Here is a 144,179-nt window from a genome sequence, read left to right as displayed (position 1 = left end):
TCCTCTGAGAAAAAGATGCCTCACCACTGTCCTTGGGTAAATATGTGCCTCACAAAAGGGCTATCTTTGTGCATAATGGGTCAGCCTTAGTAAATCTACTCGTTTAAATCTGTCTGTTCAACATTTAATTGCAAGAGAAATGCACAGTGAGTGTTTAAACATTTTGCCCTTATGGAAAAAAATGAGGGGCGATTACAGCTTAAAAGGAAGGAAACATACTTGTTTGAATGCCCAAGGACGGGTTATTGTGTCCCTGCTATCTGCAAGATTGATAGATGTATAATCCTGGATCTGTTTTCCACGCTATCATCATGGGACCTCGTTTACACAAACAAATCTGGAATACAGCATCTGAGAATATACTAATGGCTCATGCTTGCAAGGCCCACACAGGTCAAATCGATGGGAGGTTTCAGCTTTGAACATTCTTCTCATGTATTGCCAAGGGTTTTCCCATGTCGTCCAATTTACAAGTTGGGAGATTTGTATACGCCAATAAGCCAGAGCTCAAACTTTTGATTCTCTTGCCCTTGTTCAACCTAAAATACTCCTTAACAGAACACACAAAAAAAAGCGTCAGAGCATATATTTAGTGTGACGCAAGTGCAATATGATTCGTCTCGGTTGCATTATTGACAATTCTAAGCGTGTGTCTGTACTCACACAGAACTCTCAAAGTGTAATTTGCATGTATTTGACACCAACAGTGCCTCATTTGGAATTGTACTGTGATTATCAAGGTCAGTGGCATAAAGATGACATGACTCATCTACACCTGTGCAATGTCAAAGGTGGTCATGCCACACAGTTGTTACAACTTATAGAATCTGAAAGGTAAGAAAAAGGTGGGATGGAAATTATAAAAACTACAGAGTGTAGAAATGTGTTATTCAAAGCTTTGGTTAAATTAAAGCATGGCTCAGGCCTTTTTTTTTTTTAACTGTTTAAACATATTTGAGGAGAGTAAAAACCAAACTTGAACTGAAGCTGTCATTTAGTTGCCTTATATGACCTGTGCCTAACAGTAACACATGCAAAAACTGTGGCCAGCACGCGCTTGTCTAATCCCGCTAAGAGTCTGTCCAAGATCAGTTTGGAACACCAATAAAACAGTGCCAACCAGATGCGTGCACATTGTGGAACAGCACCTTTTAAATGCTGAATTTAAATACAGTATCTTTGTTATGCATGACCATGCGTGAATGTTCCAGTGAGAAAGGGAGTGGTGCGTCTGTTTAACGTAGCTACTTACATTCTTGGTACTTGCTTCAATCACTACCACAGTTTCTTCTTCAACTAAGCCTGACGCATGAGTCGTGCAGCAGTGAAAAGGGCATCCCCTCGAACAGTGTTTTGCTGCGCCATGTTCTATTTGTCATATACCGGTTTTGCGGTATATAAAAGATTTATATCATAAAACATATATACACACACTGGTTTATGTATGTAGGAAATTAAGTACTTTATAGATTATAGCTGTGTTAACGAAACAATACGGTAGATTACTCTGAGGTACTCTTTGCCAAAGCATGTATTGATTGAGTTACTTACTACTTCTAAGTATCTAAATCAAGTACCAAGAATTGATATGGTAGCAAATGCTATGTTGGTAGTCTTGAGACAAAAACGTCACCTAATGTGCAGTACAGAATACAACCAGCGGGTGACAGCAGAGATCAGTTGACATGATGGGGCACAGCTCTCAAACACATCCAGTGCCTTTGCATTAAAGCTTAATAAAGCAACCGTTGTAATAAATGTAAATAAATCACAACAGAGACCAAAGGTAAAAGGTCAAGTAAACAGCCTCATGAAACTTTACTAAACCTGAACAAACATTAATCAATGGGCTGCCATCGTTCGGTTCTCTTTTTAAACTGCGCTAAACATACAGCTGTTCTGAAAATGTGTTATTAAGTATTAATTTAAAGTGAACAACAGACTATGCAGCTGCACAATAATGTGTAATTTCTACAGTCCTAAATAATTAAAAAGCTGTTCCAGTGGTTTTATATGACTTCATTAAACATATATTGAAGCTTCTCAAAGACCATTATGGAGCAGAAAGAGTCCAAAACAAACTCACAGCAGCACACCTCCATGTATAATTTGTCAAGTTTATGGCTCATGTTACGAGACTTGCGCCTGCAAATACATTCAACAGGAAGAGACCAACACAGGCATTATATTGGATGTCTTGTTTAACAACTGCAAGCACAGTATTTACTGGTGTTGTAACCAAGGGTTTAGTGTGCCAGAAGAATATCAGGATGTTTGACACACTAAATGTTTCATATGTCATCACCAGGGACCCACAAGGAGCTGCTGCAATATCACCTGAGGGAATGGCTGCGTGTTGGCAAGAATCTGGTGCTATGATATCTCGAGGTGAATGATACAATATATTACGAAAAATGGGGTCTGATAAGCAAGGCAATATAGTGTCTTTTTTTATTATTATTATTATTATTATTATTATTAATAATAATAATATATTTTAAGAAACTCTCATAGTAAAAATAAAATGATACGCAGAAAACAGCTGCTAACTAGTGGTCGGAGGCTTAAATGCAACACAAAATTATACTTAGAATTACACAGTCAAGAATATTTCCATATAGCACTTCAAACAGACAGTATCACATTACCAATACAGTATGCTACTATACTAATTTTCTTTACAGCCCACCATAGAGTAGGGCTAAACTTTTAATCTTTTTTTTTCAAATATAAAGTTAACCTGTATCTTTTATGCAAATTAATGTTGGAAATAATATCTTTAAGGTATCATCCTTGCAATAGGATACAGAATATTATACACATAGGTGCAAATGTTCAATAAAATCATAAATCTATAAAATATCGCATATCAAATTGCAATACCCCAATCATATTTTCCCCATTTTTGTTCAGCCCTACCTTAGAGTGGGACTGCAAGATTAATCAATTTCTAATTGATTGCTCAAGTCATCGACAATCTATTGGTTATCATTTTAGATGGAGCTTTCTTATCTCAAGCCATTTCTCAGGTTTTCACAGTCCTTAAATGTGAACATTTGCGGTTTTCTTTGCAACATAAAAATAAAGAAATGAAAAACTGGATTTTGATGAAACTTTGATTTGTGGAAACAATGTAACATTTAAAAACGTCATTTTGAGTTTTAGGGAACAGTGTTTTGTTGAGAAACATTAAAATGCATTATTTAGGGGGGCACATTTTGAATTTCTGAGTAATTTTATCAGTGCTCCGATTTATTCTACATACAGTACATTGTGCCCAATTTACACTGACTAGTTTAGGCTTGTTTGGAGGTTTGACAGTCATTTCAGTAACATTAGCACTGTGCTAAGTTGTGCTACTGCTGATGATGAAAAAATTAATATGGCATTTAATCACAGTTATTTATAGTGAAATTTAACTCACACTGCTATTTGCTAGAATGACTTACTCTGAGTATTTTGAAGCAGAGCAGATTTAATATGTACATTTCTAACCAAAAAAAAGTTATCTGTAGTAAATAAGTGTTTCCGACTGTTACTGCCATCAGTGTTTCCCACCCCCTGTACTCCCTGCAAGAAGGAAATTCATTCAGTTATGAAATATTCATGGATATGTTAAGGATTCAACTTACAAAGTCATTTGCTATACTTCAGTTCGAGTGTGTCTTGAATTTCCCGATGCTTTGAAGTGAGTGCTTTTTCTGTTTGTATGTGTTGAGATTGAGCGAAGGATCGCATACATATACGGTACTTGAAGCTCTCGGCAGTTTCCCACTCACTCCTTGGTGTCAGTCATCCCCCCCCACTCGATGGGTTGCTCTCTTCCCCACGGACCCTCGAGGATCCACAAAACCTGTGGTTTATGTACACTCCATATCTCTGCTGCAGTCTTATGAGGGGGGGCCTGGACGGTTATCCCAGCAGAGAACACCACATCATTTTTTTGTTTTCATGTCAAGCCTTCGGTTAGGCTTCATCACAGAGAGCAAGCACGATATATGATATTATCCATCTCCCAGGGAGGGATGTTCAGTTTTCCCCACAACACTGCACTGAGGTACTACAAAGATTGTTCAATGTAGAGCAGGGGTGTCAAACTCAATAACAGAGGGGGCCGAAATTAAAAACTGTGTCCAAGTCAAGGGCCAAGTGAGGTCAAATAACAAAAACTTCCGAACAAATCATTTTCCATTGTCAATTTCCATCTGTCCTGCCTGATTTCCTCCGCTGTATTTCAGTAGAACAGCACAAACAGTCCTGTAGAACAATATTTGAATATTGTAATGTTTGATGAGGGGGCGAGAGCTCTTTTAGTCATATATCTATTGCAATTATTGCAATTTCTCTTGCATTTCGTATCCAGACAAAGTCAAAGTTAGACAGTCACCTGCCAAGTGACCTGTTGGACAGTTATGCGATTTAAAGGACAGACACGTTCTCTGCATTTAAAAAAAAAATATTGATTCACTGTAAACATCTTTTATAGTGTTTTTAATCTCTATCTATCTATCGTATCTTGCTATCTATATTCTTTCTTTTTTTAAATTTACATTTTTTCTTTGCAAATAAAAGTTAATATACGAGTGCATGTTGGCAAATTTCAATGTCAATGATTTTTACGGCAATGTTTTTGGAGCCAAGCAATAATTATTTTGGAATCCATAATTTATAGATGATCAGTGTAAAATGTATGGAACTATTTCCTGCTTTTTACTTCACTTAGTTCTGGTTTACTTCACTTACTGTAAGGCTGGGAACACTTGAATTTATAGAAGCCCTCATGTTTTCCACACAATCCTTCGACAAGGTCATGGGGATTCTCCAGACTGTTGTACTTTAATACTCTCAACTCAATAGGAACGGAAAATGTTGTTTGCAAATAACTACCTGGCCTTCCCCACCCAACATACACCAGATCCAATTGAAAGTGTATGGAATATTCAGGAAAGTGGTACTTCAGTATTTGCAACAGGCTTGCACAGTTCAAATCCCACTCTCAAAGCACAAACTTTAATCCCCTCACCGGTGAAGGCATTTGTTTGAAGATAGAACTCACCGCTGGCACCCGCCTCTCTGTCCTTGCAGTGCCCTTCTAAGATGCCCTAGCAGATCACTCAGGATTCCTTTTTAACAGCCTATATTGCCTCTCACCACAACTTTCAAGTTTTTTCTCCAGAACACTTGGAGGGTGGTTCTGTTTTGTTGACGCCCTGCACATAATATCACACCAAACATCCTGCTACAAGCTGAATATACCCAAATATTCCACGGAGGTAAGTAAGGCCTAAAGATCAACATTTAGCACAGCACAGCCCTACTTTCAAAAACGCAGAATGCTATTAAAATACCATTTTAAAATATGAAGGGACGGTCAATAGGTTGATGAACTTTTGGCTTTTCAATAAAATACAAGCTATTGTTAAAGGCCACAGCCCAAAAGGAATGATGGTGCGCCCCTTAACAGTGATAGGTTATCCATTAGCTGCACAATGACCTTTAATTTTTTTTTAGGATATTACACAGGAGGTAGGAAATGAACATTCATCACCTCTGTCAAGGAGGATATATTTTCACCCATGTCCATCCAATGGTTTGTTTGTGAGCAGGATTACAGAATTTTTTTTTGTTCCAAAAGTACACATGATCTTGCTACAGAAAAACCTGTCACTTAAGAAAAGCAGTAGATTTTCTGGTAGAACTCTGGGAAATGTAATACATTAAAAGGGGTTGTTTGTCAGGTGCAGCTGAAGAAAAGTTGAATGGTTGCGTGTTTCATGTCATTCATCCATGTTGGCCATAGATGGCCACAAAGCAAAGACAAAACACATAATGAAGCAAATCATTCTGCACCGCAGAGTCACCAACTCCATTTGTCATCAGCACTGATGAGCTAAGCTAACATAGCACCAGCAGCCTACCTGCTACGGTTCAGAGCCTAGAGAGAGCCCGCGGTGAACGGTTTAAAGTCTGGCTGTGCTATGGTGTCGTGTTGTGCAGACACCCACGGAACACAGTTATTCATTGATGTAGGTACACATTGGACATAAAGGTCAGGTGACAGGTCAGGTTTGACATAATATTTGTACATTAATCATAACAAACTATATTACCATGGTGGCATAATGTTGGCAACTCTACCTTATGATGTCCGTCAGCCATTGCCAATAAATTAAGGCATCCTCCATCTGCCCAACCCTATTCTACCCAAGTGCCATTCTTTCCTTTCATATGAACCCACTTGACATAGTGTTAGGACTAGGTGTTAAAAAGCAGACAGATTTTTTTGTAATAAGGTTGAAAATGGTCATACTGGGACCACCATCAATTAATGAGTTCAAATAAAACTGAAGTCATTTGTCTAAAATAATGCTTCCAAACATCCTTTCCATAAGGCATCCTTCATTTCCTGAGCATCATCAGTGACTTCTTTGCAGGTGCTTGGACATGTGTGGACAGTTATAAATCTAATATATGCCCTGCGCCAGTCCCAACAGGCAGATAAGAGAGTTATCCTTTGAGAATTTACCCCGATACCTAATGAGGCGTTTAAGCTGCTGCGCTCGCCTTTGGAAAGAAAACAGGGACTCAGACGAGTAACGACCTCATTCAAATCTGACACACTTGAAGGAAAATGCTGACCACTTTGAAGACATAAAAGTAGAAAATGGGCGAGGCAGAGATGTGGTTTTACAAATAATTTTCACTCCTATTCAGCGGTTTTCGGACCAAACAGGACTTTCTTGTAAGATCTAAGCCGAGCTTCTCAGCAGCCTACCAAGAGAAAAATCCCCCAATGGTCTGCAGAATCAAGGAAAATTATTTCAATCTTTGCATCATTTTTCATCACTCCCCACTACTAAGAGCAGGAATCTAATTTTACTTTCTTAAACCGTGCATATGAAATAATAAACAATCAAACGTTAATTTAACTTTCATCTTGCAAGATTCCGAGTCATGACCGATTATAATTCAAAGAGAAACTTAAAACTGCTGCCGCAGCTTTGTTTGAGCTACTTTTTTCTTTTCAAATATTTTGTCGACCACTTTGTCAAGCACTTTTGAATAAGCGGTGGAAGCAAAGTAAACATTTTTGATGTCCACAACGCAGATAATAGGAGTTTCTAATTCTTGAAAGTGTGGTCTGACTCACACAGACTATTGGGGATAAATTAAAGCAGGACAGGAAAGGAGGAGAGCTGCCAGTGATTGATCGCTAAGCTGTCAAGCGAAGCCACAAACAGGGAAAGCTCAAATTTGAAAATATGCCAATAACTTATTTTCAAAAAAAAAGTGACAAAACATTGCTAGCGTTTACAGCAAATCAGAGAAGCACCCAAAGGGAAAAATGTTCATTTTTATCTACAAATGCTTGACACCTCATAGACGCCGCAAAGAAATCAAGTCATTAAAGAGACACAATCATGGCATAATAGAGACAGATCACAGTTAGTGAGGTGGGCAATTAGAATGTTTGATTAAAATATCAAGCTTATGCAAATGAGAAGATTAAGATGAAGCCTATGAATCTTGTATCACATGATGTTAATTAAACATTCATAGCAGGTTGCATTGACAAGTTGGAGGACTTGAATTTTGGCATTGTCTAATACTATCGGTCAATTTTCTAAACCGTTAACTATATCTGTGTTGATTAACCCCTATGTTGCATCACACTGAGGGGAACAACAAAAATTGGTCAAACATATTGTACCCTCCCTAAAACAGGCATCACATATAGGCACAACACCCCGCACGAACCTCATGAGGAGGATAAAGCAGTAGGAGTCATATGGATGGATAGCGGAAGCAGAGGAATAGAGCTTTGTGTCCATGTATTTGTCATTACGGTAGCCCCAAGGGATTCGGTAGATCTGGTAATGACGCAGGCGGCCGAATTTTGGACGAGTAGCAGTTTATGGACGGACTTATTAGGTAAACCGAGTTGAAGGGAGTTGGTGAGAGGGATGGACGGAGGTGGGAGATGTTGTGCAGGTGAAAGTGTGACATTATTAATGAATGCTGTCAAGGATGACACCCAGACTTTTAACCTGGGAGGAGGGGGAAACAGGAGTTGATTTTTAATAGGGTGGATTTTGTAACCAATAAGATGAGGTTCTCCTTTGTCATCATTATGTTTGAGGAAACTGATGGAGGGCCAGGATAAATGTGTGTGTGTGTGTACAGTAAATACAGTATGAACCATTATGTACTGTTAAAGAGATGATATAAGTAATAGCAGCAAAAGGAGACAAAGCATTTCTGTTCATCACTTTGTTAGAGAGTTGTGCATCTACACTGGCCACACAATTGCATTATCAGGTCAATGACTCCATTCAATTCAATACCACACTTCCTAAACTTTCCGTATACTGATACACGTGGCTATGTTTTCATCAAAAACAACAGTAACTGTAGATGAAAGTGAGCTGAAGCGTTTGCATAAAATCTACTCCTGATGAGACATGAACATGTATTCAAGGAAAAAAAAAAGCAAATGTGTATTACTGTATAATTATTCTCTTTCACAGAAATTTGTATTCATGAAAACAAGCTATGATAATACAATACCGACACATGGATCACTTCAAAATCTAGTTTCCTCAGCTGGATTGAAATCATATGAAAGTGTAAGTGTCGTCATTTGGAGCGTCACAGTATGTATATATATATATATATATATATATATATATATATATATATATATATATATATATAGCAATAGTGACGACCTCAAAAATATAGAGACCGTGTACTGACAAAACGCATTGCTGCTTTTATGTCATGATTGCTCAGGTGTATCCCAACTCCCACGCTGCACCGCTGCATAAACCTGATAGTCCCCTGAGTCAGTGGCGACGTAAACAACACAGCTCCGTGTCCAGCTACAACTGAGCAGGAGAATGGGTCTCAACCCAGCGACGTGTGATTTGCATAGACAGCAGAGAGGGATTAGACTATGATCTGTGGCGTCTCGGAAAAAAGCAACAAATAAAAAAAAATAAAAAAATAAAAAAATGCATGAGCATTCATGTAATTCATGAGCAGCCTTAGCTCTCAAATTTGTTTTCATGCCATTCCAACCAGCAAATCCCAAATCAGACAGTGATCCTGATAGGAGAAAAACATCTCAGCTTCACATTTAAATATCTGTGGTACCAAGTTTTATCAACGACAGACAGACAACAGCATCAGACAAGCATCATTTGGGATTATGTACTCCTTCGCTCTGTATCATGAAAGATACAAACAACAGGTGTCTAAATTTCTTTTTCACATTTTTGGCTTGATTTTCCCTGCCGCCCACTGACAAGAAGACAGTTTTTGAAGGAAGATGTAGTGTCTATCTAGCTGTGTGTATTTTTTGAAGTTGCAGGCATGGCTGATATTACACCTGCTCCTGTTGTGCTTGTTGAAGAGGGATCCCCAGTGACACCTTGTAGATGAGTAATGTCAATTGTTCGTTTGCATACTGAATAGCTGAAAGGTCGATGTTGTCCTGTTCAGGGAATAAGCAGCTCGTCCTTACACATGTGGACCAGCAGCGGGTAACCTGAATGCCAGTTCAGTCATCAACGCTAACAAGTATGTGTTGCATAACCCTTTAACAGTGGGTGTGATTGATGCCTAGTGTTGGAGGCAGGGTAGTATCTATCCTGTCCAACTACATATCAAGAAACTTTGGCAATGCTGTCCAAGGGTTTTGTTTCAAGGCATGCCACAGTTGGAAAAAGTCACAGTTTAAAAAGCAACAAACATTTTCCATTATACCATCCCTATAGTATGAGCTGTCAGAGAGACAAAGTACCGAGACTCATCCTCTGCACGGTGCAAGTGGTCAGTCACCTGTGTGTGATCAACAGTGATTTTAGATGTACACAAGCACGACTGCTTATAGCCAAAGTCAAGCCTAGTATTGAGGAACAAATACTGTAGGCTTATGGCGGATAACATAGCTAAAATGCATGTATTTACATTTTACACCATTATTTGACATTATTCTTAGTAACAAAACTGGACTTAACAAACATTTTATTACATGATCTCATTGATTTTGGGTAAATTACACATACTACTATTGTTGCTGTACCATGAAACCATGACATATTTGCTAGAGGTCATTTAGTCAGTGAGCAGTGTGTCAGGTATGACTAAATATTCCAAAACAGGTGCTAGCCGATCACGTCATGTTTATTTATTGCGCTCAAACAGAACACCATCCAAAACAGAGCTCTCAGACAAGACAGTTCTCCCAATTACTGATGTTTTGTTGGACAAATCTGATGGCTATTGCATCATCAGGCACTTTAGCAACAATAGTCACTTTTGGTATATTGTATGTAGACACTGCTCTGCTAACCTCGAATAACCGTCAAGTGTTAAAGCAAGACTTACATGTAAGAGCCTTGCAAAAGATGATCAAAATGTGGATAAAGGAGAGCCACTCTGGTGACTGAATTAGTCACTAGAGTGGACACTTAATCTGATGACTGTAAGCATTTTTATTCCAAAGTGCTGGAGAGAACTTGTTGCTCACTGCCATTGAGTTTCACTGATCAAAAAAATGGCTCGTCATCAAGCTTTTACTTTAGCGTTGCTGCTAATAAGGTCAGTGTGAGTGTGAAAGCCCCACATGAAAGATAATCCATGTCCTTTAATATGATAATAAACTAATATAAATTAGTGTTAATCCAGGAACTTGAAACAAACGTTTGGAACAAGTTGAATAAGAATGAGAAGTGTGATTTACAAAGAGAATATTAGCTCTGAATGTTAGCATTGAGGTATGAGTTGTGAACGTGAGTCACCAAATCCACAGAAATCTTTCCATTTTGTTGTTTTGTGGCGTTTTAAAAATAAACAATGGCATGAAAGAGAAGACAAACAGAGAAACTTGAACCAGACAACAACATGAGACACTTTAAGCATTAGCCTTCTCTTTTGCTTTTTGGAATTAGGCTCTTTGTTAATTTAATCAAAACTTGTTTTCGATTTCATGCCAAACCATCTGTTTGACTAGTCCACGAATGCTTCGCTCAGTCACTCTCGATTAATATCGAGACAACACAACAATTGTCTTTGTTTGCTTGGGCTACGACCCCTATTTTGTTTTTCGCCTTTGTAGTAAACTTAATCTCTTGAGAAGCCTGACTGCATCTAGGTCAGTCATAGTGACTTGTGCCGTGTGACCGCACGGCACATTTGATTGATTTCCTCGTGACAACGGCAAATACGCCTCAGCACGTTAACTTAATATATACACAGTACTTGCAATTACAATTGTGAATATCAATAAACTTCTGTGACATTAAGGGACATGCAAAAGCACAGAAAAAAAATGCAAGCTCTCATATATTCTGCCACCTGTGTCTAATGCATATTTTTAGCCGCTTGTTGTACATACCCTGTACGCGCTGCAAGTAAATCAATTTACATGTCTTGCACAGTTCTTTTGGGGGTTGCACAGCTTCAGTGATTGCTATAAGGTCGGTCCACTGTGCTGCTACCTTCCTTTTCCCTTGGGATAAATTCTCATGCATCTCATCAAAAAGTACTATTTAGACAGGCCCTATGGGACACAAGCATCTGAAGGGGCCCGGTCCGCTTCTCTTCTCAGCTGCATTTAAGAGGGAAGACAAATGACAACCTGAATGCAGGTTTGTTCTTGTAGCATACCTTAGTTTAGACTAAAAAAGTATGCTTTAAACGACATTTTCACACACTGTAAATTTGCTCTGGTTCACTCTTTGACGACGTGTTACCACTAATATACTGTGCACATGGCTTAGTTAGCTAGGGATGTGCAAATACAATACTTAATATTGGCCCTCAGTTCAGTACCGGTCAAAACAAGTAGGGGTATTGGAAAAAAAGTGTAAAATTCTGAATGACCCAAAAACTGTAAATATTACAACAGCTTCACTAAGCACAGGCTGTAAAAATAAAAGCCTCATGTCAGCTGTGTGGACCAGTATAAGATAAACAGTCAATGTAATTTTGCTCATGAAATACAATAATATAAATAAACAGCTGAAACATTTGAAGCACATGGTGCATTTATCAGAAAGTGCAAAAGATAAAATAAACTAATAAAGCATTTTTATTATGACTACCAGAGGACCTCCTCTTACCCCACACGTGTAAATGGTACAGTTTACAGCACAGTTTGTGCCATTCACACTCATGGATTCATACAGTACAACAATGTGCAGCTCATCTTTTCTATCACACATCTTTGATGGCCATTTGCACATTGTTGGTACAGCAATGTAGGGTAAAGTGTCTTGCCCAAGGAGACATCAGCGTGTATGTAGACTAGCGCAGCCCGGAACTAAAAAATGTTTATTCAGAGGCTACAAAAACAAAATTGCTTTATTTTAATGCAGCTATAAGTATACAAACATAAATGTTACACACCAAACCAAACTCCATTATTGTCAAATGTAAGCTTCAGTTTCCCTGCTTATTTATTTTTGCCTATACTCTCCTTTTTCATGCAGACAACTATCTTGCAATTATTCAAAGCATCAACTTTCTCCCCTTGCCTACTGAAGCTCAGCAATCATCTCTGCAGTTCACTTGCTTGATGTCTCCCCAGATAATTTGATGGGAAATTTATTTCAGTTACACATCATACCACACTGGCTGTAATTAATTGTTCTGCTCTTCCGTGTACAATAGTTCACTAACTCCTTTGTGTAACTACAGGCTTGTTATTGTTGCATGATACGCGGAGCCGTGCTGACACTGGGAACAGATGCTGTTGTCGCAGAGAAAATGTCCACGGCAATGACTCCAAAACCGAGAAGAATCTGTGGTATTAATAAACAGCAAGGATATTTTAATTCAGCCAATTCTCTCAGATGGGGGGGCCTCATGAGTGAAATACATGGAATTTGTGGAGTTACACTCGCAGGCTGAGGGATATGGTGTTTGCTTTTTGGCTTGTTTTGTAGTATTGACAATACATATTGGTTCCTACACAGTATGAATTACATTAACAATCCAATATTTGCTTTTCAAACTCAGTTTTTATCTTCCCATCTCATGTTTTAGCAAAAGAAATTGACAATACATATGCTGTGTAATAAGCATAGTGTGGTTTCCTTATACTCATTTGTATTCTTAAATGCACATCTTTCAAAATTACAAGATGGACAGTGCACACAAAATATGGACTTCATTAAAGGTAAATTTCAAGAGGTAATTCCCACACATGCACTTTAACAAAGATATAGAACATTATTAATATACAGATCTACTCAACTTTTTTATTATCATTACTCTTATTGTTTTATGCCTGCACCATAGAGTATCAATTCGTTTATGTTGTAGGTACACACAATAATAATGATAATAATAATAATAATAATAATAATAATAATAGACAATAAAGGCAAATCTGATCCACATTTTTCTGTCCAATGTAGTAAATCCAGCCCAACAGGCATCCCATATTTTTTGTCCAAAATTTGTTTTGCAGCCAGACACAGTGAGAGTAAGCTAAGGCTATGCTGACAGTCACGCAGGTGACAGCCTTAATTAATGGTGATGGGAAAGAAGCAAGAGAGGGGGAGGAGAAAAGTTTGGTGTGTGTGTGTCAGTGCGTTGTGTGTGCAGTTCCTGCAGTCAGTGACTCCGTCACATTGGTGAATGACAGAAGTTATCGACACATCCAGGTGGAAGCGGCTACCAGCCCCATGAGCACACATACAACACACCATAATTAGGAGATATCACAAGCACACACGAGTGATCATCAGTTCTTAAATAACCTCTGTGAACTTTAACAGCTTTTTTTTTTTTTTTCATTATTTATATAACCCAACCATTGCGGTTGATTTTGAGATGTGAAGAAAAAGTATAGCACCTATATAAAGTATAGCCTCTGTGATGCGTTCATTGTCGTGTCGTGAATCTGCTTCTACACAGTAACACTAGTTCCAGTCGGGTCAGGTATCAATGCTCTAGAACTTAATATTCAGTGAGTTATCAGAAAAACCTGCTATTTCTAACAACGTAATACAAATACATTGTCTACTGTATCCTAACAGATTGGGTGTGGAGTGTGTTGTTTTCTTCTTTGCCCAAGATACTAAGCAGACAGTCTTCACCTTGACTGCAATATTCAGAAGGTGGTATAACAGATCATTTCTTGCAGGTATAATTGATTTAATTCCATTGCCCTTCATACTCCACGGTTCCCTTTAGTTGAAGCTGCGACTCAGAATACCTTTACAACCAGTTTATAGACCAGAGAAACACAGTGCCGCTGACAAACACGTCCAACAACTATTCTTCTTTATGGAATCGGTCCTAAGCCTAACTGTTTATTATCAAAATCACGGGAGATTTAGTAGAAAATAGAACTATTGATTAAGTGTCACAGCCCTATACCTTTGTGGTTTACATTCTTTTCAGGGTTCTGTACTTGAGTTTATTGGTAATTTTACTGCCATAAATAAAATGCTTTAAAGACCATTGTGAAAATGGAGTCATTAGTTAACTGACATCAGAGCACCCACATAAGGGCCCCAAAGGGGTCAGAGGGCGTCTGGACCAGAGGCTGTGTTTAAAGTGACTAATATTTACTAGTGGATTGGCCACATAGTGACAAATTACTGCTGAAACAGACCACACATTTTTTTCAGTATATTGTTCATGCAAGTTCAAATGAATTTAGAATGACCCGTAAATAAACACATATTTAACCATCTAACATCATGTGTCTGTACTTGTATTGTTGATTGTGATATTATTTTAAAACTGTGAATGCTGGATAATTCCAGCAACACTGTTTACATCACATCCTGGTGTCTAATTACATGCTGCACCTGGTGAAGGGAAAAAACAAAACAAAAAAAACCCAATACGCTTGGGTTTCATTTTCATCCTGCTGACGTTGGGTTCCACCTTCTAATTGTTAAATATCTTCATACTGTGTTGGTGCAGCCTCTGTTGTTACAGCTGTCATATAGTACAGCCTTTCATTTCATTGTCCAATCTTTGACTTGGAAAAGTTGAATGCATTGCAAATTATTTCCAAATTTCACTTGCTTATACAATTGCTGTTTATCATAATGTTGTGAATATATACACACATACACATATATATAATACTGTATTATGTCAGACATGTCTTTGTGGTATTGAGGGAAAAAAAAAGATAGAATACTGACCATATGGACTGAAGAATACAAATAAGCCGAAACTAAAACTGCCAATGTAAGCACTATGATTGAGAAACAAACCCATAAGTGCAGACAAAGCCTCTGAACAACTAGAAAAGTAGGCTCAGTGGAAAACGGGTAACATTTAGACGTTTAGAAATGATGACAATATGAGAACTCCGGATGTAACATGAATCCGTTTGTTTACACCGCCATGTTGGCAGGAAAAAAAAATGAACAGCACCAATAACAGTTTGAAGTTGTCAGAGTTCATTGTGCTCTTTAAATCCACAGAGCTCGAGCGGTATAAATATATCCAAACGTTTTAACAACATCACTCCAGACATATTATATTAGCAATATTATCCATCGATTACTAAATTAATCAACAACTATTTTGATAATCGATTAATCGGTTCAAAGCTTTTTCCATGATTAAAACAAGATGTCCGATTGTTTAAACTTCTTAAATGAGTGAGTATTTTCTTAATTTCTTTGCCAACAAAGAAATCATTAAAAGTTAATCATTTTGATTTGTGGACAAAGAAGACATTTGAGAACATCATCATTTCCAGGTTTGACAAACACTGATCAACATTTTTTAAGGTTTTCTGATATTTTTTTATGGACCAAACGATTAATGGAGAAAATAATCGTTAGTTGCAGCTCTAATTATGATGTCTACAAATTTCTGATTAACGTTCCCCCACGCGACTACAGAGAACTCACCCTCTGTGTAGGGTCATTTGTCTGAAATTCACTGGTGCAACTACAAATACTGTGTTACTGTACTGTAACAAAAAATCTGAAAAAAAGAGCACCAAGAGCAACACTTTTTGTCAGAATAAACCCAAAAATGTTCTTGTACAAACAACTTATATATAGTTCAGGCTGCTGAGGACAACAAGCTAGTGACAAAAAGCATAATGATCTGAGAAAAGTTGCTATAAAAATATGTATGTTCCCCAAGTTACAAAACAGTACTGCGAGTACTTTTGTCACTTCTGCTGAACTTTAACATCATGAGCCCAAAAGCTGCCATTTCCTTGGGCAGTCGTGTAAAGTGACTTTGTCAGAGCCGCAGATTCATTGTTCATCAAAGCAAATTAGACAGGAGATGTGAAGGTCAAGAGGAAGACAAAGCCAGTGCGACAATGAGGTCTTATATGAAGACTGTTAAAAACTCAGAGTCAAGTGACACAACTTGTAAAAGGACCATCTTGTCCGTGTGTTCCAGAGTAGGCAAAGTTCACAGAGAAAGTTTTGGTCCCTTGCCATTATCTACTGTCATCGGAGCAGGGATGATGAGGAGGGACGTCACTAATTAGCCGCTGTCAGACAAATGACATTCTAATCACGTTTCCTGGTAATTATTTCACTTTTACGATCTCTCTGCTAATCTCAGGTTGGCACGATTGCACTTGTCATTAAAATGAACCTCTTAAAATGTTTTTGTAGCTTAAAGTGATGTGAAGAGATGAGATGGAGGGGAAAAAAAAATACTGAATAACAGCCTCAGTCCTCAACTCTCAAGCACTAACGTGCACTAGTGTGAAAATAAATGTTCTCATTTTATCATCTGTGGTGCATAAATTTGTGAAATGTGTGATGTATTTACATGGACTAACAGAGTCTTGTCAGTGGCAGGTCTGTACTTATCTCTTTTCACACCTTTTGAGTGGCCGTGGTCGATAGGCCCAGTTATTTTTTTTCCTGAACTTCTACCAACTGAGCTGGTTATATGTGAAATTAAAAAAAGCAAAATTATTAACCAAGCGGCTGAAGCTAAACACGCTTCCTTGACACGGGGCTTGGAAAGGGCTCCGTTTTCAGCCCATTTCATTCTGCAAAATTGATTCAAGCATCTACGCACACAATTCTGAGAGTATTCAAAAGACCCTTTTTTTTGTAAAGTTCTAGACTCTTACAAGTGCAAGGTGAATGCTAGTAGCCATCTATCCAACAGCTTTGGAAAAACAGGTCATTCAAAGTGGAGATAAATAACTTTTTGGACTGTTATAACCCCGTCTTTCACTTCAATATTCATTTGGCATCTAGGAGGCAGTTTCTGTGGAATAATTACATCTCTGAAAAAGAAACTAGTGCTGCACGACATGGTCAAAGAGATTATCTTTTAGTTTAAAACATATTGTTGGTTGAATATGATCTACAATTGGGAGGCCTTATTACCTTTGCATTTTTACTGTCATATCTGTGCCAGTGAATTATTGCAGCGGTGCAGACTTGACAAAAACCTGTTTTATCACAATCTTTATTAAATATCTGCAGTGTCTTCCCATTAGGGCACTGCACTTGGTCATATTCAAATTTAGATCATATTGCAATTTAGATAATATTGCGATTAACGGTGCGCTCCTAAAACAACAAGCAGTGTAATTGTGAATTCACTACATTATAGAAAATACCATTTGATTTCTATCTACCATGTTTTTCACCCAAGGTTTTTTACTATGACTACAACCAGAATATCAAGCTTGATACCAATACCTGAATACATACATGAAAATACTCAATACCATTTTACCACAGGCTTTAAAAAAAAAAAATAACAATAACAATAATAATAATAATAATAATAATAATAATAATAATAATAATAATAATAAATAAAGATCAGCACAAGAGCATTAGTGCAACATTTCTCAGCTCCAGTTTCAAGCACAGCAAGTATAAAAGATAGTGTAATGCATATGTGTGGAATAATTTGCTGTATATCTGCAAGTTCTTATGCTTGCATTACAGTATATGATCAAAGTTCATATTTTGATGGCCTTGTGTGAAAATGTATTAAGTCTTTAACACAGCGAAACCAAACTTCAGCTTGAATTAAAATTACATCACAAAGCAAACCGCTATTGCAAAATCTCTCACCAAAAATCGCAATTTTCCTAGTTTCCCGCAATTAGCATTTGAGAATCGTGTTGTTTTTGTACTTAATGAAGTGCAGTGTGATCATTATGAATGTCTAAGCAAAATAAGTTATTACTTCAGAGTAAATTACTTTACTTAATTTCCTACTGAAGTAACAAAACAAATTTAACAAATCTTTGTTTCTCATATGAACATCATAAATATGTGAAGCAGTAGTGGATGTGGAGCTTACTTCCTGAAAGATAACTCAGGAATATAAAGTATGACCATCTCCAAAAAAAAAGAAGAAGAAGAAGAATCACCCTTGAAAGTTTAGTGTGTTTCTGTTTTGCCATGCACCAAAACAAAGCCTCCTCCACAAATCCAAAAACCTCTCCTAGTAGGGAATCATTAGTCGGGGACACATGTGACATCGTTTGAACCTGTGACCTTGCAAGCCTTAAGGGTACATTGGATCGGTGAACGCATCATTGAATAATACACAGCTCTATTACTGTGTGAAGCGCAAGGGACGGCGAGAGGGGAGGGGAGAATTCGGCAGAGCATTATGCTAAAATATGTATCACTTCCACTGCGGTTCCGCAGGGCCTCGGCAGCCGTCATTTGTGCCACGCTGGCCGTCTTTTGGCTTCTCGATTCGCCCCGTCTCCAGCTCGGGTCTCATTACGCGTGACAGCGCTCAAGAGAAAAAAAATAAGCAGGTGGAGGCTGGAATGAAAGTAAAGGGAAGGGAGGAGGAGGCTTGCTGCACAGAGATGGGGCCCTTCTCTTCCTCCTCATATCATGGATGAATCAATTGATGCTGTTTCGTGCACTTTTTCTGCTGACCTAGCGAGGAGGAGGAAGAGGAGGGGGTATCCGGCCAGTTGCCTGTGGCATGGCAGCTAAAGTTTGAGTTTAGCTCACTCTGTCACTATTATCCCCCACCCACTGTCTTCATGCTTCTAGCTAGTGTGAGCACACACAGAGGAAATTTTGTGCATCCACACACACACACACAACAGAGACAGAGAGAGAGAGAGAGAGAGAGAGAGAGAGAGAGAGAGAGAGAGAGAGAGAGAGAGAGAGAGAGAGAGAGAGAGACCATCACCTGCCTCTAAAATGCATTTCTCGCCTGTGGAGTTATGGCATCGGACTGTCTGCTAGATATTACAGTTGTGGGGGTAAATCTAGATGATGGATGATTTCTGTTGTGCTGTCAAAACCAGCGCTTGATAAAAGAACAACACTGCAACAAAGACGCACAAGACAAACGGATTGTGCGGGGACAAAGCACATCAATATCTGCTCTCAACAAATTCATGCCACTGAAGCGATTTGAATTAGTGAATCTACATATGTAATGTCATACGGGCAGACTATTTGCAATGTCAACGTGTCAGTTGCTGTAAGACCAACAAATACATGGAGAGGCCTCAATAAAACATTTTCGCCCGCATGACGTGTCAACTCGCAGCGCGTCGCCGGTTCACTGTTGGCGGGACAAACGCATCACTGTCTTGTCTAGAAGAGGAATAAATATTGATATGCTCCAGTGGCCTACGTATGTTAATTAAATACACGCTCACCGAAATTCAATGACAGCTGGAATTTCACAGTGAGCAGGGGGATCTCACCACTTTCTCCCCCAAGAGTGTAAAACATAATTGGTTGACAGCAAAAAGTAACACACAATTAGTTAGGGAGGTTTAATTAATATTATTCAAGACAAGGTCCTCGAGTTTAGATGCGTCCTACTGCGCGCTGCCTCTCTGTAGTACGGATGCAGCAGATGTGGCGCTGAGGGCTTAAGGCGATTGGTTTGATGCGTTACAACAGGGGTGTGTGGTGTGTGTGTGTGTGTGTGTGTGCGCTGCAACCCCTCGGTGGAGCCAAAAAACAATTCCCCCATGCAAAATTATAAAAATATCTTCACATTTTTATATAGATTTGTTTCAATAAGTGGTGGTGCCCTACACGTCTTTAGTTCGGAAGAAAGTTTTTGGTGCATGGCCATACTTAATAAGAAAAGTGGGGGATATCAGTCATAGACTGCATTAAAAAAAATGGATGAAGTATTCAACAAGTTGTAAAAACAAAATACATTTGATGGGTGGATTTATAACACCATCATTTTTCTGAGCCGCTAATGGTCTTAATCATAGTTTCAGGTCTTCTTTATTAGAACATGGTGTCAATTTTGTGAATGACGTTCCCTTTTATTAGCAAATAGACAATAAAGTGTGACACGTACTGTATGAGCGAACATCAGCGTGACTGACAGGAGCCTGGTTGCAGACGATGTCGGTGAATTTCCGATTTTCAAAAGCTGACATGACATCTGTCAAACTGCGACTCAGAGTATAATTTTGTGAGAAAATGTAAACATTCATTCATTTTAGCTCAATGCTGAAGTCAAACTGGACAAAAAAATGATGTAAAAACAGTGCAAGGTTTACGATGTTGCGTTGCTAGAAGGAGGCATAGACAAAGCATAGATAAAGAGAGTTTTTTAACATGCTATGTAGATGAGGATGGTTTCATGTAGATCTGCACCACATTTCATGGCCAACAATACAAGAGCTTTTTTGATTTGTAAAAATCCAACCGAAATAGGTTTTTGGGGTTCAAGTTTTAACTCACCTCCCACTGAAGTCTAGATAAACATATAAGACCAACAAATACATGGCAAGGCCTAAATAGAACGTTTTGCACCTGCATGTCGTGTCATACAGGCGACATACTCCATATAGAAATTTCAGTCTGGTGCAAACTAGTCGACAAACTCTATTGAGAGGATATGCACTGATGAGTGCCTTAGACACAGCTAAACTAAAAAAAATATACCAAATATTGTATACAAATCTTTGAAAAAAAACTCACTTCAACAACTTAAGTACAACTAACATACTGAGCATTATTCTACAGCCATTCAAAGACGACCCCCCCGTCATCACCACTGCTGTCTACTTTTTCTTCCCACAGTGGCATTGACACCTGGACTCCTGTGAGTCATGTATCACACTCACTTAAATGGCCTTGCACGGCTTGCGGACAACAATCCACTTTGTTTTGGGCTATTGTGCGACACATTAAAAAGCAATTTGCTGCCAGACCTATTGAACAGACCTGCAATTGTTCCCCCAACATCACTCCCCTGGTGGACTGTTATTGTCATTGAGTGGTTTGGTGATGGGGGGGCACGAGGAGAGGTGGGGGTCCCTTGACAGTGGGCGATTGGGAAATTTCAGGCTTTATTGAGCTGGGCTCCACAAAAGGCAAAAAGGAGTGAGTTTTAAGTGAGGTTTTCTGTGATAAAGTATATTTAAAAAAAAAAAAAAAACAACATCACGAGTAGTTATTCAAGTCCAAATCAGGCATGAGAACAAAGTGCCTGAAAATCAGGAGCTCTGCAGTGATATTGTGTCAAACCTGCTTACTGAGGACGAGCAATGTAAGTCTATTTCAAGTAATTTAAAAGATGTGAAAACACACTACCACACTGATATCGGCATCAAAAGATTCTCAAGGTTATGAGATCGGTATCCGACACAAAAAGCGTTATCTTTTTACCTTGATCCCTTTGGCCTATTTTCCTTCTCTGATCTAAAAATGCATGATAATATTGATATGTAATAAATCCAATTGAGAATCCACTTTTACTATTTCACACACATGCCTACGCACCGAGAGAGAAACAAAAATAATAACCATAATAATAAATATAACTTCATTTCACAACTAAACATTTTAGGATTAGTCAGCAAACTGTAAGACACACACCTCGCTGCAGGACGTGCTCAGTCACACAAGACTGCTATTGAAGCAACGAATTACAGTCCAAGTCTCTCTTTATAAAGTTGCTCAAAGTCCAGTTAATAGGCCTCTAAAACGTATAGCTGTGAGGATTTTTCCAAATTCAAAGATGTGCTTTCAAACGTGAACTCAGGGATACAGCGCTCTCGGTGTTTTATTTTGAAACCGGATGCCGATATCCTTACAAATTTGATTTATTGTTTCGTAGGCTTTTTTTAAACGTAAAAGCCTCTGTTACGACGTACGAATCCAGCGTCAGATCGTTTAAAACGATAGCCCGATAGCTTGACCACAACGGTTAAATGAACACAACTGCATTAGCCAGCAACATGCTTCCTGTAACAGATCGACAACTTTTTCCGTATGCTAACAGCTAACATTAATAACATTACACTGGTCCTACCTCAAAACCATGGTAGCGCAGCGTTGCCCTGCTCTTCTCCTCGGAGCGTTCCTCCAAGTTCTCAGCGTCAATTAAGCGCTTCACTCTTCCATTTCGTCCACATGCGTCCATGACAAACCAAGCAGGTACACTCCAGGACTAGCCAACACCAGCCATGACTCTGCAAGGAGCTGCCCGCCTCAACTTCACTTGTTGCTGGGATAGTGGTGGAAGAGCCGCAGTCGTCGCCGCCTCCTCCTCGCCTTGGAGCACCTCGTCAGTGCAAGTGTAAAAGCACAGGTGCGTCAGCTCTATCCCGTTTGTTGCTTTGTTGTGTTGTTAAAAATGACTTCGATGACGTCACATGCTTAGTGCCCAAGTGCAAGTGGAAATGACGGTCGGTTCTTAATATCCAAGTAAAAGTACGGGAGAACAAAAATGCTGTGATTGTGAACAGCAGTACGTCCTCTGCAGCCATACACTATTGAGCGCTTGAGCCTCATTACCGCCACCTATGGACTGTTGATAAATGAACACGTAAAATGCTTTTACTAATAAAAGTGTACAGGTGATTCATATACTGACACTAATCACGTGGGTGGAGCCTACCTCAGAGCTGCATTCATGGCTGCTCCAATTTTAGGGATTCCTCATTTGAGTATTTGAGTACTAGGCAACAGTCAATTTGGTGGGGTTGTGGAACTATTTTCGTTTCTGGGGCCATACAACTGGTTAAATAACAACGACAATAACTGTACGACTGTAAAATTACATTTGTGAAGCTGGTGGATAAAAGCAATATCACACTATCAGCACGACTGGGGTGTAGTCGTATTAGGATTTACTGATATTCAGTACAACAGCACTTTCACTAGTGTGATATTGCTTAATTAACAGGAGAGGGACAACACTTTATGCTCCATTATCTGGAGTTTGAGTTTGGGACTTTCTATCTATATACTTTCTGTCGACTTTAAAATATGTGCACTCTTATTGTCTTAATATTTCCTATTCATTTTTCACACATCCTTGTGTTTGTATTGCATGCTTACAGTTGAATGCCTTTACTTTTACTCTTTGTGCTAACAATACAAGTTTCCACGTTGGGAGATTAATGGAGAAGTATCCTTATCTTGTCATAATTGTACAAAACGTTTAAACGACATGGTTGATGATCAAGTATTGTGTCTTGTAATGTCAACACCAGGGTTGGTAACTCCTTCTAAGCTTGTTTTTCTGTGTGAGACTTAGTTTGTTATCCACACACTAAAACTACACACCATTCTCTTTGGCAAAGTCCACAGAAATGCTGACTTGAGGGCCCTCTAGTGGCCATTTTGAGGTCTAATTAATCAGCCATTTATGTTATTTATTCCACAATGATGATATGTTTCAATAACTTTTCCTGCACTCTTAAAGTCGACAAAAAGTAAACAACATAAAAAAGTCCCAAATGAAGCCTAATTTTTCGTGTCAAGCAAAAATAATTGGGAGCATAAAGTTTTAATTCTTGTTAATATCATTTCGAGCCCTTGCAGCCTCTTGACACTTCAGATGTCATCAAACTCTGTGAGGGTTCAGGACTTGAGGATTTATGGGGACACTGGGACCAGGACAAAATCTGTGAGTCATCGAGTGTGGACATTGGATTTGGGCCAAAATATCACACAGGTGCTGCCTTCACGCTCTTGTCTAATGTCATCTGTAGTTGGTGGGCCTGGGCAGACACGTGCTCGACCCATCGAGTCTGTCTCTTTTTGTCAGTCTTGACATTTTAATCCTATTTTTATTGCACCAAATAATAACCTACTAGAATTCCCAATTTAATCTTCACATCCAGGGTTATGTAGTTGAGAAAGTGGGGAAAAAATATAATATACATTCTAAACAAAATGCATAATATTTGCAGCATAATGTAGGAGAAAGTGAAAGGATCATGTATTTTCATCATAAAAACATTATCTGGATTGTGTTAAAGGTCCAGTCTGTAACATTTAGGAGGATTTATTGCAAACCTTTAATATAACGCCCATGCATAAGAAGAAAATGTTTGTTTTCCATTAAAAAAAGCCCTTCATATGTACTTTATGCAAGGGCCATGCTTTACAGTGGCCACGTCCACATGTTGCAGATAGTGGATAGCTTTTTCCAACTTAAACATTTTAGTGTGCAATATCTGTAACAGCTCCACCCATGAAGGGAAGCCCATCGAGGGCAATTAAATATCGTGAACAAGACTATCACAAACGAACACAAGATACGGCACTACCGCGCATGACATCACCACGTATTTATCGCATACCATAGTATTCAGCAACTTTAAAAGCCCTATGCTTCACCAGAAACAACTAAGCCACAATGGAGAGCTTAGCACAGCTTAGTAACTCATGGAAACAGGGCTTATTGTAGGTCAGTGTTTCATAAAAGAATTCCTGCAACCACTCAAGCTAGACACAGGGAGCTTGAGGAGCCTGTTTGGAACTGAAGCTAAGGAGATATTAAATAAAAAAAAAAGTCCTGGTTTCCAAAGTCCATTTCCACATTGATGCTGCACAGACACACACGATCCAAACCATAACTCTACAAGATACAAAAAAAAAAAAGCCTCTCTGCTGTGATTGTCACGCAGGTCTGAAGCATATTTTCTTTCTCTAATAACATACAACCATGTGAGAGCCATGACCAATGACTTGATGTCTTCATATTATGATTAATTTCACATCTGGTCACAGGAGTGATTACATTATTGATGAAGTCACTGTCAGTTTGTTGCGGATATAATAGTAGTGGTTGTTGGCAAATGATTAGACTATTAACCAGGGGAGGAATGAAGAAAATATATTCACAAAGACTGCCTGACAGTATGTGTGCCACATAATCACTTATGAAACGTGTTTCTCTGTTGTGCTAAATCTACTGAGAGAGACAACTATTTTGCTGTTGAGTCAGTCCAGTTTATTCAAGTCGGGGTTGGCACAATAACTTGTTCTGAAAGTAATTGACTTAAGTCTCCGCTTGATCAAGCCTTTATGCACCATGTCATTTACAAAGAGCTTCGTCAGATTTATTAAAAAAAAATGTTGCCAAGTGTTTTAAATTACCAAAGTGTTGAGGAAATGTTGCTCCAAATCCACGCATTTTCTCTGGCTTGGCACATGGACTGAGTCATCGGAGCCAGGACAGAAGAAATGAGGTCCTTTTTTTCTTTCCTTCCCAAGCACAGATGATCATTTTCCAGGCAATTAAGACGTAGGAGGTGGGGTCAGTGCATGCTCACAGGAAACCCGGTGTGATAAAAACCAGCTCAGTTGCTGTTGTAGGCAATGGGGGAAAAAAAGCTGCTTGTCAGCTGTCCTACAAGCTTGGGTAATTGACCCAGCTTTGAGACAGACCAGTGATATCAAAGAGTCATTAACGTCTTTAAAATTAGATTCCCTGATGAGATGTCTCCTAAACGCTGAATTTATAAAGCGTGCCTGTAACAATTCTGCTGTTACCTGTCTCAAAGCCACCGACGGTTTCTGCCAGAACGTACACAGCGGTCAATTTAACATGTTTGTGAAATTGCCGCATCAATATTGAATGGACATACTTAAGATTGCATGAAAGCGAGTTCTCATTTCCAATCACACTGCCAGTCCGATCAATTTTCTTGTTTTGCTAATTGAAGTAACATCAGAGCCTGTTATGGAAATCAATCCAAAGTTGTGCTAAAGGCTTTCTAAAGATGCAAAGGATGTACTTGAGCACCGGATGAACACCAATGGGGCTGAATGGCAGGGATATGAGTCTGTTTTAAGCCTGGGTAATACTTCCCCATGTCTGGAGAGCTCCACTAAGGTCTGTGTGACGTAAATCTAGATCCTTTTAGCCTGGCTCCATCATGATACAGTTCGTATAGTACAGTATCTTGACGGTTTGTAACAGTAAATGTCCAATGACTGCATCAGCGAGATACGTAGTGTGACGTTGTACCAGTGCGTCGATGACGAACAACAACATCGAACACCGGAGCGGCTCCTTTTTTTCTGCTCTGTTTGTGGCTGTTTGAGACTGTAAGCTTTGTATGAGAATAGACGGCAGTCACAAGGGAGTGACGCTTGGGTCTAGCTCCACCCGTACTGTACCGCTCCATTATTCTGGTACCCTGGTATTTTGGTACTATTCCTAATGGAAATGCAAAATAATACGTACCATACCGAGCCAATCCACTCGGTGGATACCCAGCTTACTGAGAGGTGTTTGGGTTTGTGAACGAACCCTCCAAACACCTCCAAATTTTAGGCAATGATGAAAACGGTAACAATGGATGCTTGCTTAAGGTTACGTGTGCATCCCAGCTCTTAAAGAACACAAAATGTAGAATGCTTGGTGAGAAATGGCTACAGGAACGGAACGTGAGCTTGAGTACACAGACGTGGAACACTTGACTGACTTTGATTTTAGTATGCGGAAACTATGTCGAGGCCTTCGTTATTCAACTGGTTGAACATAAAGTTGTGCTACTGTGTAAGTTAAGGAACAACCATTTTTCAAAAGACACGTTTAGTTTGTCATTTCCCATCATTTTCCTACTGAGCTGCAACTTCTGGACCGGCTTCAAGGGGAATTCAAGGTTTTGAGAGTTGCAGGAAGATGAGGCAGGAAAAGGCAAACAAGAGCATTATATTACATTACAACTATATTTTAAAAGTTTTGTGAAAACTACTCACTTACATACTCACACAGGACCCGGCCCTTTAAAGAGACTGGTTGATAGGTCTTTCAAATGGTAAAGTCGGTGCAAATAAAGAGTAAAAATGTTGTGTCTTGCATTTGGAAAAGGTTGCCACAAACCATTAAAACCTAATGAAAACATTTGTGGCCACGGTTTCATTTTGAAAAATAATCCCCCAGCTTTCTACAAGCATAAAAGCCAGTATCTCAAAACTGCAACTATTGTAAATAATGAAAAACAACGTTTTATGAGCGTCTGAGCTGAGAAGCAGTGAGCCCATATTTTAATCACTTACCTTCTGCACATTTGGCCTCCAAACTGCAGGAACAGGATCTGGCAAAAATTGAATTTTGATGATTCAAAACACTAAAGAGTGTCCATTGTCGGGCTCATTTGTGCATATTACTGTTTTTTTTTACGGTTTCTTTTGGAACCGAATTGGACCAGAAATAAATAAAAATGTCATTCCTTGTGCATGTGCACACATGAAACAAAGAACCCAACTAATATGTACTGTATCAAAGGAAACATTAAAGTGTAACGACCTTCAATGGGGCTGGCTCCTGCAAACATGCACCATCTGGGTGGATGAAATCACAAGCCAGAAACTTTGTTAATATAGTGTATTTTTTCTCTTCCCCTGCCGGCAAATGAAACATGACATCTTTGTATATCTAGCATATTAAATGGAGACAGTTGTTTACCTGTGTCTTTGAAGATAGATTCCTGCAGACTCTAGAAGATGCCAGTAAACAACACTGCATACTATGTGTCTCTACGAATGCAGATATAAGTCAAAGCCTAAAGTTTTACATTAATAGATGTGTCAAATACATATTTACCCACGTCTAACATCTTGTGGCGACACCTTTGGTCCCTAGAGGTTGAATCCTTAAGGGTTTGGCAACAAATAGATGGATTGCAGTGCGATTCAGTACAAATAATGACGTCTAAATGAGGCAAACCAGAACCCAATGTTTTTCTGTCATTTGTGCCAAGTCAACTACAGTGATAATAGAAACTCCAACATCAGGCACCCAGTGAATTGTTAGCTTATTACTGCTTGTTGTCCCTGTTGCAGAGAGGTGCAATGTAAATGACCGTGAGTACACACATAGATATAAAATATAAAGCTGGCCAAACACGACCCAAACCAGAATATGACTTTCAGATCCCCATAAGCTTAAGTATTGGGTATCCATGCTCAAGGATAACAGATTTAACAACATAATCAGAATAGCTTGAAGGACTAGAAAATAAATTGAAAGAACATGCACAAAAGGTTAAATTAAACTTGGGGCAATGTAATCCTTCAATAAAGGTTTCTTCTCATCTGGGACAAATGAGATGATGACAATACTAATATCCTTATTTCACTTATTTCAAGGTTCCCCAACATGAATCCAGGAAGGGCACCTTGGTTTGACTTCTGTTTTCACTGGGTTTCTCGAACAAAACAGAATTGTCATTCATTAAACTCCCCTGCATTTTTTTTTTTAAAGATTCCGAACAACCTTTGAAATTGTACCCTGATGATGTCATGTGGAGGACACAGACGACAGGTAGTGTTAAATATGGTGGGGGGGAAGGAGAGTGAGACGGATGCTGCGAGGCATAAATGAGCTCCGATGGTGTGAAAACATCATTTTCCAACACCACGTTTTGCATATTGAACTACACATTTCAGTATCTCTAAACCACACAAAAACAAGGTGCATGTCCTATGAAGCCCGGATACAAAGCTATGGACACACGCCACACTTAGGAGTTCAGAATATCTACAGATGCGGTTTAAAAACACAAACTCTGATGCATCCTTTCATTGTTCTCAGGAGCACGGCGAGATGTTCCAATTCATTTGTGAATGAGACACAAAGGATGGGCTCATGCATATATGTATATATATATATATATATATATATATATATATATATATATATATATATATATATATATATATATATATATACATGTATGGAGCGCAGAGTTTTCTGGAGACGGCATTATTAAGTGGAAAAAAAAGCTATAAAATGCCTCTTTCTCGAAGGAGGTTCCTGATTTAATGAGACTGTTGCTTTCCACCATACAGTTTATCCCTGATGAGAAGAAGCGGCTGCGCTACCATTATCTTATTGAGATTTGTCTGAGCTTCCTTTTTGCTTTTATTCATAACCCAACACATTTCACTCATCTTCCACGCTAAATAATTTAGCAGCACAAACCACATTAATGGGGGCAAACCATCTCTGATAGATTACTCAGAGAGTGGTTATTTATGTACAATATCACTCAGGGAATTAAGCATTGTATTTCAAATGAAGACGAGTTGAAAAACATGGGGATGACAAACCGGGTTGGCTCTTGGGTTTCTTTCTCTTTTTCCTCGACAATGTGTCAAAAGAAAGCAAGCTATGAGTGAAAAGTTATGTTAGAAACTTAAACGGGAATGAAGAACTTCCTCTTGTGTACGATACATGTGATTATTGTATTGACATACAGAATAACATATTTAAGTTCGATGTTCAAGCCTTTTTGGGAAATTGACTAAGTTTGGGCAGCAAACACACATGGCTGGATTCAAAAGCAGATTACTGATCATTATGTTTTTGAAATGACTGGTGGTAAAATGGTCCATTTTTTGAGTCTTGATGTATGACCACTCAAAACTGCAGAGCCCTGCATGGGTCAGTTTTTTTTAAAACATACACCCGGCCATACCTGTGAAGCTCCGTCACAAAATGCAAAGAATAAATAAATACACTCCATGTTCTGCTCCAGAACTGGGTAAAAGTAGCAATCCACCTGATATACAGCAGCAGGCCCAGTTTAACACACAACAACATCACGACTTCATGAGCAGACCGTTCTGCAGCTAGAATGAGCGCTAATCCACAATTAATACCGAATGCAAATACGGCACAGAGAGATGAATGACAACAACACAACGGCAGAAATTAGCATCCAGCAAATGTCATGATGTTGCCCACACGCAGAGCAATAAAACAGCCAGCAGTCTCAGCATCCTCATGGCTTTCTGATATTGCCTAAGCACACAAAGCAGCAAGTGTTTGCAGCTGTTTTACATTTATTTACTGCAGAGCTTGCAAATCAGGGCGAGAGAGAGAGAGAGAGGGGGAAAAAAAGGTTTGAGGCTTAAAAACGTCGCTTTATTGCAGAAGAAACCGTGCATATCCTGCATAATTTTGTATTACTCTACAGTTTCTGCGATATTAGACTGATGCGTAGTTTTCAAAAGTCGCTCCAGATCAGTGTGATCCAGATCAGCTCCTCGGATTAAAGGGGTAGTTACCTTTTCTGTTAAAGTGTGGGTGTATGAGGTGCTCACACGTAGTCAGCGCTGACACAATTCAACAAAACACCTTATGAGATCCACATCTGCATGAGTCGGTGATGGCGCGTTATCTGCCCGGAAACTGAAACCCAAAGTCTTGGTCTGGTTTGTATCACTAAGGTAAATCCAAGTTAAGGAATTCAAACACCAAAGAGTGTCAACTACGTCTGTGTGCTGTGAAGTAAAAACACAGATTTTCTCTATGGATCTTCGTATGGGAGAGTGATCGGTTTACAGAGACAAATATAAACTTTCAAAGAGTTTCAAATGACTTCAGGGTATCGAATGGTGAAATAAAGTGGCAAAATATATTCTCATGATATCACAGAATGTATGAATTTTAAATGAAATGGTTTGTATTTCGGGATTAGGTAAATTGGAACGCAAGGTGTGAGAGTGAATGGATGTTGTCTCTGTGTGTGGCCCAAAAACAAGACACTTAACTAGATGTAGACTAGCGGAGCCAGGAATCGAACCTGCGTCCTTCAAGTATAAAGACTGAAAAGCAGTTCAGTATACTCTAAAGTCACATTTGTGTATATACGGTGTCACCCAAAATCAATAACCAAATATATCATGAATTTACATGATAGTTTTCCAATTGTGACCAGAGATGAATTGAGTGCTACAAATACGGTAGATTCACTAAGGGTTTTATTGCTACGTTAAAAAAAATATTGCCAAAGTTTGAGAATTTAGAAAAGTATACATTTGTTGGGCATTTTTCATTTGTGCATGCATCACTGTAGGACCCGAATTTGGTAGAAACCTTTCTCCAAAGGATGACCCCTAACTTTTGAGAAACACCAGTTGTCAGGACGTAATTCAACCACACTTCAAAAATAGCTGAATTATCCATTCAGGATGGAGTTGCAGCAAGTTCTCACCCAAACTATACACTGTCAAGTTGCATGCAAACCTTTCTACCTGATTTCCTGTTTTCTAGCTCAGTGAACCAGGAGTGTACCAGGAGTGTACTGTCAACGGACTGCAGTTTGTCTTCAGTCGACTCCCCGACTCATCTCCCAAGTACACTTGCAAGTGCCCTACGGAGGCGCTGGGGGGCAGCCTTATTAGACTCCTCATCTGTAATTAACCTAAGATCCATCCTCTCCCTATCATCATGCTAATGAGCAATCTAATACTCTTGAGTGATTTGTAATGTGCACAGGCCATCGATCATAGCACACAGTTAATGTCCCGGGCCAATCAAGAGATCTTCCACTGTCACTCCATTAGAGCACTGCGGGCACTTTGAAAGGAGCTGCTGTCTTTGTTTATTAGTCAATGCTTTATTCACAAATGCCAAATAATTGCTGTTATTTCAGTAACACAAATGTGGAACCTTTTTTTGTTTGTTTTTCTAGTCTGAATTGTTTGCCCCCAAATTCTCCCCTAATCTTTCACTTAAAAGGAGTCACAACTCCAGACAAAGTTGCCAAAGTTTGTTTGTTTGAACCTGCAAAGTTTGATATGCTCCGTGATCAGGTTTCCTTATGGCTGATGCCAAATGCTCCATTGTGAACTGTAGTGAGTGTATTCTAATCATAATCATAACCTAACTGGGTGGTATTGTACATATAATGACCCAAATGTGTCTTATTTTAGTAAATCTTAAGTGTTTTCAAATCCAAATCACATTTTAATCAATGCAATTAGCACATTTTTATTATTATTATTATTATTATTATTATTAAGAAATGTACACCATACATGTTGGAAACATATATGTCTAAGTTCTCATTCTTGCATGAAAAGTTTATATTTTGATGGTATTTCGTGTGGTAATGCTGTCCCCTTACATGTGGACTACATACAGCTGAAATTGCCAAAGGGTCGTGGTCATGCAATGCTACCTGACCTGACTGAGGGAGCAGTTGTGTGTATACGAGCATTTATCCCATCAAACTAAACTAAATAGTATAAATACGTGTATTTCCAACCTGTTTACAGTTGTCTTGCTTTACTAGCGCAATGTTGCTCATGTCTCCATCCATATACATATATATATACATGCTGGGTACAAAATGGTCGAAAATGCCATATTAACTTAATCACTGAGCAACCACAAACACTAGAGGAGGAGCACCTGCATATTACAGTAATTGATATTTGTATACCACGACAGTTAAGTAAAACAAGCACTGCGGACGGAGGCTGCGGGGATTTCCCTGAAAAGCAAATTGAATTCAAAGGAGGTTGTGAGTGATTTAAGAGCCAGTGACATCCACGCCGGTGAAAGTGCTGAGTGCAGGGCGCCAGGTCTGTCTCCCTCTCTTACGCTCTCTCTTTCACTCTCTCCATCACTGTCTCTCTTTCCCTATCCCGCCCCTTTACATTTCCATCTCGGGACAGCTGCTATAACTCAGACTTGATCCTTTAAAGGCACGGACTGAGAACACAAAGCGACAATCCAAGAAATAAAGATACACATTCCTCATTGGACTTTGTGGTTCTAACGACAACACATTGTAAGCGAGACATTAATTCAGATTATTACATTTACATGACTTGCCAATGTTATATTCCATTTACATCTCTGTATACGTGTTACTCTTCTATACTACTTCCACTACTGTGAAAACTACAGTCGCATAAGGCGATATGCCAGCTGTCCGAGAACTCCAAAGAGGAGGAAGAAGAAGACGACGTTAGGAAAGGAAAGATTAAAGGAGCCTGTAATGCAACGTTGCAGATGCCAAATGCTGTAGAACAAAGAAGAAGGATAACAAGAGGAAGAAGTGCATTCTTATTTGATTAAGCACATGCTTATCTACATAATATGACTAACCATACTCCAGTGAAGGTATTTTCCTCTCTTCTTTAGGGTTTATGCACAGTTAAAAAGTAAACAATGTCGTGTTTTATTTAGTATTTTAAAAGATTCAAGCCCTGTACATACTCTGGAATTTGTTCCCTCTGCTAGGGCTGCGAGGAAAGAATGACGTCATTATTATCTTGCATCATCTGGGCAGTGCTTTTTTTCTTGTCCGACAACTGTTGTGCGATTGGCCAGAAATTTCAGGTGGGCGTGATTCTGCACTCGAGTTTCTCGTGAAGTATGAAATGTCCTGTCCAGAACTTTGTCCTTAATCTTGCCACCCTGAGAAAAAGAACAAATGTCTCTGTCCTTGCAGCGCATGTACAGTCCGTTACGCTCATCGTGCGGTTAGAGTAAAGTAACCCAAACAAACTGAGCTCTGATTAATCTCACGCCTCCGATGCAAACTGCCCTTGCAGAAATACTGAAATTAACTTAGAGCAGAACACCATGCACAACCAGGGTTTCAAAGCAGTGTGTAAACAAGGTAACCCAAATTAAATCTGCGTCTTGGAGTAAAGCCAGTAGCAGCGCAGCAAATGAAACCATATGTTGAGCCGGTGCAGCGAGACAAAAGCCTAAACCCCTGGTTGGTGCCGACTCCCGTAGATGCCACGAGTGCAATTCTGCAGTTTATTTCAATGGGTTTGAAAATCCCCTCATGTTTGTGTCTGATATTTTTATTATTGTTTGTGCCAGTGCTGGCACGCCAGTGCGAGATAAATGAGGCGATTAAGCACGGCAGATAATAATAATGATGTTTGGGAGGCACCGCGTTCACGTCCATGTATGGCAAGATGTGAACGTGGTAATAAAACACACGGGTGGAAATAGTTTAGGTCTGGTGTGTGATGAGGGGAGCCGACTGCCCTAAAATATACTGAATGCTGGAAAACGAACCCGCCCCTTTCGATCGCGGTGCGCTCACGGAAGTGCGGACAACAATAGCAGACATGCTAATTTATAAAAAAAAAAATCAAAAAGGTCTTAGCATGTATTTACAAGTCAAGCAAATGGGATTTGCCACAGGGAATGAACAGTTTGCACTGAAGATGAAATTATAATGTCCACAAAAAGAAATAAGCTTGAGATCCCGAAATGGAATAAACGGACAAAGGGCCCCATTGTTTTCGCCTCGGTGGCCTTATCTGGCCTCGGCCAGCAAAAGGCGCATCAGGGGAACTGCGTGAGAGAGAGATCCAGTATATCACATCCCGGTGACTGTGGGGAGTCAGTATCGGAGCACATCTCCAGGTCGTTTACCAGGGTGGGTGGTTTCATTACTCTTCTTTGCAACAATACTCGCTGATTGCCATCTTGTTTCACAGTGATTTATAATTCTCGCCCCGCGGAGTTTGCAGAAATACCTAAAGCAACTGCTCAAATAAGATAAGAAGGGCTCTTTATGTATGGCATTGTCTGTGGTGTACATCAGCGAACGAGAGATAGAGAGAGAAACACAGAGAGAGAAGGGGTGCCTCGGGGTGACGCAGTACTTTATTTTATTTTTATTTTTTTTTGCAAGCATTCACAGATTTTCTTCGCCGGGGATGCAAGAACACAGGAGGTTGTTGTCGGTTACTTCTGAGACAAACCGGCAGGCTGCGAATGAATGAGACGGTTGTCGGGTCCAATTTGGTTAACGCATGACGTCGTGCCACCCTTTCGAGCATGTGCGAGAATCAAGCAAAATGTGCACACAAAAGGGGCGGAAGTGTGGCAGTCTTGTCACTTCAGAGGAAAGATTCGGTCTGCTTTTCTTTTCTTTCATTTACATAAAACTGTAAACACCGCTCAGATAACAAGAAAGGCCGATGAGGGAGAGGGAGGGAGAAGTGGGAAGTCATACAATGAGCGTAAAACAGACCAATTACGAAAAAAAAACTACATCCATACAGAGGTGTGATGGTGTTAATTGGATACAGTAAAGACTGATGTTTCCTGACAAGAAATCCCCTTTTCTCCAAAGAAATGATGCATTATTATTTTATACCAATATAACGTGCATACGTTGGAAGGACAGGGCAAATCAATTTCCACTTTAAGGCAGTTTTAATAGCTTATTTTAAACTTGATGTGCAAGTTAACTTCAAGCCGCTCTACCTTTACATCCTGACAGTGGCTGAAAGCACATGGCCATGAATCTTGCACAGGGATTTTATTACTGCCGCAAAACAGCTAATGGGCCATGCATTTGCTCAGATTAACATTGGCATTGCTCACTGCTCCAGTGTGTGTGTGTGTGTGTGTGTGTGTGTGTGTGTGTGTGTGTGTGTGTGTGTGTGTGTGTGTGTGTACCGGTGGACCCATTCAGTTCAATCCAATTTAACTTCCGATCATGGTCCATAAAAGATAAAACAGCCAGCACATAAAGTGGAAATCACATACAGTATAATGGAAATCACATTAACTGAAACAAAGCAAGTCCGAGCAAAACAAATATGGCTACCACAGCCATACTGTGTGAACTGAAATGGGGCAAAAAAAAAAGGGTATTGTTTACTATATCATTTATTATGTATTACTCCGCTTTCCTCCGACTGTCCGAAAACACGCAGAGGTTAATAGAACACTCTGAAGGTGAGGGTGACCTATCCGGGGTGTAGCCGCAGCCCCAATGTGGAGGATAATGCGGTAGACGATGGATGGATGTATGGATGTATTCTTAAGACTTTAAATCTGGTGTAACGTATAGAAACCAAGAGGCAGTCATGAGCTTGATGAAGAAACACATACATCAAACATACATGTACACATACAGTATGTTACATAGACATGTATAACACACACACACACTGGTTTCCATGACTTCAGAGGCCATTGCATTGACTTACATTCATTTCCTGGAGACTTCGTCTGACCTTGACCATAATTATTACTGGCCTAATCCTAACCCTAACCTCAGCCTAACTTTAAAACATGTCCTTTACCGTAAAATGTAGTCATTTACCTTATGGGGACTTGATTTTTGCCAAGTCCCCATAATGTGACTTTGTAAACATAAGGAAAACCAGGCACAAGCACCATTATAAAAAAAAGGCCTAAGCATATTTAGTGTGTTAATATAGGTCAGAGCACAAGCATTAAACATGTTGGTATGTATATATGTACACATATGTGACAAAGGCGTCTTCTCTCCGAAAAGGAAGATTGACATATGTGTATATATGTATATGTATGTATATATATATATATATATATATATATATATATATATACAGTACATACATACATACATAAACACATATATGTATATGCATATATATATACACATGTATACATATACACATATGTGTGTGTATATATATATATATATATATATATATATATATATATATATACACACACATACAAACCATACAATGTGTGTGCGCACGCTACATATACATAATGCATGTTTGAATGTGTAAATGGAGTATTGCAGACCTTAAATTGATATCCATGAATGCATATATCATATATTATACACATGTATATGTACTGTATGTATGCAGATGCCAGTTAGCCAATACTTTAAAGATGATCAATCTTTCATTGCCATTAACGGTGGGCTGCTGTGGCGGCGTTTTACACGAGGCCACCATAAAAGGGGGAGACGAAACGAGGTAATCATGAGAGCATGTGGAGCCTCATTATTGCCCTTGGATGTGCCTCGGGTTCAGTGAATCTCTTTCCCTTCACTCACAATCAGAACTCTCAGAGGAGATTAGCGAAAGGCTCATCAATAGCCAATCACAAGCAGCTCCCACAAAGGTTTTATGGCAGGGTTACACCGCCTCCCGTATTACCTAACCCACATGTCTCGCCATGTTAGCTCGCCATCTATGTAGCGGGCTCAGCTCATTATGATTATGTAGGCCAGTGCGTCTCTCAGTCCCTCCAGCTTTCCTCCCAATCAGAGGGGAAAGGACAGAAATTATTCACGCGCTCAGCTGTGTGTGTGTGTGTGTGTGTGTCTGTGTGCATGAAGAGCATTGCCCGGGGCATCTTGTTGGAGAGAGCTTAGAGTCCACAGCCTTTGCCAATTGCCGAATGACTGAAGAATGGGCAGTAAAGGACAGATATATACACTGTGAGGATGCTAACTTCCATGTAGCCCGGGTCGTGTTGTGGTCAGAGTTTGCCCTCAAGACACGAAACTATTCCTCACTGAAAAACAAAAGGCATGAACCCACAAACCCCAGTAACGTCATATGAACAGTAATTGGTGTTTTTCTTTTCATGTCAAATATGCTTGAATGCACACAAGAACATGGTCATAAACAAAAAAAAAAGGGTTGAGGCTTAAAATAAAAATGCATGCAGTCGCTATACACGCACAATATAGTGCGTCTCAGACAAGCTCGTGTTTTATTGCAGCTACCTTTAAAGGGGAATCCTTTTTTTTTTTTCTTCTTCCACAAATCAAAGTCTTCAAGTCTTGGGGAGATCTATGAGCAAAAAAAGCCCTTTGTGGAAAAATCTCATTAAGTCCCTTAAGTGGAGTTATAGGTTGGATCTGAAGACTATTTTTTGAAAGTTACCAAAAAAATCTGGGGGTGTAGAGTGAGGAAGAAATGAGGTTCCCAGACCTCTGTGGCCTACTACTCATCTCTCCTTAGGGCGAACACCTTGATGTTGCTCACTGGATCTCAGTTTGCAGTGTGGGTAGGAACAGGGGAGAATGTGTGGTGTGAGAAAAGCCCACCGCAATCTGATAGTTTAACAGTCTGTATGTCAACACAATTGCAATGTTCGAGGGAACGTAAAAGGCTGTTGCAACACGATTGCCAAAGCAGGCAAATGCCCGGGGCCCCCGGGCTGAGAGAAGCCCCCCAGAGAGCAGCTGATTTCGTTAGTCCATACAGTGTTTTTGCAAACCCCCTTAAATATTATACTTGCCTAAGTGCAGGTGACTGCAGCGATATTGTGGCACTTTGGTCTGGTTGAATATAAGATGCCCTGGGGACCCCAAAAACTGCTGAAGTAACTCTGAATGTAAATGCAGTCATCCTTAACTCCATAAATGCAACATGCTATCGAATGGCGCTTTTCCATTATACAGTTCTGGCACTACTCGGCGCCACTTGGTATCAGGCACGTCGTTTTTCATTACTTCATTACTCATCACAATAATAACCTCAATTATCGACTATATTATTCTATTTATATTATATGATATTATATTATAGATGATCAATAATACTCTCAATCTCATCAACTTCATGGTACCTCCTCAACATAGGCGAACTGCCGTGACGTCATTTTATGAGACACAAACACACAAACTTGTGACAGACAAAGCAGTTATTTTCTGTGTACTGAATCATTAGAATAAGTTCAAATCAGTAGCAGTGCTATCGCTACATACACCAGGCTCCTCGGTTAAATGTTGATTTTAGAAATTTCCTTGCTAAATGTTGGAGATGAACGCCTTGGAACCTTTTTAACCAATCTAGTTCGGCATCGTTACTCTTCCAGTGACAGTGCTCTCTGACCAATCAGTGGCCGGCAGTCTGTCCACGTCACCTTTAAGTATCAACTCAGCTCGCTAGGAACCTCGTCAGTGCAGGTAAAATTCGCTATTCAGACATGCTGTACTCTACTTTGACTGTGTGCAGATCATATTACGCGTTAACAGCTCAGACTTCCTGTGGCTCAACACTTTCGAGTCCAGATGGTGACACACACTTGGTGTTTGGTCAAAAGACGCAATGAAGAAGACATTAACCATGGAAACTGGCTTGAGATTATGTGAAGAACTCTGCTGGTGCCAACACATGTATAATGACACTTGAACTTGTTCCCGGTGAGAAATTGCTGCAACTGATCCAGATCCAAAAGCACAGCAATTTCAACTTTAAAGAAAGTAAAAAAAAATTTTTTTTACCTGTTTGTAGAATGAGTGTTAACAGGTGTAAAAAAAATAAATGTGCTCTATTGTGCTTTCGGGAATATCCTGGTGCTGATACAACACAGAGCCCTGGCATGTTGTGTGCAACAATTCGGCATAATAAGGGACTCGGGTAGCTCATGTTGACACCACTGTCTGAGCTCCTCGTTGATGCAGACCTTGCTTCATTAGTCAGATTTTCTAACTGAACTGCAAGAAGTGCAGGGTCAGGCTTATTTTAGCAGCACATTTCCAGACTCCCCCAAGAATAATATGATCCCAGTGCTTTCCTACAAGTAGTTGCTTCACATAACAGGAGAGAACAGTCAGTCTCTACGTGGGTTTGAAAAGGAATTTAGTGAGAATAAATGTTTGCTTTACATTTTCCCCAGTGTAAACTCAACAGGACTAATACTGTATTAGCGCACATTGTACTTATTTAACCTCTGCCATTGACTTGTGCCACAGCTGGAGTTCATGCATCACTGAGTTAATAAAAAAAAAAACTTTGCTACCAGCCTTCCTTAGATTGGATTTTCAGCTCAATGGACCCTTTTTTTGTTCAATTCACCGAAGCTTCTAACCGAGCCTGACAGCCATTCAGTGAGAGAGGCAGGACCTATTCACAGTTTAAGTGTACGAGAAAACAGCCCGACCTTATTTTACTGTACATTAAACCAATTAGAGGACAGGCAGGGAGGAGCGTGCTCATTTTGTTGTCAAGGTTTAGCCAAATGCTTGTCTGCAGCACTTTCTAAAGACGGTATTTATTTAGTTTTTTTCTTTTTGAGTGAAAAACAAAAGGAATCTGTATGATACATGCTTCGCTTTATGTGACTGGAAAGCCACGAATATAATAATAATGTGAAGGATAACAATAGGTTCGTGCCAGGAGCCGTTTTGTCATGGTTCGGCCCCTAACAAGCTTATTTATATACAGTATGTCATTGATTGAATGTTGTATGTATTATATTTAATAATGTGATAATTATGACCGAATGTCTTATTATTACTGTTATAAAAACATTGTCAGCAAATAAATTACATTATATTCTGTCTATATTTTATATAATGCAATATTTTTATTATAACATGATATCTAACCTGGCAGAATAAATCTTCATTTTTATTTCATTAGGGAATTATATAAGAAGGTGAGTGAGTATATATACACATTTATTTATTTTATGTAAAAACTATTGTATATTGTATTCTAATTTCAAATCAACACACGTTGTTTTTTTTTTTTGTTTTTTTACTAAATCTCAATGTAACAGGAGGGGTGTAGGAGGAGTACAACTAAACGTTGGAAAGATTTAGCCAAATGCTTAAAAATGGTTCACACATATTTGTTTTTGGATTGAAATCCAACGGAATCTGTGTGTTACATACTGATACTAGAGGCCGCCAGCAATTCAGTGAGGGGAATAGTTCCTTGAAAGAATGCAGAGAATTGCAAAATAATGATGTTCGTGCATGTGGAATGATAGAGGAGGTCTCCGAGGCTTCGCGAGCATTTTAGTGCCAGGCAGCTAAAACCTGGCAGGATAAAGCTTATCGGGCGAATGCCACAAGATTCATGGGGGAGAATGCAACTTGGCGGGAGAAGAATCCTGCGCGCATTTGTGTGATGCGTTCATGTTGGCGAGTGTGAACGCTGGCCTCCCCAACAGCATGTCCTGAGGGCGTACGGAGATGACGGGGATGCACGAGCGCTGGCACGTCAACAATATACAGTTGTGTGTGAATGAACAAAAAAAAGAGGATGAAGGGAGGGTCAGGGTGAGGTAAACACAAACTTAAAGGGCGCTCTCTGTAATCTCTAACACATTTTAAACCCTCTTCACATCCTGATAGGAATCCATAAATAGTTAGTTGGAAAACAATGAGGCACAACATTTTATTTGCACCCCCGAAATTTGATTGGTTGGATTGTCTCAGATCAGATTTGGCTTTCCCTGTCAATCGTATCGGCCTGCAGGTGCAACAGCGCAGGTATTACCTGCCTCGGGATACAGACTGTGACACTACACCAAACACACAGAAGCAGCAACAGGTATACAGTGAGTTGAGGCAGAGATGACAGAGAAACTACAGCCAGATTTCACAGTCCCTTTGACCTCTGGAGCAAAACCTACTAAGGGAAGAAAGTTTTATTGATGTGGCTTTGAACATAAAAAAAAAAAAAAGAAAGAAGAAGACATGGACAGCAGAAGAGGCTAAACCCGGGTGAACATCGGTGCGGTTTTTCAGCGATGGCACCACGAGAGGATAGAAAGGCAACACTGAAGTTGCTCTCTCTCTACGTGCTACATCCAAATCATTGTCTAATGAATTCACACAATGTGGATTGAGCGTATTAAACACAGTATAGCTGTGTTTTACTTTCATGTCTGTGTGACATTTATTTCCCGCAAACAGAGTGACGCATTTTATATTATGACTGCTGAAAGTGAGGCGGGAAGAGCAGCAGCTACACGTGCGCTAGAAAAGCACGGCGGCTAGTTCGACCACGGCTGAAAACGGCTCATGAAACGATTTTGCCTCCTTGAGAACATTGTCATCCAACACTGAAAATGTTTGCAAAGTAAATCAGTTGATCTCCCTCAACAGTTGCCTGCATGTGCCAAACACAGCTGCTGCTGTTTCCTTCAGCACACAGCTCCAAGTTTCTGGATGCAGTAACGCCAGATAACTTGCCAAAACATCATGCAACCAAAAATCAGAGGAAAGCACCACTTCTTCCTCTTTCCATCTCATCTCTGTGTGTATGTGAAAGTGGTAGGGAGAGACAAAAGTAGGTCATAGAAAAAAGCAATATTTTGGTAATTACTCAGATGTCCACTGGGGGCGATAGAAGCTCTGCAATTGGAGTTTGAATTTGCTAATAAAATGAAGCAAGACAAAAAAAATGCTGAGTGCTATCCCAAGTTGATGGCTAACAGCTTTTAGATAGAGGCACGTCGTAGCTTTCGTGCTGGAAATGAAGCCCAGATTTGCGTCGCTGCCAAAAACGAAGGCTTGTTCCTACTAATGCCAATAAAAACCTGTATGCGCTGACCTGCGAGTGAATGCCAATCAAACACCGACACAAACCAAGTGGGATTATTGGGGACCAGGGCGAGCACACGTCACCCAGGGCAACGCATGGAAAGAGCATCATTGTGAAGCAACAGAGTAAATCAAAAACAAGCACATAGAGGGCACAGAGGAAGGACAAAAACAATAAACAAGTCAACTCAGTTATATTCCACAAGGAGATAGAGCAGCGAAGGTTGCTCCACCTTTGCTGAATCACTTCAGAGAGTCTACTGCAGCACGCTGGGTTATTAACCCCAGTGGACATATACGGACGGGCTCTGCTTCAGCGGGATCAATGCAAATTCAAAAAGCGCGTTGCATTTTCTTGAATAAATACTGCATGAGCGGAAAGGGGGCGATTTCCACTTGACCCCGACCTGCACCTAATGCATTCCCTGTGGCAATTTTTCCGGCCAATAACGGCCACACTGAAGGTTGCGTCCGAGTTGAGTGTGAAGCATTCCGAGTTTTCTCGCCGCCAACTTTATATTAAAGCACAAATGCAGGAATTCTAAACATATATAAGTCAGTGTCCCAGATTTCATGAAACCTGTAAAGAAAATAGGCGAACTGAGCAGACACAGAGGAATGATACTATTTTATTCCTCTGTTTTCTCCTCCTGTGTCTCAGGGAGCATTCCGCAGGTCTGAATTATTAATCTCTCTCTCTCTGTCTGCATTCGATTTGTACAACTTGTCACTTTTATCAAATTATACGCGGGGGGATCGCTCACTCTGCCGAGCACATTCTTTTAATTCAATATCTGCATTTCACCTTGCTTAAGATTCAACATCATCTTTGCCAGCCGTTATATACTCTTAAAAAATCTCATTCAAAGTCGAGATTAAAATATAAATATTTATATTATCTGAAGGTTATTTCCACAGTGACATTCACTGTAGGCGGGTGAAAAGTCTCTTTGGGGCTTTTCAACACTGGAGACACCTTTCACATTATACATTACCGCTATTTATGAACTATTCATTAGTCCAGCTTTAAGTCTTCAAAAATAACTTCCTGAATTGGGTATAAAGGAAGTGCAAGTGGTGAAGTACTGCTAAAGTTTAATGTTAAATTAAAAGTATCTATGATTACTTCATAAAATATACAGACATTTCTTGCCATTCAAGACATGTTTCCTGCTGGGAAAATCTGCGATTTCATATCACACAGCACAATGACGTTTCCATCAGTAAGTTCAAATGTCAAATCATTCAGTCAGATTTACTGAAGTGACAATAAACGAACGGAACAAAGCAGCACTAGACCGGCAGCTCCGGTGTCTCTGGGAGCTAAAAACACTGATTTTCTCTGTGGACTTTGGTGCTAGAGATTGACAAATTTGACCAGACCAGTTTACAGAAATGTCAAAGTGTAAAAACTTCACATAACTGCTGCTGTATACACACAAACACTCCCTCAGTCCGATAATATTGTTTAACACTGTTCATGAAGACCAAACAAATAAAGAACAGCATCATCAACAACAACAAAATCAACATCAGCTATGTATGCGCCGCAGCTGTGAGTCTTTACCATAAATTACTTTTTTTAAAATTCAAAATAAAATAAAAATTAGCAGGTGATGAACTTCAGCAAAAGTTAAGTGTCATCTCATAATTACATCATAAAATCCTCATCTGTCAGTGCTGTCTTTTCCGAGAGTTATAATATATAAGTGGAAGCGTGACCTTTAAGCCATGACTTATCACAGGCAGAGCGGTGAAAACCACTTATTTTGCAATGATATCAAGTGGTAAAATAAATCACCGTCTATCTTGACTTTTGTATCAAATGGTCTCGGCTAAGGACGGTACGAGGAGGACACTTGACCCCTTTCACCTCCTGGTTATTACATTTAAAGACAGTGATGGCAGTTAAGTTCATCCCTTCTTGTCATCGCCTACCTCTTAATGGCAGACATAGAGAGCCACATAAATTCCCCCTCTGAGGCGTTTTTTTACTACGACACACCTGCGAGTGCATCCACAAACCGGGCCCTGCAGTAGTTTTGTCCGGCCCGATTTACCACTTAATCACATCTCATTGCTTTAATGACTAGAATTGTTTATAATCACATTGTAAATTGCTCATTAATCACCTCTGCTACATCCGACGTCTCTGCACTACAGCAGCTTTCTGCTGCGCTGGCACCCCCCATAAGTACTTCCCTTTAATCGAGTGAGAGACGGTCACGTGGGTTTTTTTTTTTCGATTGATATCCTCCTTGCTGACTGTGGATATTTGGATAGAAAGACGAGAATCCAACTGCTGCTGCTGCTGCTAATGCGTCTTTGGGGCTGAAGGCTCGACAGAAGGATTGAGACATTGGCTGCCTGAGCTCCGGCATGTCTGTCTCACAATATGTGTTCTCAGTCCCCCATTATGAATACTGAAACACATTTTCAAATTGCCTTTGTGGCCCTCCTTAGCCCCAGTCTCTCCAAAAGACTCAGGAGAGGAAAGCATACTTAGAGACCTGAAATACTTTTAGCACTAATGTGCTGTTTAGTGAACCGCTACGGAGCCAAGATTGACACCATTTTTCACGCGGCCTGCCCATTAGTGTCACTCAGCCTCCATTGTGGCACATTAAAATAAACTAATGATGCATCTTCACCAAAAAAAAAAAACAAGTCTTGTGGTGTATTAACAACGAGAGTGACTGCTCTGTACTTACTGCACTTTCACCAACAAGTGACGACTCGCCGAGCCAGAATTGTAATAAAGTGGCGTTATATACTGTATGCAAATCATAACGAGATAATGATTCCTGGCAGAGGAAAGCAGCGGTGACGTACCTCGCAAGCGAGGACCTCCGCTTTCTTCATCTGCCAATTCCCTGCGCTGACCTGCAGTTGCTTTATTTAGGGCTGCGTGGCAATGCACAAGGGGCGGATCAGTGTCAGCGAGGCGTGGATGGCGCTACGTTCCGGCCTAGGGCCATTCTTGCTGCTCCACTAGCCTGCATAGAAAGCTGTTGAGGGCCCTTTCGCTTGGACACACGTCTCTCCCATCCTCTCTGGACTCGGAAAACTGAAATATGCTGACCTACCCAAGGTCAGGCTTAGGCAGGGACACCTACTGCTGGCCATGTTCAACATGGCATCCAGAGGCTTCATGAAATAACCCCTGTCTCACCTCTCTATAGTGTAGCATAGAAAAGTAAAAGTGAATCAGTATCACTGACTGATCTCATTATCTCATATATTATATTTCTTTTATTGGTATTCACATCATTTATCATCAGTTTTCTGTGACCACATACAGTTGGATCTGGCTTCTCCTGCTCAGTGCTTTACAGGCTCGATCAGACAATGAATTCGATTGAGTAAAACGGGATACAACAACACAAATACACGTTCACGCTCTCATTCCGCATGCCCAACCAACCAAGTCCAGATTCAACCAAAGAGTTAAAAGCCAAGACGCTGGTTTGCTGACTTGGAGCTTGGAGAGTTAAAAAGGCCACATGAAAAATGAGGAGCAAGTCCATTTCTAATCTTAAAAATTATCCTAAATTGGAGGGGGAAGCCAGTGGAGGGAGAGTATACACTACTAAATGTCCAGAAGAAGTCAATGAATCAAACCTCTACTCATGCTGCTGTAACATGAAATAAATATCATTTTCACTATGTGGTAAAGTTATCATAGCACTCTGTGTTAATCCTGTGGCAGTAAATACATTATTATATGGGTAGTTTAAAAAAACTACCCATATGGTTCAGATGATTGTTCTGTAATGTGACTTCATGCAGCTCATGAATGTGGACACACGTGTCCTCAAACCACCCCTGAATGTGTGTGTGTGTGTTTTTTTTTTTTTTCATTGAATCTGCTTTTCCCAAGTGCAGATGGCATGACCGCAGTGATTTACTGGCAATTTCAACAGTGGGATATTCATATTTTGCGATATGGTACTGCTACTTAACAAGCGGAGTGCATATCAAGGGGAGTCCACCTCCGTGAAATCAACTCATTGCATTAAAATCACGTTATGAGGTTATTTATAGTCTCTTCTCGTAACGTGATAAGGATTTATGTAATAAAATAACTCTCCGTGTTGTGACACAGATTCACTTTTTCTGGCGATATGCTCCCGTCGCTTCGAGCACTTGCTTTACCACAGTTTACTTCATGCTAGACTGATTGTACTAGAAACCAGGATACTGTATAGAAGAGAAAGGCATGTGAAAGTGAATATTGATCAGTATCTATTTTTCCGTAGGAGGCGATTGACTTTAGCTCATTACATCCATTAATCTCCAGGGGAACGTTCCTTTAAAAGGCTGACAGAGAAGATAAACCAGGGACCTGATGTGAATGACAATGTACAGCACACGGTACACAGATCCAGGATTGACTTGTTAATACTTTTGTGCTGCCGAACACCATGTCATGTGTGAGACGTTGTTGTTGGTTTTTTTTTTTCTGTTAAATTCACTGCCGAGCCCTAAACTTTGCCCCTACACATCTCTCTCATGTCTCCATGTACCTCACATCAGCTTTTTTCTATATGTTTTATTTTCATTTTCCCTGTCGCCAAAAAGATGTTATATGTTGCACTCTGTCAACTGTAAAATTATGCTGGGGCTTGTTCGGATCCGCAACAGAGCAAAGGAGACCCTGAACATGAGGACACACGATGTAATCCACCACCCAGAAGGTTGAGAAATAGCATTTCTCGATTTTCGCAAGAGCAAAACAAATTTATTTTTTTTACAAAGTTTCATAACAATCATTTCTCATGTGATCTTGTTTAGTAGCCAATTCCACATCAGTACATTTTTGTTTCCTTAATTTATACTCAATTTAACCCAGTACTATGCCATAATTGATTTTTGGGATTGTTTCCGGTCTTCCGTGTCTTTTCAAATACATATACAGTCAAATTTTTCTCTAATATGGGTAGAGAAATGCTTCTCAAACTGTGATACGTGTACCACCAGTAGTGCGCGAGCTTTCCTCTGGTGGTACAATCTGAAATACTGTTCTACTGTTTTGATGAAACGAATAACTTTATAACTGTGCAAATAAACAATGCTGTGACGATAGTCTTGAGACAACATGTTGCTGTGTGGAAGAAAGCCAGTGGGTGGCAGCAGAGGTCAGTTGTCATGTCGCAGCACACACCTCAAACACATACACATCGCCGTTGCTGTTTAGCGTTTATAAAGTAGCCGCGAGTAAATGATGTGAAATGATGTAAAATAAACGTATCACAATATGTTTTGTATCTTGGAGTCTTTCTTATAGTAGAAAGATATAGTATTTCTTATTTAATCTACTTTACTGCAATCCCATTTCAAAACACTGAGGTGTAGTTGCCAAGGTTTCGGAAATATGGAAGGAGCTGCCGTTACATTGTGTTCGTGAACCTATTTGATTCATTTCCACGTGTCAACAGGTGGAGACTGAATGTGAAAGTGTGAGTCACAGCAGCAGGGAATAATCACATGATTAGAGGAAATGTCAAGGCAAGTATGTACTGTACATGAGACAGAGAAGGTTTAAATATCCACACTGACAACCCCTTATTTTTCTTCTCCTCTGGTCAAGACATTTTTGAGAGGGGTATTGAGGCTTTTTATAGATTTGGTACAGTACATTTGTGGCAAGTCAATAAAAATTTAATTGGATTATTTCAATTCAACATCTGCGAAGACACATCATGGTCATTTTATTACTTTATAGAATACATTTCTCACACTTAACCCCTGTAGATCTTTCGTGTAGGGAGTTGCACGTTGGTGGGACCCTAGCGCCCTCTATCAACCACACGTCACCGTTTTTGGAAGGAATATTTCAATGTAAATGTGGCAGGATGCACGTTCACCTGCTGCATACATTTCTGACCGAGAAAGACTCGTTTAATGAGAAAACAAGCTTGAGCCAGGGCCTTTCCGTGTTATGAATAGCTCGGCCGCCTATACATTACAGAAAGAAATTCAACATGTCTGCCAGAGGTACTTGGGGAAATCACATTCCTTGCTGTGCGTGGGAGTGTTGCTTTTTATTACCTGCCTCAGAGCTTCAAATCCAATTCCATCTCCTCACTTCTCCCTGGGCCTGCCTCTGTCACTGTAGAGAGAACATTGGATGGGCGACGGTGCAGCCTTATGGATAGAACAGCTATAGCCTGCAGGTGACTTTAAATTAACACCCTTCATTAAGAGCATCCATCACATGGGGATCCATAGGGAATCACCTGGAACACCAATGACACATAAGTAAGGAGGGCACAAATGCTGAATACATGCATATCAGTCTTCACTGAAGTAATCCACCTCTCTGAAAAATGGGGGGGGAAAAAAATCCTCAATATATTATTCTCTGTGTTTTTATGTAAGATGTCACAAGTCCATGTTTCTCTGCGGGTTTGTAGCTCTGGTTGGCGGTGAAACAAGGCACATTTTCTAACCATGGGATTAGGAGAAAGGCTGAACCTTACGGTGACAATTCCATGCTGGAACGGCAAAGGCAGCTGGGCATAAATTCAGAAGAGCAGGTTTTTTTGTTTGTTTTTTTTTTTTCTTCCTTTTTTCATACAGCACAGCTGCATCCTTTATGAGGTAGAGAATGCCTAACCAGCCATCCAAGGCGCAAGACAGGCTAGGCATCCATGATGACAGCATTCACATTATATTCAGGGGGACTTAGACAATATTCCCCTGGCCAACTTATCCTGCTCAAACAGCGGCAACACTTGGCCGACACAGCTGTGATTTTTCCGCAGCCTGGAAGCTCTGGGGCCACAACAGAGGCTTTAGCAAAGGGGGAAGAAGGCAAGAAAGCTTGGGCCACTGAGCACACCACTGGACCGGGATCCCTGAGTTGAATTTTCGAAAAGGCTCATTATTCTGGTGTAGGAAGGAAAGTCGCAGTGAGGGGTGGAAGGGATGAACAGGCGCTCAAGGCGAAGTGTCCATCAGAACTGCTGTGGTGCGTTTAGACACATCACCGCTGGGACAAATGGGGATCAGGGGTTTGGAGAGAGATCCATGTGAGTCACCACAGTCAGCATTGGCATGTATTACACTGCAGCTAGCAGTGTTTGAGGCCCTCTACACAAACTTGTTTCCTTTTTCTGTGTTTTTGTGCTCCTTTACCCCCTTCCAGGGCAATTTCATCAAATCCCGGGAAATACCTTGAGTTCTGCTTTTGTTCTCCAAATAAAATTTAAACCCTTTTGACACCACTTAGAATGAAATGTAATGCCAACTGTGCTGCCACAACAGTTCAACGAATATAATGGAGGAACAAACTGTTTGGATTGGAGTTATGTTGACTTGTTGAAAAAATATTTTATGTACACATCAAGCGATCGCTATATATACACAGTATACAGTGCTTAATATTAGACCATCTGCTATAAAAATGAGAAATCTTTCAAAGCTAAACTAAAAATGTTACTGTTATTTATTTGGCTGATAACAAACTGAATTCTCAGACATCAGAAATAAATCATAACATTTAACCACTAAAAAAAAAAAAAGGTCAGGAATCAGGAATGCAAGTAATTAACTTGACATCTTAATCAAGACATAATGTGCTTTACTATTTTTTTCTGTAAAACAGTCAATTTGAGTAAATAACAATAATGATTATATTTTAGAATTTAAAATCATTTTCATTAAAGAGCTTCTATATACTGGTGTATTAACCATGTTAATTACAATAACATAAAAAAAACATTCTGATAATTACCAACCCTTTTAATATAGGGCAGCTAAAGCTTAAACCTTACATTGGGTGGTGGTCTAATACATTTTTTTAAGCACTGTATGCATACTGTAAATAAACAGAAACACAAACACACACACACACACACACATGAAATTCAGAAACTCAAAAAGTCCAAATGAACATTCTAGAAGTGTATCAGTCTGTCTTAAGTAATTACCATGTGGTCCAGCAGAGGGAGCCATGAGCACAGCTTGGCCTTAAATCCATTTTGAATGCCCTCATGGTCGTGTGACGTTGTGTTGTTTTGCTGTGAAAGTGAGGGACACATGCCAAACCGTCCTCCTGATTGGACAATTGTGTGCGTGTGTGCGTGTGTGTGTGTCCAAACCCCCGCTAATTTACTACCCTGCGACAAAGCTAACACTTTAAAAACAAAGACCATTGATTACACACCTACAACATGGACTTGGAAGTCTCATTAAAACGTGAAAGAATGTGCTTTAATTGCTCTAATTTGACAAAGAGTCCGGTCCTCGGCGTGGCAGAACACATTACTATCCTCAGTTCACCTAGCATTTATAACTGACATCTCACCAATCTACATCCGAGGCCTTCAAAAGGGAATAAAATTATGAGGAAATTACAAGGCGAGTGAGTTTCAGTCCCACACAGGGAATTAAAACTTATTATCTGTGACAACCTGTCAGCCAGTGAGAACTCAAACATGAGCACAAAGCTCTGTGAGCCGCAGAAGGGAGTAGGAAAAAAAGATATATATACATACACATATGTGTGTATTTATATATATATATATATATATATATATATGTGTGTGTGTATGTATATATGTATATATATATATATATATATACATATATATATATATATATATATATATATATTAAAAAAAGTGGAAGGAAAAAGAAAGGGGCAGTTACTCTAAGTGTTTTCGACGGACAGATTTGACGAGCTTGATCATAATGTACGGCGTGGTCATGTACAGCATCTGAGATATCAGGTTTGCTTGAGATTTGGAGTGATGCGACATTGTTTAAACGATTCGCTCAGTGCCAACGTGCAGTACTATGGCTTTAACTACAGACAATTCGCGGATGCAAGGATCCCCAGGGAGGACCTCCTTCAACGATTCTGTAGCTGTGCTAATAAAAAGGAAAGCTAATGATAAAGAATGGACTAAACAAATAATATATCACTTACTATTAACCAAGTTCAAGCATAGCCCATCACAGTCGCTCTAACCAGTTCAGGGGAATTACAAAAGTCTCTGGAGTCTGCAGTCAGATGCAATTAGAGGGAGTGATGGCAAATTAGACTAAATTATCACGCTATCTGATTTAATGGGCCTGGAGTGGCGCTCACTCGCACTTCCACAGCCATGATGTCATCAAGGGGGTGAATCAGACATTTTACTCAAACGCCCCTCCAAGGAAATCCATTCCGATCCAGTCCACCTACCTCTAACACCCCACCTGGGAACACAAGCCTGCATGGTGGCATATCAAAGCAAAGAGAAACTCCAGAAACTTGTCGGGGTTATTATTCTGCATGTTTCGAGATGATGTAACATATCAACAATGTCATGCAACCTAGCATTGTATGCTGCATCCTTCATCACAGAACAGGCTGCGTCAGAGCAATATTAGACCTGACTGAGGGGGTGTTTGTGTGTGTGTACAGCAGCATGCGTGGAAAAGAAATGTTTATCTCTTCAAACTGATAGAATCTAATTTCTGAAGCCGTTGCCTCCATGAGGGGCACGACATCAAATAAATCACTACCCACGTGAAGCGCGGGAATGACGACGGGTGACCCGTGTTCTGAAGGAGGAGCGTTCGGTCATGATGTCACCCATAAGCCTCCACAATCGCAACAAAAAAAGCCGCCTCTTTCCTGTCATTTGTGTCATTTCCCTTAAGAGATTCATAAACTGTGTAGTAGCAATTTCTACCAACAGAGGGCGCACATGAAGCGTTCAGAATTGCAATTTTTGCCACGTTGATATTTTGCATTGGGGAGTTCTCAGGCATCTCCTGCAATCAGACTCGCATTCGACTATATTAGACGTCAATCACACTGGTGTCCACTCATTTGGACATCATCCATTATTATCCATTTTTCTCATAATTTACAAAATTTACAAAAAATGTTCTTTTGAAGAAGACTAGTAGTGTTATTTTCCCATAGACTTCCATTCAGTTCTTTTGCAACCAATGTAGTCACCCCCTAGTGGCTATTTAACGTATCCCTTTTTAATGGTTGGCTTTAAAATTGACCCAGAAGACTCCTTCCATTTTTTAAATATATGGTCTAAGGATCTAATCACGACTATACAGAGAAACACAGAGTGCACATTCTCCTGCTGACAAGGTGGAATGCATCAGTACAATAAGCTGCAAGCGACCACCTTCCTCACTGTTAAACAATACAGAGGCCTGGGTTGGGAGGGGGACTTCGGTTTCTCACTTTCCGGCTTTGTGTCATCCTGCTGACATCTGCTACATTTGCATGGCAGCTGGAGATGCTTGGATTAAGTGCTTACAAGAGTATTGCCATATCTCATTTAACAACATAATCATCTTATGAATAAAGCGATGTTTCATCCCTGATGCTTTACATAGCTTGGCATGCAGTTTTCCACTTAGGCTGTCCCTTCTGTGTCCTTTCTCTCTTTTCCTTACCCATTTTCTTCTCTGCCTTTTCTCTCCACTACATTTCCACCGATCAAAAAACCTGTTAAAACCCGGGTTTCAACTGGTTTTTTGACGTGCTTGCGAATGTGTTTGATCGGAAGGTCAAATTACTCTTACTTTCACTATTCCCTTAGCAAGTTCTGCATTAAAAGCACTCAGCTTCAACTCTTCTCTATGCTCTCTAGGTGGAATATAATATAAGCCACGCTCACCAAGCAGAAAAAAAACCTTTCGACAACTGACGAAGGAGTCGTCAAGGATAGTCATCCGAGCCTCGAACCTGGCGACCCTCGAACTGGCTGACACCCCGACTCCCCTGCCCAACGGGCCATTCAGCTGTGAGCAGCTCAACCAGAGGGAGCTGTAGCATTGTTCTCTTCCTCTCTTCATAGGAATGCGTCCTATTCCCTGCGTCCAGACTACAGGACCCAGACGTGTGAGTATACCAGGGTCTGCAATATGCAACGCGCATTAGTATACCAGCACCTTTAGGAGCCTATGTTATTGTGTGTTCCTCTTGTTCATTGTGTATATTGTATATGTGAATATTCTACGGAAGAAGCAGCCGCAACGCGTAGTCGCAAACTTTCTCCAGTGCTTATGTAAAACAAACGGATGGATTCTTCAGTGGCCGAAAGAGAGTGGCAGGACATGAGAATAATTGGACACCTTGAGGCGAACAGACATACAGTAGTTACTTCTGAGACGATGACATGACGCCGAGGTGAAAAGAAAGCACCCCGGACCTCGTATTAACCTCCTATCTTATTATGGGGTGAGTTTCCATTAACGTCGTGAATCGACATTACGTTAGTGTTCAAAGCTGTGGCTACATTGTTATTAGCGTGCAAATGATACGCACATCGAAACTTGTGAACATCTGCTATTAATATGAATAACAAACCAACCAAAGTGATGCAAATGATTTAGCAACTAGCTGAGAGTTAGCACATTAGCCCCAGGAGCTCATTCGGCTAGACTGGGAGGGGGTTGGGCTATGTAAATGTGATGATACTGTCCCTTGGCTCCCCAATGGCTTAGAATCACACTTTCAGAATCTGTAAATAACAAAAAATATCCCTTGGGATGTTTCTGGTTTTTCCATGGCACATACTGTATGTGTGGTCTAAACCAGTATTTACCAAGCAGCTTGTTCATTTCTTATTTTTTTGAAGGCTATGTGGCCCTCAAATGCTCCATCAACATTTCACCACGGTCTCTAAGATGACCAGCACACACAACCACAAGAGGGAGAGAAAGAATGGGCCTCATCAAAATAAAAGCTCCAAAGATGCATTCTGTGCCAAATTACAGGATAGTATAATACACATGAACCCAGGCGTACAGTGTCTTAAAGATTCTATGAACTGAGAAAACGGCAACATATTCCTCTTTATTATATGTCAGCATTTTCACTGTGGCCTGTGGTAGGCTGCTTGTTTGTAGCCGCTCTGCTCAAAGGTTGTCCCACAGATAAATTATCTAAGCATGGATTGAATGCATTGCTGGAATGTGTTTTGCTTAGTTCAGTGTCAAATTGTGAAACCCTGATTTGCATTTCATTTTTTTATGGACGACAGATAAAGCATAATAATGATTTAATGATGATTACCCTTGGAAATGATACACATTCATGTTCCATGTTGACATCACCTTCAATCTCAGCTATGCAAAGCTTATAGAATGTTGTAATTGCTGCCAAAAGTTAGTTTTTTTAATGAGTTAAACGTGTAGTGGCCTCTCACAGGCTCCACACAACTCTCGTGTTTTGAATCTGTAGTCGTCCGGCGACTCACACTGCATACAGGAAGTGACCCGGCAACACGCTTCAATGTTAAACAAACCGATTACAAGGTGAGCAGCGCTACTCCGTTTATCCACATATTTAACGTACTGTCGGCAGCTAACGCTTATTTATTGGAAACAAGTAAATAAATAAATAAATAAATACTGTAAATAAATAAATAATTCAACATCTTATCGGAGAAGCGAATTATCATTCATGATTAACAAAATGAAGAACAATGAAAAACAACCAACTATTTACACAATGTGTGTTCCACCCCTTGCCAATACGGGGGTGCTGCAGCACCCTCAGCACATCCGTGCTCGGGGGAAGCATAACAGTAACATCAATCAGTTTAGTTTTTAAACATTAAAAAGCATGTATGAAAACTTTCTGAAATAGATGCTAGCGCTAAAACCAACCAGGAGGTTTCAACAGTTTGACGGAATAAAAGCTTTCTTGCAACTGAGCAGTCCAGAAGTGGAGATGGTGCGAGAATAGGCATACGTCATAGAGAGGTACTTATCAGGAGGGTGAAAGAGTGTAAGCAGTGGTGCTTTGAATGACTTAATTTAGCGTCTTTAATAATTGGTACATAATATTGTAAAAGAAAGTGCTTCCCCACTTTGTCATGTCGAGCTACTAAGAGTTCTCAAGTACAATAAAGTCTGCAAATGTAAAGTGGTCTGAAACTTTCTGAAGCCAAAACCTAATAATGGAACTTCAGAGAAGACGGAACTTCTAACATAGACATAGACCCAAAAAGTTCTTACATAAGTTTGTTCTTTTACATCATTAATGGTTTGCATGGCTCTACAGCCGGAGCTCTTAGCTGTGACCTTTCTGGGCTTTGAGATTTTGCTCCCTTGCACCAGACAGTGAGATAAATGAGGGTATGTCACATCAGGTTATCCACGCAAGTCTTTTGTCTCATTCCAGTCCAGTTTGTCCCCCTTTTTACCCCCCAACTTTTCTATGTGAGCGTGATCAGATCTGTGCCTGCCGCTGGAATCTTGACACGGCCCTTCTCTCTTTTTCCACGCCACATTTGTTTCATAAAGAAATCCACAATATCGGAATCATCAGACGGGTGCATGATGTGAGATAGCAGCACAGTGCAAGAATGTGCTGATGCTGTCAAAGCCAAGTCTCTTCTTTGATGCACGAGTAAGCAAATCCTAATTTCTTTTATTTTTTTGCCCTGCAGTGCCTCGCAGTCATGATTGTTTCAACACAGAGGGGAAAAACATGCTCGACAACAGGGCCCCACTTTTAAAAAAAAATGTTTCTATACCATTTTTGATATGGAAGACTTTAAAATTCAAATAAAATTCTCATTTGTGATACTTCATTTTTGCTATTGCTGGTTACCATTAATACCACACTGAGCACAAAAGCACAATAAGCAAAAATATGATCGGGATTATCTCATCACTGATGGTTTTTTTTTATTACATGTCTGTGTGGCACTGTAAGTAAGTGTGCGAGCTCTGCCTCTTTTTGGGTTTTGTATTCTGCCGGCCCTGGACCTTCACAAGGAAAAGGGTGATGTGTGTATAATTCCTTTATTGATTGAACAGGTACGTCTACCCTCCAGAGGAGATGACCATGAAAATCCACTGAAACAAAGGGAAGCTTATTGGATTCATACTCGTCAAACATTGGCTCCCGAGGGACTAAGTGATGAATTAATCTTTAGCATTTCATTTTTGCGATTCTTTCACACACTGATTCTTTTTCTGAGGTCTAATGTCATCTCGATTGTACATTCATTCTGGATTGGTCTCTTTCTGCGCGGGTATGACAATGTATACATGCTGTATTTACAAATGGGATTTGTCAATTGTGTCAATTGTGTTATATCTGTGTACACTGACGCGGCATAATATTCTTGTATATAGTTGAGTACATTTTCTGAAGATGATTTATTTTGTATGAAAATGGAATTTCATATTGTTTATGAGTGATGTGCATGGTATATATTTCTGATTTGCATGAAGTAGGTCTAGTGTGGAAGCTTTGTCATTTATTAGCTTGATAAGTACACAACTGCCTTTAGATATATAGGTATATAGATATAATATAGATAGAAAAAAACTACTTCTTGTGACTTTTGGCAACAGAGGCACAGAAATTTGTAGAGTCAAAGTTATGATACATTTTTAACTTGGACGATAAAAAAAATAATACAAAAATTGAGTATTGGTGTGTTTATATAGTAGAAAAAAGGATCTAACATACTCTATATTGCACATTCTTATAGTCTCTGTATATGTTTTAACATAGTAATGGAAATGTGCAGGCCGGACCAGTAGAATAACAGCATAATAACCTATAAACAACTAAAACTCCAAGCGTTTCCCTTTCTTTTACATTTATTGAAGTATCATATTATGAATGAACTGACATTTCTTGACAAAAATAAGTGCAATTTCAACAAAATAATGCCTAAATTCAACATCAGATCACAGTGGATCTCCAAGGGGACAAAAATATTTAGTCACAGGTACTGGGAACTGAAAAATGTAGTATTAGATTCTAATCATTAGAGACGTAAGAAAGGACCCATAACCTGTGAGAGATGAGTGGTTAAAGTGATTAAATAAATGAGTTGGTACACATTTATTTTTATTCAAACTGCTCTGTTTATAGAACATTTTAAAGAGATACAGTCGTTCAGGGTTTTTGGAAGTGTGATTCTATGGGGTGGTCAAATTTTGGGTGAGCCTTTTCCAGCTGGACATTAAAGGAATACATAGCTCACTGGTTTGTGTCACTTCGCAAAATGCAAATGTAGGATTTCTAACACCAAAGTCACAAAATAACCCATTTGAGCCTACGGATGGAAGCAGCAGTGGATTGACAACTCATGCATGTTGTGCTGTAAAACTGATTGATATGCTTTATGGGTATTGGTGCAGGGCACCTGCCAAAAATGGAATTAACAACATTACTACCAATTCAATTTTAATTTCTTCCTTCTTCCTTTCCATGCGTTGTCCAAATGACGACTCTTGCAGACAGCAAAGCTCATCTCAAAAGTGCCTTCAAATAATTAGAGTAGAAGCTAATTTGTTGATGTGTAAAGCACTTTTTAATTCCAGCCCATTCTTATTCCAATGAGTTGTGACTTGAATGTGTCTGCAATAACCCCACTATAGCGAAGCGTACGTTGACCCAATAGTCCCATCATTTGGCGGAATTAAACTATTACATATCATGCTTTCAAGTTCATTTTTCTAGGTCGCAGACGCACAAAACCCACCTGAGACACCACACAGCAATAACTGCAAGGACAAAGTAATATTAGCTTTTATGAATTGTACACAAAGAGGAGACATTGCCATGGGCCAATTTCTTTTTCTCTGTGTGGCCTATTTTACGTCCAAATGCATTAGGGGGACGTCACAGGTCACGGTGTCCACACATTCAGCACTGTTTTCTGGTCATTTGCGTGACGATTACGCTCAATGTGACTCAGGTGTCTCCAGCTGCAGGATTTCTGTTTGTGATTTTATCTTTTCTTTCTGTGGTACAAGAGGGGAGCGTACAGCTTCATATGATTATAATATCACTCCTGAGAAGTTTGCTTTATGTCCTTTATTGATCAATGTATGGTAGCATAAGCATTTTTCATGTTTTTATGAATTGTCGTCCAACAAGGACACAAATACAGTCCATTTACAGCAGGTTTGTTGAAAGCCACTTTCTGCAGGGAGAAAGCGTTTCCAGATCTACGCGACCAGCTGGTTCTTTCTGGTTATATTCCACGAGCAATAGAGATTCTCAGCTGAGGGAACACAAGTTACAAATGAGATCGTATTGAGTCATGTGTACGTAATTCGACCGAAAATACACATAAACAAGCAGAAGAAACATGAGAGAAACATATGCTGCAGGAAAACCCCGAGCAAGAACACTGTGAGCGGCGCAATTCACCAGGTTGTTCTCACTCACACTCAACACATGAATGGTGTTTATGCTAGAGAGCGGATTATTAGACAGTTATACAGTATATTGCTTTGGTCGCGCAGCCTTGAGAGGAGTGAGGTCAACACTAATTATCATGATCTGGACGTACACGGCCGCGTCAGTGCAGTATTTAGGAAACAGGTCTCATGGACTCAGTGATTTATGCTCCGGCTTACAACTCTGCGTCCTATCATTTATTTAATCCTTGTGTTTTGGAAAATTAAGCCCCTGTTTGCTTTGTGCCACCGAGTGCGCCGGCAACTTTATTTTGACACCGATGAAAAATGCAATGATTCTCAGGCAAGTTCTGCGGGTCAGAAAGGAGTGTTTTTTTTGTTTTGTTTTTTTTAAATGTGAAACCTGTTTTCCTGTTTGATCAGTTTAACCATGACTGATGTCTCCAATTACTTATGCGAGTCAAGTATATATATATACATAAAAAAAAAAACACCCCCAGAGCAATAACTCAGTGCGTTATGCATATATGCTTATGCCACCAGGTAGCTACCGCCAAGCATATGGTGGAGTAAATTGAGACGGTTTAGAGGAACAGGTGGTGGGTTTTTCCAGGAGGATGAGGCGAGGCTCTCGATGGAGGAGTGGAAGGAAGGCGAAATACTGTATAAGGGATTTATGAGCTTTATTAAAACAGAGATACAGGGGGAAAAAATACTTGCATGAACTGAAACCCTGGTGTTAATTCAGGCACATTTTGTAATAACGTTTTACATGTTGCGACAGTTGCATTGTTATACGATTAAAACGCAATAGTGTGGTGCAATAATGTCATTGGCAACCAATATTTATTTGTGTACATTTTATTTGATTGACTATTTCGTTTTAATTTACTTTGAATGTTCATCTGGGCATAGATACATATTTCTTTTATTTAGTTTTGTCTATTTTTTATTAGGTATAGCATAAATATGATATTGAGTGCACCAATAATGTTTGAGTCAGTGCACTTTTTATGTCTCTGTGAACTCTCAAGGACTGTTTTGACAAATGAAACATGTGACCAATCCACTTAAAGGAAAAAGTGATTAGTTACACACATTCTAGGTCTATTTTTGGATAATAATGAGTCCATATTTTGTGTTGGTACCACACTGATAGTGTACAGACAGATTCTGTAGAAGACTGTTTATGAAGCCAGCACTTTACCCCAAGTTGTCGTTCTGTGACGCCGTCTTCAAAGTCCGTCTGATAATACACCTAGAATGTCTTTAACTCTGGATTTTTCCTTTAACTAATCAAATTTTGAGCACGTTTCATGCTAGAATACTCAAAATCAAATTATCACGTTACAGTTTTTTTTTTTTATATTTTAGTGGATGATTGCCTAACACACCACATTATTACTTACTTTTACTTTTTTATTACTACATTTTTGGCCAGAAAGTAAAAAAGTGCAGCTGCCACATTTTGTAATAATCACCAAAATAATGCATGTAATCAGTTTTTTCACAATGATGGCAAAAGTCATGTATAATATGTTCAGATTTTAATACAAAATGTGGCAGATTATTCAGCTATTTTATTTATGTTTTGTTCCAATTAGCATTGCAGTGCCACTGGGGGAATTACCATTATTGTTATTATTGTTATTATTATTATAATAATGTATAATAATTATTCTTCTACTTTTATAAAAAGAAATTGCACTTTGAGCTGCATTTTGCATATAAATGTATTGTAATAAAAGTAATGCAATATAATAAAAACAATTTATTACATTATTACAGATTGCAATGTGTTACATAACGCAACTTAACGACATCTATCATGCGGCTATTCTTGGCACCGGTGATGGAGCCGGCGGCCCAGTTTCACACAATGAAGAGAGTGCAGTTGGTCACGATTTGCCAAAAAGAGTAAACTCATTACACCATGTCTGCAAGATTGTTTTTTTTTTTACATTTATTAGAGACACATTTTTAGGTACGAGCTGCCTCCTTCCTCCTTCTTTTTACACTCCCAGCCCCTTCCCCTAAGTGCCTTCCCTCCTACTCTGCTTACACGCAGGCATTCGACTTTTCTTTCTTCCAAATATCTCCCTGTGAGCAGCCGTGGGGATGGGATGTAGCCCAGGGGCGCTGATTTCCCTGAGCAAGCAGCCTGCGAGTGCACACTAGCCTAATAAACCTTAAAAGTGTATTTTCTTTCCTCCATTGCCTCCAACAGTGTGCACGCACGTGTGTGTGTGTGTGTTTTCCTCCACTACATTAGTTGTTAGACTGAAGGTGAATTGTCAGGTTGTTTTTTCCTTCTTTGATTCATTAGTTTCTGTCTTAACAACAAGGCAGCAATACTGTCGTTTCTACATCAGATGAAAAACAAAACAAAACACAACAACGAGAAAATTAGGATAAGACAACACAGAGCTGTTGTCGGTTTAATTTTTTTTCTTAACGTTAGTTCTCAAAAAACTGCACGTCTCATTACTTGTGCCTGCAGTATTTCATGCTAAGCAACAGTTGGGCAGGACATATGGCGGGCGAAACGTGGGCGCTGTTGTGTGGAACAGCTTCATTGTGCGCAGATGTTTTGACGAGCATGGCGAAAACACTGCAGAGGAGGAACTTAGTGTTAATTAAGATTTTTTTTTATTTTTTTGACTACTGAGATTGTCATAAACATGAAATATCTGCGTATCATTTTGTCATTCATGCACTTGAGGTGAGTATGTGTTTAATATCTGCATCCCTTGCTTGGCTGCATCCATCATCTTATTGGCAATAACGTCCAATAACATGGATATACATGTTAAAATGATGGAGAATTGACACATTTTTGATTGAAAATGCTGCCGGTTGCTTCAGCAAACCAATTCAAATCATTTCTTTTCTTCGGCTGTGTTTGCGGAGTCAGCCCTCACGTGATATCTTTGATCACAAACTTGAATCAATAAGGATTTTTGCAGGAAGATTTTGTCAACTTACTACATCGCTAACAAACATGAGCAGTGACACGCTGCAACCTTCAAGAAATGATTTTCTTTGACTACTACAGGTCAACAGATAGAGGGTTTTAGATGCAACACTGATATGGTGTCACTTTTTTTGACAGCCGACATTTGCTGATGTTCACATCCACCAGTTAAAGAGCAATATTAGTGCCCTTTAAAGTCATGTTTTGTCACCTTGCAACTTTCAAAACAAGGTGCCACTCAATTTTGGTGACAAATTTGCTCATTCGTCGACTAATCCTTGGCAGATTTTAATGTAAATATTAAAGTTTGAGTCCCAGGTCTGATAAAGGTGACATTTTTAACACAATTCTACACTACAGAAATATATAAAACCTTAAAATCAACGGATTAATTAATAGCCAACGTTAAGGAGATGCACCATGCATGGAGCGAGCCACATATTTCAGCCTATACAGCATAGTCATGAGAAAGAAAGTAAACAATCAGCAAAGAGGATCAGCACAGTTTGTTCAACTTGAATACATTACATATTTTAACAAGAACACAATTTATAATGAGCTTTTGAATTATTAATTTCGCAAGTGAGCGCAGCAGCACAAACCCATGACGCACGCCGAGGCAACATGTCAGATCAATCAGCGAGTAGACTGAATATTTTGTTGATTTTCAGCACAGTACTTAGTCAACCTGTAACACCACCACAATAAATTATACATTGTCTCTTAGCGATAAACGGCACGTCAGCCGTGAACACTGAAGTGACTTCTGACACAGTGTGACCACACTTTCCGTGTCTACCCCTTTCAAATAAGAGTTTCCGGTGGGTTTTTTTCCCCAGTTTTTTCCTTCAGCATCAAAACAATAATAATGGGACTCAAAGGCCCGTAATACACTGGCTGTGGAAAAGTTGTGTTGCTGAAGCGGGCTGATGTGTAAATTCTGTCGTCCCCAGTCTTTGACCTAGAGGCTATCTTTTCCTCCCCATCTCATACCTACCTTACCTACCTACAACTACCTTACCTACCTACCACTACCCATTGTTCTAGTAAAGTGAGTTGGCTGCAAACAGGTTGGAATATAACTGAAAACACAAAGAAGTGTCAATACCATGTTTCATAAGTTAATCCTACTGCTCAAAAATCCTGGTTGTTCAGTGGTGACGCGATCAACTTCTCACGCCTGATAAAGGAGAGTTCACAAAGGCCCAACAGATGCAGAATAATAAAATCAAGACGGAAAATCACCAAAGTCATGCAGCGTAGGTTTAAGTCAATCACACAAATAGTGCATCTTTACATAAGTTGCATTAAAACCAATATTCACTCTTCTACTCGCTCTGTTTTTAGTCTCCACCACCTCCTGATGGAACGTTCTGCCCCAAATCCTCATATGTTTCAACACCTCGTTGCTATTTCCATCTACATCTTGTGTTTGGTGCTGAACAGGTAAGTGTACTACGGGCTTTAGTCCTGCTGCCATGTTGTCTGCTGGCTTAGGCTTCACACCGCTGGCGTTTCCCAAAATGACTACGACCGGCGTTGGGCAGGATACGGGCTGTGTTTGATGTCCTGTGAATGTTCTAATTTCTTCCGTGTATGGCAAAACTGAAATGCATAACCGATGAATATAAATCGGCAACAGCTCCTCTCCAAATGGCAGCGGTCACAACAAGCCCTGTGAGAGAGCCTGTCTTTAATAAAATGTGAGGAATTACGTGCAGAGCGTCGCGCATCAATCACATTGATTCTCCAGGCCTCATCATCCTATATAAAGCCCTTAGTATAATAATGTTGTCAGTGGATTTAGCGCGAGGTGTCTTCACACTGCCAGTGTCAGTTCATTTAGATGCTCCCTCGGAGCTGTGGCAGCTATCATTGCTCATAACCACCGTGTCAGTCAAAAGGCGGGGGCAGGAACACAGCATCCTGCCCTTCGGAGGTGCTAACATAATGAAAGCGAGAGACGCCACGGACCTATGAGAGGGTGTGTTAAATGTTGTTTCCATGAATACCTGATGTGTGACTTTGGCAGTAATGGAAGCAAACTACTTTTGACACTCTTGTCTGTCAGTTTGGTTTCATTGTAACGCACATTCACCCCGGCGCGCGAGCACTCCCCAACAGCGAGGGACTGCTCGTCCTCGCGCCCCGGACCCCTCGCTTGTCAAGCGTTATTTTGAGATAAGCATGTGGGAATTTGTGTTTTGATAGCAAAGACTCAAATGTCACCTTGTGTTGATCGTCATGGAAGGGACTGAAGTAAAAAAAAAAAGAAAAAAGAAAAAAAGATGAAATAAACAAGCAAGGATTAAACATCGCGGGATGAATTTCCATTAGGGATGACTTTTGATGGCACTTTTTGGTGAAAATACCGATGTTGAATATATTGATACAGCTTGAATAAAAATAAAAGTATCTTACCCAAAATTGACTTGAAGTTGAAGTCACTTTTTTATAATATTACTTAAGTAAAAGTCTTAAAGTATATGACATTTACTGTGCTTGAGTATCAAAAGTAATTTTCTGATATAAAATGTACTTTTTAAGAAGTAAAAGTATTAAAAAAAAGTGAGGAGTTAGGATTGAGCCGTGGTAGCTCAGTGGTAGGGCAAGTTGTCTTTCGACTTCAGGCTGCGGGTTCAATTCCTGACTCTGCTAGTCTATGTGCCCTTGAGCAAGACACTTAACCCCATGTTGCAGAGTGTGATTTGGCCAAACTGTAGTGTAAAGCAGCTCATCAAGACTAGAAAAGCTCCATATAAATACAGACCATTACCAACTCTTCTTCTTCTGATTTTATTTGGTAGCAATGAGTAACAAGGATAGTTCGAGGAAATGTGGTGGAGTAAAAGTTAATAGAAATAGAAATAAAGTAAATTACAGATATGTGACATGATTTTTACTGCCTGATATATAAAATATAATCATTATTTTTGCAATATTCAACTGAGTTTTGAACCAATTACAATATTGATTTTAATTGCAGTGCACACAAATAACTGTACCCTAAAATTTCCCTAAGATTGAAAATGCAACTTTTTTTTTTCCCTCCTCCAACATTTACATAATACAGACTATACTTTCACTTTAGATATATTGGATTTTCATTTCTTTGCCAGGTGCATGGAGTGACAGACAGTGTTCATTCTCCTCTCATAATGCATTCATGAGATGTATTTATGTACTGACAGTTAGGAAATGGGACGCAGGAAAACATGTGGAGCCGGTACACTGGTGTCTCAAAAATGATTAAAAAAAAATCAAGTGTTCATCACTACAGCTGCAGCTACTTTTGGAAAACTCCTGTCAACCTTGGTATTGTGGAACCCCCCTTTTTTCTTTTTCTTTTTCCTCCATTGTTTTAAAATGCACAACATCTTGCTAATTTCTTATCTGATGTGTGTGCATCTTTGTAACGATTTAAGTCCTACATGAAAAAACAAACCTGCCTGATACATCTACTTCTTTTTTCTTTCATCACATTTGAGATCAAATACATGATCTACAGTATGTTGGGTGTATGATCAGAGATCGACACAATCTGTTCACACAGTTGATGTTTTGGTTGCAGTCTGGTGAAAACAAAGCAGGGGGTGAAGATGAAATCCAACGTCTCCCCCACCTGCTCCTCCTCCTTTTTTTACACTTCCATCTCATCTAATTTCACATTCACTGAGAAAAACAGTGGCAACAGCCAGAAAACTGTTTGGGTTTAAGTTAGCAAGTACGGAATATATCTAAAAAGACAACAACAAGAATCTTTGAGCGTGATGTGACACATCCTCTTGCCTTCTCATTAATTTATTTTTTCCATCTGGCTAATGTTTGGAGCCACCCTCCAGAAAACAAAATTATAACCGAGTATGTGAGACATAATATACCAGTAATTTATGTGAAATAATTTATTCGCATGAACACAACTGCCAACAATTTTAGACGTTTAACACAAGTTATTACGTTTTTCAAATTGTTTGTTTTCTAATTGTGAATTTCATGGTCAATGCTCATTAAACTCATGTCTATGAGTAAATGGAAGGCATTGGAGTGTCAGAGGTGATGTTGTCATCTATTCCCCTGAGGCCTGAACTGTTACTATAAATCGTTTTCAACAAAGTTCAAGACTTGTTGATTCGCGGTCATTAGTACAGGAGGACGAACAGGAGGAAGAGCAGACTTCCTGCTGTGCTGCAGGTGCCACAGAGAGAGAAAGAGAAAGAGAGGGCAGGACTGCATATCATTAAAGTGTGACCAAATGTCGCTTCTCTATATGTTTGTTCAACAAGTGGTTTGATACCAGAGTTTATACCTAACTACAACTGCCTTTTCCTCCCCATATCTTACCTACCTACCTATCTTTACCTCTCCAGTTTCTGCCGACCTACCTTTTCCTCCCCATCTCCTACCTTCCTGCAACTTTATATTTCATCAAATTGATTGCAGGTTTTGTCATAATAACGCAAATGACCCTCTCCTTCCCTCAATGAAAAGTCAGCATAAAAGGTACACTGTGAACTCTTTTTTCCTGTGCCTGATAATTTCCTGTCTGCCCTGTTTCCCTCCCCGTGTTGCACAACCCAATTAGGCTTGCGCAGGACTGTGCAGCGTTTCTGCGAAGCCCTGAGCAAGTGCGGTGGCTCCGAATGCCCAAGGTGTGTTATTATCTTGTATTAGCGCACCACCTGCCTTGCCATAATGATAAGCTAATTGGCTCGGTGCGTGTCTTGAAATAATGAAGAAAGGAGACATTTTACTACTGATTAGGGAAGCCCGTTGAGTAAGCGAAAGCAAGGCCACAAGCTCCACACAGAAGTGGACTTAATGGCTCTAACTCTGAGCTGCAAGCAGGAAATAGAAACTGCTCCACATTTGATATTCACTCATGAATGTTAAGTGGCACTGACGTGTGATATTAAGATAAGGCTTGGTTCAAAATATAGTTCATATTTCTATAACTCATATGTGATGAATAGTGCATATGAGAATAAATTACAGGTCTCGAGAAAAATTCTGCATCCAAGACAATTCACATCTACTTTATAAAATACTTTTTTTTTTTCCATGTATAATACAATTTAAAACATTTCATCATCTTTTAGCTGCTCTAACATTTCACTATTTTGACACCAAAAATGGGTCAGACGAGTGTATAATGTAAAAAATAGAAACTAGTCAGATTACAGATGAACCCACATGGGATTATTATCCAACCCTGCAGTTCTTTCACATATCGTTTTTGTATTTTCCAGGTCATTGTTTGCAGCTATACTCCTTTGTTTTTTTAGCTGTGGTTAAACTGCAGACGGAGGCCGTCTTGAAAGGGGAAAACAACAAAAACAAAACTATGATAAACCTAAGAGGCAGCTACTTGTCCGGCACCAGATTGTTGAAAGACAGACTTAGCAACCAGCTGGTGAACACAATGATACGAGATACGTCCCACAGGAGTTGGTGAGGACCACAACAGAGCTTAAAGGGAACAGTGAATATTGGATTTCCATTTACTGATTGGCCAGAGACTCAACTTCCGCTGAATATAAATGCCTCTCTTAAAAATTGGCTGTTCATTTCTAAAATGCGAACCATAGCAACAGCAGTATATTAATGTTGGTTTCTAAGCTTGCTTTGCTGTCAGTCAAGGTGAAAAACGAGAAATTAGGGAGGTAATATTGCCTTAATCGTGAAAGATAGTGCCTTTATTACAGAAAATAATGGGAAAAAAAAACCCAACATCTCATCTGAAATGTCCTTGTCTGATTAAAACATTTGTTTTGAGGAAGACATACAGGTGAAATCAAACATGTCGTTTACAAATGATAATTTAAACAGATGGTATCATCAAACTTGCATGTGGTTTTTAAATGTCACATTTAGTCAACCACAAAGTGAAATCACTTGCAACTCGCTCTGTCGCTCTGAATGATGACTTATGACTGCGTCTAGACTACGTACCCTTGAACACATTCTTGCCTTTGTGGCTATTTTTTGAATCTTTTATTTTTAAATCAGCCTTTACATTCGCACATATGCATCCTTTTAATTGCCGTCAAAGCTACTTATCTTTTCCAATGCTGCGAGTTACAGACGAGTCTATGCAGTGAACCACTTCAGTACAGGTCAGCTCTGTGAATGTCTAAAAGTGTGTTGATAGCATATATTCCCCCCCACCACCACCACCACTGCAGGATGGAGACAAATACCTGTGCTGAAATAGTCACTTTACCCTGCATAGCACTCTCACATACAAGGTCTCAGGGAAGAGAGAATTTTGATAGATTACCCTGCCAGTATTTCAGCATTTTCCACACAGTGAAGATGAGCTCCGTCCTACTCCGTGACTGATGTGAAGTGAAGTACCGCAATTTAAAGAACTTGGAATGATACACTCTTATGCACTGACAAAGTAAGTTGCGGTCTCTGATCATAACTGCCGGTAACCTCAGTGAACATAATGGCTGGAGTGCTATGAAATTTGCATTTACTGTATTTTCCGAGTTGGTTTGTGGATTATTTTCTCTCTGGTTATGAAAAATGTGTGTTACTACAGGAGGAGATTATGAATATACTGTGTATGTTGACTTTTTCCCTTGAATGAAATCATGTTCCATATGTCGCCACACTATGACTATGAAAATAAAGTTTGTTAACTTGTTTGCAGATATGATTGATTTGGGTTTCCTTCGCAAGGCCTAAGGTCTTTTTCTGTCTATCTGTGCACTTGTTTAATGTGTTTGTATATTATTTTGACTCACACATAAATCAATTTCAAAGTTCAAACTGTTTCAAACTGAGCTGTTTCAAAAACGGCTAATATACTGGGATATAATGGGAATTTCATACACAAGCATCTCTAGTGTTTACAGAGAATGGTCCGAAAAAGAGAAAATATCCGGTGAACGGTAAAATGACAGAAAGGCAACAGTATAGCTCAAATAATCACTCCTAAAAAAAAACATCTCTATGAGCACAACACTGAGGTACAGCAGCAAAAGATTCTGCTGCTCCTGCCACTTGATTTGTTGTCCTCTGTACCTGTGTTCTGTCTCCTCTCCTATTTGTCCATTATAATAATGACTGTCGGAGCGCGACCGTGCATCAAGATCCCTGCTCTATAAAGACGACTCTGATACTGTGAGCTCTAAACATGATGGTTGTCCAATTTATTTATTTTTTTTTTGATAATTGCTGTGGCCAGTCCTTTTTCTGGATAAATGTAGTGAAGACCAAAGTGATGTTAACTGAAATTCTGATTGTGATTGTGAAGGGGCACCAGTGACAGCAGTACAACATTACAAATAGACATTGTCCCGGACGAGAGGACACATTTTAATGCAAAAAAGATAGAAGACCTGTCTTTTAAGGAAGCTGCAAAATCATAATGTCGACAGGGCTGTGCTCTGACAATGTCCTACTCTGCTTTCTACAATGCAAGGAACTGTCTGATAATCACATAACTGTGTTGTTTAATAATAATGTTTGGATAAGAAATGCAAGTGGACTGTATGATTTATTGTATTTTGTATATTTATTGTATTTTTTCCCTCTCCATCTTATTTGACAACTGCCTATTACCTTCTTTTAAGTATATTATGTTTTCTATTTTATAACCCTGTGATGGGTTGGCAATCTGGGATTGGCTCCAACACCATTTTCCTCAGAGAACAAGTTGGATGGATGGATATTTTTATTTACAACGTTCTACCGCTGTCAGGGACTGAGTATGTGTCAGTGGATTTCATAAGCACCCATCTTATATAGTGCTGCAGAAGGTTGGATGGAGGCTTGCCTGGCATCTGCTCAGTCCCAGTTCCCCTCAGCTCCAGTATACTGGGGTCGGGGCGGTTGTCACTCGGATAAATACTGAGGGGGATGATGTCTAATTGTGGAGGTTGCTCTGGGGAGTCCCCAGGCAGAGCAGATAACAGGAGTGCTCCACTGGGGCCTTATCAATGTGTAATGACCTTAGCTGTCTTCCATCACACGTGCACTCACTCTCACACACACACACACACACACACACGAGACACGCTCAGCCGTGCTCAAGCTCCCCGGACAGACAGTGACATCAAGTCAAGGTAACCAAATGGATAAGTGGGTGTGGGCTCGGCGGTAAAGGGTATTGGTTCCATTTTTAAGCTGCACTGGGAGGCTTAGGAGAGTGGCGGTTAAATTGTCCATTAGCACAGTTTGAAGATGGACTCCAGGGCTTTTGGAAGCTAGATTCACTAGAGAGAGTTAGATTGCTGGCAATCTGTTGCGTACTAAGTGGAGGAAAACACTTTCCTGGAAGCTTTTTGGATTTCATTTTTTTTTGCTCTGTATGGACAATATGTTGTTGGTGAGCGGACAAGGCACGACTAAAGAGTCTGATCCATCGCAACTGGAAGCGAGAACAAAACAATTAACGCGTACAACGACACTACATGAAGACCAAAAACAAACACTTTACGGAACTGAATCGCTGCAACCTGGTTTTATCAGTGGATAAATGAGATCCCATTGAAGAGACTTTACATGATCTGTGCTGTTTGTTCCACTTCCTCTGTGATTAACGGCACTGGGCTGCAGCTGCAGGACCTCAACCTCAACAAACGACAGATGCTGTCAGGAGATACAAAAGTGCCGTCTCTTAATTTGCTATTATTCCTGTCACTGCAAACATCCAGCATTAACAAAACAACACATTAAGTTTGTTTTGGAACACTGAAACAAGATTTTTTTATTTTTTTTAAAGTTTTGATTCAGCCACTTAAAAAAGAGACAACACAGGCTTGAAAAATGAATAATACTAATCACATAATGCCAAATGGTAATTAGCAACTTTATGATAATAAAAGTATGTGAATAATGAATATTCTTGTCATTGCACTGTGAGCTTCCACTGTCACACAACTACACTTTCCATCACTGTCAACAGTGCTATCGCCACTGAATTCATCTTTACATTTACATTATGTCACTCATCTCAATGGACAGGAACTGATATTTGCAGGCACTCTGGAAAATGGTGGTATCGTAATATGACTTTAAGGGGTGTTTCATTTCACTAGCCGAAGATGTGCCTTCTTTTATCCTGATATTGTACCACGGCATTGTTCTGCATACATCACAGCTAGATTAATTTACCAAAAGCAGTGGCAGTCATTGTTGGATTATGCTACATGACTGACTCTTGACCAAAATGTGGGGGTGTCTTTTTTTTTGCCTGCCTGTGTTTTATTTCACTTTATCTATGAAGAGACTTTTTTTTTTTTTTTAAGACAACGAGAAAAGCCACAAGACATTTCATTGCGCTTGGTATAATGACAACAAAGATGACTCCGATGCCGATTGGCTAGAGTTGTCACTAGCCTGCAACATGTTGATGAGCCTCTCTAATTGCATTGTGGGAAGAGTTCACACACTGTGACTGTCCACTTCTGTGTGTGCCAAATGGCACTGGAAAAAATGGGCAGAAAAGAGCGTGGTGTAAAGAAAGCTCAAGTTTGCTTCTATTTGTCTCCTTATAAACACTCAGTATGTTAAGTTAAGTCAAGCTACCCCATGTAATTGGACTCCTGTCCCAGTATACGAGCACACATGGGGGATATATTTATTGGCCAAAATGTGTACCCCTGTCAGCTGTTTTGGTTTAGCTTGTGACTTGTTGTTAGCTGTTTATCTGCTTCTTCCATTATTTCTGGGTTTAAGCCAGTGGTGGGAACTGTGGCACCTGTGCAGCGTGTCCAGGCCAGTTTGAGTCTGACTGTTGTCCAACAGAAGGTTTACTGTGCATGCAGTAGTAATTCCCAATAGCATTATCTGGGCAGTCTGACTTTGTGACATTAGAATAAGCATAATTGCAGTTGGAGTAAAACATTTTCATGTGTTTTAAAAGTCTGGTTTTGGTTAGACAAGCAGAATAATTTGTTTTTTTGTCAGTATGCTAACATTGCGATTTAATAAACATCATCTTCTTTTGGAAGAAATCTGTATATCTAATGTGGCACTTTTGGTCTGTTGAAACTATAAATCATCTTAGGGCATGCTACTTTTAAGTAACGCTGTTTTTGCTCCTAAAATATTTAATCCAATTACTGATAAAACTGCCGAGCACGGATTCATCCATAAAAGGTTTCAGATCCCACACAGAAACACTAACAGAAACCACAACACGGCCCAGATCAGTGATTAATAATTAATCCTTTAACAGCACAGATAACTTACTACAGCCAGCTCAAGTGGGTGGGGGGAGTTTGGGGAGGGGCCTTGACAAGCTCATATACCCTCAGCGTTGCAGCGAGGCTGCCTTGGCCGTTTTTCCGCTAACCCAGTTTTTCCAGCAGCGCGCGTTTCACCTTGGAGCGAGCAGAGACGCTCTATTCAAATGGGGATAAAGTAGGCTGACAGTCGCTTTTCCCCTACAGATATGGCCTGCTTCAAAACCTAAACATCTCTCTTTGCTCCCGCGGAATAAATAAAAAAATAAATCGATGACAAGCAAAAGAAGAAGAAATACTAGTGCTACTGCATCCTCCGGAGGATAACAAGAATAATGCCTTCATTTGCTGCAGGGCCTCCACTCTGCACCAAGTATAGACACAGCTTTTATGGCTGTAGTATTTCTGATTGGCATCCTAGGACAGCCATTTGAATTATTTAATAGAGCTCCCACTCCCTTAGTGGAGGGAGAAAAAGAAATATGTTTGTGTTTGTGTTATTGCAAGCTTCTACAACGCCTTGCTCTTTATTATCTTTGCTTTCCTCTCAGGCTTAACCCAAGTGAAGCTGTTGTTTTACATCAAACACCTCAAATGTCATATTTTTCTTTCTCTTTTCTGATAAAAAAAGAAAAAAGAAAAGTCACTTGAAACATCTTTTTCATCACCAGAAGTGATGGGATGACTGCGCTAAACACCAAGAAATGCCTTCTAATATATTTTTTAACGACAAAATGTGAAATTAATCAAACACTGAACATGCTTCACGTCTCAGTTCTCTCCCCCACAGGTGCCCAGGAGAGAATCAGTCAATCCTAGATCACAATGTAGAACACAGAGAGGATATTGAAGGAGTCTGGGCCTTGGGCTCTTGCAAGTCTGATCCATTTTCCAACCACAGAGGAGACGGAAGGAGAGAAAGTGAGAGATGAGTTTGTCTCTGCGGTGTTAGATATCTTTCCCCAGAGTCTTGTGTGGGAATGTGCAGGTGTTACTCGATCTCCTGCTCTGCCTCCCTATCAACATTCTTCAACTCACCTGCTCGCAACTTTCTCCTCCTCCCTGTCTCTCCCTGACAGCATGTGTCAAAGACTCTGAAAGACTTGAAATTAAATTAGATAAACCACATGCAGCTAATCAGCCAATCATATCCATCAATGATGAATGGACTGTATTATGATTAGGAGTGTGCATCTCTGCTTAACCGGATGATTCGTTATGTATCTACATACATGGACTGCGATACAATTCAGGGTGCAAGATGCTTCTAGAGGCATCTAGGAAAAAATAAATAGAATTAGCCAAATCTGTCATTGACTACCTTCAAACAGGAATTTCGTGATAGACCAGGGAATCCTAATAAATATCAATTTGAGCATTTTTAGAACTAATGACCTATTATTGTGAATATAATTACCTGACACTGCAGTTTATTGGACACATCCATGCCGAGGTGCCTCACTTTGGCAGCCACAGGGGAAATTTCAAAAAAATTGAAAGAAGCCATAGTTCTTGAGCATAAGTAGGAAAGCACTTTGGAGAAATAAATGTACTAATTTCATAATGTCTTAAATACTGTGGCCAAATCATTTGAACTTGAGTACAAACGTAGGTAACATGGCAGTAACAGTCTCTGCTTGTTTGCAAAGACTAGCATATCCATGGGAGGATTTCACAAGAATTTGAACATGCTGTGTTTAACTAAATCATTTGGACTTGAGAAGTATGATAGCATGGCGGTAACATAAAGACTAAATATAAAGTCTTGGAGTCTTGCGTCTTTGGAGCTAGCTGCTTGATGGTAAGGATTTCCGCTAGTTAGCTGGTAGCATGACTTGTGATGCTTGCGATACTAGCTCTTGAGCAAAGCGATAAAGTGTCATGAGACAAAAAATCATTTGAAGATGTCGTGAGAAAGTAACAGCAGCAGGTTCATAATTCAAAACATTAAAAAATGGGCCACAGTGTGGTCATATCAATAAAGTGTTACCGTTGATGTATTTAGGTTTTTTACTTTACAATGATTACTAATTTGAATCAGTTTTTTGTTACACCGCTGTGACCTAGCAGGATGACGTGATAATCTCTTCTGTTGGGGTATTTCAGTGCATCTGGGAGGTAGTCTGAATAAAAGCAACCTGCTATCTGGCAACCTGTTTAGATATGACCATCAACAACTGGACACGACCTGTTTGACCAGACCCCCGTCTCAACCCTGCCAACGTCTCCTCTTCCTCCCCCCCCACCTTCACATCCTGTCTTTATCACAACTGATCACCTCAAGCCTGTCTGACCTTGGCAAGCAGATAAAACAGCAGACCGATAAGGAAGAAGGGGGCAAGAGGCGAGATGGGGTGCAAAGAGGAGAGGCTTGCTCTGAGATGCATTTTTCTAAAACTCAGGCTGTTTGAGAATCCCAATTTACATTGCCAGGGAAAATCCTCTGGGAAGCTTTATGATAGATGAATAAGACTACTCGACTAAGGGGAGGAGATGAAGTCTGGGATGACCCGCTTTTGCAAATTTGGCCCCAGGGAAAAGAGGAAGCTTGGAAACTTAAGATTTTGTAGAGTGCATATCATTGTTAAGCCTCTGAAGTGACATTAGAGTGCTAAATTTATCATTGTGTCATATTTGGAATTACGAATTAGGTTTAATACATGCGTGCCCTGTCCATGTTGTGGAAGTGTTGGTTATATACGTTGAGGTTTCTACCTACCAACTACCATGTCCTGTGAATAGGCTAAAATTGCTGATTTTCTGAAATCAATGTGGAAGAATGAATGATTTAGAAAATGACACAGACTTTCAAATCTGACTTGATTTTAAAAACGTTGGAGACCACAGACACAACAAACTTTAATTGTAATCCTTTAATCCTGAGAAAGCACAGAGTAGACAATCTACTCAAGATTCAAAACTCGCGTTTGTTAACCCGTCACACTCCTGAATCATTTGGCCAGATAATCTGTACAAACCAGCCTATAATCCGAAGGCACCCACGAACGCGGAAGGCCCAGAACACTTATCCTCTAGTGTGGGGCAGGCTTTAATTTTCCCAAAATGGCCGTCCTATGGTAACAAACACATTTTTTGGATGGTATAACACATGCATGCTGGTTACGGTTTGACAGTGAGCAGGCCTGAATGTTTGAGCTAAAAGCATAAATGTGATTTGATTCATTTGAACGCCTGTGTTGCAATATTTGAATGATGTATTTCAACCGGCCAACGGTTGCCGTTGCCGCTTGGAAAGTAGAACATTTGTTTGCAAAGTCTGCTGCACACAGCGCAAACAATGCCAAGATACAAACCCACAACATCGCTTGAGCAATGCTTGGCGCCGCTTGCTCTCCTCCTTACATAGACATAAGAGAGAAAACAATACAACTGTAATGAATGTGAGGGCAGCTGCTTCTTCCTGTGGACATGAACTGTTTTACGTCGGGCTCAAATTAGACTCAAAACTAGAATTGATTTTTAGCCCCATCGAGATGCGGTCTGATGTCAAACACGCTTGTTATTGTCACCACAGCAGACACACTAAGAAGCATCTGTAATATAAGGAATCAAAAGCTTTGATTATGACCATGGATTGTTAGTGAACACACAAGGGCAGACACTAATATCCAAACAGTGTGTATCTCCATGTCCCCTCCTGGACACAGGCTAATGAGAAGTGACCCTTAATTGTGTTGTTCTGTTAAGGTGGCACGCTGTAAGCGAGGACAGGCCGGCAGAAGGAGGGGCTTCTGTGTTTATTCACAAAACCAATCAAAATGGACTGATTGATATATAAAAAGAAAATGGTTGCATGGATAGCATGTGAATTGCCATGACGCTGCATAGTCAATGCATTTCAACATTTTGGTGGCCACAGGCAAAAGGGGCCAAAAATCTTAAGCCCCTAAGAAATGCCCAATACCAAACCCCCAATTCAAAGCCTATAATGACTAAATTCTGTTAGCATTGCACTCATTTTTACTGTTTCTCTTGACTCCCCTTTTTGTTTGTTTTGTTATTTTTACAGGACAGGTTCGATTCATGGTCATAGGTTGCAGATCTGAAATTCAAAAACCTTTGGCAGCAGGCTCATTAAGAAGTTTATGTTGCTGCACTCTATTGTACATAGATGATTGTGCAATGAGCATCAACTCTGGCCGGTACTAAAAGACATTGTGCTGCCTGGTTTGTAGGATCTGTCAAAAGCCTTTGACGTAGATGATCATTCACTACTCTTACAAAAATGGCCTGACATTGATTTATGCAGTAAATGGTTTAAGAGTTACTTGTCTGAAAGACGTCAATGAGTAATGCTGGGTTATTGCCAGTAAGGGCTACAAGGGTCAATATTTTACTATGTACATCGATTGATGGCATTGTGCCTTCTTTGAAGGCTATATTTATACTGATGACACAATTGTATATTGCAGAGCTAAAAGTGTGAAGAAAGAAAACTAAAACTATTTTAATGCTCTGCAGAACCGTTATTATACTTATCATATCCTACCATTATTTAGTATTACACTTGTACTGTATAAAACACATTATTCATACAGTACTTAAATAACTTAATTCAAGTATGTAAGATTTATAAATGTATAATGTATAAAGACCCCATTTATAAAGTTGTAACTAAACAGTCCCCAAAGCTAAGATATTTATACAAAAATAAATTCTGCTTCCCTTCAACCTGCAGGATTACGATATATTTTAGCAGTGTCTTTTAAAACTTTAGGTTCTTGGTCATTTTAAGTGTGAACAGCCACCCACTATCATTCACTATTTTGCTTTGATGCCTGTTGAAAGCGCCGATTGTTTCAGTTCAGTGCTGCACTGCAGATATTATACTACTATGTGCAGAGGAACTGTGGGGAAGATGTCAAAAATACATCATATATAAGACGGAGTACATGAAAAGTTCAAATGTCACTTTCTTCTAATGTACAACCAGAAAAACAAGTAATCAAGTTCTGCCCTGAGTTGTCCAAAGGGCTGAATTAGCTTTAAACTGTTTTACTGTGCTGGTGCCGTGTTGCCCTGTGGCTACACCGCCTCCACTTCTTCCAACCATGACAGCTGGATCCTCACTCTGATTGGGCAGCTCTTGTGAGGAGTTCCTGACCTTTCAGATGGAGCTCATGTGGCCCGACTCGGTTGGCTGGTTTACATTCTGCCCAACATGAATCTGTGATGCGCAGAAAAACTGCTTTTCTTCCAGAAAATGTCAAACAGTGGCAGCAGGTCTCAGGTATTCTTTTTTTTTTGAAGAATCTGACACGTGTCATGCAGTTGACCACAAGGACGGCGATTTGCATTCAAAGTGCTTGTTCAAATAAACAACATCCGATGCGGTTCTCAAAGATCATAGACTCTGAAGAAATAAGAGAACACGGTGCACAGTTGTTGTTGTCGAAGTGAAGTAAAAACATCAGGACGTGTCTTTGAAAGTACGTTAACTCCCAACAGAAGGTGTTGCACAGGACACACCAATACCAGCAACATCTCCAATTAAAAAGTTAATTACTCCTTTATTAATACTGTATTTGTGATTCATGGTGCTGACTACACTTGCATTTCATTATTTTTGATTTGTGGAGATGAGAGTCCTGTCTCAGACTGCGACTGATGAAGAAGAGAGTTAAACTGTGTGACTGTGTCTGTGACACAAACTGAAATTTAATGACAAGGAATGCAATTATACGTTCCATTTGCGTACATTGCTGAGCGAAAGAGGTATTTAAAATAACCAAGCTCATTTCGTATACTCATATGTAGGGATGTGAACTTAGAATTTAATTAAAAGCACTGCAATTATTTGATTATGGTAAAATGTGTGCGGGAAAAAAAGTTGTAGAAAAAAGTATTATGATGACTTTAAACTGTGTTGCACGTATTAACTAGGATATATAAAAATCTGTCGTACCAATACAATAATATTCACTTTTTTTACGTTATTGTATAGCTGTGCTTGCTTGTTATTTCTCATTGTCTTTTTGTACTGTGCTCTAATATACTGTACATTTTGTTTTTTGATAGGGGAGAGTTATATAAGAAGTTATTGAACGTTTGTTCTGTCACAGTGGAATTACGTAAAAAACCAGCTATATTTAGACTGTATTTGCATGAATATGCGTCTGAGTTATACATATAGCGCTGAGGAAAGGTGTCACATAGTTGAACAAAGCTCTGATAGAGAGGTTTTTCTTTGGTTACGTTCTAGAGTGCAGCTCAGTCAGGTCTATCTTCAAATATCAGAGGCTATTCAGGCACACATTCAAGGACCAGCCGGGGATAATTTGAGTTTAATGTCTCTGTCTGTGGTAAAACTTGTTAATGCAGGTGCTTGTTGATGCAAAAAGCATCAGAGTGTGGCGTGAAGAGGCTCCCTCTCCACATGATCCTCATATACTGACATCCCAAACACCATGTTGTATTTGAACGTGTTTGTGCATCATCAAGCTCCAGTATGTCAATTTCCTAGTGATGCGCACCAATGCAGGTATTACATCCCAAAACAGACACACACACACAGAAACCTTGTTGACTAGATTAAAAGACAGGGGATAACATTCTAAATCCCTACCTGAGGATCCCTGTTACATCTCCCATTGGCCGGCCTCCAAAAATGTTAAGCAATGAGCAATGTTCATTACCTAATTAGCCTACTCTGTGCTAAAGTGACATTTTCAATCACTACCTGCAGTGCAAAGGTCTGGACTCTATCCTCCACCAGAAGTATCACGTTGATCCCTGTCCTAACTTGTCTAATGTCAGTATTAATAACTCAACGTTGTGTCATCTCTTAAGCTCATGTCCAGCAGGAGGTGCTGAGAACCACCTGCACCTGTTGTTATGACAATTAATCTGTCCCTGAGTCGCATTGCTGAGGGTGGGTCCAGGCTGAACGCGTGGGGGGGGGGTCTTGTCTGATGAGAGACGAGGTGATAATTACCTCTGTGTTGCAGAGGAGAAAGGGCACCGCCGCAGACAAAGATGGCCAATCTTTCATCATACGCCTTGCAAAGTAAAGCAAAGGGAGTGCAAACACAGTGTTTGGCTTCTCTGTTTGGTAGGTGGGTGGTAAATGTGGGCTGTGTGTTTTTCGTCTGTGCTTGTGTGCGTGTGTGTGTGTGTGTGTGCAAGTCTGCGGAACATGTTGTCGTGTCTACATTCGCAGGCAGCTTCGCTTGTTTGTGTTTTTATTTGCCTCGGACGTTATCTTGTCTGCAGGACGAACTAAATGTGTTTCCGCGTAAACACCATTTCAGCTTTCCTTATTACATATGTGAATTTGTTGACTCAGGGCTGTTTGATGGACATCTGCTGTCTAGGGCCTTAATACATAATAAGGCAGGGTTGGTAAATAAATGGCTATTCATGACTAACAATGGAGAAATGTATTGATTGAAACACTTAATTGATTTTGGTCCGTGGTAATAATCAATCTATCCACCCATCTATCTGTTCACATGTCCATTTATCATATTAAATCCATATTATTTGTGTAGCACACATCACTTCATGGCAATTCACACAGTAAGGCCCAAACTTTACAAATTTATAGAGATATAGATGTGTCATCCATTCATCCATCCATCCATCCAACCAGTCATCTTACCAACCAACCACTGACTATCAAACATACCATCCAACCAGTGATGGGAACAACAGCGTTAAAAAAACAGCATTACTACCAGCGTTATTTTTAACAGGGTAATCTAACCAATTACTGTTTCAATCGTTATGCCGACAATAAAATGTGGTGTGTTACTATAATTAAACTCATTGAAGCTGCTTTCACCTGAGCTACAAAGATGTTATCTTTTCTTTTCTTTGCTAAGGTAGAGTAAAATGTTCTGGTAAGCCAATCAGAGGCAGAGTGGGCGGAGACACAGGAGAGACAAGAGACCCACGCAGTGATGGCGAGCCCAGCAAATTCTAACGTGCCGTTTTCAAACTGGAAGTACAGAATACACATCAAAAGTTCTAAAACATCTGTTGTGTTTCATTGTTCTGCTATTATAAACATAGTAATGATAATATCTGAAATAATGTATTACATTTGATAGGTATCTTGTCTCACATTGTCACAGGGCAACATTAAAAAAGTGTAGATCAATGTACACTATTTTCTGTTAATAATTTATTCTATTAAGTGTCCATTTCATTTATTAAACATATTTAATAATAAGTTTTATTAGAAATAATTGAACGTAAAGTTTTATGGGGGGAGGGGTCCAAATACTTTGTTTTAAAAAAAAGGAACACAAGTTACTAACTTTGTTATTTTTGGGAGAAGTAACTCGTAACTATAACTAATTACTTTTAACCTGCCCAACACTCCAACCAAGCAAACAACAAAACAACCCGCCATCTAAGTAAACAACCAGCTATTTAATTACAAATCAACCATCCAACCTACTAATTAACTCACTAAACAATTAACCAACCAACCATCGAGCCGACCAACAAAGGAACAGACCATCTAAACTGTCATCCAACTCACCAACCAACCCATTATTCAGTAAAAAACAAAAACCTTACTGAAACGGGAAAAAGTAGGGGACCAATTTCTGTTGTCAGTGACAGCTTTCAAGTACACCTTTTATTTCAAATTGCATACGGATACAAATGGTGTCTGCCTCTGCATGTAAAAGAATGATGCATTTTCACAGCGAAAAATAAAACTTATCAGTCGTGACTGCTTTTGTGGTTTTATGACCCTCCAGACTCCTTTTTATCATCTGCATGGATAACCACGAAGACCTTTTATTTCTGGAATCATAATGTAAAATTACACTTTGCAATATGTGCTCGAATGACTTTTGGGAGACTGCGTCTGTCCTCAATTTATACTGATATTCTCAAAGCTCTTTCTCAGCCACAGTTGCTGTCATTTCTTGAAAAGATCCCATGTTGGTAGAAAACCTCAAGGACACGCTCCACTCAGCTCTGGCATTTTACAAGAGCTCTTGAGACGCACGTTCAGAGTGCTTTCCCAAAAGCCTGCCACTGATCATTCACACGTTCGCTTACTCGGCGCTAGCTTCACACTCTTACGACCTGTAATTACAACAAGTTGACGGCCACTCTGCACAGCAAGTGTTTTAAAATATTAAACACCACTTCAGTGCTTCATGCGTGGAGTTTAAGGTTGGGAACTGCCAAACACACAGTGCACCGGCTATTAGCTACCATGGTTAACATTGTAAGTGTGTGAATAGTGCAAAGTGCATGGTTTTTGTTAAAAAATAAATCATGAAGCAGGGCTATTTTGGAGTGAACAAGCAATAAGTATGATCGACATTTCGAGTCACTGTATTCAAGAGGTAAGCATCGTTTTTGTGTTCAGTATCACGGGTGTCTGTAGTACCTGTATTGGAGGTTTCTGGTTGTAGTTCTGGATGTTTCAAAGTGTATCCATCTGAGTACTGTGTCTTCCTGAGGTATTCCACTGGTTACCTGGCAACATCCAAAAATACATTATTATTTATAATATAAATACTATTTTTATATTGTTCACCATTGTTCCCCAAACTATTGCAACTTCATTCACAATAGAAATAACTGCAGCAAATGAGTGCATTATATAACCTTTCTCACTTTTTTGTATTGATCTGAATAGATAAGCCAGACATTTCCAAAAGATATACAGTATGCAAATGTTGTATGTAAATGACTCAGGAATTCACTTTTACAAGTTTTATTTTATGAAGTCAAAATTCTCCTACTTTGATGTGGCAACCCCTCCTTTTACATTCAAGTCCCAAGTTTCTAAGAAAAAATTATTTATACATGGTTTCTATCATTGAAAAAAGATTAAAAAAAAACAAAATGCTTTATTAATTCTTCAAGGGGTAAATTAAGTAAACATTACATGATATATCTCAAGGAGATCAGCATTTATAACAATAGAAAAACAATAAATACAACATGAATTGCCTCTTACCAACCAACCAGTCATGTGACCAACCAAACGTCCAACAAACAAACATCTAACCAAACCCACCAATCACACAACTGACTATTGACCAACCAACCAACAACCAATCAGCCATGTAACCTACCGATCAATCAATCAATCATTCAACCAACCAACAACCAACCTACCAACCAATAGGCCGATCAATCAATCAACCAACCAACCAACCAACAAACAAAGGAGCCAGCCATGTAACCTACCAACCAACACACTGATCAACCAACCAAACAACACCTCTGAAATGAATCAACAAGCTTTCCAAAATAAGAGATCCACTTAGTCAATGACAGCTAATAATTCTTTACATATTCAACAAATATATGAAATGCCAAAAATCAGTGTACAATAACAAGTGGTGATTTAATGAACAATGAATAGCCAGTTTTTACTCTGACAAGGCCAGTCCACGTTTAAGTTTGTTGATTGATTAAACCACAGCCTTGACCTCTGTTGTAACTCTCTGAAACACGTTGAATGTTAATGAGCATATTGATGGAGGGATAGTGTAAAAAAAAACAACACACAGCCAGTGAATGACATCAGCTTTTGTGCCTGGGGATTGTTCCTAGGCCTTAACACAAGAGTTGAATCTTAACATGACATGTTGAGGGAACATGAGCCAATAGAGGGGGAAAAAAAGGAGTCTTGTCCTGTTAATGTATTGCTGCTTGTCTCCAGTCAAACAAGCCACTTGAGCTCCAACCATTTGCATGCGAGTCAGAGACCAAGAGAAAGAAAGATACAGAAGCTGAGGAATTATGGCATTTGTCATGTATTGTTTTATGTTTCCCTGTGGGTCAAATGTCATGGGCTGCGGGAAATTTGTTCCACAGCGGCACATTTTCTCTGTGATTTGAATAAAATGAAAAATAAATAAATAAATAAAAAAGAGAGAAGAAAACACACCAACAACTTTGGGAACCATTATGTTTTTTTTCCTGAAGCAGAGTTATTTGTTATGGCTCTATTTCCACTCGCCACTGGGGAGCTTAACTATATCTTTATTGGTTGGTATAAACACTAATCAAATCATTATGATACAACAGGGCCCAGTTTCCTGCATCTTTTCCTAACTCCCCTTCTTCCCATGAAGGCAACTAATGTGACATCAGATTGGTCCAGATCAAACTACGAAGCCCTAAATGGGACGCGTGTTTGCACAAAGGATATAAATGTGCTGTTTGTATATATTAGAGAGCAGTAGTGTGTGTGTGTGTTAGCGAGGGAGAAAGAGATGAGTTTCTGTGCCTGTTGGCTCTGCTAGTCAAGAATTGATCAGCTGCATGCATTAGCAGATTGTGTATTGATGAGCAGGGAGATTTATAGGGCTCTGATTGATGTGGGCGCAGTCCACAAATATAAATGAATGAATATGTGCCTGCCTTGGTTGGTTAAGGCAGTAAAGCCTTGATTTGCAAGCTCATCTACAATGGCAAATGTCACATTTAGTATGCCCTCATCACTGGGAGCCGCTAGTGGACAACACATGGTAAAGAGTGGAGTCACATGTTAAGCAAACAAGCCTCTCAGTTCTTAGTGTGAGACATTAGAGAGAAGCTTCAAAGAACAATGAAAATTAATGACACCTATTATATTGTAGTTTATAGGTATGCCTTGATTTAAGTCAAAGTGCAGTGCATCTGTACGTCAGCGATGTATTTTATCTACTTTATTAGACCATTTATACACCAACTGCTTAAGGACAACATCTAATCAGCCAATCATGTGGCAGCAACTCAGAATGAGGCAGAAAGATGTTTGAATTGAAACAACCATCTCCTAGGTTTAAAGAGAATGCCCTGGACAAGAGATAATATCTAGTGAGCAGCAGTTCTCTGGGTAAAAAAAACAACAATGCCTTGTTGTTGCCATAGGGCAAGGGAGAATGATTGGACTGGTTCAAAATGATAAAATGGCAACAGAAACTTGCAACGGTACCTCAAATAAATACTCATTACTGCCAAGGTATGCAAAAAAAAAACACTCCTGCCACTTACTTAGGTGTCCTGTAATTAATTGGAATTTGCATGCATGTTCAGCAAGTAAACATATTTTCAAATTTTAATGACATGGAGCTCAGCTTTTATGAAGAATTTCCATTTTGTTCTAAAGTGCAATTATTAATCTCCCATAAAACTTTGTAAAAGTTATCATTAGTGCCAGGTTTTGGGATATTGTTATTATTATTATTATTATTAACGTCTCCCTCTGCCTCTTAAAAGTCAATGAAGCACATATTTCTATTTAAAAAATTACAAAATAATGTTGTCATTTTACACTCTACTGTGCACTAAGGTTAAAGTGCATTTATTTTGTATATAGTTGCCAAAAAATGTTGCAACATATGACATGATTCCACCAAAGGTAACAGCACAACTGAAATGTTAAAAAAAAACAACTGCCAATCACAGCAGAATGAAGATGACTCAGCTAATGAAGAGATTGTCCACATGTAAAAATAACACTGCTCTCTGGGAGACACGGAGAAGGGCAGTGACACAATTAAGACGTTGCTTTATTAATAGAGTTCCTGAAAGGCCAGTCAAGGAAAGTCAATTAAAACTGGTACAGAAAAGCTAAAAAATAAAAAAAAAGATGTGTTTTCAAAGCCAGAACCTCATTTTAACTAAAACCAATGTTACTCAAAATTAAAAAGCTGCACTTTTGCTCCGTTATATTATGTTCGTCTATATCCCTGCGTCCAATGCAGTATGTCCTCAATAAGTCTTGGATTACGGCAGACTGTATATAAAGTCGTCAGACGTAACAGTTATTAAAAGTAACAGCAGGTGAGAAACTGGTCAAACTAAAAATGGTAGGTGCGTCTTATCACACAGGTAATCATCTTCAGGTTATGTTTTTTTTGGATATTTCAAGGTGAAAATGGGTTAAAAGGTCATGGTTGACTGAGGCCTGATTAGTCAAACTAATTCTGGCACAAAATGGCGTCACCTGCACAAGGCGGCAGGAACCATATGCTGTCAACGTTGTTGTTGTTCTCGCGGACATCATTAATGGTGCATTACTGCCTTCTTCTCTTTATCTTCTCTCCAAGCGTGAAGCTGCTTCTCAGGATATTTCAACTTTGAATTAGTATATTCTTAGTATATTTTTAATATTATGGAATTTAAATGTGCTCACCGGCTTTATGCAGGTAGAAAAAAAAGAAAAAAAAGTATAATTTTGCTTGGTCAAGGTGAAGATATTGACACAAGCAAGTTCACTGATGCACTACTTTTTAGTTCTTTGGTAAATCGGTGTACTCTACATAATACTTTTGAATTAAAAAGCAATTTTATGGCTGAGTGATATGGCTTATGAATATCTTGATTTCCACACAGGTGGTTTCTCTGAGCTTATGGAGTGTTCCTTTTTGTGCTTCTCACAGGACACTGACATTACATTGTTAATAGAATATTGTATTGTACCACTAAAATATCTATAAATATCTATAAAATGTAGTAGAACTTTTAATGACCTGCATTACATACTTAGATTGCATTTGTTCACTTTACTTTTTGATGATATGTGGTGTCATGCTTTGGCTAAGATGGCAGACAATGAAATTGCCTACAAATATCAGTTGTGAAAGTCATCAAACTGAAAAAATTTGCTACCTGTGTTTTAAATAATTTAATTTGGATTCTATGTATTTTTAATAATTATTTAATTTAATTTAATATAAATATAATGCGAACAAATGCATCAATATTGGTAGTGCAAAATATTTTACATCAAGAAAAGTCAAAGTCAAAATGGTAATAATCTCAATCTCGGACAAAATCACGTCACAATGTTGATATTTTGCCCAGTAACGTAGTTTTTTTTTTTTGTAGATTTGAGTCACGTCAGATCTCTTAAGGTAACGGTAACAACAGGGATGTCCTTTGCCAGTGCCATTTGTTTGAAGGTTATTTAGTTTGACATCGTTTGCAGTCGGAACATGTCGGCGGTACATCAGACTAGTCTGGTGGACTTCTCCCTCTGAGCCACAGATACACTTCGCAGATGCCCTATAGGATTTAACCTCAACAGTTAAATGATTTACTGGAGGGGAAATCCTGTGATAGCGTTGTTTGTCTGACCCAGCCTCATCCCGCCCTGATCTGCCCCCAGCAGCCCCCGACCCCTGACCCCTGCATCACCACACACAGCCTCGCTAACACAATCTAATCACATACATTTGAGATTGCAGAAAGTGATATAGACTTCCTCCTGAAACCAGAATTAAGGTGATTCGATTTTATCCACTGGCTGCATGCCATGAATTCAAACCAGAGCCTGAGTACATTATTTATCTGCTTACAGTGACATTTAAGCCCTAAGTGATTTTCTCCCATCTATAATTCCCCTTTTTCTTTTTTTGTGGTTTTGATGGGAAGATAGTTAGCGGGGGTTAAGTGGTGGTTTAGTATAGGCTGTGCTGTGTCCCAAGTGGATTATTTTTTTTTACCCTTTCTTCTAATGTATAATTTTACAAAGGTCTTCAAAATGATCATTAAAATAGCACCAATTATCACTTTCCTCATGTTCCTGTTAGATTAATGCTTCCCACTGCCAAAAAAAAGACCCTCCTTAAGTGGTCCTTGAACCCATCCTTATTTCAGTGTTCACAGTCTAATGGGAAAGTCTCATGTATTGAGCTGTGGATACGTTGGATGAACAGAATTCTTCCCCATCCATTCCCTGTGGTGGTCATTTTTGACCAGGAACACCAAACTTTGCGAGTAAGTTGAATAAATGAGATGTTAGATGCTTAACGTGGGAGGTTATCATGAGGTCTTGAGGCAATAAAATAAAAAAAAATAAAAACAACTGTAAGATGTAAGTTATGCTTTAGGGAAATTGTAAATTCAGTCAGATTAGATCAAACACAGGATTAATAACAGGATTAAATAGTTGTCCTTTTAATATTAAATTATTATCTTTTATGATAAGGATGAAACTGATAGTTGGAAAATGGATGCTGTAGGACACATGTTGACTGTTGCTTATTGGATGGCATTTCATTATAAATTCAAAGTAAAAGCACAGACATAAATCCCTCAAGACATTTGTGGACCAAATAAAAAAAAGAAAATCAATACATCTGTGTGAGAAAGTTTTTTTTTTTAATTCAAATGCCAACAAATACACCGACACCGCTGCAGTACGTGCACCACACAAATCTTGGGAGTGACTGAGACTCCTCCTGGGACTGTCCGTCCTCCTCCTCCTCCTCCTCCTCCTGCGGACAGAATAAATAAACGCTTCTCCACGACCCGCGCTCTGCATGCTGAGCAGACCGTCAAGCTCTCCTCGCTGCTGCCGTGACGCAAACAAATGCTCGCGCTGATTCACCTGCCACTGTTGCATATTCCCAGAGCACCCGGGGGCTTAGTAAGGTATGGAGGGGAAACCATGTAAGGCCATGTGATCAAAACCATGTCAGCCATGTCTGAACAAGCACTGCCGTGCCCTCTGCAGTTTTGTATTGTTTTTTTTTCCATAAACCAGCTCCTGGGTTTACCACACTTAATCCCACTGGTGATCTTCTCTTCACCAGGAGTAATAAACATGCTCATAAATTATTTGGACTCTGGAAATGAGACACAAAGTATTGCCACCACAATGAGATCACTTGTTTGTCTCCCTTTTAATTGGGTTGGTGATAATTATCTGTGTCCAATTATATGAATCAATTACACACACTTAGCATTGTAATCAATTCTATTTTAGTGTTTTGCGCCAATGCCTTGCATGATTAATTATACAATTAAGCACTTCATTTGATTTATGTGGGTATCTCCCCTTATTTTCCTTTGCATTGTTTATTTATAGCACAAGTTTGTTTTGAGTTGCTGCACAAGTTCCAAAGAAACTAATACACTATATTATGCATTTATCGCTCAGTCTTCAGCTATTATCTGAACGTCAGGTCGCGAGCAGGATTTCAGAAACGCACATCGCAGCCGTGCAACTGCCCCGCCTAAAGTGACGTTTGACAAGCGACTAAAGTAGACATAACCCTAAAACAGTGAGAGTAAATAATTATTTGCAACATTACTTTCATTATTCGCCACAAAACAAGACTACAGTTATGAGACATTAACTCTGGTGAGTTAGTGCAACAGGCAAACCACAGCAAACCCATTTCCAGCCTTAACTTAAAAAAAAAGAAGATTAACTACACATAAGCTTGAGTGTTCACTTTAGTATACAACGTGCTTTAAAATGCACGTTTCTACATACAGTATTTTTTTATATACCTCTCTCTATATATATATAATATTATTTTAGTTTTTAGTAGAAGACTTGGATAAAAAATCTGAGTCACTCAAAGTTGACGAGTTAAAATGCCTTAAATCAACAACAAAAAAATAAATTAAAAAAAGCAGTCACATGATCACGTGACAGATCATGTTCGATAGCAGGGGAAAAGAAATAGACACGTTTTTAGGTAAATATGTATAGATATCAAAAAAGCCACAGTATAAAGATACAATCTTATTTTTAAAACACATCCAGATCTTTCCATAATGGGAGAGAGATTTTTAAGGAGTATTTAAAGTTTTTCAGTTCTCAGTGTTGTGTAGCTTTAGTGCCAGGGTCACTCAGAGGCTATACATATAAAGATATCATAAATAAACATTTAAAACTAACATATATACAGGATGTTCAAGTCAACCTTGAGCCAAAAAACAATCTATCGCATATAATCCTTCTGTATCTGTTCCATCAGTTCCTGATGTTTACCATCAAAATCCCCGCAAAACAATACCAAGGAAATGACCTGAGTGACGTCAGTGGCAGGGCCAAGGATAGTCAGTGAAGAATGTTTCTGTGTTGGAACGCTTGACTTTCACATAAGGGCGACGTTGATTAAGAAAAGTAAAAACATCCCAAGAAAGGTCATTTGCAACACCGAAGGAATCTATATAAAAGCGGGGCGATAACTCGTTCAAATTATTCATGTGTTGTTAACGCACGGGAGTGCGCGTCGATAAACATGCCAGTGAGGAAGCGACTGCCTGTTGAAGTGCCTCCGACACTCTGAATTGCATTTCAGTTATAAAGGCAACCAATCAAACTTAATATGACACATTTCAGTGTTTGCTGAGGAGAAGCAGATGGTCTTAAACGGCCTTTTCATCTCAACATGGACCTGACTAGAACATGACTTGTCAACTGTGACACAGTCTGTGTTAACGCAGGCACACCCTTGCTAGATTGCCATGGGAACAAAACACAACTCCTTATGGACATCATGGGGCTGTGTGTGTATAGGTCACAGCTTAACGCTACATTGTTATGGTGTGAAATGTGACGCATCTCACAAATTCAATCCGTCTTTTAAAAAGGTGTGTTTATATAGTTGGCGAAAATTAACAATAATAATAATTCCATCAGATTGCTTATAAGTTGTGTTGAAATAAAAGGATATAAGGCACTCTATATTGTACATTCTTATAGCCACTGTATATATGTTTTAACACAGTAATGGGAAAAAAAAGCAGCCTGAATGCTTTGTGTTGGAAGGGTTAAAGGGGAATTCTGGGATTTTTCAACATGAGCCCATAGGTTTAAAAATGTGGGTGTGTAAATGAGTTGAAAAAACAAAACAAAAAACAGGCCCCAATCCCATTATATAGCACTTTTCTAGCTGCTTTACACTACGGTTTCACCCATTCACACACACTTTCATACAGCGCATCTATGGACACATCGGCATGTAGACTAGCAGTAAATGCAGGAATCCAACACACAACCTTCGAGTTGAACGACGACTCGCTCAACCACTGAGCTACCGTCGCCCCCCAGACGTGCAACAAGTCGACGTGTTTACGGCGTGCGCAAGAGAACACAGACACGTTTTGTTACTTGCTAGACAATGTTAACCTTATGATGGCGACATTAGTTTTCCGTGCGTCTGATTATAGTGGGAAATATCTCGTAGACCTCATTTTGCAATGTGTGCCCCTAAAAATCTCCCTTAGAGGGACCAGCTAGTCCTGAGACTTCACACGACACCACTCAACCTCAACAAGTATCAGGAGACACTCTGCCCACACAGGGGTGAGGCTAAGTAATAATGTAATTTAGCCTTGGAATTGGTTTAGTAGATCAGTTTGGCTGGAAGCTGCAACACAACAGCAATGCCTCCGAAGTGTAACATTCATTTAAAGTGCTGGTTTTCGGCTCAATGTAATTTTTTTATTTTTATTTTTTTGAAGCACTTGTGTCACTCAACTCTCGCTCTGATTTATCATGAGACTTTGCAGGAAGACGACGCGACTAAAACAAGCGGGAGAATTGGAGAGAGGAGTTTGGAGTCTACTGAGAGAAAGGGCCTGCAGATATTTATTTACTTTATTTTTTATTATGGCTGAATGTGGCTGATGCAGGCATTGAAGATGGGTGTTTAGAATTTGGTGGCTGTCCCAATTTTGTTTGAGCTGGATTACACGAACAAAAAGCTTCTACAAGCGCTGAAAAGGGGGGGGACAGAATGAACTCTGCCGCTGGAAGGGTGACACTCTGTAAACTGGTGGTGTATGTGGGGGCACTGTGACCCTACAGAGGGAGAATACATATATTGTCAATGGGTAGATGAAATTTGTGATGGTCATGATACGTCTGTGGATGAAACCTCAGCTGCTAAAAAGCACTGTATCACCACATCCGATGACGCCCTTCAAAAACAACAACTTACTGTGAGATTTTGGTGAAGAGCTGACTGACACTAGTGCTTCAGCAATGTTGCCAGACTGTGTGCCACTTGGTGAAAACATGCCCATAACAAAGAATTTAACAGTTTCCCATAGGATTAAATTGTAGTCATTAAACTAATCTAATGGACCAAACAAAAAAGCTTTTTTTTTTGTTTTTTTTTACTTCTATTCCCTTACATAACTAGGTTGAAAATCCATTATATTCCCTTAAACTGGATTAGTGGTGGATGGAACAAGGCACAAAAAAGTCCACAAAAATGAAAAGAAACGAATACAAAGAGAACATTATGGCATGAGGGCACAACAGAAACAGTCGGACAAGATATAAAAAGGGAGGAAAAAAAAAAAAATCAATCTATGAGCGTAATGTTGCTGCCGGGCAAAATTCACAAGTTACAAATTGCTGCTGCCTGTGATTTGGAGCTTTGTGCTTCACTTGGCTTTCAAGCGTCTTCTCCCTTGACTGCTCTTTCAGGTATAGCCCAGCCCTCATTTGAGCTCCAATCCTCCTCAGATAGATATTGACTCATGCATCCATCCATGCTGGAGCCTGGATGATCCCTCACACCAATCAGATGTGCAGGAGAGACTGAGGGAGAGGAAAAGGGAGGGATGAGCAAGGCGGAGGAGGGAGAAGATGAAGAAAGCCGAGCAACAACAGGGGAAAATGAAGTCTGAAAACCGAGAGCGGAGCAGAAGACAAATGAATCAATAAGGCTTGTAAACTGTACAGTTAATCTGTTTTCATGATTCATCACATTCTGCTGTTCCAGGAAGCGTAAAAATGGCCACCTGATCTCTGCTGCCTCTCTGTGAGTGTATTTTTGGCACAGTGGGCATCAGGGCGATGCCTAAACTATTGATTGTGTGACACTTAGAGCTATTGATCAGGGGTTCAAAGTTAAGGGGTGAGACGGATAGTGAATAGGAGACGGGGTGAGGGTGTCGAGGCCGGGTGCGTCTCTCACTTTGGCTTTGCGGTCAGTGCATCATTTCAGGGAGAGGACCGCTTTTACAGAGACGGATCACAGAGGACTCCACTTCCGATATGCTGAGGAGAGGGGAATTGATTGGGTAACAAATGAGACAACGGTAAAAGTACATTGTCTCATATTATCCTTTCTATTCCAAAACCAAAAAAAATGATCTATGCTCAATTGATTTGGTTTTCAGGCAGAGCTCGTCAGGGTCATCAATGACCTTTTATAAGCTGCTGACAGAGGAAACACCTAGATCTACGTGCTGTCTTTACTAGGGTTGACCATTGTATCCGTCTATGTCACCTTGAATCCTGGAAAGGAATCAACCTAACAAATGGAACACAACTTCTCTGTCAGCACGGTTGATTTGTGGTGTTCCCCAAGCATCTGTTCTGAGCCCGCTCCCGTTATTCATACTTCAAGCTACCCCTTGGTCAGATCATCTAATCGCATAATGTCCTGCTATCGCTTTTATGCAGACGTTACCTATTAGCACGTATCACTGGAACCTCCTGATACCAGCAGTCTCTTTGAAGTAAAAGCATTCTGGCATTCAGGTTATCTTAATCTAACTAGTCCTGCCATTTACTTAAGTGTGGAGGAGTATTTAACCCATTTGAGTATTTAAAAGATGAGGTGAGATGACATTGGGCAACAAAATTTTGGTAATTGGCTAAAAAAAATGTGCTAGTTGAGGTAATTTGATGTGTTTTAACTGGAGTGAAAAAAGTACTGCATGTTATGTGATATATCATATATCACCCCGCTTCTTCTGCAAAATAAAGGGTGTGACATAACTGCATCAATGTTAATAGTAAAATTCATTGTTACATTCTTTTCCCATCCTTCTTAACTGCGAATGATGTCTTATTTGGTGAAAATGTTTACAAGGCATTTAATGAGATCTCAGCTCATCATTGGTCTGGTTCTGGACAAAGGATACCAACTAATCTGGACTTAAATACCTAACAGATAAATTGTACATCATATCCAAGTTTGACTGAGGGTTTTTTTTTGTGTAAGTGGTACAGCATCTCTGCTTTTTATGGCACTATACGTTCAAGAAATCCAGAACACTGGCATGAGTCACAAATCATCACATGACGCCACTCAGCCAATCACATCAATAAATTGTGACACTCACTCTGAGAGATAGAAAGGAAGAAAGAAAAGAGAGATAAATCAGACAAAAATAACTTTATGAGCTGCTCTAAACAGGCTGTTTTTTTTTTTTAATCTTTCAGTTCAGTAAACCTGTTTTTTTGACTCTTTTTGATTAAATATATGCATTAAAGATTAAATATACAATGCATGCATGGAATCAATCCAGTCCAATCCAAATATATTTATAAAGCACATTTAAAAACAACAAAGTTGACCAAAGGTTAAGACCAATAGGAAAGGAAAGATGGATTAAAATAGGCAACTCTCAACAGAATCAGAACACTATCACTGTCACATGTTTACTTTACGAAGCAAGAAGAAGACATTTTCCCTTCTTTGACCTCTCTGAATTTTAATTGTGAACCGTTTTTTTTTCCCTTTTTAAATCAGGACGTGTTTGTGTAATGAAAAAAAAAAAGTCATGTAAATTAGCCATGTAAAAACAGCAAAAAATGTCCAAAATAACATCCCAAGTGACCTCCTCATGATGCATGTCAGATGTGTAAAAGAAATGCCAAGGGCTAACAACTATTGAACCAGCTCATTAGCCATTAAGAAGCTTTATTGGACACATGGAATACTAATTCTCCAGGTTAGGTTGGGGGTGTAGTTTCAATGGTGAATTTGTCATTTTCTAATAAACCTCCAGCAGAGGGGACACTGTGTGGTTTGTGTCTTTCCCTGACAGGAGATGCCACATGTTTCATAACGAGTGGTATAATATTTGTATATAAAAAAAGAAATAAAATAAAATAAAATCTAATGTGGTCAGCGCAAAGCAGCCCAAATAAAATGAGCAAGTCTTTGAGGATTATGACTGTAATTAGTCTCTTTGAATATCCTTTAGGAAGAATGAAACTCGTATTGATTCCTATTTGTATTATTTTCCAGGCAATTACCCAACGTCCATGCACATTTGTGTATTTTATAGCATGCGAGGAACAAAAACGAGGATTGTCATGAGACTAATTTGCAAACCAAACTCTGCAGGCACGACATCTGTGGTGTACTGTGCGAGACGAACATTGTCTATACCACAAGTCGATAGGGTATTTGAGGGAATCATGAAAAGTTGGAGTTCACTGAGGTGAAATACGTACTTTCCAGGGTTCTGTCCAACTGCCAAGCTGAGTTTTTTCCAGTATATTGTTAGAGTCAACACTGCTGAGCTGAGTTTCGTTAAGGTAGAAGTGTCAGAGTCACAACCACTGGCAGAGTTTCCAAGGCAAAAGATGAAATAGTACTGATCAGGTGGCTGGAACACAAACCTATAAATATAGTGTTAAATTATCTGGGAGACTGGCGTGTGTCTGCATTATGAGAATATCATGAAAAGAAAGACTTGAAAGAGGAATTCAGTGTGAAGAAAATCATTTTCCAGAAACACCGGCTCCCCCTGCTCCACAACTCTATTTACAGACTCACATAAAAGAAGCTGGATCTGTGGTAAAAAGTGTACCGACTTTGTGGGAGGACTGCACGCAGGTTAACCAAAGTTCACCAACTACCAGGAAAACTGGAGTGTTTATTTGGATGCAGGTGAATCTAAGAGCCACAACAAATTGTGTCGGAACATTTTTCGTCCACTTTTTAAGGAATTTATGAAAGTAAAGGTTGTAGAGCTGCCACAGTCAAAACAGCTACAGAAAGTGTTCGTAACAACAATTCTGATAATAGCCATGGCGTTTATTGTTATCTGCACTAGGGAGGTGCATTAGGTGGTTATATTTTCAGTTCTGTTTATCTCTTTGTCTGCCGGATTACTCTTCTTGGACACGACTTTTGGACATATCCTCCAATCCGGAAGTAATCCTATGTTAAATAGCCAAGGGTGGTGGGGGTGTTCCATTTGAATGGAAGTCTCTGTCTCACTTAACACACCAGTAAACATTGTCCTAAGGAAACAGATGATAAAATACAGCACATAGGAGTGGACATTAGTGTTAGATTGATAGCTTAGATTGTCACAACCAGTTGCCACATGACTATGGGTCAGATTAAGGTAGTGGATAAAAAATTTTGAATCACTTTATTTCAAAGTGTGAGTAGGGGGATGTAATTGTTGGCTGCAATGTTATCATTATTATTCTTTCTATTACTATTGTAGTAGTAGTAATTATAAATGCTGATGGAGATCATCAATTTGTGAATGCTGAGTGTTTTTTATGGTGAAAAATTGTTGAAAGCAACTGGTAACACCTAAATTAATTAATTAAAACATGTTATAATAATATAATTTGCTTACTTTAGGTTGTATTAACTTATTTTTGTAGTTTAGTAGAATTTTGTATTTTTTTAAGCTCAAATCAGGAATTAGGGGCAAAACCGTTATATAAAAATATCTAATTATTATTTTGACTGAAATAACGATTGCGATATCATTTGCGATATTAGAGGAACAGTCATTTTTTTAATTATTCTCATTTGAATAACATATTGAAAATGTGTTATTCAAATGAAAATTACTGTGTGATTACATGTGCGGATCTGTGAGAAACAAAGATGTTTTCTTCAGTCAGAATATTCAAAATCTGAAATGGCAATTTCACACACATTTTGACTTGAAGAAATATTGCGACTTGTTCAGCCCTATCCTAATACAGGTTTACGAGTAGTACGTACACATGATGTAAAATTCACACCTTTTCAATGCCGTAACTGCAGAACTGTGGAATTTTACCAGTTTGAAACTATGTCATGTGAGAGTAATAGTGCTTTAATGAAATTTTCTGAACATTAAATTACTGTGCGAATTATACCCCGTGAACCAAACTAAACATTGTTTCATATTATTTTGGGATACTGCTAAAGGCGCTTGTGTGTTTGCGTGCGCCAGGCCCTTCCTCTGCCTCCGCAGTAATGTCCGAGCCAGCACCGCTGACCTTGAACACTGCTGGATCATTTATTTAATTTAATTAAATCTTCCTGATACCTCTCCAGCTCCAGAAAATTTGAGATAAGTGAAGTTGAAAAAAAGAAGAAGCAACTTTTCTCCTGTGAATCAAACCAGAAACACAGATCCCTTTCTCTTTTTTTCTATCTGTTCTCTCCTATTACCCTCAGTGACTGAACATGCATGAAAGGTCGAAAAGAAAGCTGCCAACAGTTAATGTTATACTGCACAAGTCTGCTGTGGATTTATTGACAAATTCCAAAGAACCTGAGCAAATTCATGAATTATTGATGAACCGGGCTGAAAGCGTTTGACTGATACTGTATGATAGTTTCCTGTACTACAGTATTTGGAAGTTTAAAGCCAGTTAAAGGTGCAGTGTGCCAGAATTACAGACATTTACAGTTTCCACCGGTCCAAACTGTTGTGGTGGCAGTGGTGCGGTACGGTACGGGTGGAGCTAGACCAGCACGACAGTCAGCTGATAGGGCGACAGAAAAGCGTCACTCCCCTGCAACTAGTGCCTGTTCAATGTCCACAGTCTATTCTCATACAAAGCTAGACCTTCGTGTGCCCTTCATGTCCACCTACAAATACTACACTTTTTTTTTAATTTAAATTTTCTATTGCAATTTTACACTTACAAAATCAAACTTACAGTGTCTCCCAATAAACCCTGCTAAATGTGACACACTGGACCTTTAAATTGGTCTTCTACCATATTGTAGGAAGCCCAGTAGAAAAACTACATCTAATTCATGTGCACAGGCTGATTATATGGTCATGGTGCTAATCACATTTAGCCTGGCAACGATGGCAGCCTGTGGCAATGCCACCAATTATTGATGAACTCAGATGTGAGTCAATAATGCAAACATACAGACGACCACGGAGGCTTTACAGCAAATAAACATGAACATGGAGACACATATTTGGTTTGACTCTCACTTTACGAGTCTCCAGTGAGCAGAAACATGCTTGTGATTTACTGTGATAGTCACCTCAGTGGTTTAATGGTTGTTTACATCGGTGCAACTGAAGAGTGAAGCCAATCAATTGTGCATCACCGTCATTAAGATTATGCACGAGAGACAGACAGATGCGCATCGCGGCTGATGTGGCGATTGAACAGTGAATCAGTCTCCCTTCATCTGACACCGCAACTTGTGAGGGGGGCAACACATGCATGTCACACAAAAAACACAGGGATGAACAAGGACATGAAACTGGTTTGGAAAATAGCTCCCGCACAGACAAATACTCCAAATTTTAAATGACCGCCATCTATTTCAACAAAATGCTGCTCTACTTAAATGTGTGCATCAGAGTGGCGTCTGCAAATTGAGTAAATTACAAATGATTGCATGGTCTTTCCTGACGTACCTCTACCAAGAGTGTAATCAAGTCAGCAAACCCTGTCTACACCAACAATAAAGGCAAACAAAAACAGGAAGGTAAAAAATAAGCCCGCAGGATTCTCATGGCAACACTCATGTTAGTCTGTGTGGTTGAGTTCAACAAAAGGCTAGGGGGATAATCTTACTAGCAAGGGAGTAATGTAGAGAGACAAGGCTATGGGTGCCAGGATGAGTCTTTGGCTGTTTATTTACTGCTGTTTACAGTATTATTCTTCCCCATGGCTTTGGATTTACGCCTCCAGTAAAGCCCACAATGTCAATCAAAGTCAGTTTTAACAGTCAGCAGGCTTTACTGTCACAGAGGCTTTCTCGTGCTCATCGTCTTTTTTGAAAAAGAAAAACTTTCGCAAAACCACAGTCCAGACCTGGAATTAACATCTGTCTTTAGAAGAGGTGATTGATCTATGACAACAAGGGAAGCTCTGCTTCCTCTGAAGTTTCTTCCCCTAGTTTCTCAGTCCTGGTCCTAGGCACCCACTGCCTATCACTCCATCAACTAACAACTCAGAATCCAATGTTATGTACATGCGCATGAAAACCAATAGAAGCTCAGCTTCAATTGATCTCTATGAGACGGCACAGAATAGCTTTTTTTCACTGGACTGAGTGAGACGGTAATTGGATAAATGCGACAAAAACGTCACTTCCAGGGAAGCTCAGCTTCTCTAGGAGTCAATGGAGCAGTGGGCAGGGCATGGACACTGGGCTGATGCATAATGGGTGCAGAATTTGTGTGTATGTATAAATAACTGGCCCTGAAATGAACTTCCTGTTACACAGACCGGCAAACGCCACTGGTCGTGAGTAACGCGATCGTATGCAGATAAGTACAAGTACACGCCTGAACGCTTCCAATCCTTCCTGAACGCATACTTTAAATACACAAATAGACAAATACTGTACATTAAGAGGTGGTTTGAGGATGCGTGTGGCCACACATCCTCAGCTGACCCACAGCAGTTTGATAGTATTTTTACACTAATCACAGAAAAGTTGATTTATTCGGAGCTACCACAGCATTAACATCATCCTGAATTGTCTTTACCACAACACTGACATTCCCCTCTCATCTTATCACGGCCTGTTTAACTCATGCACTGTGCCGTTATTTACGGGCTTCTACATTTATGCCCCACACCGTGTACTCACTCCTCTCCCTCCTACTCTCCCCCGCTGATTTTCACTCCTGTCCCTTCTTATCTGGCTTCTATCCAAAGGCATGGACAGGATTATATTGAGAGTTGTTATTAACTGCGTCTCCGACTTCCTCCTCCTCTTCCACCTCCACTGTGCTTCTTGCGCTGTCTGCTGAGCGCCTTTTCTTGTGAGATCCAGGAAGATTGTAAGAAGCACTGGCCACGAGTGAGAGATACAGGCTCTAATGATCAGTGGAAAAAGAAATATCAGAAACCTGTGTTTCTGCAAAGCCATGGTATTGTCGTCTCTTGAGACAAATTAAGCTGGCGTCATTACTTTTACTCATTAAAATAACTGAATTTTATAGTTTTCAATTTGATGTAAATAATAAAATGATGTAGGCACAAGATTATTTTAAGGCAGAGACATTTCCAAACAAGAATTTGGAAAAATAAAACTGCAGCCATTACTGTAATTTACTTTAGCAGCCTCTTCTATGTGGAAGTTATTGAGGCAAAACCCATTTATTCATTAATACAGTGTAACTGTAATATTAAAAATGATACATTAGAACATTAAATCCAGAGTTCTCTTGCCTGAATAAATCTGCGGAACTAAGAAAAAGATTTTTTTGTTCTACCTTTGATTCATTTTTTGTTTTTTTCTCCAATATGTCTTCTCTGTCATCGCCCTTAAATCAGCTCTTTCATGTTAAGACTCAGATGAGGAGATCAAGAACACGATCATGTCTGTCTGTCTCAGCAATGCTGGAAGCTTTTTTCTTTATTATTATTATTTTACTAAGGTATTTCAAGACAGGGCCTTCATCAGGGTGACATACAGACTGGATAAGAATACCAAGGTGATATGTACTTGACAAGAAGGCAGTGTTATTTTCAGTTATCCAATTAAAGCCATGGATGGCCAGATTTCAAAGATACTGCACCCACAATCTATGGAAAGCTCTGGAAGTTAATGTCACCATTTCCAATTATAAAAACCCATTGCTGGAAATACAGGTTGTCCACCTGCTTGATGTCTCACATCTTTTTTTTTTCTTTTTTTTTAAGGTGGGATTCCAGAGTCAAGCATGAGGAGAAACTATGGCTACTACTGGTAATGACGGGATGATGTGGAATTTCAGTAGAACACAAAAAAACGTTTGTGACCCCCTGAAGTCATTAAGTCTGTTTTGAATTTTGTAAATACAGCTTTTCATTTATAAACAGAAAACATGTAATCTCAATGAAATCAAACTGACTTCTCTTTATTCTATCCTTTATATTCAAGCTTTTCAGGCTTTTCAGGCTCTGCAGTATTGCATACATGCCAGTTATACTCACGACACTAAACAGACAACTTCCGAACTGATCTCTCCTGCTACAGTAGCATTTCATCATACAAAAGCAATAAACTGTAAATGGCTCTATATTTATTTAATTATCAATCAGTCAAATTTTGACAATGGCGGCAGGGGAAGTGCATTTGCAGTTAATATTGCTGTGTGAAGATCACGGAAATGAAAGGCAGAGGGGAATAAAAAGAATGAAAAAAAGCAATAACCTGACATCCTAATGGAGCCTGAGAGGGCGCCAAAATAAATACAGACATGCGTGTGTTTTTACTGACAGCCAGACAAATTAATAACACATGACAGTGACAGCTCTGGTTAACCCGCTCACTGCAGATCATGCTGCATCAAACGAGTGGTATTGGAGAATATGAAAATGTGCGAAGCAATTGCAGCATTAAGATGTGCAAACTGCAGCTTTTTCATATTCTTAGGACAAACACAATAAGGTAACTTACACATGCATTTATTAGATTCAAAGCTGGGCTAGGCAACAATAAGCCATAACATCCTTTCAACATAATGTTGAGATGAGTTGTTGCCATTCCAAAATTGGTAACAACTCTCTGCATGTCGAGAAGAGGTGAGAAAAGATCCTAGCAAATGTGAGGAATGAGTGACAAAATCACTGATTAATCTTATTAGTTAGTATTTTATGTATTTATTCTAATTGTGAAGCATGCTGCATCCTTATCTTTACAACTTGCACCTTGCGTGTGTGTTGAAGTGTGAAAGCTTTTGTCCCATGAGACAGAGAGAGGGAGTGTGAAAGAGAGGTGGAGAGACAGAGAGAGAGAGAGAGAGAGAGGGATGGAGGAAGACAAAAGGATTGAGTGCAAGTAAGGCTTGCAGGGTTAATTCTCGTCAACCGGTCCTGCTTCTGTTCCTGTTCCTGTTCTGTCAGGGCGCTTCGTCAATCCAAGCCTCTCTCTCACTCTCTTTCTCGCTCTCCCCGGACCTCACACCTGCTCCTAAGCATGACAATGAGCCTCCACACACAAGATGACAGAGACGGGGCCGTGAAAATAAAAAGTGATGTCAGACAGGAAGGAACATTTGGAGGAAGGGCGAGATGATCTGGGGAAAGGAAATGAGCGATACTATAGGGTTGGTGCTGGGAGTGAAAGATGGAGAAACCCAAGCGGACAGAAAGATGAGGAAACAGAAATACAGATGTTTAAAAAACCCTGAGAGGACATGGTAGATAGAGAGATTCGAAGTGATGAAGATGGATGGAAGGAGAGACAAATGTAGCATAGAGATTGGCACAGGCTATATCCAGCTGTACAATACTGTACACACATTTTGATAAAGCCATTTATTCCATCTGTGGAAGAGCAAACCGTCATGCACAAAGTGTTGCATGTAGCCACATGGCTAAACAAGCAGTTGAAAGACAAATGCAGCTTTTTAATTGGCCTCTACAAAACTCCTCGGCTGAACGACAAGCAGCTAAAGCACCATAGTCTCTGGATGGTCGTTACATAAGACTAGGGAAATTATCGATTAAAAAGAACAAAAGAGTTTTCACACCTTAATCAATCAATACGCTACATTAAAGCCTATATATCTTAAATATATATAGTCATGTTGCAAGAGCAACTCCTAGGCAGTTATCTCGCTATGTAGCAGTTAAGCTTCGCTCCCACATCACACACACCATGAATCAATCTACCGGACTGTGTCTACTACCTCCACTTTATAGACTGCAGCTTCTCTTATTGGGCCATTGGTCATCGTGATGATTGTCTCAGTCTTGCAAGAGAGTCCAAGGCAGTTTTTTTAAGGGGTTTTCAGATATTTTAAAGCAGAATTGTACCTATAAACGTGTGGCTTCGAGTGTCACGAATGTCAGTTTCCCGTCTGTCATCTCTTCCCTGCTTTATGTAATGCAGGGGCCATTTTTGCTGTCATGCTGATTTGAACAAAGCCCCCTTGCTCTGGCATTCAGAAAGGTCACGCAGGCTGTTGATATGAAGATGTGTCAGCTATCTGAGCAATGCCCAACAGTTCATCTCAAGCAAAGGCGCAGATTGCCACAAACAACCCCTGTTCCTCCTGACCACACTGTTTCAAGTCTTATCTCCAAACTTATTGTCGGCCCAACAAAGGTGCTGCCTCAGAGGAACAAAGAAGTCATATCTTCAAATGGCATTGACACCACAACCCTCACTGATGGATCACATATAGCCATCAGTTCAGAAATAACAACAAAAAGCATCTGGAAACACTAAAAAAACAAACAAATGGAATCCAATGAAAAGGAGCACAAACTGACAAACGTGTGATAGAGTAGCAGGAAGTTCCAATGAATGGTGTTACTATGGTGTCCACATTCCCACTCTTGGCTTCATATAATCCTAGTGGCTTACAACATTTATACAATAGTTGATGCATGACAGGACTGACTAGTTTTAGATGCATGAAAAAGTGGCATTATAAATGATCGTTTAAATTTGTGTGCGACAAAGGCACTTTACAATACAGTACAGGTACACCTGTGTCCATGGACACATTATGAGACGACCCAGACACATAAACCCCCCCCGTCCTCCCACTAAAAAAGCAACACGGGACACTTATACGGTACCTCATTCCCACTGGAAACAAAATCCTTTGAACCTTGTACAGCATGTTCTTTCTGCCTCTAGGGGCCTCTCTATACATCAAAACAACAATAACAAACAACCTAGTTTGATGACGTAGGGGAGCAGTATGGGAGCAGTATGGGATCAATAGCTCCAGCTCACTTCTTGATTGAGTGACTGATCCTCTCTGGCCGACAGTCCCTTTGTATTCTGTAATGTTTTTAAAATTAAAATACACCACACAATGATCAGCTTTGTATGACGCCAACTGGCCGACTCGTTCTCCCTCCCTCCCTCCATCGCTCCCTGTCTGCTTGCTACTGAGTAGCGCGATTAGTCGCCTCACTAGAGCATGTGAATCTTAGCTCCGCTGAAAAGAAGCTCAGTGTCTATGTCTGTCACACGAGCCGCAAACACAACACGTCTTGTTCCCATTTCAAAGTAAAAGCACTCTCGCGTTTGTCATTTGTTTACTAGAAAAACGAGCAATTCACCATTACATTACAAATGTGTTAGTCTGGTGGTGTTCCCTCGTGAGGTTTCTCACACCTGCATGGCTTTCCTCTGGGTGTCTCCCCCCTCGGTGTAAAGACACGCACCTGAAGCAAAGCGGAAACTCTGAACTGTGTGAATGCGAGGATGTCTGCAGGTGTTAGCCTCCTGACGGGCCCAGCAATGTGTTTCACACTGTACTCACCCTGTGTGTGCCTGCAAATAGTAACAGCCTCCTATGACCCTGAAGAGGATAAGGAGCTTATAAAGATGGATGGATGATCTGGATGCGAGAGACAGCCTTGGAATGACTTCAGAGCAGCATCCTGAGTGTGGAAATGGAAAAGCAACTTAACTTTCAAAACAACAATAGAGGAAATTTAACACGCTTTTTTAAATTTCTCGACTGATCACGGTCTTCCTCCAGATTTAGAGGCAGTTGTTTTTCTGGTCAAGTCAGATTGCTGCCTTTTACCCATATTTGATATTTTCTTTTAAATAATTTAACTGCCTTTTCAAATGTATTCACCTGCAACACTGCTTTTCATCTCATTCCATTAACTCCTGCGTGGCTTAAATAACAGCTCTGTTAGAACATAGCAACACAGTGAAAGAAAGGCATTGAACAGAAATAACACATCAAAGTGCTTTACTAAGTCCAATTCTTTTCATATAAGTGAACAACACACTCACTGCAACACACACATTCAAATCAAAGGCGATTTTTGTGCCAGCCCATGAATAAAAAAAAGAAGTTGCAAACACATTTCCAGTGTAAATTTGTCAGGAAAAGCTAAAGTTTTATGAAAGTACAACTGGCCTTTTCCCCTACTTATGTTGCCAGCATGCTGCACTATTTCCTGCAGCCCATTAGCTGTAACCTATGCATGCCACCACTCTCCAGCTGTGACGGGAGATACCGAATTCACACAGAAAATTGGCGAGGTATGCACAAACAATAATGAGTGTAAGGGACACCCCAGAGATCCAGGCGGTGACACATAGGTAACACAGAGCAGGGAAAAACTCCAGCTTTATATTATACTGGTACACATTCCCCAATACTAACCACCTGTTTGTTATCCTACAATATTATCTGCACACCTGGCACACCACATCGGCTGCCTCGAGGGTGTAAAGTGACAAAGACTATTGACTTTAGTGCTGTATTTTAGCACAGTTTTTAAGTTCATGTACTTAACCTCACATATGCTGTACACTTTACTTACATATGTACTACACATTAACATTTTGATTAAACTAATTACTAATGTCAATGCTAATTCTTACATCTGTGATTGTGATTGCAAGTGATATTCAACTGTGTTTTGTTATTGTCCGTCGTCTTATTATAGAAAGAACACAAATATTATGCATGAATGCTTCCCGAGCCTTCAAGTGTGGGTGTGGAGCATTTTGCATGTTTGATTTGACTGACAGCTCAGCCAAGTACATGATGCAAAGCAAAATACATGAACAATTTTAAATCAATTTTATATAAAACTGTTAATGTAAGTAAGACAGAATACCGTAATATTTTGCATAATATTTTATTATGTAAATAAAGGTGGTCACCATGCATGCAATTCATAACTTCAAACCTTTTTATTTACCGAGTTAAGTTTTTGCTAAAGGACGTTTTTGTATCAAGAGAGTGTGACCATCCATGTTTAATTGTGCTCTCAACAAAAGTGAAGACAAAAAGTTACTGGTAAAAATAGCTGAAAGCAACTCTGTGAACTTATTCTCCTGTTAGCAGCAAAGCTAAGTGTTGCTGGTACAAATGCTTGTCCCATTAGCAGCTTCGCTAATGGCTAAGGGCTAACAGGTTAGCAGCTATGAAGCAGGGAAAACCTGTGCGTTAAGTTGACCCAGGGATTTAGAGGGAGAGTACAATGGAAATTAGCAAAAAATTAAGTAAAAGCAACAATGACAACCCATAAAACAAGCCTACCTTGAAACATTAATGCTGTTTCTGCCTCAAACTCTCTTGGTTTCATTCACAAGGATAACATTTTCCACCTCACCCAGTCCATTTTACTCGTTGGAATACACTTAAAGGGCCAGTACAACCCATTAAAATGTAAATTTCTTCTTGCCATACAGTGAGTGCAGCTCGTTGTAGCAACAGACGGAACACAAGAGGGTGTTCAAGAATGAAGAAGTAAAAATGAAAGGTTGAAAAAAAAAACTACAATGTCCTTGAAATTTCGAAAAATATGTCACAAAATATGTTTTATAATGTATGCTACACCTCGTGAACTTGGAGCTTTGAACTTGAAGCAAAGTGTTGTGCTCTGAATTTATGACCACACACACAGTGAATGGCATCTTGGTTGCTACATGCTCCTCATCTGTACTCCAGATTTATGAACTTGTCAGAGGGGTCTGATACCCATTTCTCTTCCCAGCCCTCTTTCTTTAGCTGATTAATCTCCCTCTTTGTACACATGCTGAGCCAGTTTAGGAAAGTTATTTTTCCTTCTACTTGATGGCAGTCATGAGGAATATGGTTTGATATTGCCATGCCTGTCAACGCATGTGTGCGTGTGTGTGTAGGTGCATGTGCTTGGAACTGTAACAGATTAAATAGGCGTGAGCTCGCCATTTAGACGGTCATTGAGTGCGTGTGTGTGTGTGTGTGTGTGAGTGTGTGTGTGTGCATCAGGTGGTGGCGTGCAGCGGAGGGAAGGAGGAGGTACAATATTTGTGACAGATGAAGTTGAAGAGTGGAAATAAGGGAATATTGTTTGCCTGGGGAGCTGCTTCACTTCCTTGGGTGGGTGGAGCATGTAGGTGCTGGTGACAGATGATATTAATTCACTTAGGTACCCGTGCATAGTGGCAGTGTCACACAATATGGCACATTTTGACGAAGCAGCAAGGATTCTATATCGTTTCAGTAAATTCAGCTCCTTTATCTTTCCCTTTCTATCGTGTGTGTGTGTGTGTGTGCGCGCATATGCTCTTGTGTCAAGACATTACAGATTATTGGTGTTGGTTTAAGAAAGGGGAGGTTTGCCTATAATTTACAGTCCATACATTATTATAAGAACCCACAAGGTACAATGTAGGGTTCATTTGCCACAGTGACATTTTGAGGCAGTAAAAAGATTAATTATCATTTCTGTAGGGGGATATTTAATTTCCTTTGGTATATGGAATGTTGACAAATAAATACAGATGGGCAAATATGAACATCATTTGTTACACATATACTGTATGGTCAGTGCTGTGCAAAATCCACAATAAGTCACAACTATATTGTTGTTGTTTTGATAGGTTTGAATGACCACAGTTACTTCTTCTCTCAAAAGAAAAAATGTAATCGGATTTGTATTTTCTTCCCTCCTCTCCTTTTTTCGTCTATGACCTGTCCTAATTTCTTTTTCAATTTAGCCATCTTGAGTATCCAGTTTGTTTGCTGAACCAATTAAGATTGGCCTTGTTGGTGCAAAACGATGATTTTTATGTTCGTCAACATCTGTGATCGCCGCCATTTTGGGGGTTAAACTCGTTCAAAATGTGCAATCCTCAAGTTTTTCTTACAATTGCCATGTTCAGGTCTGATTAATCAGAATTCTACTCCATGTAGGTTTGAAAAAGCCGGCATAGTTGCTACTGTTCAAGTGTAAGACTAAAACTTGTGAAAGCTGTTTTTTCCCCCCCCGATATGTATATATATATATATATATATATATAAATATATATATATATACATATATATATACATATATATATATACATATATATACATATATATATATACATATATATACATATATATATATATACATATATATACATATATATATATATATACATATATGTATATACATATATACATACAGTATATACACATACATATATACATACAGTATATATACATATATATCAAGAGAATGAGACAAAGTTATACACTATATGTTATAATATGTGCACATACATAAACACTCATGCTATCATACTACTTTTCTACCTATATAAACTGAAAAGGGAGAGACTAAAGTGTCATTGTCTGTGGCTGACTTGTCATTGATAAAATTATCAATCTGATTAATAAGTTTTTCTTTCTTACTTTGTCTCAAAACGATACAAAACTAGCTTTTGTCACATCTAATTTGCCTTTCCAACTTTTGCTTTTCCTAAGTTGGCGTTTATGATTTTCTGGATAACTTCATAAAGTGCAGGAGAGCACTAAGCTGAGACGGGACACATTTTGGGCTCTCGCGATTCAGCCGTTGAAGGCTATAAACCTGTTTGCCGCCAGCAAACAAAGTCTCGCCATCAAACGCAAATGAATTTCGGTGAACTCAAATGACGCCGGAGAATATACATCCTGTCCTGCCTTTTCAAGATGACAGTTAGCGCTGAATTGCGCGCCTTCGCGTCTGAAAGCAAGTAATTTGCATTCATAAAATGACAGCGAGCATGTCTACAAGTGCTCATTAGGAACAAGGTGAATATTGGGCTGTGACATTGCACAGATCTGCTCTGTGTAATTTGACACTTCACAGACGCGAACAAAATGGCTCTGCTTTGTTTTATATAACTGAGAAAAATATTTTTTCCCCCCCTGGTAACAAGTTAAAACAATTCAGTTTTAGAGTTTTAAAGGCTCCCACTAATAGACATCATCCACAATGTGTCAAAGCAGAATATTTTCTTGGGTATCATTTGGCCCAAATCTCATCCTCGAGCCTGCATGTTAGATGTTGCACGCGCGGTGCTGCATCATCCGCCTGGAACGGCGTTGTCGGTGGACGCCCACCGCCTCGGCAGCGTCTCGATCTCAATCACTAACGAGAGGCCTTTCACCCACGGCGCAACCGCGCATTGCTCATTGAACCTATAATGAAGCTGGATACAAACACAGACCCGCTCAAAATGAGGGGAAAGTCGATACTCAGTGGTCCACTTTCAATCATCCAACCCCGACCCCATGTGTTCGCCAAACTCCGATTCCATAAGCACTCGAGTGCCACGTCAACACTGGGTTCTCATTTTCAGAAACATCCTATTTTCAATACTGTGAAAAGGGGAAAAATATATATATATTTGTTTATTTTTCTGTGCTACATGACTGCAAGTGAATCATTGATTTTTGGATGTCTGCTCTTCCAGACAGAACAGTGGAGAAACAGTTTAGACTGAAATCCTTATAGATGCAGATAGATCATTAAAGCTATAGCTCAGTAGTGTCATTATTTATGCTATGGCCCGCCCCCCCTCCCCTTTCCCCCCCTTGCACCAGCTTCCATTTGATCTTCATTAGTGAACGCAATCATGGCAGACAATGGAAGTGATAGCCCAGCACTTCCTGTAGTGAGTTTCAAATTCACATTTACATTCATTGATTTAATAATAATTTGACACGTGCCGCTGATGATGTTGGCGGATGTGGCAGCCTTAGTAAATACGATTCTGTTTTCTTCTGTTGAAAACTATTTTTTTTTATATTCATTTCCTTTGGTCATTTTTGAAAAAAACAAAACAAAAAACAATAAAAGTGGTGAGCAGCAATTGTATTTGTTTAGATGCACAGTGTAGAGGATACCTTTAGGTGATAAGGTGAAAAACCAGGAAATTAGTAAAAAGGGTCAGATTAGACTTGACACTGGAGGAAGGTTAAATTAATGGAAAAAAAAGGCTTTGTGATCAAGCTCACTGTTCAGCTCGGCTCTGAAGCAATGCTTTTAGCTTATGTGACACCTCACATCTCTGCTTCTCCTGAGCATGACCTGTTTCTCTCTGACAAGCCTGACGCCTCGACGCCAGATCACACATCCACGCTCGTTCTCTGATCAATCGCTGCCCACCATGGCTCCTTAAAGTCCCCCAGGATACTGAAGATGCAATCAAATGTGATCCTATTTTTTTTTTTTTGTCTCTCTCTCTAAAAAGTGACGCGTTCTGTGGCAGCCGTCAGATGAGTCATGCCTTCCCCGTTGTGCATTTCCATTTACTCCGTCGCTCCCTTTGTGATCCTTGCAAACAGAGTCCCTGTGTGCAATTCTCTGCGTATCTTTCCATTCCGTCTTTCTTTGGTGGCTGTGGCTAATGTGTCACAAGCATTTAGTGTGAGGAATGAGCGGGGTGGCATACACAGATTGGCAAGATATGAAAATTGGATGACAATTAATGGCCATGTGCTGTTAAGTGCAGGGGACGATTGTGTGTGCGCGCACCTAGGCCCTCCTTCTCTCAGCCATTAATATTCGTTTAAACAGGCACCTGCCAGAATACTCTCAGCAGGCTGTGGGCTTCTTTATGTCCTCTGTGCACAACGTTGTTAAATGGAGAAGCTGATGAGGTGGAATGTCTAAGCAGATCGCATGCGACAAGCCTGACTTCAGGAGAAAGAAATCATCATTTCCATTGCTTTCCCTTCGCTTTCTCTCCTTTGACCGGCAGAAAGCGACGTGACAATCTGATTGAGAATTGCTGCACACTTCCAAAGGGAAGGGGGTGGGGTCCGCGCTCTACGCGCTTGTCAGTGCTGTGTTGCGGTGTCGTTCGAGCGCACATAGGAATGATCGTTGCCAGGATTCATCTCCTGAGTGTGAGCGGATAAAAGAACTGAAGAGATATGGAGACGTCCCGGGGCCGGGTGGAGAACGGGGGGGATGGGGGGCTGGAGTGTGACGGATAACACGCAGCACGTCGGGTGCAGAGCATCTCGAAAATCATCTTCGAGTCTCCGCGTTGCCTCCCGATAGCTCTTGCTCGTAGATTTTCTGCATGTTGTACACAGCCGGGTAAATTCCTCACGACAATGCTCCTCTGAATGGTCGACAACCTGCCACATTTCTGCTACTCACTTAGAAAACCTGATGATTTCTTACCCAGGCTTGTTTGTCTTGCATTATTTTTCCCAGATGCCCCCCTCTCCACTCACTTATCTGCTGGTAATACTTTTTGTAACTGCTGCTTTTACTGCCTTTCTGCTTTCATCCACTGCACATTTCTTTTTAAATTCGTCCCTAGGACCTCAAACATGTCTTCTTTTTTTCTCTGATGCAATCCTGTGTCCACACAGCCGAGCTACTTCCCCATACAATTCACCCTGCTTGCCTTTTCACCTTTCCTCCTTAAATAATAGGGTTTCCGGCCTTTATAGCTGGTCACGGACATTGAAAGGCCATAAGACAAGATGGTAACGTTAATGTGGGGCACCCAAGACTGGACTTTCTCCTGGCTGACCGCTAAACGGCCCAGAGAGCATGGACGTCAGAGTAAAAGACTGCTAATGGGAAGTGGACGAGGTGAAGCACGCAACAATTCATTCCATTATGGACAGAGGAATGGTATTGACGGGTCACTGCTGATAGATTTTAGATATTTCCTTACAGACCAACTGAATGATTTATCCCAGCATGCAGAGCTTTAGATGTAATTACATTTTTGCCTGATGCTACACGCTGTTTTTATGAAATTTGTGAAATACTGTGTCCCATTTCACGTCTTTCTCTAAGATTTAATTTTGAATGTTGTAACGTAGCGACATGTAAGTAATGTGAGATTAACGAAACAATGAAAGCTGCTTCTGTCGCCCTGTCGTTAAGTCAGGCCGCAGAGAAACTCTCCCTGATGACACAGATGTTCGCGGGACAGACAGATATTATGATGCCGTTTGCCTGCTGATATGTGCTTTTGCGTGTTTGCTTTCCGCGAGTCGGTGGGTTTCGTCAGTTTTTAGTGTTGTGATGCATTTGAAAACTAGCGGTATACAGACAGTAGCTTCATGGCACTGTCATATGCTCAAGTTGTGGCCATAGAACATAAAAAAAAACCATGGAAGTCTTGGGGAAGGGAAAGTCAGTCAAAAAGCCACCCTGGCGCGACTGGAAATCAATGACAACATTAGCTTCTACCTCTGACTTGAGGTCTTCTTCAGCGGGACATGATGTCAATTTTGGTCCCATTTTGAAAGACGCCGTCGGTAAATGGATTACAATGTTAATGCAACCGATGGTTAATCAACCAGGTCTGGATGACACGTGGCAAACTACTTTTTCTTTTGACCCATCAGACCTATGTCAGGTCTTCCAAGCAGGTCATCATCGAGCCTCTCATCAAGAGCCTGCCACGTTCTCCCCACCCCTCTTTCAAGCATTTTGTTTCCTCGACGAGAAACACAAAGGGGAACATATTGAATGTGGTGACTGTGGGGGGAAGAGGCATCATAGGATGTCAGTGAACACACCTCTTGTGGCTAATAATCCTGGCAGAGGAGACAACAGTCATTCATCTGTGCGCCACGCACGGGCATGTTGACTTTTCTGACTGAAGAAAGGGAATAATTGTGAGGCTCACATAACTGATGAAAGCAGCCGAGACTGTGGTGCCAACACCTCCCCACCCCCTTTTTTTTTTTTTTTTTTTCTTAAGAGCGGCAGAAGATGAAAAGAGGAAATACACACAGAGGAGCATTTATGTAACAACACAAGGAGTAGGTATCAAATAAGCCGTGTTCCCACTTAGCATAGCTCCAAAGACAGACAAGGGGAATCAATAGGAACCAGCAATTTCACTCTCTTCAGGAAAATACGCTACGGGCAAACAAATATGCGAAGTTCTCATGTGTTCTTTCTACAAATTCAAATATCTTTTCAAAGATATCTGACGTTCACTGCCGCGGCTGTCAGCGCGATTATTTATTTATTTGAGTTTTTCCTTACAATGTATATACACACACACGCACAACTGGAGTTTACGGATCTTGAGGAACTAATCAAAAACTTGTACAACACAAAGCTTGAGAAAAAGACAAAGTCAAAAACTCTGGCATCGATATACACCATCTGCACGATTCATAAGTTTGATGCTGGCAAAGTTTGTGGGTACAAAGGCAAGGGGTTTTTTTTTTTCTCCCCCTCCCTTTGTTTTGTCTAAGGCGCCATCTCCCTGCTTTACCACTGCTCCCCTCACAACCTTCGATTCTTTCGCTCCGCTCTCTCATCGTTCTCATCCACCGTCTTCCTCTCGCTCCCCTCACACAAACTTGTGCCTGTGCTTCATTTGCAACCCTATCCCCCCAGGTCAGCGGGGTGGGTGTGGTAGAGAATGTGAAGTAATCTCACTTGCTTGATTCTATCAATCCTCTTTTTCACCCGGGTTTTGAACACCTCAATCAAACCTCCCCTCAAGGTCGCCTTTGTAGCATACTCGGCAGATTAAGTCCCTGTCCGTGTGCCGTGTGTGCTTTGAACTGGAGACATCACCCACAGAAGGATGGAGAAGAGAAGGGAGGGGAGAGCCACAGAGAAAAAGACAGGCAACTGCTGACTGTTTTTTGTTTTGTTATTTGTGTGGCTTTCCTGCCTTTACTTCAGCAGAAGAAAACACTCTAGTCTTCAAGGTCAATATAAAGTACCTATAAACCTAATTGCCCCATTTATTTTCATTTTTAAATTTACAGATAGAAGAAGCCGTTCTTGCCAAACATCGACCCACAAACACTCAAATCTGGCCAATTCCAGCTGTTTATCGATGTTGACTGTCCATTCAAACTTGTGTAACTTAATTTCTGTCACTGCTCCAGCAGCGTGTCAGCCCCTCCCCCCCATTCTGTGTGCCATTGTCAACACTTGAGTGTTTCAAACTATTCCATTAAAAGCCCCAGCCTGTCAGCGGCAGACTACGCCGTATGATGTCAACGATAGCAGCGGGGACGGGGTGGTGTTGTGAATGGTCGGCTGGAAGCAATGTTCAATTTACAGCGGTCTGAGATTTCCATCTATCATCGGCACAATGATGGAGAGCTGGAGAGACAGAGAGAGGGGGAGAGAGAGAGAGAGAGAGAGAAAAGGAGAGTAGGAAGAGAGCGAGGCTCCTTTCCCCTCCCTGTTCCACCTCATGAGATGAATACCAACTGGAGCACTGCATGAAGAAGAGTGCATAAAGGCTGGGCGGGCTGTGAGCGCGCTCTTATCATAGCCATGAATGATTCCACATCATTCTAGCATTGTAGAATCCTATGTTGTTGTTTTTTTCTACACCTGCTCTGCTTCTCATCAACAGAGCATTGCGGTATCTCCCTTCTTTCAACTACGCCCTCATTTTATTTTTTTTTCCACTCTCCTCTTTCCACTTCCACCATTTTCTCTCCAGCCCTCCTGCCCTCTGCGAAGGCTCCTTGCAGACATACATCACTGGGCATCATTGTGATGCTTGGGGCTCAACAGCATCCATCCTAATATCTGCATGCGGTCCAATTTGCAAGAAAAATGAAATAATCTCACCAAGGCAAACGGTCGTTCATCAAAGTACTCGGCTACATCAGCGTCATCCTTCTTGCCACCTCCCACTCCTTCCCAGTTCTGGGCTTTTCTGTTGTCGACCTACCAGTGGAAAACATGTGCCGATACTGATTGAACTGACCAATGAGATATCAAAAATAATCGAGATACTAATCCAGATTGAGGCCAGATTAATGGTCTAATGTTTTTATGAATTATTGAAGGAATACTTCAGCAAATAGGATAGATACTACCCCTAGAATAGGGATAGTTTCCCCAGAGTCGAGAAATATCCAGGATCCAAATCCAAAATCTAAATCCAGGACCAGTGCTAAGGTTGTGTACCAAACTGTACTTTTAATACTATCAATCAAGGCTACCACCGAGTGCCGATTCATGTTACAGCAACGGGTGCTGAATTGCAGTTTCTGTAGTCACATTGGTGAAAAGAGATAGCAGGAATCCCAAGATAGCTTTATGAGCAACAGAGGGGGTTGGCCAGAGGGTATCGTAAACAAAAACAAATTTTTTCTTAAAACAATGACAAGTGCCACAAAATAAAGTACTGTTGAGCACAGATGCCCAATACAAGGTATTATGTTACAGGTATTGCTTCAGGCAGCTGAGCTAACAGTCACTCTCCATCACCATAACAGATGAAGTTATGCTTAAATACCAAGACATTAATAGATTCCATGTCTTTCCGGTCCCTTGGTGTCAACTCAGCCCATGCTATGAGTTTTATTTCATTGGCGCACTCGAATAAATCTTAATTTAGTGGCTTCATGGTGCAAGCTTTGATTTGAGTAACCCTCCTCCTTCCCCCTTTTTTTTTACATACATCACAGACAGCCAGACATCAGCGACAGATTAAGTGCAAAACACTGCCAGGACGCGCACCCCCACCCCTACTCCTTCCCCTGTCTAATTACATGCACTGGAGATCTGTTGCCTAGAAAAGAGGTTGCCTAAAGCCACAATCCCCACAAGGTTCTTTTCCCACCTCTCATCTCCTCCTTCATCCACGTTGCTGCGATTTTCCATCCTTCTCCGCAAAGGCCTACTTCCTTCCACCCGTAGCCTCTGGCCCTACTCGTGTATTGCTCTGATTCAATTAATTAGTATGTGGCTCGTCCAGAGATTTAACGCATAATGATATGTTAGCCCTGGCACTGTGAATATCTTAAATTGCTCTATTCCCGACAGACCGCTTGGGTAACCTCTTGTATCTCGCGAAAGGGTCACATTATTAGAAAGCAGCGAGGTGCGTAAGGGGGCGAGAATACATGCTGGTCCTGTGGGACAGAGGGGGAGCGTAGGAATCAATGAAAGCAATCCACATGTGCGATTGAATTGTTGTGAACCGAATAAAGCGTGGGAAAAGAAAAAAAAAAGTATAGTATAGATCTATGGATTGTGCAGACATCAGGAAATCATACACTTATAGGAAGCAATAAAAATGAAAAGAAATCATCTCAATAGAGATGTTGGATATAAAAGAATGAGTCAAATATAAAATGAGAGTTTAGCTTTTTATGAGTGAGTAGCATGACCTCAACCATTGGACTGTGAATTGCCCGCCTTGAGATTCACAGTTTAGTCTGCACCATCTTGGTTTTTTTGGAACAAGAAGAGACCAAACTTGGAAGAGGAGAGCTGGGAAAGAAGTGAGGGTCGATCTAACTGAGAATGTCCTGTTCTGATCATCTATTTGAGCATAATTTACACCATTCACCATTAAGAAATATGCAGTAGAAGTATGTTTCCTAGAGGGACCCACTTTATAAAGATGAGAAACTAAATACTGTACATGTGCAAATTTGTACACATTGTCATTTTGAGTTTCCATAAATTTCACTTCATGCATGTTATTTAAAACATTTACACATAATTCTTCACTAAAAGTTTGGGAAAATTGAGCAAAGTTTTTTTGGGGGACCCTAAAAACCAGTCGTTGGAGATCAAGGAGAATACGACTACTTCCAAAAACGGCAGTTTTAATATTTCAGAAGAACCTGTGGGGAAGAGTGTACATTATAGAGAAAATGGTATTACTTTTGTCATGTTAAGATGTATATAAAAAAGTAAAGATAGAAACACACACAATTTTGGTGTGATCCCTTTAACATGAACTGTAATGCACATCAATAAAAACATATAGTAGGTTTGCTTGTTATAGGTTCTCACAGCACAGTTTGCCACAGTCCAAGGCCCAGTACTAGTACCTGACCCTGGGGTTGGGAACCCCTGCTCTACATTATCTGTGCCAGTAATTCCCAGAGACTATGTGAAGACCCATAGATGGGTCAAAGGAGATTTTCTTTGGGTCATCAAAATCATTGATTTACAAAATGGGTGGCTAAAGTCACCTTTAAAACAAGTGTGCCTTCATATCAGAAGTTTGGGAAACACTGATCTTTACCATTTACTCCTTGAATGGACTCCCCTCTTCTGTTCAGCTAATGGCATTTAACTAACAGCAAGCTGAGGCTTTGGAGAAACTAATTAATATAGATATTAGACAGCTTTAAAAGGAAACCATCACTACTGGTCTGTCATTTTGAGAGGCTTATAATGTATTTTTAGTGGTTTTATCATTATGAATTGTTCTGATTTACTTCCAAACACAAAGGTTCTGGTTTAATTAAAATAAACATGACTAAAAACTTTAAAAACAATATCTATTTAAGTTTTTAATAATTACGTCAAAGACACAAATACATTTCCGTTTCAAATGCCTATTTGGTCCATTCATTATATGTCAGACTGAACCTATTACGTGAATTATATGTTGTTTGTGTGTGTACATTTACTTCTTTAGCAGTTTTTACACATGAAAAAACATAGGTCCCTTTTCATATGTCATTCACAGCACCAGTTGCCTTGGACATTCAAGGACCAGGTAACTGCACAACCTGTCATGTTGCCTTGAGGCAAATTTTGCATTCCTGTTAACAGTGTAAGAAAATGATTGAGCACAAAATCTTTACGTGAGACACATAACCTCACGAGAATACAGTGTTTTGATACAATAATGACATCACAAGGCATAACTTGTTAAGCACGCACTGGTGGAGCCTGGTTACAGGAACACTTCAAATATCTGCATTTAGCTTTGTATTACTAGAAAAGGGGTAAGCATTTTTGAAAAAGTGTGCTTCCCAACCTCACTTTCCCCAGACTCAAGAAATATCTTCATTCTATGAAAACTCAGAGACCTTTGAAAGTCAATCAAATCATCAATCAAATCTTTGAAAACAAACTGCAACGCTAATTCCGCACTTTTTAGACCCACTCATACGGGGACGGCACCTCACTCCCAGAATGTACACAGTGTGCGCCATCTTTGCTAACAGTTACGCTAACGGGACCAAGTGTCACTGGTGGGCACGTAACAAAGAAAAGTATGAAGATATTTCTCGACTCAGGGGAAACTGAGGTTGGGAAGCATTCCTTTAGCTACAGCGGCTAATCTCGCCACATGGTGTGGAGCCATTCCTCCAAACCCTCTGAAGCATCGACTTCAGCACGACGAATAAAATAGATTTAGTCAAATGTACCGAAATCACGAAAGGCGTCAGAGGAGTAGCTTAACATTTACCACAGAGCGCAGGAGAGCCAGCTGGAAAAGCACATTGCTAACTTGCCAACTTTACCCATGGTTCACAGTTGGGCAGTCGGCATTGCTAGTTGGCAGAGAAATCTGGTAGTGTGTGAGAGTAAAGACTTGAATAGACAAGTGTGTGAGGGTAGCAGACCTGACCGGACTTCAGGCGCAGTCTGAATTCTTTGGCCAAACAAATCATCACCATTTTGCACAATTGGCTGTGTATATATTTGTGATGGATTCTGTAAGAGAGAGGAATAACGTCGCAATTCATTTCACCCTCGTCCTCATCATTTATTAGTTTCTTTGCATCGCGCTTGATGCGCCTTTAGAACGATACGTGCTTTTCACGTCAGAGTCACCAAAAGTCTCCAATAACACCAGAAAAAGTCGTTAGGTTCGCCTCTAGTTGCTTTTTTGAACACATGTTGCCAGCAGCCAATGAAAAAGAGCGGGTGAGGGGACACAAGACGTCAAAAGACAGAGGGAATATCAAAACGACGACGGTTTGTTTACCCTTTGAACGATCGCTCTCAGGAGAGTTTGAGCAAGAGTTGGCTACAGTTGGTTTGACAAATCACGTTGTCTGTGATCCGTCATCAGGCGCAGTCTTGCCCGATGTGTGATCCCCAGTCTTTCAGTATTCCATTGCAATTGCCAAGCGCAGCACAAACGAGCTACCAAGGAACACAGGAAATTAAGTAATCTGTTTACTTCACGTCAGCGTAATGTTAAAAGCATGTAAAAGCGACCACCCAAAATTTAACTAGTTCTTCATTGAAAATAATACACACGTGTGCCATCAGATTTGAAGGAAAAAAATAATAATTTTGTCAACATCAAATTGTGCTAATAATTACACGCCACACCAGCTGCACAAATCAAAGCATTACAAGACCAAAACAAATGGACACAAAATACTGGTTAATTGTGCCACAAACAGCAATTAGTTGCTTCTCTTTGTTGTCTGTCCAACCTTTTAGGAGCACAGCGACAAGCAGCCCATCTCAGAGCCGGTTGATGGCTTCTGCCAACAGAAGGTGGGGATCGCTTTTCCTGTGATTAGTTTCATTTACGCAGCTTTCCTATGCCTGGTAAATTGTTGCCACTGAAATGGGGGCAGAAAGACACCCCGACTGGTGGAAGCTAATTTTCCATTTGAGGAAGCTGTCTGCAAAATAATAATCTACGGTTTGTTATGTGAAAACGATGATCTCCCTCCGCTCTCCTGGGAGCTGGGTAATGGCACAGCACTGAGAAGGCCTTCATGCCATAACTGTGCTTTTCCCACAACTGGCTTGTTAGCCATAGAACCCCAGCTTGTCACTACGCAGGCAGACTCAGACTGCAGCATCTGCCACTGGCTGGCGTGGGGATGTGCTGAGGGTGGCACTGCATGCTGAGCAACACAATTTATCTTTTGCTTTAGTGTGAATGCCTTTTGTGTACCTGAGTTTCAATGTTTTTTGCCTAGACATCAGTGTCTTGGACATATTGGATTTATTAGGTTATTGGAGTTTCACCAAATGGTTGACAAATAGGAGAAACTGACAATTAACTATACTTTTCAATGTTTTATAATTGCTTAGAACATTCTTGACAAGGGCTACTGCGTCTACTATATGTCAGACTCAGAGGAGGACGTATTGCGGTGAATCAATACGTCCAATGTGTGTTATTGATGATAGGATGTTATTAGCATTCCATGCCATTTATATGCATCAACACTGCTAAGTAAAGGCCAGAAATGGGGGTCCCCTTTTTTCTGGGGAGGGGGTGCTTTAAAGTGTCTTGTGGCACCCTTGTTGAGATTTCATGAGAAATATAACGATACACTGAAAAAGAATATGTCTTGTTACAGATTAAATTACTGAGCATTGATGATTGTAAAACCATCAGTTACATCAGTTAGAGTCATGTTAGTAATTTAGAATTACTAATTCAACAACAAAAATTCTCATTGTAAAATCACTGTTTATATTATATTAATTACTTTGATTATTTATATTTTTTTTCAAAGAGCAAGTTGCAATTTAAAAAAAAAAAAAAAAAAAACTTTTACACCAAAATAACATTTTACAAAGCATGGTAGACTATAAATAAATGTTGTCAAAGGTGCTCTGTGAGCCATAAAGCTTATTACACTGTCGTTGGCTGTGAATCGGTGTCGTAGCAGTTAAAAATAAAAGGTCATTCCTCAGTGAAGAGTTATGCAAGTGGCCTTTAGAGGAGCTTCATTTGGTATGGGGCGTGTGTTCCTATAGGGGAGGTCTACTAAAAACACAGCGCACAGGCTGCCCTGCAAGAGCGGCGCTCTTTTCAGCTCGAGTGTGGCGAGCGAGGGCAACAATCGACTAATCCTCTTCCTGCCGCCCCAAAGTTTGTCTGTGGATTCAAATCCGCTGAGCTGAACTTTAAGCATCCGAGGAGAGATAAGATGTACAGATGTGGGGCAGTGGAATTCAAAGTCAAGGATACAAGTTATGGCATCTTGTGCTGTTTATTCTCTCATGCTGTGGTACATGTGTCAACTTTTCCTCCTTCAGAAACGCCACTTCATTTGCATCTCAATGCCGAGTAGTTTTAATGACAGAATCATATCTTTGCATTCACTTTTCAATATACCCCACTTTTCCCCTGTTACTGAAACACCTAAATCTGACACACGTGCAATAAAAAAAAGAAGCAATTAATTGCCCGCAACATAAATTGTTTGACATGAGAAGTAAGTCTATATTTCGAGTTTATTTTAGCACTAGTAAATACACCTTATTAACTGGTACATACAGCTATATTCATAAGGCTGCTTATTATGCAGCATATAATTTTCCACATTCACTATGGCATCTATAAGTGCCTCGTTTCTGCTGGAAATTAATTATATGAGCTGACAGCTATTGAATAAGACAAAGAGCAGTGGTTTCCCACTCACTCCCTTTTTGAAACTTGATACTCGCCTATGAGTTATTTGCGGTGTGGAAATACCAAAAGAAAACATTGTAATTTAATGTAAATAGGTGTTTAAAGTTGTATTATGCCATAATTATTAGTGCAATTTTTTATTTTTTATTTCTCAGAGTATTGATGACCTGCTTAAAAATCCTATTGATTTTGCTCCGTGTTTGGTTTCCACCAGCTTTTGCATTTAGCTGTTCAAAAGGAGGTGGAAGGGTCATGGCTATTAAACCTGTAGTTTTGCCCTTATAAATGCATTCAAGCGCACACACACAGTCATACACACACACACACACACACACACACGCAGAGCAACTCCGTAGCGCCTTGCATGGTTTTTATGGGGCCATTTTTATCATTTCCCTGTTCAATAATCCATCAACATTTACATTCCATTAATCATCTTGCTGTCTGAGCTGGAGTAGCGCTCCAGGAAGGGCCCCCTGGGCAGTGCACCGGCCCTCCCTCATTAGCCATAATGTGCACATACACATGAGAAAATACACCGACATTCACACGACTTACCGCTCAGGACCATATTGACTCCGACGATGCGACCACTGCACTAAAATGCACCAAATACTGTGTAATAGTTAATACGCACAAGACTCGTTTTTATCCTGTTTATGCTCGCACATGCACATGGAGCAAGGAGACTAAATCTTCAATCGATTTTGATCTTTCCCGTTCTAAACCGTACTGTACTGTACCAAACTGAACTGTATTATGATGGAAACTCCATTTGTTAATGAACAAATAATTGAAATATATATATTTCATTGGACAATGAGGCCAGCAACACATATCTGCAGCCCTCCATGGTTTCAAAAATCGCATCTATGTGGTCCACGTAGACCAAATAAACTTACACTGGTTTATGCTTCTTCATTGACTTCAACATTTAACAAACCCCACACAGTTTAAAGCTGTAGTATGTAACGTTAAAATTGAAACTAGCATTCAAACCATTGCTGTACGAGTTTGTGCAATGCTATCAGCTGCACACGACACTCCATAAGTTCCTGCGTTAGGGTTAGTGTTAGTTGCAGTGATGCATTTTACATCGCAACTGATGGAGGGAAGACAAAAGCCTAACATGTACAGTGTTAAAGTGAGATGCCAGCAATTATCCTCAGTTCTCTGAAACGCAAGTGGGCTAGTTTTCTACAGACATGAACGTTAAAAAAAAGAGGATCTGAAGGGAATTGGATCTGAGGTTGTCCTGTTGGCGACTCACCTGAGCCATGGAGCAAATCTGGGAAGGTAGAGACACTAGCAGTGTTTCGAACTCATGAATTTATATTTAAGTTACTTTTAGCCATAACTTGACCACATTTAAATCCTAACTATATCCTAGCCTGAGGAATGAGTTGCCTCCTCATTTGAACCAGGTTTTGGTCCCCATGTGTACCTCAAAACACACACACACGGACATGAAATCGGCCTGTTGCCAGATTTCAGTAGCATAGCAGTAGGGGGTGCTGGTGAGCTGACGAGGCATAATACAACACCAACTGTGCTCTGTGTGAGGCAAACTGTAGCACACACACACACACACACACACACAAATAAACTGTAAAAATCTCCCCCTCTCTCTCATTCGCAGCAACCCAGATGAACTCACTTTCTCCAACCTGCTCCTCCGAATAAGATTTCTGTGATATTAATTCCCCGCTGTTGTGAAGATGAAACATAACTGAGTGTTTTTATAGAAATCTGTGACAGAACCATGTAGCATCAGTGGAAGCTGCGGCGCCGACGATGGATCGCAAATGCGTGACTTTTGCCGTCATCGTGGACGACACGGTGAGTCATTTCATCCACAAAAAAAAACGTTTGATGTGAATGGGGAGCTCATTCACTTTAAACATCTATGAATCTGCCTGCAGATCTTTTGTGATTTTTATAACATTTTAAATAAAAAGGGGGGGGAAAAAACAACCATTGTTTCAGGTGCTAACTTTGATTGATTGTGGACAACAGTTTGAAATCTAAGGATACAGCAACAATGACAGCATACTCTCAGATGAAACCGATTGTTTGGAGCTCATACCTGACAAATACTGTTTGGCTGTCAAAGGGAATACATTTGTATTTGTCTTCTTGTGTTTGCTTGTTTCTTTCACAACAAAATGTCATCACGATACTCATTTTCGGAGACAGTAAATAAATCGAGAACAGGGAAGTGTGTGCTTATTGGTGTTTCAAAGAGCGTGACCTTCAAAATAATAGCATTGTAGAGAAATAATTTTCCAAACACGAAAATAAAAGTAAATTTAAGTCTGGGTGATGCTAAAGTGCCTGTAGCCAATATTGTCTTTCATGGCCATGAGGGGGCGACACCACTGGTCGTCAGCAAATATTTTCCTGAGGGCTTTATGATTACTTTCAGTATTTCAAAGGAAAATCAAAGGACAACAAAAACTCTCTCTTCAAAAATGTTCAATTTGCAAACATTTAAAACACTCACCCAAAAAACAGAAAGATACTTTTAACCTGTCATAAAAATCAGAAAATGCGAATATTTTAGAAATCTTTCAAAAACTCCCTTTAAAACTAAAAATGTCATTGTTATTTATTTGTCAAATAACCTGAATTCACCTTTTCATACCCAAATTGGAGCCGGCTCACTGGGCTTCTCTGAGAAGTCGGAAATTAATCAAGCGTAACGAAAATGTTTCCCTGTAAAACAGAGCTTCAACATACTGGTGTAGTCACATAAAACATATAGAAATACATATATACACACATACATACATACATATATAAGAAAGAAGTGATAGAAGTGACCGTGAATCATTTATATCAAGTGTATCACCTTAAGGCTCAAGCAAATTAAATGTAAGGAAATAGAACAAATGTGTATATGTGTGTGTATATATATATATATATATATATATATATATATATATATATATATATATATATATACATATACATATATGCATACACATATATACACATTTGTTCAACTAAAGATGTTTACTGTGAATCACTTCTATCAAGTGTATCACCTTAAGGCTCAAGCAAATTGAATGTAAGGAAATAGATTCATTTTAATAAATTAATTAATTTATAGTGCAATTCTCATTATATCATGTCATTAATCTTACTTCTTTTATCAATGTGCTTTTTTTTGTCTTATTTCAGGCGAATGCAGCATGCTTCGAAAAGTGACTAACTGTGCAGCCTTAATAGTATTGAAAATAAAATAAATATAGAATATAATATAATAATGAACTTGCAAGTGTATTTCAACATTCAACGCCTTTTCAAAATGTCCACCGCAGTTCCATTTTAAATTTCCAAACACTTTTACTTTATGAAAGTTGACCACTGAGAGGTGAAAAGTTGCTTTGAACAGTGAGTTAATTAAATATGGCTGAACAGGGTCACAGTGCTTGCAGACACATTCAGTAATGCAGTACATCATCTATGCTCTCTAACAGATGACTAATGATGGCCCTCCCAGTTGGCATAATCTTCTCTTTGCACATTAAGGTAAAAAAAAGCTAACGTGTGCATGTGAATATCACACTTTAGAGATTAGATCCATTATGGTGACATTGTCGCACGTGCTACGAAAGGGATTTCAAATATGTCGATTGTCTGTGTTTCCTGATGGTACTTTATGGGATGGAATGAATAGGTAATTGTAGATAAGAAAATAGGATATATTGTTGCTTTTTTGCTGGTTAAAAAAAAGTATGTTATACTTCAACAGACATACTGCTGTTGAGATAAGGGGTTAAAATTGAATGTGCGTGGAGTTGAAATTGCAGCGATACGTGAACACACTATTAAAAAAAACAACGCAGGTGGTCAATTTAAATTCAACTAGACTGAGGATATGGCGTATATTAATTTATGATAATTGTAAAGACTGCTACCGTGCGGTGTTATAAGAAGCCATGTTATATGATCTGTTGAGATGTGAATTCCATTATCAAATTCCGATGAACACATGTTTTATGTAAATATCACTTAGGTGCAAATAAGCATCTTGCCGATTGTTGATGAGGTGTCTTTGGTGTCTTTGGTGTGTGTGTGTGTGTGTGTGTGTGTGTGTGTGAGAGAGAGCTGTAATCATGATCAGTGGAAGCTGAAGTCCAACAATGTAAAACGGCGTCTGACAGATGGAGCTATGGTGATGCACTGGGATATTTTAAACACAGTTATCAACTTTGTGATCATCAAGGCACGGGTTTAAAGGTTACAGAAAATGCGTTTAAACGCTGTTATGATAACCAGTTGGCATCAAGATTTTACCGACACTGACGAATGACCCCAAAGAAGGGAATAAAAAATAAAGGTGAATATGATTATGATTAACAAACATTATTTGATATGAAAGTAATTATTGTTATTAAATGGTATATTAAGCAAAGGTGCAAGAGATCAAAACATAGGATTGCAGTTGAGCTACTGTAAGTTAAAAGGCCTAATGTATTCAGTTGATTTGAATATTGGCAGTATGATGGACCTCGCGTATCATTTTATTGATTATTGAAATTTTATTGATTATTGAAATATACACACAGTGGCTTCATTTGCATTACATAATGAACACCACCCAAACCTGCTCGCTCACAACAAAAGGCTTGGCAACGTGTCTCGGTCCTAATTAAATTATTTCCGTATTTGCGCGCCACAATAGGGAGGAGTAATTAATTTTTTTTTTTTTTGCTCAAGTGCATTACCAAAGGCAATATCAAGTTTATTAAACGTGTCACAAATTAGTTTGATTAATTATATTTGCCAAAGTTGAGAAATTGAAACTTCATCCGCTCATAATTACACCTTAATGGAGATATTTTTCCCATTACAAAGTCAAAGAGAGTGTTGGACATTCACACGTATCGAATCACTTCAGAAGCCTCTCGCCTCAGTAACGGGTGAACAAGCGATGGATAGGAAAAGGAAAAGGTGCAGATGAGTGTAAGGCATTAAAACACACACACACACACACACACACACCGACATCACACTCTGAACGCGAGACGAGGACGACAGCGGGAAATCTGCTGTCACTCTTGAAAACTTTGCTGTTATCGAGGATTATTTATACAATGCTCACGCTCTGCTGTCACACCACCTTAAACCACAGGAATTAAACAACACCTTTTCTATTTTAGTCAGAGACTCTGATGGCTGCCATCAGTGTTTGCAATCCCCTACAGAGCAATACTTTTTGGATTCAGTTGCCTCTCTAACTCTGTTAATCTACAACGCGGTGTCTAATCTGTGAGCAGCCAGCTATTTTCCAACGGCACATTGCCACGGGGTAACGTTTTCATGCTTAAACTTCCCATTTTGGGCAAATCAAACGAGCAATAGTTAAATCGAACGAGTCCGACATGAAAATGAAGTTAAAACATGTATTTTTTTGCAGTCCAAGCATAACATAGTCATGGTAATTGAGCAACAACCTGAGTAATATCACCTAAAAACACAAAACAACAAAAATGGCTCTTACACTAGGATTCCATTCACCACATCCATTTTAACTTCTACCGTCATAATAATTATTCAAAATGAATCAAAAAGCAGTTTGCAAGATCTTCGAGTTACAATGAACTGGGAATAAAAAAAAACAGAGATCATTAGAAGGAAAGGGAATAATAACACAATTAACACAATCTCAGTCTGTTAATGTCAAATGGAAAATTATGAATAAAGCACCACAACACGAGACCAGCTTAAAACAGTTCAATTCTGTTTCCCTTCTTTCCTCTTCAATAAAATCCCTTCTTTGACAGAAATGATGTGCAGTTCTGTGAACAAAGTGTCAAAGTGCAGTAAACACGAGAGTCTGCGACCTTGTCCCGCATGTGTATTAATCGTTGCCTTGGCAACCTCCCGTACAAAAACCAACAACAACCACCGAGAAACACTCTGTTTGTTTGTTTTTATAAACGCTTGTGAGCTCAAATATCTAAATCGGTCAAACTGAGCTTCGGAATCAACAGGAAACGTTTAATTTAAGTGACTTTGATTGTTGATGCCGGACGAGTTTTTCCACAAACTGCTGTGATCGAATGGGATTTTCACACACAACCAACTGTAGTGTTTTTCAGCGACGGTCCAAAAAGAGAAAATAGCCAGCGATTGTCAGTTCTCCGGCTGGAAACGCCTCGCTGATGCCAGAGGTCAGAGGAGAGTGGCCGGATTAGTTGTAAGGTAGAGTCGCTCAAATAACACACCCGATCAGGAAGACCATCTCTGAATGCACAGCACGTCAAAACCTGGAAGCAGATGGACTACAGCACGGAAAACAACGCCTGTTTTTACCAAAAACAAAATATTAAGAAATACATTAATGTGTCCGTTTCAGAATCAGACATTCCTCTCAAATTGAATCGAATCATCAACCGCACTGACATCAGCACATTAGCGGGTACGACAGCCATCCGCATCCTCGGCTTTCTCTGTCGCGCTCATCCCTTCCTGATTAAAAAATAAAAATAAATAAATATGTGAATCAAAAGGAAGAAAGATGAAGGATAAGCACACGTATCCATCTCCACTATGTTTCTATCTCTCAGAAGCTTTTTACTCCTCCTCTCAGTAATCACCCCGCACACCTCTCATTTCAATACGGGCCTGAGTGCGCTGAGTGAACACTGCAATCTGGTCCTTGTAATGAAAACATACATTCCAGCTCCTCTCGCTGAGACGAGGCCCCATTAGGAGACTCAGAAGCATTGATTGAAATGCTTTTAAATGTGCACGTTAATGCATTAATGCCGAAGGAGGAGGCACGAGAGTGCAAGACAATGGCACGGAACATAAGTCATTCAACGTGAGCGCAGGAGCGAAGAATATACAGCCCGTTCTATCCAAACAAATTCACTTCGAACTCTCGTGCCCAAAAGGCCTGCTGATATCAATCAGAAGCACACAAATGTTATGAAGGAAGTCTAATTAGAAATCCCCGACTGCACTCGTTAAACATCAACACGAGAACACAAAGAGGCGGCGCACCGGCTTGAACCGGTTATGCCGCGTTGCAGATTACGCCAAATCCAATTGGGCGGGTTTGTAAAGAGCAAAGGGTTTCCGGAGAGACCTCTGCCCTCACGTGATGATGGCCGCTAAGTGAATGGTGAGGTCACATCCTCTCTTTTAAAAGGGATGAAACGAGTGCGCGGCCATGTCTCGTAATGAGCCCGGGGCGACCTCTGCTTTAATAAAAGGGAGGAAAATTGATTTGACAATTTTTGCCTCACCCCTGCAACACCATTAAGGATCCATCCTTCGCGTCGCAGCGGAACCCTCGACGTGTGAAGATCAACTCTTCTTTTTCCCCCAATCGCGTCCAACATAATGCAGCCATCCAAACAGGAACAGTAAATGGCCTCAATAGGGCAAACCTGCTCGATGTAATCGCTCCCTGCTCCTGACGGCGTTCGCCTCCATATGCCTCTGGCTCCATTCTCTGGCGGGTTATCGCGCCTCGTCGAAGGGAACAGCTGTGCGTTTGATCTGACCCCTCAAATTCAATTATGGCCCAATCAGACCCCCCCCGAGATAAACCTCTGGGCTAGTAAAAGTGCTCTTGTCTCGTTTGGAAAATGGAGATGAACGGTAGACTCACAAATCAATCCATATCTTAAAACAAATTTGCTCTTTTTCCGTTTTTGTTTTTTAAAACACCTGCCGTCAGTCCAGATCCATGAACTCCTCATGATCACATCTTTTACAGTGATGCTCTTGGTGATGAGCGGGTGCAAGTATCCAGCACAGGCTCCTTGGTTTAATTTCATTAAGTGGAAAGAGAATAAAGTCCACATTTACTCTGGAAGTGCTGCAGGGCGCGGACGAATCAATTTTATTATTGGTGGGGGAACTCTATCAGAAAAAAAAAGAAAAGAAAAAGGATGCCTTGGCACTGACAGACATGATTCAGCGTGATCACTTTTCAATGCTGAGCCTTTGTTATTTAACCTGTCTCCAATATTCCTTGAACTGTCCCCTTATTTCACCACTTGCCCTACATTTTTCTGCTGATGCCGTTTTTAAATATGAAAAAAAGCAACGTGGCCAGACAGTTGCGTTGCTGTGTTAGACGCGCACGGACTATTTTTTTTTTAAGTTCAAAACGTCATAGCAACGACGAATCAGAATTTCAGCCGTGGTTGATGTTGCCCGACGTCGCTCCTCCTCTCTTCTTTTCCAGTGGAAAAAATGACAAACATCTTCAGAAGATAGGAAGCAATAATTTAACTGGGATGTGTGTGTGTGTGTATTAGCTCTTCAGCCTTGTCAGGACCAGTAGACCACCAAAACCTGGTCCCAATGAGGCAGAACCTTGTTGGGTTGAGGTTAGGCATTAACACTTGGGGTAAGCTGTCCAAATTAATCGACGTCATTGTGTGTGTTTATGAGAGGTTTTCCATCTGTTGGATGAACCAAATATAGTCTCACCCACTCATTTCCGACTGGTCACTTTTGACAGCGAGCAAAGTGGTGGGTATATAAATCTGTATCATGAGGCATTGAGGCAATAAAATGAAAGAAAAACAATATCTATGATTAAGGAAAGCTATGAAACCTGTCAGATTAGACCAAACACTGGTGAACGGTGAACTTAATCATCGCAGATACAATTTTCGCTTGGCAGGCTGTCGCGTGGATCGTCCACTTGACTGGCAACAGTCGTCCATGAATCATTCTGAAAATAAACCCAAAAAAAAAAAACATTCAAAAGATCATGCAATATCACTGCGGTAAACAGAGGACGGAGATATTCATATCTTTCGTTTGACTCCTGACCTTTTCACCGGCCTGTTTCTCATTCATCCCCGTTGCATCAGTATAAACCAATAAAATCTGACGGACAACGCTTTGATCAAACAGCGGCACCGGGGAGGCATCAAGAAGTGGAAAAACCTGGAGATGAGTGTGTCTTGAGGAGGCATGCACTTGGCAAGTAAAAATAGCCGTAAAAGGCCTGAGGTAAGTTCACTGTCTGAAACTCCCCGAACTGATTTTAGGTACAGCAGCAAGTGTGGGTGTGAAAATGGCCCCGAGAGTCGTTAAGCTGCTTTAAGAGACGCAGCTGAGAGGAAATATGAAACAGCGTGGTACCTTAACCAAACATTCTCACCTATTACCACAGTTTGTGGGATTCTTTGGTCATGCTTTTATTGTCAAACTCGACGCGATTACAAATCCACTTCAATGGACTCAGTGGCTCAACGCTTAAACAGGGAAGGGAAACACAACAAAAGGTAGACGGCACTTGAACCTAGGGCAATGATCGCATGAATTATACATGGACCTGTGGTGCACTATGGGAAATATTTGAGCAAATTGATTCAGCTTTACTCTTTTTTTTTTTTAAGCCTTTGTTCCCAAAATATTCATGATTCCCAAATTGCCATTAACAGAGCGAGTAAAACGGACTGGAGGACTCCTTACTGTGAATTAACAGTTAACTGTTATGGCGACCATTTTTTTTTGGTATGTGTTAGGACAACTTAGTAAATAGTTTGTGGTTGTGTTACTGTATACATATTTATTTATATCTTAGGATTTTTTTTGTATTTTCCAATGTTATTCTATTTAAATGCACCATCACACCAAGTCAAATTTTTTGTATGTTTAAATGTACTTGGCAATAAAAAAAAAACCCAATTCTGATTTAGATATAATTCAAAACTTTGCATACTTCAGTAAAAAAAAAAAAAGTTGCATTTTAATCTCTTACATGAACACGCAGACTTTTACATGGCTTTCATTGTTATTTTGTCGGTTTGTATTGTGCTCGAGAAGCTGCTGCCCACAGAGTGAGCGCTGGCATTGTCTCGTTGGAAGCGCGGGGCACTGCCAGACCTCGGTTGCTCGCAGGAGGTGAGGATATGCGAGGGCCTGCATGATGAGAGCAGCTGGAACCCACAATTTTCCCTCAACTCATCATAATCATAATCCTTCTGCACTGTGCTGCTGAATGTGTTTTTTTGTATGCGAGCCTGTGTGTGTGTGTGTGTGTGTGTGTGTGTGTGTGTGGGTGGGAGTCAGCAAGTATAAGCAAGGGAGTGAGTGAGTGAGTGAGTGAATGCGTGCATGATGGAGTGAAAGTCATAATACTGAAGCGCGTGTTGATGTCTTGAAATGTTACCAAGCCAACCATGGAACAAACTTCTAGCAGCAGCGTCACCCCAAAGATAATCCTCACAATAAAGCAGAAAAAGTTGAAAATACTCAAACGGGAATGAGGCCGGCAACTCACACCTCCTAGTCGGCCATGTTTAGACATGATGATGTAATTCTTGAGAGATATTGCACCCGTGTCACCACACAAAGAGCGAGAGAGACACACCGAGACATTAGCTCTCGAGTTTGTGCCTCGACTTTCCAGTCCTTTTATAAGAGCCAGGGGATGAAGGGATGGAAGTAATTGGGCCTAAACTTATTAGTGAATTGCAACGCAATTAGGTTTGCAAGACGCATGAACAGCCTCTATATACAGCATTACTGGACTGCGATGAATATGGTTTTAGTATACTTTAATATGATGACTGGCACATGTCTGTTTGAACATGACATCATTTTCTTTTTTTGAGTCCATTATTGACTAGGGCTTCTTTTCAATGAGAAAATGTTGGTGTTTTTATGACCACTACTACTATTATTTCTTCGATGCGCGTACGAGCGAAGAATAATTATGAGTGATACTTAACTTAAGTTGAGAACACACAAGGGCAATATACAGGCCCAGGGCAGGATCCGGTCCTTGATGTCCTAAGATTAGCTTCCTTTGGAAAACGAGATGCTGCATCTGAAGTGGTTTATCTTCAAATGCATTTTCCCCGATAAACAAACATAGGACATTAAAATGACCCTAATTTAATCCAGCTCTCGTATTTATGGTCTGTATATGTCGCATATCACTTTTCTAGTCTTGATGACCACTCAAAGCTGCTCACCCATTCACTCACACACACACACAGACTTTCACTCACTCATCTTTCATAACCATTCACACGCTGCCAAGCACAGCCGTCAGTAGCAACATGGGGTTAAGTGTGTGTGGACTCGGGGAGCCGGGATATGAACCCACGACCTTTGAGGTGAAAGACAGTCCGCTCAGCCACTGAGATACCGTCTCATTTATTCAACGCGCTTTAGGTCTTCTCGTCACTTTGTTCATTCCATAAAACACAGAAAACTCTCAAAACAACTCTCCTTTAAGGAATATGTTCCATCTCTGGTGGTAACTTCCTGCGTGCCTCAGGACAGCCCGTCACAAGCACTGTTAGATCTGGGTCAAACAGCTTATTGGATCTCTGACGCTGATGAAAACAACTCCCTACAAGTATTGAAACACATTGTCGTTATTTCGTCATATAAATACGCACGTGGTACGACCCGGACCGCAACCGATTTCAATGACAATGAACTCATGCTGCCATTCTTTCTCATTTTAGACTACTTGCTTGTTATTGTGACGTACTTTGTTTGACATTTGGATGGAGCGGTGTTGTCTGATAGCATGAGAGCTGTGTTACAGGATCTGGGCTCTGTGAAATGTAACCGAGAATCCTATCACTTGCATGTAAAATCCGTATTACTTTCCCCTATCTCATAACAATATTCATTACAAACCTTGGGCCGTTCCAGAATCAGCAGTTCGGCGCAGGGCTGCTTTATTGCCCTCTGCGAAAAAAAAAAAAAAGGGCTCTACCTCGTAAAAGCTTTATGCTGTAGCACTGGCAGACATTTGGCATTTACATTTATCATCAACTTCGGTTAATTAAACTCGGCCCATCCACCATCTTGATTGCACAACGGTTAAAAAGAGAAAGAGAGGGAAAAAAAAAAAGGACAATATTTCCTCCACAGCGGTGTCATATGAGGAAGAACACTGAACATAGCTGAACGAAGAGCTGCCACATACACACACAAACATTTGCCAAGATGTTGAAAAATCAGACGTAAGCCAAAGTTTTCTCAGATTCACTTTTGCAGTAATGTGCTTTTGAAATGATCCAAATTTCATGGTCAGTCGTCTTTACTCATTGGTCTTTACTCAGGCTCATTAGCAAGTAAAGTGCAGGTAAACAAATCTACATTTATCCCCTCACTCTGCCCACGTGCCAATGAGCTGGCCTTTAAAATTGATCTTAATGACTCATGGCTTTTGCTGAGGCTGTCTGCATGACTGGGATTTATTTATTTATTTATTTATTTATCTTTTTCCCATTTTTATTGCCGTGTCATTACACTGCTCAAGATTGTTCCATTAGAGTTTGTTCCTGTGTGCTCATTTGCAACACGGACCAAAACAAGCTCATCGTTTGAATTCGATTCTGAGCAGATTATCATTCGCGATCATATCGTTGCATGAAGCCACATTAATATATATAAAAAAAAAAAATCCAATGCTAAATCCTGGAGGAACACTTCATTAAATTAGTCATATGAAGCAAGAGCAGCAGAATAAAGCTTATTTATGATTAGGTAAAAAGATCAAGATATATTGCTTATATTAATCAAACATTAGCAGACAGTATGTTGAAAGAAATATCAAGTTATGGAGTAATTATGTACACTCCGCGACCAAACTAAGGATGAAAAACTCTGTTGCATTTTGAATTATATATTATTGATAGGATTCATAAATGTGACGCCCGTGGGGAGTGTAATGTATATGAAGGCGATGCCCTCCTTTAGAGAATTCTAAAGATATACGGACGCGGTAAATGTGTCATCATCTTCAATAAGTCATCACAGAATTCACAGACAGTGTTGCAGGCAAACTGTTCAGTGACATGCAAATGGGAAACGAGAAGTGAAATCCCGACCGTGACGGGCACACAGTCTAAACTGTGATGCATGACATAACGGCCCGATGGAGTCTCGACTTGCCAAGGCAGTAAAATCAACTCAGTGTAATTTGTGTAGCCTGCCACTTGTCATTCTATCACTCTCATTTACTTGCCCCACTGTGCTTTTTTTCCCCCCCCACCCCCCTTCCTTAACAACAAGCACCAGACACTGTCACTGGACCATCACTGACTCGGCTCAAATGACTTCTGAAATTGCTTTGTTTCCCCTTCCTCGTGCACACATGTCGCAGATGTTGTTTTGGGGGGCGCGAGTGGCTGCTTGCCAAAAATCAAGCGTGACACGCCATTAGCAAGTGAGCTGACTGCGCGCAGTTTGGTCCTTTCTTCCATTATTCATTTTTGTTGGAGGGCGCGGAGGAAGTGAGAAGCCGCCAGTGTTTATTCTGCTGGAGGGAGGGTAGCACTGGCACTATTGTGAACCTGGGCCGAGCATAATCTGCTGTGGCGATGAGTCATCTTTAGCATGCATTGCTGGATTTGGATGCAAAGAATAGAATAAATAAAAAAAGGCATGTTTCTATTTGTGACACTTCCTATAGAAATGCCGTAAAACGACTGATTAAAATCGTACGTACAGTCATTTGGATTAGAGTAAACCGTTTAAACGGTTACATTAATTGCGCCCTTGAAATAATTCAGGCGAATATCTGCGAGATGACAGATTCATTTCCTCAATTAAATGCAAGTCTGTTGGGGGGTGGCGGGGGCTGAGGTGAATCAGTATGTTGCGGCTCTCCCCCCAAGTTGCTCTGAGGTCAACTTCGGATTAACTAACGTGATGTATCCCCTCTGCCACAAAGCATTAGTCCTCACATTGTTCTCTGGCTTGACTCACAAGGCAGGCATTGCTTTCAATTACACCCTCAACTTTTCTTTTTAATTAAATGTACAGGCAGATTAATTACAGGACAGCTTAAATGATGAAAAAATTAGAGGTGTCCTGAAACATTGTGTTTGGTGTGAATCTGCCTGCCGCCTCCTCTTTGCACCCCTCCTCCCCCTCCGCCTCCTTCAACCCTTAAAGCTGTCACGCCTGCTGTTCAATAAGCAATCTGGTCGGGATGCGTACAAACGAGTGGAGTGGTGGGGGGGGTTGGGGGGTTGCAGTTTGTTTCTGTTTGCCAGACAGGTTCGATTCTTTGAGAGACACGGCCCACAAAACCAGACGCTCAGGGCTGGAGGCTGAGTAAAAACTAATTATGGTGGTGTTAAAAGGCGAGCTCAATGAGGCACAGCAAAGACAGCCAGATTCTCACCTCCTGACTGAAGCTCTGCAGGCCAACAGCGGGAAATGGTGGAACTAAATAAAGCCGTTCATACTTTGATCTGAAGAGCTCGACTCGTATATGGAGGTATAAGGGAGACGTGAGCGACGCTGTCCCTTTAGGAGGTGGAGGATTTTTTAGGCCGAGGTTGGTAGCGTCAGGTGGGGAAACGCTAACGCAAACGTTGTGTAATTGATTTACGTTAAAGCTCGGGTTTGCCACAGGAAGTGCAGCCAGAATTCTCAGCTCCATACAGACAAGCAGTGAATCCAGACAGTCAAACTCAGTATTAAATCTTTTTCCCTTCACCTTTACAGAAAAAAGAAAAAAAGGTCAACCCCGGTATTAAGAAAATTGGACTGCACTTACGTTAGACTATGTAATTATGCGTCGGCAGAGAATGATGACGTAGCTTTGTGGCGTTGCAACTAAAACGTTCTTAAGAGAGACTTCAAAATGTGCATCAAAGAAACCTCACCGTCGGTCATGATGCGTCAGGCTTAAGATAATTCACACTTGCTCCTAACATGGCTGTCACGGATGTACACTCCATTTGGAACCTTCCAAGGCAAATTTGACAATTCTGAAGATCTACCAGTGTTTTGTTTTGTTACAAAATGTAGCCTGTAGCTTTTCCGGACTCGACGTCCTTACCTGCAAATTCCCGGCAAAGTGGAACTGACGTTATCGAGACAATGAGGCGGTTTTTCTTTCAGACTCCCAGATGTCTGTAGACGGACATCCATCACGCCATCCAGAGTCACTGTGGTCTATATTTGGAGCGTACCAGAGGGCCTATAAAAAGGGAGAACAACAGATACGTGGGTATCAAATGAACGGATGAGGCAGAGCATGAGTGACACAAACATGTTATGAGAGATGAGCAACATCTGGTGTAATGGATCTAAATCCTCTGGTCGCCATACGCTACTATTCTCTCCATAATCTTGGCCCTAATTCCCATGTACCGCCTGGTTTAATGGACTCTTTAAAGTATTAGCGGTTTTTACATTCCTTTGCTTGTTTCTTCTATAATTTTGCCATCTACCATTTGTTAATGATGGTTATTAATAATGTGTTCAAAACAAACATGTTCGCCGTGTTTAAGCAGCATTACAGCAGAGAAAAAAATCTATTGACGGTTCAGCTGGGTTTTTTTTATACTGTTATAGTGTGACTCTGATGCATCCTTTGTGACTAAACGCTGTTTATTATTCTGCAGGATGTCTCAAAGGATTTAAAAAGTGGATTTTTTTTTTTTTTCTTCGCTCTCTTTCAAGACCGGTGGAATGTGAAGAAAGAAGGCAAAAGAGCAACACAAGGAGGTTTAGCGAGGTGGTCAAAACTGACTCCCGCTAAAATGAGCATGCCCCTGGACTAAACCCATGGGATTGAAAGTGGATTGAAAGCATCTCGCCATATATAGACAACTGCTGGCACAGCGAGGACAGCAAAAAAAAAAAAAAGAAAAGGGAGAGAGGGAACTTGGAGTGAATCAATGAGTGGGACGAGGATAAAGAAAAGGAGCACAGTGGAGAGAGAGGGAAAAGAGCAGTGGTGTGTTACCAGCTGACCATTGGAGCTTCCCCTTCAACTCTTCCATTACACCATTACTGACACAGAGGGTCCTGTTTTTACCCAGCCATGCAAAATTCTGCTTCATTGCCAAGCCTGCTGGCTGCCCCGCTGAGTGTCCAACCACCTTGTTGCTCCATCAACACCAGCAAATGGACACCATTGGAAGAGCAGACTTCATGGATGGCGAGGGCAAAAAAGGGCAGTGTGTTCAGAATGGCTTCATCATTGTATCCTGTGTTAGAGGGGAGTACTATTCTCAGATTTGATACACACACCCTAAATCCTTAAGTGGAATGGGAAGGCGATGCTGTGTGTGTGTGTGTGTGTGTGTGTGTGTGTGTGTGTTGTACAACTGATATACTCAGCCCTCTCTTCAAAGCTGCACCCCTAAGTCACAGGAAGTCCTTGTCTGCAGTGAAACAGGAAATGCTGCCTTCACTTTCCCTTGCACACAGGTAGACTAGCTAATTCTAGTATATACTGAACAGCCACAGGGGGCTTCTCGCTTGATTTACAACGCCACTGCACATTTTCCTGAGGAGTTCCTGGTCTCAATCGCTAGGTTGAGGTCTTTCTAATAGCACACGATATTGATTTTGTAACATATGTGCCCATTTAGAGGAAAATGGATGATAAAGCCCTGCAGATATGAGTGGACACCAGTGTGATTGACAAAATGGTATGATCCAATCGGAGCACAGGTTGCAGACTATGAAACAAATCTGTTGCAAAACCCTCAGCGTGGTACTAGTCAAATCCAAACTCTTAAGGCTTCAAAAACGATTTCTGAATATTATGGGTGGTGCCGCGACAGGTTGCATTCCATGTTGTCTGAATAAAATGATTGGTTGTCTTTGGCTACATCTATACTAGTACCGTTTCATTTAAAAACATATTTCTGGTCCAGATACACTCACTTATTGGTCCTGATAAGCCACATACACTTCCCATGGGAAGTGTATGTCATGGGACTAATAAAGGATTATTTGTTTTACATAATCCATAATAAAAAAAATAAAATAAAAAAAAAAAACTCTTAACAGTGACTCATCAGTCAAATAAAATAAATCCTTGCTCTGAATTTTCACAATTGTTGTTACTCATTAATAGTATTTCCTGAAACCAAGCAAACAACTGCAGAGGAGAGCATGAGCTTCGTGTTTTAAAACACACATACCTGAAAGTTCACACGATTTTTTGTTCCTTTTTTAGACATTTGTTTAATGGCCATCAGGATGTGAAGGAGATTTCAAATTGTAAGATTAAACACAAAAAGTTATTTCAAAAAACAAATCACAGACCCTAGATTAAATTAGCAAAATGTAATTTGAAGTAGTGCTTGGTGAGGAATGCAGTTATTACCACATGGAGAAAAAAAAACGAGATAGTTTTTTTTTATTTTTACTTTGTGGAGCCTCTCCTCAGCAAGAATCTGTATGCCGGGCCTCTTCCCTGCTCTTTCTTGTTGCTTCCTAGCATACTCGCGCACATCCTCAGCATCCCCACTTCTCTAATGAGGCGTGATCACTGTGTTAAACTGCTAATTAAAATCAGATAGTAAAGCCTACTACCCATAATCCCTCTTGGCTTGCGCTCCAAACACCAGGCTGGCTGTCGCCTGGCATTATGCTTCGGCGGATCCCAGGCAGCGGGGGCAACAAGTTGCTGGCCTCACTTTCGCAGAGCAGCCGATGCATCAATCAGCAGCTAATCTTTGAAACGCCACAATGACGAGGGGACAAAAACTTTCCTTTCAGATGATCCTTTTCTTGGCGTGGCCCAGCTGCATGCGCATGTAAGGTGCATGTGAGGATGCGCATAAGTAAGCAGATTACGGACAAACATGCTTGTGGCATACGGTGCATGTCGGCGTTGTACATATTTGAAGAGAGAGGCTCTAATTTGAACACAATGAGGGCGACAATGCAAACACTGATTGTATCGAAGAGGAATCGGGCTTTCACGGAACATCTGGTGGGCCATTACGGAGCATACGCTAATGATCAGCCTTGCAAAATTGATGAGTCATTGATCTGCGGCGCTCACTGGATTTCAGATTTATGAAACGTACCCTCAATGCACAGCACTGTGAAGAAGAATGAGGGAATAACTTCCTGCTTTTGCTGAAGAGACAAAGACTGAAAAAAAAGACTGACAGTGCCCTCTTTTTTGAAGAGAGAAAAAATTAGTGACATCTAATGGAGGCCTCCGTTTCCCATGCACGTCACTGCGTTCACACTGAATGTCATGCCCATCACCTGTAAAGCAACAGGTGATATATTTTACTTGCATTTAGTGTGAACATAGTCAGGGAATTACGGTGGCCTTCGCATCTATCTATGTATAAATTTCAGGAACATCCGTTTGTCTGTGTGAGTCTGTCTGATGGTTCAAACTTGACAGGTGTCTTGCTGTGGGCACAAATAAATGCAGTTTGACGTTTGGATAAGTAATGCAAAAGATATATCAGTAACAGAAGCACACATCGGCTTTTGCCGCTCTACTGTAGCCACTCCCCCTCTCACTCACACAGCCCTGTGAGTGAGACAAGGCGCCGTCAAGCTGAGGCAGACGACAAACGCAGTGCATCCAACAAAAGACTGTTCACCCCACTCCCCTCCAGGAGGCGTTGCAGGTCTCTCCACACAGGTTCAGAGGAAGCTTCTTTCCTGCAGCGGTCACCCTACTGAACTCTAGCTCTGCTGCATCCCAGTGACGACCAACCAACTGTTATGCAACCATGGAGTTCAATTTTCCATATTTATTGTGTGCCATTATGTCAGTATCAGTATTTGCTTTCGACCATACACAAATAAAAATGTCACTGAACTTCTGCGGTGTAATAGCAACAATGAGCACTCAAACACACCAAACCAACAATTACTCCAAACACACACAAAAACAGATTTTGCACAGGCACTGCACTAGTTTCAGAAATGATCCAAACATTCTACAACTCTCTCACCCAATTTGCCCAAAGCCTTTGTCATTTCCTCCGCCTTCTTTGTTGATTAATCATCAGGTTTGTGTGGGAGGAGCCATTCTCCTTCATTTACGAAGCTCTCCCACTCTAAAAATGCCCACAATTTGGGCTGCTGTATAAACATGGTGGCACGAGATGGCAGTCTCCATAAAGCAAGGCCCTTGACTAAGGTCAAGTTCATCGCATCGTGGTATCACTTTGCACAGTTTTGTGAAATGATAGATGTCACCATATTTTGGCCTGAAGATGGAATGAATGGGCTTTTTCGATTCACCATCAATAAGCATTGTGGCACTCTGTTGTGGAAACCTCGTCAGAGAAGAAACCGCTGTCACAACTTGGCGAGTTTCACCGTTGTCTTTTTGGAGCTCAGTACGGATGAGAACCGCTTCCAGCGATACTTTCCCATGGCGAGTAGACTCTCAGCAGCTGGGATGAAATGCTTGTAGTCGATATCACTGTGGGAAATCCTGGCCTGGGCTCAATATGAGCTAGCAAGTCATATTGTATATTGATCCGTTTCTCAATCATACAGAGCTCCCGAAGTACATTGTGAAACTCGCCGAGATGCGTGCGGCTCCGGGTGATGGTGTCGTGAAACCACACATAACCACGGTTTCTCCGGGTCTGGGTGCCCACACTCAGAAATAAGTCTTGAGCAATGTCTATGTGTACCAATCTCACGTCTCGGCTTGGCCGGCGCAAACCAAAATTGTTTTAAATTAAAATTTAAAAAGTATTCTTATACATTCATACAGGTAGTATATTAAAAAAAAAAAAAAAATTCAATGAAAGCTTATGAGTGTTACAAAATGAATCAGATCAACGTGTGATTGTGTGCATGTTCTGATATTTGAGCTCCTACTTACATTCTCGAAACGAGAAAAAAGTTTTCCCCTTACCAATGTCCAATTAATATTCTCTGTTGTCGTGTGGTCAAAACCTTAGCGATCTCCTGTCTCCTCTGCTCGGGGCGGTGCGGCGCTGAGGGCACGGCTCCAAACAAACTCAGGTCTCCACATTGGAGAGTTGGGGCTGAACTCTGTGCCTTACTCTGCTACCTCATTAGCCTGCATGCACACCGGCATCTGTTCTATCACGAAACCTTATATCACCACACCAAAGAGGAAGAATAACAGCCCATCATTGGACCATGTGGGATTAGATCAGCGATGACCAGAGTTCAGTGACCGCGTTCAGCTTTCATGCATTCGGAAAAGAAATGACCTCATTTAATGGCAAGGAATAACCAAATAAACCTTTTCAAACGGGATGTGGTCAAAGTCGGCTGGCTTTTCTAGTTCTCAAAGAGAGGAAATAAAATGAGAGAGAGAGAGTGAGAAGAGAAGAAAAGAGGAAGAGGAAATCGACAGGCAGGGTCATTGAGCACATCAGGAACACAGGGGCCCCGCTCAGCTGGAGGGACTCTGGCGAGGACGGAGCTACCTATCTTATGGTGACAAGCAGCAAATGGCGGCCCATTACTGCGCAGACTGCTAATGCCAAACTTTGTGCCCCAGGGGACTGACCCTGTTCCCCAAACACGAGGAGCGGAGTCCTGCCAGGGTGACATACATGACAGCCTCCATTCACACCCACAACTGCATGAGATAATAACTGTATAAATCACAAGAGACTTATACACTCTTCCTCGCTCTCTCAGTCTGTGGCTGCTCTCAATCTGTGTCTTCACTGCTTCTAACACTTGTTGTTCCTAATTGTCTAGTTTTCCTCTCTCCTTTCCTTCCCACTCTCATTCTATATCATCTCTTAACAAATTCCTCGACACACACACACACACATCCTTCCAATGTGTTCTCATTCCCTGTCGGATAAATTCCTTGGGGGAAAAAAAAGGTGAGGACAGCTGGTGAAAACCATTAATATTGATTAAACAATCTCGGTTCATCATATCCAAAAAATAGTGCTGCCACTGTAGATTGAAATGCACACTACAGCATATGAACAGGAACAAGCTTTATTATTAACCATGCTCCATCCATTCCTATCAAAGTATATTTTGTGTAAAATTGCCCATCAATGGACCAAAACAATGTCATTAAATGTCCATATTCTGACCAATTCAGGTGTCTCAGAGCACGAGGTCTTAAAATCTAAAGTGTAATTGTTTTCTGATACAGAACACTGGTTATCGCAAGTATTAGACGCCAAAATAAAACCGAATCCATTCATTTCTGGTTGTCAAGGTTTTTAGCAGGGTACAGTGAGAGTTCTTTTTTTTTATTATTATTTTCATCACTTGTTCTGAAGATGTTAGTATTTAAAAACTGGAAGTCTGTGTACCTTCCAACACTGCTGGTACTAGAAAAAATGAAATGCATTATTATGTGAACATAGGAAAAAAAAACAAAAGCAACGGAAAACACTAATTAAATCAACATGAAACCATATGGAGGGAAGTTGATTTATAAAACTGGTTGTCTGCCTAATTGCTTTTCTTTCTTTTCCATCCATGGTGTTTTTGTTTGTCTACATGTGAATGACTGAAGTTAATGGAGGTGAAGTTGTGGACACTGTATTTATTTTTATTTAGCTTCAACACTTCTCATCTCTGTGCCTAATGATTTAGACAATAATTCAGCCGTGGGGTCATTCGGTGTTGTTGCCACATGTTTTTTTTTGTGTGTGTTTTGGCAATCTTAACTGCAATGGAGTCCCATGCAACCGTGGCTTAATACAAAACTACATAGCTGGGATCGTGCCCTAGATCATAGAAGCATGCAGACTTCATTGAACCTTTGATGACGTGTGTGGTGAGGTATTGATGTGCATTTGCATGGCATGCATTTTGTTTACATTAGACGTTAAGATGAGCCGCTTTGTCTTGAAGCAGCTGTAGTTTTCCCATTGTCCTATCACATCACTGAGCAACAGTCAAGATTGTATAATAAGTGTGTGTTTAGTCAAGTGTGGTGTGAGAAAACCAGAAGTATTTTTTTTTAAATAAGAGATCAATCTATAAGTTTAGTCCGTGACAGTTTACCATCTATACCTGGGGTGCCCAACCCAGGGGTTCTAGAGACCTTGTAAATTTTGGATGCACCAATATATGTAGTTGCATCATCTGCATATTTGTAAACAATAAGAATTGGAAAGAACTGATCGTTACTTCAGCTTGTTTGTCTGTTTTGTTTTGTAGATGTATTTTTCTTTTTGTTTTTTTGGAGTTTGGAAAAAAAGGGGTGGGGTGGGGGGGGTGGGGGAGTCAGGGTGAACGATGAAGGGAACGGACTTGTACAGAAAGGCAGACTTGTCTCTTTGTTCCCCCAGGCCTGTGTTATGGGCACTGACTATTTGACATCGAGATACAGCACTGAGGGGAAGACAGAGTGAGGCAGACACACAGACACTCACATAGAGCGGGAGACATCAGAGCTCGCATGCCTTGAGGGGTTGTGTAAATGTGAGTCATGCCATGATGGGGTGACGTGTTCATGGGCAGCGTCATCCTTATAACTTTCATTTTGTTTGGTGAGTTCAGACAGTTGTGACTTCCTTGCACCGGTTCTTTAGTGAGTGACAAAAGAAACGAAAATGGCAGACTGGGGACAAAAAAGAAAAGAAAAAAAGAGGGTAGCTGTGGAAGTTTAAGGAATTCATAAGAGAAAAAATAAGCCGATGGCAAAATTCCACAGTCCTTGCTGTTCAAATTTGAGTCTGAATGAAGTTGATGTTTCCCAAATCATCAAAGCTGAGTCAAAACAGAGCATTATGGTATTATGAGGGTATTGTTATTATTGGTCGTAATTATTGAAAAATAATCATTAGTGATTATAATTATCGTGGTTACCATTTTGTTGAAACAATGTAATCAGCAAATCAATGTTGTTCTCCTTTATGTGACAATTTAAAACATTAAGAAAGTTCATTTTTTTGTATTATTTAACATCTTTTAAATGACTTGACTTATATAACATCACAAATCCAGTGTGACAATGTCAGAATCAATAAATCCACATCTTTTTTAAGCAAATGTCTACTTTACTTTTATAAGAAAATCCCTCTGCGCTGGGATTGTTATCCTGCACTTGTACAAATTGAAACCAGAAGTTGCCTGAAGGACATACAGTAGAATTAATCTGAAAACATAATTTGCATTGAAAGATTGTTGGCCATAGAGCAGTTTGCATAATTAGTAGTTAATGGGCTAAAACATGCAAAAGCTCCAGTATGGTCTTCTAATTAGTTTTTGGCCCTTAATAATTTATTTCAGCTTGGTGCTATAAATCTCTTTTTCTTTTTTTTTTTTGCACAAAAAACAAGGGTTGTTATGCCATTTTAGACTTCAAAATGGAGACGAATAGAGAACAATGTCGCAAAACTCCCACTTTCAGCGTGTACAGCCTTCCTGCTTCGCCCTTGGCTCACACCGCTTTTGACTGCAACAATGAAAAGTGAGGCCACAAACCACTGGAGAGAGATGGGAGCAACACCTTTGGGTAATGCACTCCACACAATGGTCCCATTTACTGAGGCACCTGAGAGAGAAAGAGGGCTCCGTGGTGCAAAACAGCACATTACTGTGTAGGAGGTGGACTGTGTAGGATTTCAGTCCAATCACACGGTTTCCTGCTCGCAGTTGACGATAAACACACGCGAGGGAAAGTGGATAGTTGCAATTCTAGGATGTGTAGGTGTGTACGGCTGAGAGGAAATCTGTTTTTTCATCAATATGGATCAAAATGGGCCTGATTTACTTTAAGGTGTGCGTGTGTAAAAAAAAAAAAACGTCAGCCACAGAAATATGTGCCCGCGACTCAAATTACAGGCTGCCCTGGGGATCTTTCAAATGTGCAAGATGCTACGATACTTCCTGTCAATTAAGGAGGTTTTCTATAATTAATACACATTATCACACATTGACTGTTTCAGTCATACACCTGTTTGCAGCCTCCTTGGTTTGACCATTTCCTACAGTTTTCCAAACCATCCTGTAACTCCAAAATGTCTTTTTGTTAACCTTTCCTACTCGTGCCTGCTAAATCTTCATGCCGGAAACTAAGACATGCAAACCCTGCCGCCTCCGTCCCACTACACCCTACGTCATCTATTTTTTCTCAATGAGTTGAGTATGCCAATACGAGATAAAGTGTCTTCAAATGGTTGTTATACCCCCCCAAACACAGTCTAATCAGTAAAGAGCAGCAGAAATAAATAGTCTATTTAAACAGAAGGCGTTTGTGCCATATGACCGCAGATAATTTAAACTTGAATACATTCCCCCAACTTTGTAATTGTTCACTTCTTATCTGCGCTCTCTTTTCATCTTACATTTGGCCAAGTTATCAGAAAAAGAAGTTAATTTAAACAGAACAATGGCATGCATTTCAAAGTAGGCTACAGCCACAGCGTTGTACATGTGTACGTCCATTTTATTGTTTTTACTTTCGTCTGTCCCTCTGGTTAGTCTTTCATTATGAACCAAAGTCCATCTTTGCCCCCCGCACACAGCGAGTCTCAGAGTTCGGTTGGTGTTACAAATCCCGTCTGAATTCCTCAGTGAAAGGGATTGAGTGCCCATGTCGTGACGGTGCATTCCAAAAAGCAGCAGGGCATCCTCTTTGATACATGCCCGAAGGAAAAAAAAAACAAAAACGCACACACAGCTTCGTTGCCTATGAAGGTGGCATTTTCTATCAAAGCAAAAGGCCATAATCCAGACTTATACACTAAATCCTATGTATACTGACATAATGCCCTCTAAGCTGCCTAATTCCTTTTTGAGCCCTGTTTTCTCCACTGCCTCTCCCTTTTTTGTCTGTCTGTCTGTCTTTGCTCTTTTTTCTCACTCGCAGTGCATCTTTCTTGCTCTTCTCTATCTCTCTCTGTGTCTTTTCACATGCGTATCACTTCACCCACTTCACAGTGTTGTCCTTGTTTATATTTATTCCTTTATTTTACCTCTTTTTTTTCCACTTTCCTCTCTTCTCATTGTCTCATACATATTTATATTCTTCACCCTATCCCCCTTTTTTTCTACTCAAGTATTTTTTCTGTCTGTTCTCTCATCACAACAACAACAACAACGCTACTGATATTCTCTACTTTGCCCAAACAACTATCCAAATGCTGGGTTGCTAGGATACTAGGTGGCCATTGTGATTGGTTCTCATTATGGCTGGGATTTGCCGTTTAATCCATGCAATGTAATGTAATGTAATGGCGCGCTCTCCAGTGTACAGGCAAGGCTTAACTCCTCAGATGAGCGTGTGTTTAAGCAATGATTGGGTGCTATCATGTATCTGCAAACTCACTGAGCTAATACGGCTAAAAATAAACTCCAGTTCCTCGTCTTGCTCACTGCAGAGCGGCGTCAGTCACGAAGAAAGAACACACTCTCTGTTTGCCGTCCTTCACAACAAACGGCATGTGCGTTTGTCACTTGTGTGATGCACGGCTGAGATAAATCACTCTTTGCACGTGGGTGTAATGAGTGGTCATTGTGCCGTCATCACACGCTGGACTTCAAGGCAGCGGGCGCTATCACGTCGGGGGAAAAGAAGCTGGCTGGAAATGTCTTGTCAGACGTACGTGTTTGCACGCTCACAGAAGCAGCGGTGTTACATACACTGTATTGTCACATGTGTCACGGGG

At 40.1% G+C, this 144,179-nt stretch overlaps 2 long non-coding RNA genes across 2 annotated transcripts in view; both read right to left on the bottom strand.

The window, feature by feature from the left end:
• The window catches only part of LOC122766151, a 238,698-nt gene extending 216,045 nt beyond the window's left edge, over positions 1–22,653 (bottom strand). Inside the window, exon 1 of the long non-coding RNA XR_006360039.1 lies at positions 22,258–22,653. This is a non-coding gene — a long non-coding RNA (uncharacterized LOC122766151). The remainder of the gene's footprint in view (positions 1–22,257) is intronic.
• Positions 22,654–80,745: 58,092 nt separating this feature from the next.
• LOC122766152 lies at positions 80,746–133,789 on the bottom strand. Its single transcript, XR_006360041.1, has 3 exons — positions 133,658–133,789; positions 102,287–102,407; positions 80,746–80,827 (listed from the first exon to the last, which is right to left on the bottom strand). It is a non-coding gene; the product is annotated as an uncharacterized LOC122766152 (long non-coding RNA).
• Positions 133,790–144,179: the final 10,390 nt, after the last annotated feature.

This window comes from Solea senegalensis, linkage group LG3 (genome assembly GCF_019176455.1).
Source record: "Solea senegalensis isolate Sse05_10M linkage group LG3, IFAPA_SoseM_1, whole genome shotgun sequence".
Taxonomy (NCBI): Eukaryota; Metazoa; Chordata; class Actinopteri; order Pleuronectiformes; family Soleidae; genus Solea; species Solea senegalensis.
Note: the sequence above shows the minus strand (reverse complement) of the source record. Positions and strands in the feature narration are given on the sequence as shown.